The sequence below is a fragment of the Canis lupus genome, chromosome 2 (assembly GCF_003254725.2).
Source record: "Canis lupus dingo isolate Sandy chromosome 2, ASM325472v2, whole genome shotgun sequence".
NCBI classification, from domain to species: domain Eukaryota; kingdom Metazoa; phylum Chordata; class Mammalia; order Carnivora; family Canidae; genus Canis; species Canis lupus.
Genome location: NC_064244.1, coordinates 4,387,894 through 4,532,072, shown reverse-complemented (window position 1 = coordinate 4,532,072; position 144,179 = coordinate 4,387,894). Strand labels below are relative to the sequence as shown.

The 144,179-nt window shown below is 39.3% G+C and overlaps 1 protein-coding gene and 1 long non-coding RNA gene across 25 annotated transcripts; one reads left to right on the top strand and one right to left on the bottom strand.

Moving 5' to 3' along the window:
* Positions 1 to 26,384: 26,384 nt before the first annotated feature.
* LOC112664800 (ankyrin repeat domain-containing protein 26-like) lies at positions 26,385 to 139,853 on the bottom strand. Of its 22 annotated transcripts, XM_049096698.1 has the most exons (30): positions 139,042 to 139,488; positions 134,727 to 134,841; positions 134,396 to 134,569; positions 127,229 to 127,332; positions 124,743 to 124,857; positions 124,412 to 124,585; positions 117,534 to 117,637; positions 104,245 to 104,359; positions 103,914 to 104,087; positions 96,856 to 96,962; positions 93,043 to 93,113; positions 89,989 to 90,022; positions 84,170 to 84,239; positions 81,335 to 81,389; positions 81,038 to 81,219; positions 76,090 to 76,183; positions 72,761 to 72,792; positions 72,597 to 72,669; positions 67,703 to 67,791; positions 65,511 to 66,611; positions 62,721 to 62,944; positions 57,933 to 58,103; positions 56,184 to 56,217; positions 55,643 to 55,796; positions 45,605 to 45,818; positions 43,640 to 43,736; positions 34,128 to 34,316; positions 33,366 to 34,040; positions 27,953 to 28,023; positions 27,185 to 27,407 (listed from the first exon to the last, which is right to left on the bottom strand). In XM_049096698.1, exons 1-30 carry the CDS (start codon positions 139,302 to 139,304, stop codon positions 27,260 to 27,262), a joined length of 5,223 nt encoding a protein of 1,740 aa, XP_048952655.1. In that variant the 5' UTR covers positions 139,305 to 139,488; the 3' UTR covers positions 27,185 to 27,259. The 22 variants fall into 22 exon arrangements, 20 of the variants coding, with proteins under 20 accessions (XP_048952688.1, XP_048952685.1, XP_048952684.1 ...); XM_049096727.1 differs by lacking the exon at positions 33,366 to 34,040 and having other exon boundaries at positions 26,389 to 27,407; positions 27,986 to 28,023; positions 139,042 to 139,853; XM_049096717.1 differs by lacking the exon at positions 33,366 to 34,040 and having other exon boundaries at positions 26,390 to 27,407; positions 139,042 to 139,853.
* Positions 109,060 to 126,370, top strand: LOC118353984 (uncharacterized). 3 transcript variants are annotated; one of them, XR_007403722.1, is made up of 4 exons: positions 109,060 to 109,702; positions 112,903 to 113,049; positions 115,633 to 116,439; positions 126,126 to 126,370. It is a non-coding gene; the product is annotated as an uncharacterized LOC118353984 (long non-coding RNA). The 3 variants fall into 3 exon arrangements; XR_007403725.1 differs by lacking the exon at positions 115,633 to 116,439 and having other exon boundaries at positions 125,318 to 126,370; XR_004813760.2 differs by lacking the exon at positions 126,126 to 126,370 and having other exon boundaries at positions 115,633 to 116,685.
* Positions 139,854 to 144,179: the final 4,326 nt, after the last annotated feature.

Genomic DNA, 144,179 nt, shown 5'->3' with positions numbered 1-144,179 from the left:
GTAAATGATCTCTGTTTCCCCTATTATTTATAAAAACTAGAAAATAATTAGTAAAAAGAAAAATGTATACTACTACTCATTTCATTTCTCTTGCTCTTAGCCTGGAAAGTAAATTTCTTCTGGACTCACACTAAAGAACAACTAAAGAAGATTATCTGTTTAAACTATCATTGAATCAAATACCCAGTAAAGCATCTCTAAGCTCTTCAGTTATTTCCATGGGTTTTCCTCACTCCCACTGATTTTGGTGTAGTTTCTGATCAGTCACGATGGTAGGAGATGACCCAATTTCATAACATCTGAAGCTATTCAATTTTTCTATGATATGATTCCATCATGGGCCAAGTCGAATGGTCCAGCAGAGAGATGCTCTCACATTCTCTTAAAAGGTTATCCTTTGGGTTTTCTTTTAAGATAGTGTTTCTTAGGAGAAAAATTGAAGCTTATATCTAAGGACATACTATACGATGAAACTTTTTCTCTGTTACGAGTCCTCCTACCCTCACACATGGCAGAAAACATTCTGAAGACTCAGACTTTCAGCTCTAAAAATGTTAATGACCAAGTGCATTTGAACCCATCTTTAAATCTGCTTTTAAGTATTTTTAAAGTCAGTTAAGGTATTAACCCACTGAAAATTTTGATAATTTGCAAAATATCTCTGACCTGACTCTCTGACAATGGTAAATAAAACCAAGCCAACAAACAAAAACCATATATGAGATTCATCCTTTGCCACTCTTTGCTTTATTTAATATTGCAGCAATTTCCTCTGTAATAAACAACTCAAAATCGAGCAAAGACATACCAACCATGGAGGAGAAAATGAGTCTGGTCAGCAGAAATATGGGACCTACCTTTAATCCTTTAATAATGGTCCAGAAAATAATTTATCTCGTGCTGTTATTTTGTATCTGGCAGTTCAACCAAAGACATCATTCCGTCCTTAGGAGGGAGAATCACTTTTACTCTAGCCTCGGTGGATAGCTTTATATAATTTATATAGTTTTTAATTTTGGTAATAGCAACTAGCTGGCTAAGGCAATAAGCCCTTTTTAACAAAGACTAAATAAAGAAATCTCTCATATTTCAATTAACTAACTGAACCAAATCATAAAGAGCATGACTGTTTCATTTCATTTGGCTGTTGCTCAAAGAATGTTCACTCAAAAAAGTTTCATTGTTAATATTTATAATGTTCACACTAACATAAACATTATAACTAATACTATAATGTTCATACTAATATTGGAAAATTAGAAAAACACAAATCTGAGATAGAAGGGCCATTACACCAACTAAAACTCTTGTTTTTATTGAATTAATGGTGTTGTCCTTGGCTTTTGACCTCTAGAAATGTGGCAGGTGCCAGGCAAGCAATGGGTAGGAATGAAAGATGGTGTGTCATACAAAAGTACACATGAGTGGTCCCATTTATTTAAAAATCTTGAAATTATCAATAGTCTCACTGGTTGTATGTTATGGCTGCAGATTTTTTAAGTATGCAGGTGATAACACTATTTTCAATACCATATATATCATTCTTGCAAATCATAGTAGTCATTGAGTAACAATTGATAAATATAATTAATCTTTTCTTAGGACACATAATGATTGTGTATGAGAACATCATATAATTGCCCTCAATTAGATATAAGTTTCAAAAATTATTTGTAAATTCTATCAAAAGTCCATCCCTCTGATCAACTCACAAGTACATATAATTCTTACAAACACTTGCATGTACTATATTATTTTAAAATTAGTAATAATCGGGATCCTTGGGTGGCTCAGCAGTTGAGCACCTGCCTTCGACCCCGGGAGTGATCCTGGAGTCCCAGGATCGAGTCCCACATCGGGCTCCCCGCGTGGAGTCTGCTTCTCTCTCTGCCTATGTCTCTGCATCTCTAATGAATAAATAAATAAAATCTTAAAATAAAATAAAATAAAAAGTTAGTAATAATCATTTTAAATAACCCATTATAGAATTTATTTCTAAGAGATTAAACTTATTAATAATCTAATATTGTGAAATTCTAAATATAAACATCTTTCTACTTGTCATTTGGTCATCAATATTCATAAATTTCCAAATTTCATGCGCACTTTTATTTTTAATTTTCATTTCCGCATCTCTGAGAGCAGGTTGTGTCACATAATGGATGATATGAAAGTACCGCACACTAGCTTAATAGGATGCCTTTTGTTCTCCTTCCCAGTTGGAGCGATAAAACATAAAATGATGATGTTTCTTGTAATCGTTGCTTCTTGAATTCAATGAACTATAGGAACAGACACTGTTTCCCTGGCTCACTAACTAGGTTTGTCGTATGATATTATACCTGGCCGAAAGTTGGTTAACTATATTCCAGGACAGATGGGTCCCCGGTCCCACACGCGAGGGTACTTAGCACTTCGCCTGACAAAAAGCAAGCTTTCAACCAATGAGAACAACTGCCTTCTTTGGCATGAAATATCTGAGTATGTGGCGCAGATGCCGATCCTGACTCTGCTAATCTCCTTTATTAAATTCCTGTCCCCAGGCCCTTCTCTTTTCTGGAGGCGTGCTTTGGTCTAAAAAACCCCCTTTACCCAGAGTAGCCTGGGAGGTTGCAACTATCTGCCCCCCTGGGTGGGGGGTGGGCGCGCGCACGTGACCAGAGTAGACAATCCCAGCTCTTTTGCCTACAGGCAGGCGATGCAACTGCTTCAGAGCTTCTTCCCCAGGGAGAAAGCTAAACTGGACTTCTGAAAGCAGGCCCTTGCCTAACGCCTCCCCGTCCTACTCAGCTTCCCTGACTCAAAGCTTTTCCGTGAGAGCACACCTTCAGTGAGTCACTTCTACACGAATCACAAGAGCTTCTAGACAGCCCTGCCTAAGAGCATGTTTGCGCAGGTTTCGGCTGGGTGAGGTTTTCTACTGGTGTCTACAAGAGGTTTGGCCAGCATCATCGTCTGAAAACAACCAGTTGAGCCTTAGGGAACCAGACCTAGGGATTTACACGGCTGCCCTCACGGCCTCAGGGGGAAACAGATACGTAAATGAACAATCACAAATTAGTAAAATGCACATAGATGAAGGGTGCTAAGAAATACCGGAGAGAAGAGTGAATAATGATGCTGGGAAGTCACTGAAAGCTCTGTTGAGAGAGTTAAATTTGGGTTCAATCATGAAGACATGAAAGTGGCTGAGATTTGCTCAGGTAGACAAGGGGTAAGGCTGAACCAGAGAGAAAATGTCATGTTTAGTTAAAAGAGGTTTGAGAAACATGTTGTGTTCACAAATCTGCACGTAATGTGCTAAGAGGGAATAAGTTGCAAATTGGTACAAGATGAATGTGTGTCTGTGCATATGCACATACATAGAATTACATAGAATTTTCGATCAATTACGTGATGGAGAACCGGAGAAAGATAAGTAGGAAAATGACATAGATTTCTTTAAAAAATTTTTAAATTAATTATTTTAGTTTAGGTGAAATATGGATGAGAAAAAAACTCAAAATGTATAACATGATATAAACATTTAGTTAAAGAAGATTCTAGCAACAATATAGAGAATGTAAGGGAATGGAGTGGATCTGCAGGAGGAAAAACCATTTGAACGATGGGAGTAAAGGTGCCAGAAACTCTGCAGGCTGGGAGGATGCAGGCTCTAGAGGAACTGGTCTGTAATTAAGTCTACTTATACACTCAGATGTGTTGGGGTCATTCTATTTCTTGCACTTAGTAGGTAAGTAGGCGGAAAGCCAGACCCCCTACATCTTTCAGGATAGGTCAGAGAGTATGGGACTCCACGTGAGAAGGGCAAAGAAAAATTCTCAGTCATCCGTCAGGTCCTATTATCAGCAACAGGATCCCTCTGTGAAAAAAAAGACATTTGTCTCTCCAATGGGGTGAATGTTTCTGAATCTCCAGCTCTGTGAAACCATTCCCACGCAGTTGATATCTTCCATCTTTTCTTTATATTAAAGGGACTTGTATTCTTTGATTTCTCTGTAAATCACCATTATGCTTTTGACAGGCACACAGCAACCCATTACAATATCCCAGGGAAGAAGTGATAAGGGTTAAACTAAGACAATGATCTAGGGAAGGAGAAAGGGATGGGAGGATCACGATGGGGCACTGAAAGATTTATTTGGTAAAAATAAAATAAATGCAAACTGGCTATCCTTTGGAAGTAAGATAGGCTAAAGTAGAAAATACCTATTTATGCCACCTTAAAAATCTTCATGCTCAGAAATGCCACAGTGTTAGCACACTAAAATAATATTAAATAGCTTCTTGTTTGTTAAACCACAAAAGTGTATCAGTTTGCAAAACTCAATTCGAGAGAGGCAGATAAGGAAAAGGGAAATAGAGAGAGACATAAACAAAAGCTATCTTCCTAAATCATAAAAGTAAGATATGAACATTTAGCTAGGTCTGAAAGCTAGGAAAACAACAAAAAAGGTGTCATTTTTCTCTTGTAAAATTTCATCATTAAACTCTGGGTTTGCTAACTATGGCCATGAATCATAGCTACATGGCACTGATGCTACGCTACTCTAGTCTCCTCTGGGAGAGGCCACTATGCCATTGTGTTATGACAGCAGGTCTGAGCCCAGCCAACATTGTCTAAACATTGTCTTAGGCATCCAATGACCCATGCCCTCCTGCCAAAAATTCACAGGCTCAGCTGTGAGTTGTATCCTCCTGTAAGCAAGTTTTGTTAGTGACTTATCTTACTAGGAGGGAGGGAAAAGGAAGCAAAGATACTCCCCCTTTGACCAAGGGAAGTGCCTGGCAATGCTTCTTCTCCTGAATGCACATGAGTGTAGACAGATCCCCTTTATATGGGATGTCTGGGTGGCTCAGTGGTTGAGTGCCCGCCTTTGGCTCAGGGCATGACCCCAGTATTCTTGGATCCAGTCCCAAGTCGGGCTCCCTGCATGGAGCCTGCTTCTCCCTCTGCCCGTGTCTCTGCCTCTCTCTCTAGGTCTCTCATGAATAAGTACATAAAATCTTAAAAAACAAAACAACAAAACAAAACAAAACAAAACAACCCAGATCCCCTTTATAGAGCCGGTACACCCATCCCCCAGCTCCTGTGCATAAGAGCTCACAGCTGCCCTGCCTCCAGATAATTACCCAGAGTCCCCACTTTCCAGAGAGAAATACTTTCTAATATGACTTAGGTTCCAGGACCCCCAAAGATCAGGACAGAGCTGATTGTTTTCCCCTGAGAGCACATCCTTGCTTGACTCTTTTCTCTTTCCTATTCTGCTTCCCTCACTTCCCTGATTTATTTATTTTTTTCCCATTTGCTTCCTGAAAATCACTCTTACAGTAAATCACTGAGACCCAAATGTCTCCCCCAAGGCCTGCTTTTAGGAAACGTGACCTAAAATAAAAGGCTTACCAATAATATGGCTGGCCTAAAATAAAAAATTGGCAACTGAGATTTTTAGCAAAATAAGAGAGGGAGAACACTATTTGGTGGTAATATTCATAATCCTAACAATACTGGCAAAAGAGAAGAGATGCTTATATTTCATTAGGTCTCAAGATAACATGATGGTCCAACAAAGAGGAGTTATGTAGTAATTATCCGTGACAACAGCAACATCACATCAGCAAGGCAGACTAACAATTACATGTTGTTTTCCTTTGGAATTGTATTGACAGTAATACAACACTTGTACCACATCGTTCTATTTGTATGCCATTAAGTATGTGACCTTGAAAAGAAGTTGCTTAATCTTTCTGATCCTCAGTTTCCCTATCAGCAAGATAAGTTTAAAATGCCTTCTTCCTGTAATCATCATGAATATTAAATGAGAGGCTCCAGCAAAGCAATTAGCATAACACTTGGCTCTCTCCAAATATTAATTTCCTTCCACTTTCCTACCATGTCACCATCAATTAATATTTCTTTTTAACGCACTGGCTGTATTGTACCGTAATCAACACTAAGATTTAATCTAAGTTTATTCTTTTATCATTGTTCAAGGTGATGTGATCAGTATGAGAGATTATTTCCCATGCTTCTGAGAACAAATTATGGGAAACTGACAGGATTAGCTCATTTACTATAGTGGATATTTGTGTTTTTGCTTGCCCAGCATATCTCTCTCTCTCTCTCTCTCTCTCTCTCTCTCTCTCATGTTTATTTAGTGCTGGCAGCATGCTAATTTTTCCCTGGGGAAGTCCCTCTGTATTTCTAAATTTTTATTAAAGATGGTCTCCCACCCATAGGAGGGCTGGGCATCTGACTCAGCTGAACCAATCAGATGTATTTCCCAAAACTGTTTGTCTTGAGTGACCACAGGATGCAAAATGGTTGACATTTCTTCCTCATCACAGTGATGCTCTGAACAGAATCCTCATTAGTTCCTGCTCCTTGATCTCTCAAATTCAGCTCTTCTTTGAGAGGCCTTTGATTTCACAATCTACTTATCATTTCAATAAATGGCTTCTACTGCTGTTAGCCAAAGATAGTCTCTGTTGCCTGCCACCAAATGAGCCCTATAAACAGTGATGCTTAAATTAAAAAAAAAATTCAAGAATTTCAAATAAATCTTTAAAGATGGACTTAGGACTTTACATTCTAAAGTGGAATGCTTTAAAGCAAAGAAGAAGAAGAAGAAGAAGAAGAAGAAGAAGAAGAAGAAGAAGAAGAAGAAGAAGGAGGAGGAGGAGGAGGAGGAGGAGGAGGAGGAGGAGGAGGAGGAGGAGGAGGAGAAAAGAACATTCTCAATTTTATTTGAAGGGATCAATATCGCGGTTATTCATAAATATATATGTTTTATATATAGGATCATTTGCCAGTTCTGACACCAATGGATGATATATCTTAATTAAATATGTTTTACATTAGAAATATATTACACATGATGATAAATTTCAGATAACCCGATGCCACTTTCATGTTTCACTTGTGTTTTAAAACATATGCCCCTTCTCAAACTAAAAATTAATACAATAGCAGATTATAATATCCCTACTAATATATTAGCAGATTCAGTATTCCGTAAGTACTAATGATATTATCAAATCATAACTAAATTATGGTAGAATAGGAGAGTATCCCAGAACTTCTGATTACAGATGAATCACTATAAAATTAACAATGTACTATCCCATAGAGTATGTTCTGGTATCTATTATTTATCTGTCAAAGGGGAATTAATAGGGTATCCCAGATCCTGAGTCACACCAGGATGATTCTCACAGCTCAGGGGAGTATCCCTTCTAGACATACCTTCTATCCATCCCACACATATTATTACCATATTGCTGTCCCACTGCTAACCTACATGCAAGTATGCTTAGACTCGGTAGGCAAAGAGACCAGAGTCTCTATGGAACTCTCAGCAGGGCAGCTCCTGGTCCAGGGAAATGTAAGCCCATGGTATTCTGGAGATCAAGTGCAGGTTCCCGAGGTGCCGCGACATTCTCAGGACAGCGCACTTTGCTGTTTAGCCACTTAGAGCTCCAAGTTCTCCTCCCCAGTCCCTATGTTACTCTATCTCCCTCAGAGAAAATACTTCAGGTCAAGTCTGTGCCATTGCAAACTCATGCATCTATTGAACAGACATTTATTGCTTGGTGGTAATGTGTCAGGCTCCCAGCTGGACTCAGAAAAACAGTGGTGAACAGAACCGATGAAATCCCCACTTTCACATTTGGATGTGAGTGGCTGGGATGGGCAAGAAGCAGGTAAATAAGTAGACTAACTAGACAATTCCAGATAGCCATAAGCACTAGGCAGAAAATAAGGAAGGTGAGTTGATTGAGAGGGAACCATTTGGTAGTGACAGGATGGTTAAATTTAGTTTTGGTGATTAGGAAGGGTCTTTCAGGGGAGGTAGCCTTCTTGTCCTATGACTGTGCCAAAGAACTATATAAACAGATTTAAATTTTGTGAGAAGAGCAGAGGACATCAAAACACACCCGCAATGTACTGGTTATTATAGGGCATGTGTCCCATCGGCCTGTACCCATCTGAAACACACAACTACTGCTATTTGAAATGTCAGTATCTAGGATATGATATCCTCCTCCGTGCCCACTCCTCATTTTTTTTGTTGTTGCAATTATATTAGCTTAAAGGAACTGTGTATCGAGATTTAGCCTCCAGATTCTTACCCAAATTCCTACAAAGTAGTAATATTTGAATGAGTAGAAAAAAAAAAAAACCCTTAAGAGTTGTCTTGGTCTCCTGTGAGCTTATCTTTATTGCTGGATATTCTAAGACAACGATTTCATTTTCTGTTTCTCTTTTTGATGAGGAATGATCAATGATTTTTCAAGTAAGGATTTTAAAATAAATGAAAAACAGCTCCTTTCTCTAAAAATTAAAAAACAAAATCTTGAGCAGCCCAGGTGGCTCAGCGGTTTAGTGCCGCCTTTAGCCCAGGGCATGATCCTGGAGACCCGGAATCAAGTCCCATGTCAGGCTCCCTGCCTGGAGCCTGCTTCTCCCTCCCCCCTCTTTCTCTCTCTCTGTCTCTCATGAATAAAAAAATAAAATATTTTTAAAAAGTAAAAAAAAATCTTATTCAATATTTATTTCTTTAATGGCGTTTCAACATAGTATACTATAGTGTCAAGAGGAAAATATCTATTGCCAAGGTAAAGTACATGGCGTGTACTAATACCTTATGGTTGAAAGAGTGAATATATGTGGTTTCTCATTCAGACTGCCCCCACCCCACTAGTTTGACTTAGACAAATTCTTCATTCCCTAGAGACCACCAGCCTGATCACCTGGAGAAAGAGAGGTTACATCAGATGGTCTATAAGGTCATGTCCAACCCTACAATTGTATGACTCAATAACTCAGCTGGCTATTCCCGATGACATAGTTAAAATGACATTGACTTTAGAGCCTACATTTCGAGACTGGGTACCTATGGCAAGATAAAGCATTCAAGGAGCCAAGCTGGCAATGGGACTTGAGAAAGGCAAGTGGAAGCAATGCTGTTGCTGGCAAAGACCCAGGTTTGGTTCTCCATGCCACCTCAAATCATTCCAGACCAAGCTCATAGTCACAGAGACCCAGAGACCAATACTCACTTGGGAGAATTCTTTAAAAAGAAGAAAAGCACTTCACTAAAATACTACCCTACCTGCAGCTTTGTTCTCAGATGGACCTGAGGTCAGAACCTGTGCTAAAGGCTAACCCAGATCTCAGGAAGACATCTAAGAGCCTCAATCTCCACATCTATAAAACAGAAAATAAAAACCGTATTTCCCTCTTTGAGTTTTTGTGAAGATTAAATAAAATAGTGATTGCAAAGCACTTAGTATAGTATCTCTTATTATTCTTTTTCTTAAAGATTTATTTATTTATTTATTTATTTATTTATTTATTTATTTATTTATTCATGATAGACATGGAAGGAGGGAGGGAGAGAGAGAGAGGCAGAGACACAGGAGGAGGGAGAAGCAGGCTCCATGCTGGGAGCCCGATGCAGGACTCGATCCCAGGACTCCAGGATCACGCCCTGGGCCAAAGGCAGGCACCAAACCGCTGAGCCACCCAGGGATCCCCATCTCTGATTATTCTTAGGAATTTTTATAAACCTCTCTGACCTTTGGACATAAAAGAATCTGCACTCAGGCTCACCTACACCATGCTTTGGAAACATTAAATCATTCCAACAGCAAGTCAAAAGAATTTCTCAGCAGGTAGCAATTTACTTCCTTGAAGTTAAATTCAAATGTTTTGTTTTATTAAAACAAGCAAAACAAAGGTAACAAGGTTCTATTTCTGCTTTGTAGCTGAACATGTGTATGAATGTAATTGTAGTTGTGCTCCATAAATCTGACAGCCATTTTCAAACTTGATTGGTAGAGTTTATGCAAGTGTATGCAATGCACATTATGCTGTACTCTTTCAGTTACAAATGATATATAAATACAGGAGGATGAAAATTTAGAGAACCACTCGGAGACCCACAAAACACCAAAAACAACTTCAATATATAGACTACAAGCCTGGAATACCCACAACCTTGATGTTTATCATTGGTCATGCTGAGCAGGCAAGCCTTTGCTTTCTGATCTAATCAACTTCAGAATGATTGTGAAGCCAACAGCTGTGTCAGAGCAATTGGAAAAATAGATTCAGAACAAAGGGGAAGACCCATCTCTCTAGGACATCTCCCTCTGGAACACATGCTAAGCTTCAATGGAATGTATAAATATTTCATTCACTATTTTGTACAACATTACTCCTATGATTTATATGTCCAACCCATTACTTTTAAAAGAACATTGAGGAGGAGCAAGATGGCGGAAGAGCAGGGTCCCCAAATCACCTGTCTCCACCAAACTACCTAGAAAACCTTCAAATTATCCTGAAAATCTATGAATTCGGCCTGAGATTTAAAGAGAGACTAGCTGGAATGCAACAGTGAGAAGAGTTCGCGCTTCTATCAAGGTAGGAAGACGGGGAAAAAGAAATAAAGACACAAAGGGCTCCAAGGGGGAGGGGCCCCGCGAGGAGCCGGGCTGAGGCCGGGGCGAGTGTCCCCAGGACAGGAGAGCCCCGTCCCGGAGGAGCAGGAGCTACACCGACCTTCCCGGGTGGAAAGGGGCTCGCGGGGAGTTGGAGCAGGACCCAGGAGGGCGGGGATGCCCTCGGGCTCCCCGGGACAGTAACAGCAACTGCGCGCCCAGGAGAGTGCGCCGAGCTCCCTAAGGGCTGCAGCGCGCACGGCGGGACCCGGAGCAGCTGGGGGGGGGGCTCGGGCGGCGGCTCCGCGGAGGGGGCTGCGCGGCCCGGGAGCGCAAATCCACCAGCGCAGGCTCCGGAGCACAGGGCGCCGGGACACAGCCCAGGATCCGGCCTCCTCCGGGACAGGCAGAGACCGGGAGGGCCCAGGACAGCGAGGACGCTCCTGCCCCGAGCTGAGCAGATCAGCGGCCCCGCCCCGGAGCCTCCAGGCCCTGCAGACGGAGAGCTCCGGAGTTCCTGCCGGAGCTGAATCCAGGTTTCCAGAGCTGCCCCGCCACTGGGGCTGTTCCTCCTGCGGCCTCACGGGGTAAACAACCCCCACTGAGCCCTGCACCAGGCAGGGGCACAGCAGCTCCCCCAAGTGCTAACACCTGAAAATCAGCACAACAGGCCCCTCCCCCAGAACACCAGCTAGACTGACAACTTCCAGGAGAAGCCAAGGGACTTAAAGAACACAGAATCAGAAGATACTCCCCTGTGGTTCTTTTTTTTTTTTTTTTTTTTTTTGGTTTTTTTTTTTGTTGTTGTTTGTTTTTTTTTTGTTTTTTTGTTTTCTTGTTTTGTTTTGTTTTGCTTTTTGATTTGTTTCCTTCCCCCACCCCCCTTTCTTTTCTCCTTTCTTTTTCTTTCTCTTTTTCTTCTTTTTTTTTTCTTTCTTTTTTTTTCTCTTCCCTTTTTTTTCTCTTTCTCTTTTCTTTCCTTCTTTCTCTCCTCTCTTTTTCTCTTTTTCCCAATACAACTTGCTTTTGGCCACTCTGCACTGAGCAAAATGACTAGAAGGAAAACCTCACCTCAAAAGAAAGAATCAGAAACAGTCCTCTCTCCCACAGAGTTACAAAATCTGGATTACAATTCAATGTCAGAAAGCCAATTCAGAAGCACTATTATACAGCTACTGGTAGCTCAAGAAAAAAGTATAAAGGACTCAAGAGACTTCATGACTGCAGAATTTAGAGCTAATCAGGCAGAAATTAAAAATCAATTGAATGAGATGCAATCCAAACTAGAAGTCCTAACGACGAGGGTCAATGAGGTGGAAGAACGAGTGAGCGACATAGAAGACAAGTTGATGGCAAAGAGGGAAACTGAGGAAAAAAGAGACAAACAATTAAAAGACCATGAAGATAGATTAAGGGAAATAAACGACAGCCTGAGGAAGAAAAACCTACGTTTAATTGGGGTTCCCGAGGGCGCCGAAAGGGACAGAGGGCCAGAATATGTATTTGAACAAATTCTAGCTGAAAACTTTCCTAATCTGGGAAGGGAAACAGGCATTCAGATCCAGGAAATAGAGAGATCCCCCCTAAAATCAATAAAAACCGTTCAACACCTCGACATTTAATTGTGAAGCTTGCAAATTCCAAAGATAAGGAGAAGATCCTTAAAGCAGCAAGAGACAAGAAATCCCTGACTTTTATGGGGAGGAGTATTAGGGTAACAGCAGACCTCTCCACAGAGACCTGGCAGGCCAGAAAGGGCTGGCAGGATATATTCAGGGTCCTAAATGAGAAGAACATGCAACCAAGAATACATTATCCAGCAAGGCTCTCATTCAAAATGGAAGGAGAGATAAAGAGCTTCCAAGACAGGCAGCAACTAAAAGAATATGTGACCTCCAAACCAGCTCTGCAAGAAATTTTAAGGGGGACTCTTAAAATTCCCCTTTAAGAAGAAGTTCAGTGGAACAGTCCACAAAAACAAAGACTGAATACATATCATGATGACACTAAACTCATATCTCTCAATAGTAACTCTGAATGTGAACGGGCTTAATGACCCCATCAAAAGGCGCAGGGTTTCAGACTGGATAAAAAAGCAGGACCCATCTATTTGCTGTCTACAAGAGACTCATTTTAGACAGAAGGACACCTACAGCCTGAAAATAAAAGGTTGGAGAACCATTTACCATTCGAATGGTCCTCAAAAGAAAGCAGGGGTAGCCATCCTTATATCAGATAAACTAAAATTTACCCCAAAGACTGTAGTGAGAGATGAAGAGGGACACTATATCATACTTAAAGGATCTATTCAACAAGAGGACTTAACAATCCTCAATATATATGCTCCGAATGTGGGAGCTGCCAAATATATAAATCAATTATTAACCAAAGTGAAGAAATACTTAGATAATAATACACTTATACTTGGTGACTTCAATCTAGCTCTTTCTATACTCGATAGGTCTTCTAAGCACAACATCTTCAAAGAAACGAGAGCTTTAAATGATACACTGAACCAGATGGATTTCACAGATATCTACAGAACTTTACATCCAAACTCAACTGAATACACATTCTTCTCAAGCGCACATGGAACTTTCTCCAGAATAGACCACATATTGGGACACAAATCGGGTCTGAACCGATACCAAAAGATTGGGATTGTCCCCTGCATATTCTCGGACCATAATGCCTTGAAATTAGAACTAAATCACAACAAGAAGTTTGGAAGGACCTCAAACACGTGGAGGTTAAGGACCATCCTGCTAAAAGATAAAAGGGTCAACCAGGAAATTAAGGAAGAATTAAAAAGATTCATGGAAACTAATGAGAATGAAGATACAACCGTTCAAAATCTTTGGGATACAGCAAAAGCAGTCCTAAGGGGGAAATACATCGCAATACAAGCATCCATTCAAAAACTGGAAAGAACTCAAATACAAAAGCTAACCTTACACATAAAGGAGCTAGAGAAAAAAAAACAGCAAATAGATCCTACACCCAAGAGAAGAAGGGAGTTAATAAAGATTCGAGCAGAACTCAACGAAATCGAGACCAGAAGAACTGTGGAACAGATCAACAGAACCAGGAGTTGGTTCTTTGAAAGAATTAATAAGATAGATAAACCATTAGCCAGCCTTATTAAAAAGAAGAGAGAGAAGACTCAAATTAATAAAATCATGAATGAGAAAGGAGAGATCACTACCAACACCAAGGAAATACAAACGATTTTAAAAACATATTATGAACAGCTATACGCCAATAAATTAGGCAATCTAGAAGAAATGGACGCATTCCTGGAAAGCCACAAACTACCAAAACTGGAACAGGAAGAAATAGAAAACCTGAACAGGGATCCCTGGGTGGCGCAGCGGTTTGGCGCCTGCCTTTGGCCCAGGGTGTGATCCTGGTAGACCCGGGATCGAATCCCACATCAGGCTCCTGGTGCATGGAGCCTGCTTCTCCCTCTGCCTGTGTCTCTGCGCCTCTCTCTCTCTCTGTGACTATCATAAATAAATAAAAATAAAAAAAAAAAAAAAGAAAACTTGAACAGGCCAATAACCTGGGAGGAAATTGAAGCAGTCATCAAAAACCTCCCAAGACACAAAAGTCCAGGGTCAGATGGCTTCCCAGGGGAAGTTTATCAAACGTTTAAAGAAGAAATCATACCTATTCTCCTAAAGCTGTTTGGAAAGATAGAAAGAGATGGAGTACTTCCAAATTCGTTCTATGAAGCCAGCATCACCTTAATTCCAAAGCCAGACAAAGACCCCACCAAAAAGGAGAATTACAGACCAATATCCCTGATGAACATGGATGCAAAAATTCTCAACAAGATACTGGCCAATAGGATCCAACAGTACATTAAGAAAATTATTCACCATGACCAAGTAGGATTTATCCCTGGGACACAAGGCTGGTTCAACACCCGTAAAACAATCAATGTGATTCATCATATCAGCAAGAGAAAAACCAAGAACCATTTGATCCTCTCATTGGATGCAGAGAAAGCATTTGACAAAATACAGCATCCATTCCTGATCAAAACTCTTCAGAGTGTAGGGATAGAGGGAACATTCCTCGACATCTTAAAAGCTATCTATGAAAAGCCCACAGCAAATATCATTCTCAATGGGGAAGCACTAGGAGCCTTTCCCCTAAGATCAGGAACAAGACAGGGATGTCCACTCTCACCACTGCTGTTCAACATAGTACTGGAAGTCCTAGCCTCAGCAATCAGACAACAAAAAGACATTAAAGGCATTCAAATTGGCAAAGAAGAAGTCAAACTCTCCCTCTTCGCCGATGACATGATACTACTCTACATAGAAAACCCAAAAGTCTCCACCCCAAGATTGCTAGAACTCATACAGCAATTCGGTAGCGTGGCAGGATACAAAATCAATGCCCAGAAGTCAGTGGCATTTCTATACACTAACAATGAGACTGAAGAAAGAGAAATTAAGGAGTCAATCCCATTTACAATTGCACCCAAAAGCATAAGATACCTAGGAATAAACCTAACCAAAGATGTAAAGGATCTATACCCTCAAAACTATAGAACACTTCTGAAAGAAATTGAGGAAGACACAAAGAGATGGAAAAATATTCCATGCTCATGGATTGGCAGAATTAATATTGTGAAAATGTCAATATTACCCAGGGCAATATACACGTTTAATGCAATCCCTATCAAAATACCATGGACTTTCTTCAGAGAGTTAGAACAAATTATTTTAAGATTTGTGTGGAATCAGAAAAGACCCCGAATAGCCAGGGGAATTTTAAAAAAGAAAACCATATCTGGGGGCATCACAATGCCAGATTTCAGGTTGTACTACAAAGCTGTGGTCATCAAGACAGTGTGGTACTGGCACAAAAACAGACACATAGATCAGTGGAACAGAATAGAGAATCCAGAAGTGGACCCTGAACTTTATGGGCAACTAATATTCGATAAAGGAGGAAAGACTATCCATTGGAAGAAAGACAGTCTCTTCAATAAATGGTGCTGGGAAAATTGGACATCCACATGCAGAAGAATGAAACTAGACCATTCTCTTTCACCATACACAAAGATAAACTCAAAATGGATGAAAGATCTAAATGTGAGACAAGATTCCATCAAAATCCTAGAGAAGAACACAGGCAACACCCTTTTTGAACTCGGCCATAGTAACTTCTTGCAAGATACATCCACGAAGGCAAAAGAAACAAAAGCAAAAATGAACTATTGGGACTTCATCAAGATAAGAAGCTTTTGCACAGCAAAAGATACAGTCAACAAAACTCAAAGACAACCTACAGAATGGGAGAAGATATTTGCAAATGACATATCAGATAAAGGGCTAGTTTCCAAGATCTATAAAGAACTTATTAAACTCAACACCAAAGAAACAAACAATCCAATCATGAAATGGGCAAAAGACATGAAGAGAAATCTCACAGAGGAAGACATAGACATGGCCAACATGCATATGAGAAAATGTTCTGCATCACTTGCCATCAGGGAAATACAAATCAAAACTACAATGAGATACCACCTCACACCAGTGAGAATGGGGAAAATTAACAAGGCAGGAAACCACAAATGTTGGAGAGGATGCGGAGAAAAGGGAACCCTCTTACACTGTTGGTGGGAATGTGAACTGGTGCAGCCACTCTGGAAAACTGTGTGGAGGTTCCTCAAACAGTTAAAAATAGACCTGCCCTACGACCCAGCAATTGCACTGTTGGGGATTTACCCCAAAGATACAAATGCAATGAAACGCCGGGACACCTGTACCCCGATGTTTCTAGCAGCAATGGCCACGATAGCCAAACTGTGGAAGGAGCCTCGGGGTCCAACGAAAGATGAATGGATAAAGAAGATGTGGTTTATGTATACAATGGAATATTACTCAGCTATTAGAAATGACAAATACCCACCATTTGCTTCAACGTGGATGGAACTGGAGGGTATTATGCTGAGTGAAGTAAGTCAGTCGGAGAAGGACAAACATTATATGTTCTCATTCATTTGGGGAATATAAATAATAGTGAAAGGGAAAATAAGGGAAGGGAGAAGAAATGTTTGGGAAATATCAGAAAGGGAGACAGAACGTAAAGACTGCTAACTCTGGGAAACGAACTAGGGGTGGTAGAAGGGGAGGAGGGCGGGGGGTGGGAGTGAATGGGTGACGGGCACTGGGTGTTATTCTCTATGTTAGTAAATTGAACACCAATAAAACATAAATTAAAAAAAAAAGAAAGTTAAAGATGAAGGAAAGACTAGAAAAAATTAATAAGAGGAATAAACACATGAGTAAAACTAAAGATGTACTGAATAATAAAAATTATATTAACAAAAAAAAATAAAAAAAAGAACATTGACATACCCTTTGAACAGTGCCTCCTCTAACCTCCCTCTTCCCTTACTTAATGAGCTTGGGGGGATTAGAACCCTAAGTAGAATCTTTGCCTGTTCCATATAACATCACAGGTATATTTATATACCAAAATATAAAGTCATTTACTTTCATTTTGTAGAAGTGTAGCTTCCCTTAGGACAGCTGTTATCTGGGATATTTTCTGTTTTGTGTTTTCTTTCATGATATTTTGAGAAGGACAGAGGCATGAGGAGGTACTGAGATATTGTACTTCCTATCCCTATTGCATCTGAAGGGAACAGGAAGATAAATAAAACGACAGGCATGTAGAGGAAGAGTGGGAAGAGGAGAACTGGTTGACCCTGCTAGAAGGAGCTGCAGGTCCACAAGCTGGCTTGCTTTCACAACCTCACAGTTGGGCCAGTGGCTTCAAGGACACAATTGACCAGATAGACATGGCCTCCTTCAATTGCTGATTCCTATCTTTGCAAATTTTAAGGAATTCTAGAGTTTAAGTGGATTGGGATCAATGCAATTTATGATTAAGCATGTTTTGGTGATTTTTACTTTCTAATAATGTGTATACTTAAAAATCCAGAAAGATGTGGGCCAGAACACTACTCAGTATCTTTCAAGTCAGGAAACACAGGATTTAAAATATATTATTTATGTTTTAATAGTAAGGTAACACAATTTTTGCTAACCTCCAGACAGTTGAAATAGCTAAAAAATTAAAACAAGGGGTCAACAGTTCACCCAGAAAAAGACCACAATAAATAGTCTATTTTTTTTCTGTTACCAGATGTTTTGGATATTCTCAAGCAATCCCGATCCCCTAAATAGAACTCGTCCTTCACTGATAAGGAATAAATGCTTTAGGGGATCCCTGGGTTGCACAGTGGTTCAGCGCCTGCCTTTGGCCCAGGGCGTGATCCTGGAAACCGGGGATCAAGTCCCGCGTTGGGCTCCCGGCATGGTGCCTGCTTCTCCCTCTGCCTGTGTGTCTGCCTCTCTCCCTCTCTCTCTGTATCATGAATAAATAAATAAAATCTTTAAAAAAAGGCGAAAAAAAAAGAATAAATGCTTTGGGATGGGTTTTTATTTTTCTCATTCAATGACAGGTTCCTTTTTTTTAAAGATTTTATTTATCTATTCATGAGAGACACAGAGAGAGGCAGAGACACAGGCACAGAGAGAAGCAGGCTCCCTGAAGGGAGCCTGATGCAGGACTCGATCCTGGGACCCCAGGATCACGACCTGAGCCAAAGGCTGACACTCAACCGCTGGGCCACCCAGGCGTCCCAATGAGAGGTTCCTGCTCCAGGAGGGATCTGCTCAGTCTGCCCTCATTCCAACCTTGCCCCCCATCCTGCCGCCTGTTAGGGAGGGGACCTGGTACACAGATTATGCTTCCCAAGTTCTTGGGTCTGCTAGCTTCTGCCTGGGTTCCAACTGAGCAGAGACTAGACAGCAAAGAAAAGGAATATATAGGTTATCCCCTCCTTCTTCCCTGCCTTCGGAGGCTTCTCTATCAGTAATATGCTTCTCTGTAGTTTCAGTTTCAGTCGACACCTTTCTGGAGCTTCAGCTGCATAACTTCTTCCATTTGCCCCCAGTCTAGGGGTGATGGTGGCTAATAATCTCACGGAGCTTGCTTGGCTTCTCAGTTCGTCACCCCTGGACACGATCCCCTGAAACACATTCCTTTTTGTTTTAATAACTAGCATGGATTCTGTGTTTCTGGCTAGCCTCTTCCTGATATACCTCCACAGTAATTTATAGACTGTTACCTTTTCTTTAGTTCATTCAACAATTCTAGAGCATCTAAATGTAGCAGGTACTGCTTGAGTGGCTAAAAGTACAGCAGCAAACAAGGCCAACAGTATGCCTGTTCTTGTGAAGCTCCATAAGTTTCATGAAGACGGACAATAAACAAAAATGTAAAATGACAGATAATAATATGTAAAATTCAGAGGAAGAAGGCTAGGCAATGTGCGGATGAGAGACTGAGCACTACTTTAGTTTGGAGAGTTACAGGAAGCCTCACAGAGGAGGTGCCATTTGAACTGAGCTATGAAGGACAAGAAGGGACCAGCTATGTCACAAAGAAGAGACGGAGCACTCCAGGTAGAGACAGGGAAACTTGGGCAGGAAGAAGTTTAGAATAGTGGAGGGACAGCGAGGCCAGAAAGGAAAAGCTCCTCCTGAGCAGAGGTCAGGGATGGAGGTAGAAGACTGGTCATGGAGATAGGAATTTGAACTTTATTTTTCTAAGTGGGATTAGAAGCCATCAGAGAGTTATAAGCAGAGGTAGGGAGCATGATTTAATTTATAATTTTAAAAATTTACTCTAACTGCTTTTGGGAGAGTGGATCGAGGGAGGGCAGGAGGGGAAGCTTCCAGGTGAGTCACCTCTATTACCAGGGTACCTATGATGGTGGAGGTTGGGCTAAGGTGGTAGCAGTAGAGAGGGAGGCGATGTAACTGCTGTCAAGGGAGAGTGGATGGGATTGCTGATAAATAGAATGTCAGAGTAAGATCAGGAAAGAATAATGAAGGATAATTGTGATTTTTTTGGTTGACCAACTAGATGGATACGTAAACCAAAAATCATTCTCGATCATATTTCTGTCATCTTACTAGAGTTAACATTCTTCTCTTGAGAAGTATTCATACATAAATGTAAACCTGGTATTTGTTTCATTACCCAGCATTTTATTTTGAAAACTTTCAAGTCTTTGAAAATATTACAAGGACATTACTGTAAACACCCACAGGTTCCTTTTCCTATATTCACCAGTGTCAATATTTTGCTACATCTGCTTATATCATTTTCCCTCTATATATCACCCACACCACACACACACACAGTTTCACTAAAACACTTAAAAGGAAGTGGCAGACATGACACTTCCCCTCTTGATTATTCAGCACATATCTTCAAAGAACAGGACATTCTCCCATAAAGCTGTTCTATTTTCACTCCCAAGAATTTTTACCTTAATGTGAAATTATTATCTATCATATAAGCCCTCTTCATATTTCTGTTTCCCACAAAATTGTTTCTTACAGCCCTTATAGAACCTCCTTTCCCCTCAAAATCTGCTATCCAATAAAGAATCATTCATTTTTCATATCACTGTTGTCTCCTTAATCTAAAATAGACCAGTCTTTTTTTTTTTTTTTTTGGTCATTTCATGATCTTGACTTTTTTTGAAGAGTCTAAGCCAGCTACGATGTTCCTCAATGGAAATTTTTCTGCTTGTTTCTTCAAGATTGAATTAAAGACAAACTTTATTTGGTGGATTACTACAGAGATGATATTGTGCCCTTCTTAGTGATCAGCCAGGAGGTGCATGCTATTACTTGGATCCAATTATGGGTCAGATAAGTTTGATCACTTGGTTAAGATGGTGGCTTTTTAGTTTTAATCAATAGAATCTTAATAGCCTTCAACCAACTCATGAAATTAGAGAAATATCTCTTTGCTATTTCAAAACATAACAACAGTCACTGCACAGAATGTTCATAAAAATGTCCACTCCCTTGAAGGTGGATAGCTCTCTCTGGAAATATAGGGAAACCGGTAACAACAATAGTGAAAGAAGACTGTATGTGTGTCACCTGTCTTAAACAAGCAGCCATAGGTAGTTTCTATTATAAATAACTCTTTGGAGAAGAGTTAGAACATAGCATGACATGAATGGAAAGTGATGTGCAGATCTAAATTTAAATGATCACAGAGGGACGCCTCGGCAGCTCAGTAGTTGAGCTTCTGCCTTTGGCTCAGAGCGTGATCCCGGAATTTTGGGATCAAGTCCCACATCCGTGGGGAGCCCGCTTCTCTCTCTCTCTGCCTGTGTCTCTGCCTCTCTGTGTGTCTCTCATGAATAAATGAATAAAATCTTTAAAAATAAATAAATAATAAATGATCACAGAAAGTGGGTTCCTCCATGCATAATGCCAATCCTTTGCTTGAAATAAGTGCCACGGGCTAATTCCATAAAAGAAAAGTCATATGCAAATATTTACACAAAACGGTACACTGGATATTCTCGCACCTGTTCTCACAATTAATCCTCAGGTTGTTTCTTCATACATGTAATTAAGATTCAGAAAGGCTCCCTAAATTTCAATAGTTCAAATTCTCAAATTCAAGTCTCAAAATTAATTCTCAATTCTCAACGTTAATATGTTCCAATTTACCATTGGAATCTATAATAAAGTTACTCTAAAATACATGTACTATCCAGAGTGGGGGTGAATGGGTGATGGGCACTGAGGGGGGCACTCGATGGGATGAGCATTGGGTGTTATTCTGTATGTTGGCAAATTGAACACCAATAAAAAATAAATTTATTATTAAAAAAAGAAAATGAGTAAAGAAAAGTGAAATAAAACAATTTTTGAATTCCTAATTGACCCAACAGACAATGGTTTGCTCAAAAACCAGCAACCAAGTACTCAGCGATCACAGCTTATGAGTAAGTGAGATGAGGGCCCTACGGCATGAGAAGGAGGAATTGAGAATACTCTGTTCTGAGGAATGTGTATTGTGTGTGAAGCCTGTGAGGGCACTTGGATTCTTTACAAATGCATCCTGCAAACTCTTTAAAAAATAAGAAAAGAAGCATAATCTAGATACTAAGGAGGGAGAGAAAATGCAATCACAAAATGTTGAATTAAAACCAAAGGAAGCAGGAAAACACTGGAAGACATAAAAATAAACAAAGAACAAGGGCAATAACAGACAACAGTAACCAATATGGTAGATATTGATCTAACTATACTCAGGATCATGTTAAATATCAGTGGTGTAAATATGCTAATTAACAGCCATGTTAAGACACTCAACATCACCCAGCATCAAGGAAACGCAAATCAAAACCACAATGAGCTACTTACCTCATACCTGTCAAAATGGCTAAAATGAACAAATCAGGAAATGGCAGATGTTGGTGAGGATGTGGAGAAAGGGGAGTCTTTTTCCACTGTAGGTGGTAACGCAGGCTTGTGCAGCCACTGTGGAAAACAATGCAGAGGGTCCTCAAGAAGTTAAAAATAGAGCTACCCTATGACCCAGAAACTGCACTACTGAGTTTTTGCCCCAAAGATACAGATGCAGTGATCACAAAGGGCACATGCTCCCCAATGTTTGTTGCAGTATTATCAACAAAAGCCAAACTATGGACAAAGCCCGAATGTCCATCAACGGATTAATGGATAAAGAAGGTGTTGGGGGTGTGTGTGTGTGTGTATGTGTGCGTGCGCGTGCACACACACACACACACACACAGAGCGAGAAATATTACTCAGCCATGAAAAAGAATGAAATGTTGCCATCTGTCATGCTATGGACAGAGTTGGAGAATATAATGCTAAGTGAAATAAGTCAGTCTGAGAAAGACAAATACCGTATGATCTCACTTATGTGGAATTTAAGAAACAAAAGAGATGAATATATTTGAAGAGAAAATAAAAAGAGAGAAGTAAGAAAAGAGACTTTTTTTTATAGAATTCATTTATTTATTCATGAGAAACACAGAGGGAGAGAGAGGCAGAGACACAGGCAGAGGCTAGAAGCAGGCTCCCCGCAGGGAGCCCGACGTGGGACTTGATCCCAGGTCTCCAGGATCACACCCCAGGCTGCAGGCGGCACCAAACCGCTGCATCACCGGGGCTGCCCAATCACAGTTATTTTAAAGTCCGCATCTGGTAGTCACTGAAGGTTGGAGTAGCTGTGCCAATTTGCTAAAATCAGACAGCAATGAAATTTGCTACATCAATTGGCTCTTCCTTTCATGAACAGTTCTCTGTAGGATATGGTGCTATTTGATAGCATCTTACCCGCAGTACAACCTCTTTCAAAATTGGAGTCAGTCTTCTCAAACCTTGCTGCTGCTTTATCAACTAAGTTTATGTAATATTCTGAATCCCTTATTGCCATTTCAACAGTCTTTACAGATTCTTTCCCAGGAGTAGGAATAGGTTACGTCTCAAGAAATCATATTCTTTTTTCATCCATAAGAAGCAACTCACTATCGGTTGAGGTTTTTTTCCCCCCACTTTTAAAGCCATCATTTTTGGCATTAGTACTTTTAAAAATTTTTAAGTTTTTGCTTAAATTCTAGTTGGTTAGAATGTGGTGCAATATTGGTTTCAGGAGTAGAGTACAGTGATTCCTTACTAATGTATAACATCATGTGCTCATCACAAATGCACCCCTTAATGCTCATCACCCTGTTCGCCCATCTCCCCTCCAGAAACCATTAGTTTGTTCTCTGTAGATAAGAGTCTCCTGTGGTTTGCTTCTCTTTTTTGTCTTCCCTTCCCCTATGTTCATCTATTTTATTTCTTAAATTCCACATATAAGTGAAATGATATGGTATTGATCTTTATCTAACTGACTTATTTCATCCAAGTTCTATTATGAGATTGCAGCAGTTCAGTCACATCTTCAGGTTCTACCTCTAATTCTAGTTCTCCTGCTGTTTCCACCCCATCTGCAGTTATTTCCTCCACTGAAGTCTTGAGCCCCTCAAAGTCATCCCTGGGGTTTAGAGTCAACTTCTTCCAAATTCCTATTTCTGTTGATATTTTGAATGCTTCTCACGAATCACAAATGTTCTTAATAGCATTTAGCGTGGTCAGTCCTTTCCAGAAGGCTTTCAATGGACTTTTCCCACATCCATCAGAGAAATCAGTATCTATGGCATCTATAGCTGTATGAAATGTGTTTCTTAAATATTAAGCCTTGAAAGTTGAAAATGACCACTTGATCCATGGGCTGCAGAATGGATGTTGTATTAGAGGTAGAAAAACAGCATTAATCTCACTGTACCTCTCTGTCAAAGCCCTTGGGTGCCCAGGTGCGTTGTTAGTGAGCAGTCATATTTTGAAACGAATCTTTTTTTTTTCTGAGCAGTCAGTTCAACAGTGGACTTAAAACATTCAAGAAACCATGTCATAAATAGATGTACGGTCATCTAGGCTTTGCAGTTCCATTTATAGAGCACAGATAGAAGGGATTTAGCATAATTCTAAAGGGCCCTAGGAATTTCATAATAGTAAATGAGCATTGGCTTTGGCTTAAAGTCACCAGCTGCATTAGCCCCTAACTTAGAGAGTCAGCCTGTCCTTTGATGCTTTAAAGCCAGACATTGACTTCTCTCTAGCTATGAAAGTCCTAACATCCACTATGAGGCTGTTTAATCTACATTGAAAATCTGCGGTTCAGTGTGGCTGCCTTCATTAATTCTCTTTGCTACAACTTCTGGATACCTTGCTGCAGCTTCTGCATCAGCACTTGCTGCTTCACCTTGCACTTTTATGTCATAGAGATAGTTTCTTTCCTTAAACCTCATGAACTAACCTCTGCTAGCTCAGACTTTTCTTCTGCAGCTCAACTAATTAATTATTAGGGCTTTTTTTTTTCCAGAGCAGTTTTTGAGTCACAGAAAAGTTGAGGAAAAAGTAGAGATTTCCCACATACCTGTCTCACCCAAAACACACACACACACACACACACACACACACACACACAGAGAGACAGAGAGACAGAGAGAGAGCCTCTCTTACGTCAAGATTTTCCAGCGGGCAGGGGAGGGGGGCACTTGTCACAACTGATGAATCGACACTGATACATCATAATTACTCAAGGCCCATAGTTTATATTATGATCCACTCTTGGTGTTATACATTCTGTGGGTTTGGAAGAATGTGTGGTAAAATCTATTTGTCAATATAGTATCATACAAAGTATTTTCATGACATTATTCTTGTATCCCGGGGATAAATCCCACTGGGTCATGGTGAATAATCTTTTTAATGTATTGTTGGAGCCTATTGGTTACTGTCTTGTTGAGAATTTTTGCATCTGTGTTCATCAGGGATATTGATCTATAATTCTCCTTTTTGTGGGGTCTTTGTCTGGTTTTGGAATTAAGGTGATGCAGGCCTCATAAAATGAGTTTGGAAGTACTCCATCTCTTTCTATCTTTCCGAACAGCTTTGGTAGGATAGGTATGGTTTCTTCTTAAAGTATTGATAGAATTCCCCTGGGAGGCCATCTGGCCCTGGACTTTTGTGTCTTGGGAGGGTTTTGATGACTGCTTCAGTTTCCTCCCTGGTTATTGGCCTGTTCAGGTTGTCTATTTCTTCCAGTTCTAGTTTTGGTAGTTTGTGGTTTTCCAGAAATGCGTCCATTTCTTCTAGATTGCCTAATTCATTGGCGTAAGTTTTTAACATCGTTTGTATTTCCTTGGTATTGATGGTGATCTCTCCTTTCTCGTTCATTATTTTATTAATTTGAGTCTTCTCTCTCTTCTTTTTAATAAGGCTGGCTAATGGTTTATCTATCTTATTAATTCTTTCAAAGAACCAACTCCTGGTTTTGTTGATCTGCTCCACAGTTCTTCTGGTCTCTATTTCATTGAGTTCTGCTCGAATCTTTGTTGTCATCTTCTGCTGGGTGAAGGTTTCATTTGCTGTTTCTCTCCAGCTCCTTTAGGTGCAAGGTTAGCTTTTGTATTTGAGTTTTTTCCAGTTTTGAGACGGATGCTTGTATTGTGATGTATTTCCCCCTCATGACTCCTTTTGCTCTATCCCAAAGATTTTGAATGGTTGTATCTTCATTCTCACTAGTTTCCACAAATCTTTTTAATTCTTCTCTAATTTCCTGGTTGACCCTTTCATATTTTAGTAGATGGTCCTTAACCTCCACCTGTTTGAAATCCATCCAAACTACTTCTTGTGATTTCGTTCTAATTTCAAAGTATTATGGTCTGAAAATATGCAGGGGACAATCCCAATGTTTTGGTATCGGTTAAGACTTGATTGGTGACCCAGTATGTGGCCTATTCTGGAGAAAGTTCCATGTGCATTTGGGAAGAATGTGTATTCAGTTGTGTTTGGATGTAGGATTCTATAAATATCTGTGAAATCCATCTGGTCCAGTGTATCATTTAACACTCGTTTCTTTGGAGATGTTGTGCTTCGAAGATCTGTTGATTATAGAAAGCGCTGTGTTCAACTCACCAAGTATAAGTGTATTATTATCTAAGTATGTCTTAACATTGGTTACTACCTGATTGATATACTTGGCAGCACCCACATTAGGTGCATATATATTTATGATTGTTAGGTCCTTTCTAGTATAGATCCTTTAAGTATGATATAGTGTCACTGTTCATCTCTTACTACAGTCTTTGGGATAAACTAATTCATCTCATATAAGGATGGCTACCCCTGCTGTCGTTTGAGGACCATTTGAATGGCAAATTGTTCCACAACCTTTTATTTTCAGGTTGTAGGTGACCTTACGTCTAAAATGAGTCTCTTGTAGACAGCAAGTAGATGGGGCCTGCTTTTTTATCCAGTCAGAAACCCTGCACCTTTTGATGGGGTCATTAAGCCCATTCACGTTCAGAATTACTATTGAAAGATATGAATTTAGTGTCATCATGATACCTATTCAGTTCCTGTTTTTGTGGATTGTTTCCTTGGACTACCTCTTTCTTTTACTGAGTCCCCCTTAATATTTCTTGCAGAATAGAAAAACATTCGTTTCTGAACTTGCAATGAATGCTAGGAGCACTAGGTTACTCTCTAAGGCCCTGACTGAGCAGTCATTTCTACTTTTTCACTGGCATCTCTTTTCCTTTACAAAATCCAACAAGGAGAAAACTACATCCCTTTGAGAAAAATGTTTGCATAATTACCTAGTAGTCATTCTGCTTTTTTCTAAGATTCTATTTATTTATTTATGAGACACACACAAACACACTCACACACACACACACACACACACAGAGGCAGAGACACATGCAGAGGAGGAGCAGGCTCCATGCAGGGAGCCCCATGTGGGACTCAATCCGGGGACTACAGGATCATGCCCTGGGCCCAGGGCAGGCACCAAACCACTGAGCCACCCAGGGATCCCCCTCGTAGTCATTCTTAATGAAGGCAACACACTACCAATTTGTAATTACAAATCACCACAAATTATTAGTAAAGTAATTCATTCTCAAAATCTCAGTGAAGGGTTGAGATTACAAGAGAAAGTCAGCATTCAAGATCAAATTATTACTCAAAGTTTGGGGAATTTTAAACATATTGAAAAATATTAGCAGGGACTCAGACATTAGTATACCAATATTCATAGCAGCATTACCAACAATAGCTAAGAGGTAGAAAAACCCAAATGATCACTGACAGATAAACAAAATGTGATATATATATATATAAAATACTGTTTTGCTTAGGCTATCACAATCCTTTTTATTAAAATCTTACTACAAAAATGATTAATTTATGCATTCAGTCAACTTTATCTATAAAGAGGAATTATACCAAGAGTAGTTAAATAGCAACCATATGAATATAATAAATATTTTTATGAGTGAGAATTTTCATATTATCCAAAATGTTCTTATACACTACTACTAGAGATATAAAAATTCCTTCTCCTTAGGACAGAAATTAAGAGACTGACTTACCGAACTTGAACTTAACAGGTCTTTCTGAAGCTGTTCAATTTGGCCTGCTTGCTCCTTGACTGTAACTTTTAACTCGGCATTTTCAACTTCAAGCCTAAAATGCATATTTTAAAATATTTATTCTCAGACACAAATTTTAAACATACCACATAATTTCTAAACAAACATCTAAAGGTCTTACATAAATTCTTAGAAATTTAAAAAGTAGATTTGGCAATTGTGCCATTTTTCTGGTTGTGTTTTGGGGTTAATGTACAAAATTTAAAGATCGTAAGCAAAAAAGAAAAAAAAAGGATCGTAAGCAAAAATTATGCATTTCAAAATCCCACAAAGCTGATATTTTTACCCAGCTAAACAACGATGTATTTATCATAATGGATATATTTCTCATACTATACTACTTATCTGCTTTATAAATACTCAAGTTATTTTCTGTGCTGCTTTCACTTGTCCTGTTGCGGGACGCCTGGGTGGCTCAGTGGTTGAGAGCCTCCCTTTGGATCAGGGCACGATTCTGGAGTCCCAGAATTGAGTTCTGCATCAGGCTTCCTGTAGGGAGGCTGCTTCTCCCTCTACCTATGTCTCTGTCTCTCTCTGTGTCTCTCATGAATAAATAAAATCTTAAAATAAATTGCATACTTTTTTATGTCATCTCTGAACTTCTGAACGCACCTTACAACCTTTGTTTGTAACTCCTTTGCTTCTTGTCGCTAAAAAAGAAAAGAAATACTTTTAACTACTGACAATCTAGTATAAAACCACCATCATCTGTTTTTGTAAATACAATGTCACTGGACACAGCCACATTTTCCTCTACATACTGATTTAAGGCTTCCCCAGAATTATACTGCTACAATAGAGACCTATGACTTGCAAAGCCCAAAATATTTACAATCCCCTGACAGAAAAGCTTTCTGAGCACTCTTCTAGTATTAAAAAACAACATTCTAACGTTTTTAAATTATATTTTATCAGGTACACATACAAATTTACGTATTGTTCAAAGGCAGAAAGACAGGAAATTACCTTATGGTAAACTTTTCTAGTTTTCTATTCCAAGCACCACATCAATTATAATTTTAAATATTCACATTTACAAATCACCATGGGCATTCCAGTGATTATACAAGTTAACATGCTGCTTTCAGGGACACTCAGATATTTCAAGTAACAGCTTCTGAGGCAGGATCTCTGTAGGAACCAGAATGCCTGGATTTGAATTCCCAGCTCCCCTGGGCATTTGCTGTTTGACCTTGAAAAATTACTTCAAATTCTGTGTCTCAGTTTCTTCATGTGTAAAATGAAGTTAATAATAGTATCTACCTCACTGTGATAGTCGGAAGTTTAAATTAGGGAATATACATAAACTACTTAGAAGAGTATGTGGCACATACCAAATTCTAAGTGTCTGCAATTAGCATTATTATTGTTGTTGTGTTTTACGTTCTAATGATATTTGATATTTTAGGCAGACGGCAGGCCAATGAAAGTGGTCTCTTACACAAGTTATATTGAAATCATTCTTCATACCACTGAAAGCGGTAGCAAATGGGGAGCATAAGGCCCAGGATATAGCCTCAGGACTTCAAAACACTTTCACTACAGGTGCCTCAGTGGCTCAGTCAGTTAGGCATCTGCTGTGGGCTCAGATCATGATTTTGGGGTCCTGGGATTGAGACCCCAACATCAGGGTTCCTGCTCAGCAGGGAGTCTGCTTCTTCCTTTCTCTCTGCCCCTCCCCCTGCTTGTGCACTCATGTTCTCTCTCTCTCTCTCTCCCTCTCTCTCTCTCTCAAGTAAAATATTAAAAAAAGGGACACCTGGGTGTCTCAGCGGTTATGTATCACTTGAACTGGGACTTGGCTCAGGCTTGATCCTGGAGTCCTGGGATCAAGTCCCACATCAGGCTTCCTGCATGGAGCCTGCTTCTCTCTCTGCCCGTGTCTCTGCCTCTCTTTCTCTCTGTCTCTTATGAGTAAATAAACAAAAGTTAATTTTTTTTAAATCTTCAAGAAAAAACTTTCAAAAATTCCACTAGCCAATGGTACTTTCCTCCACTTATAATAATTTTAATTTACCTCCTCTCTATACTACTCAGTGAACAATGCTCATGGACTACAGTGCAAACAGTAACTCCTACACTGAGTGATACATAACTTACATGACCATCAGAGGCAAGGTAAAGCCACTGACGTGGAAATAATGGACTCTTGCTAAACCAATGTTCCCAAATCATTTTATGTTCATATTGTTCATCTTAGCAACTGTTTATGTTAGAGGGCTTTAGCAAGTACTCTGATGAGTAGAGATTAAGGCTCCGTGGTGTGGCATATCAGAAAAGCTGCCCTCAGGGGCACCCGCTGGCTCAGTTAAAAGAACATCCAACGGTTAACCTTCAGTTCCTGTTCAAGCCCCACAATAGATGTAATGATTATATAAAATAAATAAACTTAAAAAAAAAACCTGTCCTCAGAGCTTTATAGTTGGTAAAGTGCTGGAACTCTGTAAATCTCAGTTCTGGTTGCATAATGAAGGCAGGCATATTTAGACTGTTTTGCCATAATCAGAAAAAAACAGCATCTGATTGAATACTTTGTCCGATCGGATTAAATGCTTTCAGTTTTACACTTAACTGCTTAAAATACATTTAGAATACAGCTTTGTTATGTCAATGTTTCAATCAGAAATTACTGCTATGGTATAATTTTATCCTAAAAACTGTTAAGATATTCTCAAATTTAGGCAAGGACAGGTACCATACACATAAAATATTTTCCCTCTTAGATACATTTGTACATAAGAAGACAGAATTATCGCTCATGAAAAAAAATAAAAACAATGTAAAATAAAGGACTAAACTGGTCTGCACAGACTAGATAATACATGTAAAATAAAGGACTAAACTGGTCTGCACAGACTAGATAATACGGGTGAAGAAAGTAAGTTCAGGGGGAGTTACAATAATCAGAGAAAGCCTCATGGAGAATGAGAGACAATGAGCCAGGACTCAATAGTGTAGGATTAGGCAAGAGGAAGGGAAACTAAAAAGACAGAAAGGGTAGAATGAGTAAATAAAAAAGGGTGAGAGATGGTAAAATCACCCCAATTAACTTAAAGGATAAAATCTGATGGCAGAGAAATACAGATGTCCACACAACTAAACCAATGTTCACAGCAGCATTATTAATGGCCACAAAGTGGAAATAACCCAAAGGTGCATTAAATGATGAATGAACAAGGGCGTTAGCCCACAATGGAGGACTGTCTGACCAGAAAAAGAAATGAAGCACTGACATATGCTAGAACACAGGCGAACCCTGAAAACAGGAAGTGAAAGAAGCGAGTCGCAAAGGACCACACGTGGTGTGACTCCCTTTATAGGAAACATTCACAATAGGCAACTCTATGGAGACAAGAAGTAGACTTCTGGTTGCCCGAGGTCAAGGGCAACAGCTAAGGGTTTTTTTTCAGGGTGACGAAAATGTTCTGATGGCAGTGATAGTTGCAAAACCCTATAAATATACTCAGCGACAACAACACATGTTAAATGGGTCAACTGTATGGTAGGTGTATTTATAGCTCAATAAAGCTTTTAAAAAGAGTCAATGGCAGGACCTAGATAATTTTCTTAATTCTCTCTTTTGGCTTTATATACATCATCTGAATATTTCCATGCATTTTAATATATAAATATTAAAAATATAAATATTTTATAATATTTATAAATAAATATATTAAAAATAAATATATAAAAGGAAAAGAAAATGAAGGAAATGCCTCAGTTCCACTAGTCGTAACCTTTCTTTACAAGTTTTCCTGAAATCAGTACAGAGTCTATATCCATCAATAAAAGTGAAGATGAGAAGTAAGACGATTTTCTGAAACATTCCGTTAAACCTTATCTTCTGATTTTATCTAGCTCGCCTCATCATGGTAATAGAGATCTCAGTAGAAAACATTGTTTTTAGGGCACCTGGGTGGCTCAGTTGGTTTAGGCGTCCAACTCATGATTTCAGCTCAGGTCATGATCTCATTGGTGGTGGGTTTAAGCTGGCATGGGGCTCTGTACTCAGCAGGGAATCTCCTGGAGATTCTTTCTCTCTCCCTGTGCCCCTCCCCCTACTCATGAGTGTGCATGGACATGCATTCTTTCTCTCTCTCTCAAATAAATAAATAAATCGTTAAAAAAAATCGTATAGCAGGAGAAAAAAGTCCCTCAATTTCTGTGAATGGGTAAATGCTATAAGGAAAAACATAGAACACAGAGAGAGCAGAATGAAAAGTCAGAATTTAATAAATAAGTGCATGGTGAAGACACTAAAATTATGCTAAATTGAAATGAAAATACAAAAGAAAGTGGTCCATGGAAATTAGCATCCTAAAACATTTATATTATTTAACCAGCTACAGAGGAACTGTTGACATGTTATATGTAATACATATGTGACTTTCGATTTGATCCAATGTTTTTAAATCCTGTACCTCATCTTCTAAATTAATACGATAATGTGATAACTCCGGTGAAGCCTGTGACATACATTGCTTTTTTAGGGCATCAGCCAGTTCTTGTTGAAGTTCTCTCATAACTACCTAATAAGACCTTCTGTTACTGATTTTAGAAATCATCCTATTATTATGTTAATAATATAATTCTAACGTATGTACTTTATCACCACATACATCAACTCACCTTTTATTCCTAGAATGTACACACTGCTAAGTGAATTCAGTTAAAGACACAAAAAGTGTTATCCCTCCTGCCTAGTCAGTATTATGTTACACAGATAATTATTTCAGCCCCACTCTCCATTCCTTGTTGATGAATTTGCAAAGCTTCCCAGCCTGCTGAAGTCTCAAAAAGAAATGGGTATTGTATAGGTGAGACTAGCAGTGGTAAATTCTACATTAATCAAATATTTTCTCTCTTTTTTATTAGAGGCTAAAATTAACTTCCAAGTTCTTCACATACTCAATCCTCTGCTCAAATCCTTCCAATAGGTTACTATCTCAGAACAAATGTGAAGTCATACTAATGGCCCTCAAGCCCCCTACATAACCTGGCTTCTGCCTCCCTCCTGGCCTCAGCTCCTAGAGATCCCTCCCCTGTTCATGCTCACTCCACTCCTGCTATACAAGAATCCTGCCATCCCTCCCTCAGTAGCCTGAAAATGGAGATCCAGTGCCAAATTAATAAATCACAAAGATACAATTCTATTGGAAAATTTTAAGCCCAAATGGTAGTTACCAATGGAGTTTTGAAATGAGCAAATTATTTGAAAAATGCTTAAATTATAAACCGTGGTGGGAAGATGAAATCAAATACAGCTTTGCTAAGTCACCAGTTATCCCAAATTATGATTTAGTGAAAAGTAGATGCCTTCAAAGAGTGAAAAGGTCACAAGAATAAATGATTTGAGACTAAACATTTAAATTTACATAAATAAAAATAAAAGTATGCTAACTGAAAATGCTTAAAAAGCTATCAAAAAAAAGTACTGAGATACAGCACCTACACTTCAGTTCATGTGACAAATCTGGAGTTAGTTGTCAAGGTAATCCACTTATTTGAACCTCAAGGTCAAAACACTCAGGTATGAGCATTTCCACTTATCTGTTCATCATGGTATTAAAACGTGGTGACAAGAATTAAAACTATTTTAGTAGTACTAACAATAAATTATTAATATCAGACTCCTTTCTTTAACAATGTATAACTTAACCTCTTGAAGTTTCTCATAGATGACGTGCATTTTTATTCAAATTAAAGCACCTTTCAGGTCTAATTTTTATTTGCTGGATACAAGTTATGAAGATTCAAAACTGACCCATAATCATTCAGGTCGTGATCTCGGGGTCATGAAGTGGAGCTCTGCACTGGGCATAGAGCCCACTTTGGATTCTCTCTCCCTCTCCATCTGCCCCACTCCCATTTAGGTGCAGGTGCACTATTTCTCTCCAAAAAAAAAAAAATAGTACTAATAAGCCATAACCAAACATTACTTTGAACTTTCTAATAGGAAGCTTGAAAAATATTTGTCTTTCTGAATACTTACTTCTCTTTCTTCTTTCTCATCTTCATATCTAAATGCTCTTTCCATTATCTGTTTACATTTATTGATTAACTCCTTATTTCTTTCTCGCAGTTGAAGAGCTCGTTTTTCACCTGCAACTCGAACCATTCTTACAATAACCTGAACCTGGTCTTTGAGATAAATTATAGTCTTTTCTTTACATTCCACTCTGCTGTAGGCATCATCTAGTTGCTCTCGGAGCAACATATTTTCACTTTGTAGTTGAGATAATTTCTCTTCTAAGGATTCATGCTTTCCCATGTATTCATTCACTTTACCTTGTTCGTTTTGAGATTTCTGCTCAATTTCCTTCTTCTGACCCTGTGTTTGTTTTGGGTTTCTTTGTAAATGTTCTAAAGCCAACGTCTTTTCTCTGAGAGCATCTCTTGTATACTGCAGCTCAATTTCTAGGGCATTAAGTTTACTTTCGACTTCAGAAAGTTGCTGAGAAAGCACCTCATTGTTATCTTTTAGGTTAGACATCTCAAAGTTCATTTTGTCCTGTAAATGACACCACTCATCTTTTGCTCTCTGGAAAGCAAGTTCTAGGTCTCTTTTTGATGCCTGACTTTGATCACGATCCTGTATAGCTGTAGCGACTCTAGCTCGGTATGATTGAAGTTTTGCTTCCAGTCTTTCTCTGTTTAGCTTTTCATCCTGCAATTTAGAGTTCAGCATGGTATTCTCAGTTGTCACAACATTCAGCTGCCCACTAGATTGGAATACTGTATTTGTTAATGTTACCTCATTCAGTTTTATGGCGTTTTGAAGACTGTCATTCTTTTCTTTTTCAGTTTCAGTGTCTTCACAATACCTCTTTTCCTGCTTCTGATTCCTTATTGTGTCTATTTCCAGTCTTAGCATGGCAAGTTCATCTTGCAACATGCGGTTTTCATGTAACAGACCTTTTTCTTTTTCATGAGGAGGAGAAACCTAAGTAAAACAAGAGTCTTTTAGCTGGAACTCAATAAAATGACATTATCATGATTTTCTCTGAAATCAAAGAATATCCTATGTTTATACAAGGAATGGGTTGCAGTTAAGTGGATATCCAACTGGAAAAACACAAAGTTGGATCCAAGCTCAAACTTTTATACAAGCATAAATTCCCCAAAGTTCAAAAGTTTAATTGAAAGCAATGAATGCACGAAAGGAAAAAGAAATCATGACAAAATCCTAAGAATCTCAGAATTGGAAAGGTCTTTCTCTGGTTTACAACAAACTCAGAAGGCTTGAAAGAAAAAAACTAATACATCTGACTACACTAAAATTGAGTTTATAGTCTCATGTCTAACACAGTCCACAGGAAAACCCTTAGCTCTGCATATATTTGGACAGATTCAATTTCCTAACCTCACTTTGTCCTGAGAATATTCCATACGTATTCGACTTTTCTAACATTTCTATACTCAGTTATAAGAATTTTATCTACTGATAACTAATAAATCTAGGCATTGTACTACAAACATGTCTGCACACATTAATTATCTCTTTTAGTTATCACAATTCAAAAATGGAGAGGTTAAAAATACTAAGCTGCAGGACATTCCCCAGGTCTTTGTACCCACTACCACTATTCTGGCACCAAACTGCAGCTACTTCTCTAGTGTGAATCTTAAATACAAAAGAAGCCTTGTATTTCAGGAGTGGCTGGGTGGCTCAGTCAGTTAAGCCTCTGCCTTCGGCTGAGGTCATGGTCCCCGGATCCTGAGAGCAAGTCCCGTGTCAGGCTCCCTGCTCCACAGAAAGCCTGCTTTTCTCTCTCCCTCTGCCTCCACTCCCCCTGCTTGTGCTCTGTCAAATGAATCCATAAAGTCTTTTAAAAAGAAAAAAAAAAGCCTTATATTTCAAAATACCAATACTAACTAAGGTAAAATTTATGTAGCTCCTAGAAAAATCATGAGATTATTTGTGGCTGCAACTAATTTTATTTCCTCTTCAGATGTTTAAAATGGCAATAAATGCAGAAGAGGGGAAAATACACTGAGCTATTTTACTAGGAACAAAAGACTTATCAATAAATTATCAGTAAGTATATATTACAGCATATGATTATTTCAAAAGCTCCTTGTAGGGATCCCTGGGTGGCGCAGCGGTTTGGCGCCTGCCTTTGGCCCAGGGCGCGATCCTCGAGACCCGGGATCGAATCCCACATCGGGCTCCTGGTGCATGGAGCCTGCTTCTCCCTCTGCCTATGTCTCTGCCTCTCTCTCTCTGTGACTATCATAAATAAATAAAAAAATTAAAAAAAAAAGCTCCTTGTAATGAAATCAGATACTACTTGGAGCAAATTGTTACTCATCTCAAAAGTAGGAGACTAACATCTGAAGTAAGGTCTTAAAACGGGCTACACTTTTCCTCCTGTTCATCAGTGGAAGTGTGAAACTAACCCCTCTATGAATATAGAGGTGGTGAAGGAATTGCCAAAAACTAAAACATATGTTGTTAGTAGCAAGAGTTTTGTGCTTATGGAAAGCTCATAAATTCCATACTATTTTCCAAAATAATAAAAACTTCTACTTCAGATAAGGGCATTATGAATGTCACTATTTGACACCTGCAGACAAATGCATTTAAATTAATGAATGGACTACAAACTTCACTCCTCCCTATATAGACCCGTATGTGTATGTATGTACGTATGTATATATGTATATACATACACACACACTCACCCACAAATATATATGTATTCTTTTAAAATCCTCTGTACTTACCATAATGTACAGGGTTGGTTTTTAGAAATATACACATGCATGGAGAAAAATAATAATTCCAAAAAATAAAATATACATACGTACAAATACATACACACGTACTTCAAAATAACTAAAGAAAATACCTCAGAATTCATTTTAGTATGAGACATTTCTGACTCATTTCGTTTGCAAAGGTGATTGTTTAGAATCCCATCTTGGGTGGGGCGGGGGCAAGGTGAGGGAGGAGTAGGGATCCTCAAGCACCTGGCCCCACCAACTTACCTTGATAACTTTCAAATCATCCTGAACACCTACGAATTCGACCTGAGATTGATTGATGATTGATTTTTATTTACTTTTTTACTGGAGCTCGATTTGCCAACATATAGTATAACACCCAGTGCTCATCCCGTCAAGTGCCCCCCCCTCCCCTGGCAAGTGCCCGACCTGAGATTTTTTTTTAAAGATTTATTTATTTATTTATGATAGAGAGAGAAAGAGAGAGAGAGAGGCAGAGACACAGGAGGAGGGAGAAGCAGGCTCCATGCTGGGAGCCCCACGTGGGACTCGATCCCGGGACTCAGCCCTGGTCAGCCCTGGGTCAAAGGCAGGCGCCAAACCGCTGAGCCACCCAGGGATCCCCCCGAACTGAGATTTAAAGAGAGAACAGTCAGAACGCTACAGAGAGAAGGGTTTTCGCTCCTAACAAGGTAGGGAGGCGGAAAAAAATAAAAAGAATCAAGTGGGGAGGGGCACCGGAGGAGCCGGGCTGAGGCCTGCAGCGGGGAAAGCCTCCCAGGCGGGTAAGCGCAGCCCTGGAGAAGCAGACAAGTGGGAGCTTTAAAATCCGCCCCGGATTCCTCCGGGATGGAAAGGCGCTCAGCTGGGAACTCCGCCAGGACGTGGGGGGTGGGGACCTCCAGTCTCCGGGGTCACTGACAGAGGAAGTGCGCAGGGTCGAGCGCCCCCCACACCGGCCCAGCTCCGTAAAGGGCTGGAGCGCGCTGCGCGGGGCCTCGGGGAGAAGCCGGTGTGTCGGGAGGGGCTCCGGGAGCCAGACTCCAGCAGCGCAGGCCCCGGATCCCAGGGGACACAGCCGGGATCCTGCTCCCCCCGGGACAGGCCGAGGCGGGGAGGGCCCAGGACAGCGAGGACACTCCTGCCCCTCCTGCCCCGGGAGCATCCAGGCCCCTGTGGACTGGGAGATGGGGGGAGTCACTGCAGGGGGCGCCCTCCAGGGCCAGGGAGACCTGGCCGCCGCCGGTGTGGTTGTCCCTCCTGGTGTCACCCGGTGCCTGGGAGAGGCGTGGCCGCCAGGGGACACGGGCCTCACGGGAGGTCAGGTCGGCTCCCCGTGACCCTGCACCCAGCAGGGGGCGGGGCAGCTCCCCAAGGTACACACACCTGAGAATCGGCACAGCCCGCCCCTCCCCCAGAAGACCAGCTGGAAGGACAGGGGAAGAGCAAGTTCCCCACCCAGCAGCGCTGGAAAGCTCCAGGGGAAGTCGAGGGATCTACAGTATATAGAACTAGAGGGTACCCCTCTTCCCCGCCCCCCCACCCATGTTCCAGTACAACTCATTTTTATATCAGACTGTAAGTTTCCAATTTTCTTTCTCTTTTCCCACCTTAACTACAATATTTTGCCACCTCTTCATTTTCAGGTTTCTTCCTTTTTGACTCATATTTTTACAATTACACGTCTTAGATAGATTTTCCACTTCTAGATTCCCTTCAACATACTCAACTTAATTTTGGGAGCTAGACGAGATATGTTTTGTGTGTGTGTGCTTTTTTTGTTTTCTCTACCTCATTTTGTTCTACAATGGCACAATACCTTCTAAAACAGGACGAGCATGCACCCAGAACCAAGTGGTATACCGTGCTGGTTCATTCTGTGAGACTATATTCTCTCTTCGTTCCCATTCTGCCCCCCTTTTTATCTCATTTATGTTTTGGGGAACAATGTTGGGTCTCTCTACAAGTATTTCTGGTTTATAGAAATTTGGGACTCAGTATCTTCTAACATACAGAACTTAATACACCCAGGACCAAGAGGATCACCCCCTAGGACCCCTCAGGTAGACTACATTCTCCCTCCACTACAACTTCATCACCACCACCATGTCCCAGTCCCCCCCAACATTTTATTTTTCTACTTCTTTTTTTCTTTTTCCCCTCTTTACCTTTGCTTTTTTTTCTCTTTTTTTCTTCCTTGGCATTCTTGGCCTTTTATTTTCTACTACTTTGTTTTAAAATTTGTTTTTCACTTTAGTGGTCATTTTGTGTTATTTTGTTCTTCTCTTCGTTTTCAATTTCATGTCATGGAACAGTCAGAATCATCGAAGGATAAGAAACCTTGGGTGGCTCAGTGGTTTAGTGCCTGCCTTCAGCTCAAGGCATGATCCTGGAGTCCCAGGATCAAGTGCCACATCAGGCTCCCTGCATGGAGCCTGCTTCTCCCTCTGCTTGTGTCTCTGCCCCTCTCTCGGTGTCTCTCATGAATACATAAATGAAATGTTTAAAAACAATCATCTAAGGTGAAATTGACTTAGATTGTGGTTGATATTCTTGACTCAGCCCGTTCATACAGCCACTCTGCAGTGAGCAAAATGACTAGAAGGAAGATCTCACCACAAAAGAATCAGAAACAGTACTCTCTTCCACAGACTTATAGAATTTGAATTACAATTTGATGTCAGAAAGCCAATTCAAAAGCACAATTATAAAGCTAGTGGTGGCTCTGTAAAAAAGCAGAGAGTATTAAAGAAACTTCATGACTGCAGAATTTTGATCTACTTAGTCCAAAATTAAAAATTAATTAAATGAGATGCAATCCAAACTGAAGGTCCTAACAATGAGGGTTAATGAGTTAGAGGAAAGAGTGAGTGCCACAGAAGACAAGTTGATGGCAAAGAGGAAAGCTTAAGAGAAAACAGAAAAACAATTAAAAGACCATGAGGAAAGGTTAAGGGAAATAATCGAGAGCCTCAGAAGGAAAGAAAAAATATACGCATAATTGGGGTTCCACAGGAGGGCCAGAGGGCCAGAAAGGATATTTGAACAAATCATACCTGTGAACTTCCCTAATTTTGGGGAGGGAAAAAGGCATTCAGGTCCAGGAGATAGAGAGGTCCCCCACCAAGGGGAAGGGAAAAAAAGCAGAACTCGACATTTAATGGTGAAACAAGCAAATTCCAAAGAAAAAGAAAGTCCTTAAAACAGCAAGAAACAAGAGATTTCTAACTTATATGGGGAGAAATATTAGATTAACAGCAGACCTCTCCACAGAGATCTGGCAGGCCAGAAACAGCTGGCAGGAAATATTCAGGGTTCTACATGACAAGAACATGCAGCCAAGAATACTCTATCCAGCGAGCCTTTGGTTCAGAATAGGATAAAGAGCTTCTAAGATAGGCAGAAGCTGAAAGAATATGTGACCACCAAACCAGCTCTGCAAGTAATATTAATGGGGACCCTGTAAAAGAAAGAGGAAGCCCAAAGAAATAATCCACAAAAGCAGGGACTGAATAGACATTACAATGACAGTAAATTAACATCTTTCAATAGGTACTCTGAATGTGAATGGGCTAAATGATCCCATCAAAAAACGCAGGGTTTCAGACTGGATAAAAAAATCAAGACCCATCTATTTGCTGTCTACAAGAGACTCATTTTAGATATAAGGACACCTACAGCATGAAAATAAAAGGTTGGAGAACCATTTACCATTCACATGGTCTTCAAAAGAAAGCAGGGGTAGCCATCCTTATATCAGATAAATTAAAGTTTATCCCAAAGACTGCAGTTAAGAGATGAAGAGGGACACTATATCATACTTGAAGGGTCTATCCAACAAGAAGATCTAACAATCATGAATATTTATGCTTCTAATGTGGGAGCTTCCAAGTCTATCAATGAATTAATAACCAAAGTAGGGGCATACTTAGATAATAATACACTAGTAGTAGGAGACTTAAACACGGCACGTTCTGCAAATGACAGATCTTCTAAGCACAACATCTCCAAAGAAACAAGAGCTTTAAATGATACACTACACCACATGGATTTCACAGATATTTACAGAACTTTACATCCAAAAGCAACTGAATACACAGTCTTCTCATGGAACTTTCTCAGAATAGGCCACCCGATACCAAAACATTGGGACTGTCCCCTGCATATTTTCAGACCACAATGCTTTGAAACTAGAACTCAATCACAAGAAGAAATCTGGAAGAAACGCAAACACAGGGAGGAGAAAGACCATCCTGCTGAAAGATGAATGGGTCAACCAGAAAATTAGAGAAGAAATAAAAAGATTCATGGAAACTAATGAAAATGAAGATACAACCATTCAAAATCCTTGGGATACAGCCAAAGCAATCCTAAGCGGGAAATGCATTGCAATACAAGCATCCCTCAAAAGATTGGAAAAAAACCTCAAAGACACAAGCTAACCTTGCACCTAAAGGAATTGGAGAAAGAACAGTAAATAAAACCTACACCAAGCAGAACAGAGAGAGTGAAGATTTGAGCAGAACTCAATGAAATAGAGACCAGAAGAACTGTGGAACAGATCAACAAAACCAGGAGTTGGTTCTTTGAAAGGAAGAATAAGATACGTAAACCATTAGCCAGCCTTTTAAAAAACAAAGGAGAAAAGACTCTAATTAATAAAATCACGAATGAAAAAGGAGAGATCACCACCAATACCAAGGAAAACCTAACCAAAGAGATAAAGGATTTATACCCTAACAACTACAGAACACTTCTGAAAGAAATCCAGGAAGACACAAAGAGATGGAAAAATATTCCATGCTCATGGATTGGAAGAATTAATATTGTCAAAATGTCTATGCTAACCCAGGGCGATTTACATTCAATGCTTTCCTATCCACATACCATGGACTTTCTTCACTTTCTTCAGAAAGCTGGAATAAATAATCTTAAGATTTGTGTGGAATCAGAAAAAACCCCGAACAGCTAGGGGAATATTGAAAAAGAAAACCAGAGCTGGGGACATCACAATGCCGGATTTCAAGTTGTCTTACAAAGCTTTGATCATCAAGACAGTGTGGTACTGGCACAAAACCAGACAAATAGATCAATAGAACAGAAGAGAGAATCCAGAAATGGGCCCTCGAATCCATGGTCAAGTTATATTTGACAAAGCAGCAAAGACTATCCACTGGAAAAAGGACACTCTCTTCAATAAATGGTGCTGGGAAAACTGGACAGCCACGTGCAGAAGAATGAGACTAGACCACTCTCTTGCACCACATGCAAAGATAAACTCAAAATGGATGAAAGATCTAAACGTGAGACAGGAATCCATCAGAATCCTAGAGGAGAACACAGGCAACAGCCTTTGTGAACTTGGCCACTGCAACTTCTTGCAAGATAGATCTATGAAGGCAAAGGGAAACAATAGCAAAAATAAACCATTGGGACCTCATCAAGATAAAAATCTTCTGCACAGCAAAAGAAACAGTCAACAAAACTAAAAGATAACCTACAGAATGGGAGAAGTTATTTGCAAATGACCTATCAGGTAAAGGGCTAGTATCCAAGATCTATAAAGAACTTAGTAAACTCAACAGCAAAGAAACAATCCAATCATGAAATGGGCAAAAGACATGAGCAGAAATTTCACCAAAAAAGACATACAAATGGCCAACGAGCACATGAAAAAACACTCCACATCACTTGCCATCAGGGAAATACAAATCAAAACCACAATGAGATACCACGTCACACCAGTGAGAATGGGGAAAATTAACAAGACAGGAAACAACAAATGTTGCAGAGGAGGTGGAGAAAGGGGAACCCTCTTGTACTGTTGGTGGGAATGTGAACTGGTACAGCCACTATGGAAAACTGTGTGGAGGTTCCTCAAAGAGTTAAAAATAGAGCTACCCTATGACCCAGCAATAGCACCACTCGGGATTTACCCCAAAGATAGAGATGCAGTGAAAAACCGCGACACCTGCACCCCAATGTTTATAGCAGCATTTTCCAGAATAGCCAGACGGTGGATGCAGCCTGAGTATCCATCAAATGATGAATGGATATAGAAGATGTGGTCTATATATAAAATGGAATATTACTCAGTCCCTAGAAATGACAAATAACCAGCATTTGCTTCAATGTGCACGGAACTTCAATGTGCATGGAACAAACTAGGGGTGGTGGAAGGGGAGGAGGGCAGGGGGTGGGGGTGAATGGGTGACGGGCACTGAGGGGGGCACTTGACGGGATGAGCACTGGGTGTTAGTCTGTATGTTGGTAAATTGAACACCAATAAAAAATAAATTTATTATAAAAAACAAGAAGTAAAGAAGAGCAATATAGTAAAGAAGTTGAAATCAAACAACTTCAACTTAATCTTAGAAGACGAAACTTGGAATTGAAGGGTGTAAAAAATAATTTGAATCAGGTAAATTTTTGGCAGTAATTGTATATTTCCATCAATATTATTTATAGTATCCCTTTGATATAATACATATTGTTAGGCTTCAAATAGATTAAACATTTCATTTTAACCTAATAGCAACCATGATCTTTGTAGCCACAATTACTACCTTATTGGAATTCTTGGCCTCTCACATATGCCCTATGTATATATTTTGAATGAAGGGATGGAAGGTAAAATGAGATAAATGTTATATTGATTTATTGATTTATGGAATTGTATTTATTTTTACACAGAGCATGGGCTGGGGGGAAAGGAGTAGAGGGAGAGGGAGGGAAATGAATCTCCAGCAGACTCTGGTTCTGAGTCTCATGATCTGAGTCTCCAGCCTCACCTGGTTCGGAGTCTCGTGATCGTGAGATCATGACCTGAGCCATAAAAAGAGTTGGACACTTAACCCACTGAGCCCCCAGGTGTCCCAGTTTTGAATTTTTTAATGTTGAAATATGAGCTAGATTTCCTTGAGATGCTGATGAAGCTAGTTAAATGTTTTACACAGAAATTTTATTTCACAATACTATGTCTACTTGTATTTTTACTCTATGGCACATTTTGCTGTCATTTAATTTAAAATTTGAATTATTCATTGAGGATGAAAAGCCTTGTTATAAAAAAGGCCACTCTTGAACATTTTTTTTAAGTTCTCTTAAGCCTTTTGACTTTTTTTTTTAATGATAAGATCCAAAATCCTAATGAAAATGTGTCTCTAGGTTATAGAAGAGCAAAATGATGTTCAGAGGCAGCTTTCGCGAGAACAGAATGCCCAGAGTATTACATGATGGAATACTATTTTTTTTGTATATTTGTTATTGGAGTTCGATTTGCCAACATACAGCATAACACCCAGTGCTCACCTGTCAAATGCCCCCTCAGTGACCGTCACCCAGTCTCCCCACCCCCCGCCCACCTCCCCTTCCACTATCCCTTGTTCATTTCTCAGAGTTAGGAGTCTCTAATGTGTTGTCACCCTCTCTACTTTTTCCCACTGATTTTCTCTCCTTTCCCCTATAATCCTTTTCAGTATTTTTATAGTCCCCATAGAGTGAAACCATATGATGTTTGTCTGTCTATGATTGACTTACTTCACTCAGCTCTTCTTTACTTCTTAATTGCTCCTTAATATTTATATATAAAATTTCAGCACTTCTTCTTTTTTCTTTTTCTTGTTTTAAGGTCAATCTGCAAATGCATGTGTTCATTTTAAAATTTGTTTTGTTAGCAATAAAACTTTTATTTTATGATCTGGTTCCACATATGTTGGTTCATTATCCAAAGGAAATTTTTCTGTTCTCAATTTTTTTCCCTTTCTAGGGCTCATGTTTTTCAATTTATCACTTCAATATCTTCAAAAAGATATATAGTTTAAAAGAAGCAATGAGAAAGCATTTTGCAACTTAGTAAGTTTTAGTCAGTAATAACTCTGGGAGATGTTGTAAGCAAAGGAATTCTGAAATTATTTAAGAAAGGGTTCAAAATTGTCATTTTTCTCCACAAAGTCATAATTACACTTCAATTAAGACAAATCATTTCATTACTAATTAAAAAGAGAAGTTGCTGTTTATCAACAACTTTATAAATTCACTAGAAATACATTTTTATTTCACAAAACATCACAGGTACCTCTAAAAATGATCTTCAGTGTAAGACAGCATCAGCAGATGTCGTTTACACACCATACACCTGCAGATGACTCTGATCCAGCACTAGACTAGGGAGCCTAAAATCTATTGCCCATGCTTTTTATGTTTCTTATTCTGTAATATTCTCAACCTTGTTGATCATTATGTATTTTATAAATCATTTGAAAACTCCTTTGAAAACATCACAGGATCCATATTAATTAAGTAAAGAATAGAGTAAGATGTGCTTTCAGCATAGACTTTTGAATTAATTTTCTTTATATATGTGAGAAATGTTAAAAAAAACTTAACCATTAATCATTTTTCCATTTTACTTTTTAACCCCTGCATATGTTAAGAATAAACCAATTTTTCTGTCTTGAGAAAAATTGGCCATTTCACACTCTGTTGGGGGGCATATAATATAAAATTTCCTGAGAACAATTTAAAAATATGGATCAGAGACCTCTACTAAATATTTTTATACATTAACACAATACTATATTAAAGAATTTATTCCAATTAACCAAGACTGTAGAAACAGAATTAAATAAAAGACATTCCTTATAGCATTAATTAAACTATAGGAAAATGGAAAACAACCAAAATTCAATTTGTTAAATAATGAGGTTTACATATGATGGACTTCTACATGGTCATTAAAATTATGCTTTAGAATATACATTAAATTATTAGAAGTATTCACTGTTAAAACCTTGCAGTATTATTTCAAAGAATCTCACACTTTACAACTTTTTTTTAAAAAAAAATTGGAGTTCAATTTGCCAACATACAGCATATCACCCAGTGCTCACCCCGTCAAGTGCCCCCCGTTAGTGCCCATCAGCCAGTCACCCCAGCCTCCACTCACCTCCCTTTCCACTACACCTTGTTCGTTTCCCAGAGTTACGTGTCTCTCATGTTCTGTCACCCTCACTGATATTTCCCTCTCATTTTCTCTCCTTTCCCCTTTATTCCCTTTCATTAATTTTTATATTCCCCAAATGAATGAGACCATATAATGTTTGTCCTTCTCCGATGGACTTATTTCACTCAGCATAATACCCTCCAGTTCCACCCACGTGGAAGCAAATGGTGGGTATTTGTCGTTTCTAATGGCTGAGGAATATTCCATTGTATATACATAGACCACTGCTTCTTTACCCATTCGTCTTCTGATACTTCACATTTCTAATGGAGTTTCCTTCCCTATAAAATCCCAGAAGGCAAATTAGCAATTACAAAACTTCTCCTACACATCTGCAGCATAAAAGTAAGTATTTCAAGGGGTTCCTGGCTGGCTCAGTTGACAGAGCATGTGACTCTTGATCTCATAGTTGTGAGTTCAAGCCCCACGCTGAGTGTGGAGTCTATTAAAAAAAAAAAAGTAAATAGTTGAAATATTTCCTTAAAACCAAGATGTCATACCTTAAACTGTAGAGTTCTCGTTCCCATTCCACTTTTTGATGCTCTAACTGAGATTTCATTTCTTTTGTTTCTGATAGCAACTGTTCTAGTCCATTGACCTTATATTCCACTTGTAAAATTTTTCTTGTAAGTTGTTCACAGTCTTTTCTTTTTAATTCTATTGATCTTTTGTATTTAAGAATTGCATTCTGGATTGTCAATACGCTAACAGAATCTACACCAGAGGAAAAACAAAAACAGAAATAAAATACAGGAGGCATCAGGGTGGGTCAGGTGGTAAAGCATCCAATTATTGGTTTTGGCTGAGGTCATGATCTCACAGTTGTGGGATTGAACCTGGCACTGGGTGCTGCACTCAGCACAGAGTCTGCTTAAGGTTCTTTACCCCCTCGTTCCCTCCCTCTCTGTTCCTCTCCCCATCTCCTGCTCATGCTCTCTCACAAATTTGTTCTTTTAAAAAGTAAAATAAAACAATATGAGTATTTTTTGCATATAAGGGACCGAGCATGTTCACATTAACTCATTCATACATGAAATAAATATTGAGTAACTTCAATGTAAAGAGATTATACCAGGTGCCTGGGTGGCTCAATCGGTGGGTGTCTGCCTTCGGCTCAGGTCATGATCTTGGTGTCCTGGGATCAAGCCACATGGTGGGCTCCCTGCTTAGTAGGGAGTCTGCTTCTCCCTCTTCCTCTGCCTCTCTCCCTGCTCATGCTCTCTCTCTCAAATAAATGAATAAAATCTTATTATCAATAGAACTTTAAAATCTTTTAAAAAGAAAAGAAAACATGACTGAAACCTTTCTAAACTGAATGAAAACTATAATCCCACAGACCCACAAAGGATCTGGCTAGGAGAGAAGAAATGGAAGTAAACTATTGTAATTTTAAAAAAAGATTTTATTTATTTATTCATGAGAGACATGGAGAGAGAGAGAGGCAGAGACACAGGCAGAGGGAGAAGCAGGTTCCCTGAGATAGCCTGATGTGGGACTTGATACAAGGACCCTGGGATCACACCCTGAGCCAAAGGTAGATGCTCAACCACTAAGCTACTCACGTGTTCCCTATTGGAATTTTCTTAAACTACATATAATGTGGTATAACACTACAAGAAGGTGGACTGTGATGCTTGAGTCATATGCTTTAAACCCTAAAGCAATCACTAAAATAGCAAATCTTAAGCTTTGTTAAGTAATAAACAAAGCCCATACATACACATATGTGTATATTTATATATATGTATAAATTGAACTCGTAAAAATTAGTTTATTAATCTAAAAGAAAGCAGAAAGCAAAGAAAATGGGAACAAAGCAGGTCAAACGGAAAGCAAACAGGATGAGAGATTTATATCAACTGTATCAATAATCAGAGTAAATGAAAATTGTCAAAAAATAAAAGAAAGAAAGAAAATGGTCTAAAAGCCTCGATTAAAAGGCAGACTGTCAGAATGGATAAAAATGTAAGAGACAACCATAGGCTGCCTATAAAAAATTCAATTTATATGTAAAGACACACACACACAAATAAATAAAATAAATAAATAAATAAATAAATGTAAAGACACAAATTTGTGAAAAGGACAAAAATAAGGATATACCACACTCACACTTGACAAAAGAAGGCTGAGCTTGAGTAGCAATATTAATGCCAGGCAAAATAGATTTCAAAGCAATATATATTCTCGTGATGTATAAGGTCATTTGTTAATGATGAAAGGGTCGACAAATAAGCATAACAAACCTAAATGCTTATGAATCTATTAATAACATCAAAATACATAAGGCAAAAATCAACAGAACTGCAAAGAGAAACAGGCAAATTTACAATTTTAGTCTGAGATTTTAATAGGCAGAAAATCATCAAGGATATAGAAGACTTGACCACCACCATCTTTCTCAAGTATCCATGGAGCATTTACCAAAAGAGATTATATTCTGGGTCATAAAATAAACCTTAATAAAGGGAGTTAAGTCAAAAGGATTGAAGTCATGAAAGTGTGTTCTGTGACCACAAAGTGATCAAATTAGAAATGAAGAACAAACCTACCTCTGGAAAATACTCAAATACTTGCAAACTGATTAATAATGCACATCTAAATAACCCCTGGGTCTGGGTACCTAGGTGGCTCAATGGATTAAGTGTCTGCCTTTAGCTCAGGTCATGATCTCCGGGTCCTGGGATTGAGCCCCATGTTGGGCTTCCCACTCAGAGGGAAGGACGCTTACCCCTCTGGACCTCCCTTCGCCTATGCGCTCTCTTTCTCTCTCTCTCCTTCTCTTTCAAATACATAAAAATCTTTTAAAAACCCTTGGAATAAAGAAGTAATGAAAAAAGAAATTACAAAGTATCACATATTGAATGAAAATAAAAACATAATATGTTAAAAATTTCTGGAATCCTCCAAGAATAGCACTCATCTCACCATTTATAGCACTGAGGTATATATTAAAAAGAGAAGGAGGCGGGGCAAGATGGCAGAAAAGTAGGGTCCCGAAGTCACCAGTCCCCACCAACTTACCTAGATAACTTTCAAATCATCCTGAAAACCTATGAATTCGGCCTGAGATTTAAAGAGAGAAGAGCTGGAATGCTACAGTCAGAAGAGTTCGCGCTTCTATCAAGGTAGGAAGACGGAAAAACATAAAGAAATAAAAAAGCATCCAAGGGGGAGGAGCCCCCATGAGGAGCCAGGCAAAGGCCACGCAGCTAGTGCCCCCAGGACAGGAAAGCCCAGTCCTGGAGAAGCAGAAACTTTACCAATCTTCCTGGAAGGAAAGGCGCTTGCAGGGAGCTCGGGCAGGATCCCAGAAGGGGTACAGATGCCCTCAGGCTCCCAGGGGCACTAAAAGAGCAACTGCACTCTGGGGGAGATCCCTCCACACACTACGGGCTGAGCTCCCTAAAGGGCTGGACGCCGCGCCCAGTGGGGCCCCGGGAGCAGCTCAGGTGGTGGCCACTGTGCGGCCCCGGGAATGTGATTCCAGCGGTGCAGACCCCAGAGCCCAGGGCACCGGGGACACAGCCCAGGATCCGGCACTCCCCCCGGGGCAGGTAGAGGCCGGGAGGACACAGGGCAGCAAGGACGCTCCTGCTGCCACGCGGCCCCGAGCTGTGCAAATCTACGCCCCCTGCCCCCGGACCACCCAGGCCCCTGCGGACTGGGAGCTGTGGTAGTTACTGTGGGAGCTGACTCAAGAGATGGAGAGCTGGCTGCCGCCACTCTTGTTGTTCCTCCTGCTGTCACCTTGTACCTGGGACTGAACAGGAGCTTCACAGGATAAACAGCTTGCACTGAGCCCTGCACCTGGCAAGGGGCTGGGCAGCTCCCCCAGGTGCACACACCTGAGAATCACCACAGCGGGCCCCTCCCCCAGAAAACCAGCTGGAAGGACAGGGGAAAAAGCATTGACCAAGCAGCACTGGAAAGTCCCAGGGGAAGTCAAGGGATTTACAGTATATAGAATCAGAGGATACCTCCTCTTGCTTTTTGTTTTCTGTTTGTCCTCCCCCTTGCCCCCCTTTCCTCTCTTTTTCTCCTTTTTCCAGTACAACTTCTTTTTGGCCACTCTGCATTGAACAAAATGACTAGAAGGAAAAACTCACCTCAAAAGAAAGAATCAGAAACAGTCCTCTCTCCCACAGAGTTACAAAATCTGGATTACAATTCAATGTCAGAAAGCGAATTCAGAAACACAATTATAAAGCTACTGGTGGCTCTAGAAAAAAGCATAAAGGACTCAAGAGACTTTATGACTGCAGAATTTAGATCTCATCAGGCAGAAATTAAAAATCAATTAAATAAGATGCAATCCAAACTGGAGGTCCTAACAATGAGGGTTAAAGAGGTAGAAGAACCAGTGAGTGACATAGAAGACAAGTTGATGGCAAGGAAGGAAGCTGAGGAAAAAAAGAGAAAAACAATTAAAGGGTCATGAGGAAAGGTTAAGGGAAACAAATGACAGCCTCAGAAGGAAAAATCTAGTTTAACTTAGGGTTAATAGGGGTTCCAGAGGCCACCGAAAGAGACAGAGGACCAGAAAGCATATTTGAACAAATCATAGCTGGGAACCTCTCTAACGTGGGAAGGGAAACAGGCAACCAGATCCAGGAGATAGAGAGATCGCCCCCTGAAATCAATAAAAACCACTCAACACCTCGATAGTTAACAGTGAAACTTGCAAATTCCAAAGATAAAGAAAAGATCCTTAAAGCAGCAAGAGACAAGAGATTCCTAACCTTTATGGAGAGAAGTATTAGGATAACAGCAGACCTCTCCACAGAGACCTAGCAGGCCAGAAAGGGCTGGCAGGATATAGTCAGGGTCCTAAATGAGAAGAACCTGCAGCCAAGAATACTTTATCCAGCAAGGCTCTCATTCACGATAAAAGGAGAGAGAAAGAACTTCCAAGACAGGCAGGAACTGAAAGAATATGTGACCACCAAACCAGTTCTGAAAGAAATATAAAGGGGGACTCTGTAAAAGAAAGAGGAAGTCCAAGGAAACAATCCACAAAAACAGGGACTGAATAGGTATCATGATGGCACTAAATTCATAACTTTCAAGAGTAACTCTGAACATGAATGGGCTTATTGACCCCATCAAAAGGCGCAGGGTTTCAGACTGGATAAAAAGAGCAAGACCCATCTATTTGCTGTCTATAAGAGACTCATTTTAGACCTAAGAACACCTACAGCCTGAAAATAAAAGGTTGGAGAACCCTTTACCATTCAAATGGTCCTCAAAAGAAACCAGGGATACCTATCCTTATATCATCTAAATTAAAGTTTATCCCAAAGACTGTAGTGAGAGATGAAGAGGGACACTATATCATACTTAAAGGATCTCTCCAACAAGAGGACCTAACAATCATGAGTATTTATGCCCCGAATGCGGGAGCTGCCAAGTATAACAGTCAATTAGTAACCAAAATTAAGACATACTTAGCTAATAGTACACTAAAACGGGGAGATTTTAACATGTCGCTTTCTGTAAATGACACATCTTCTAAGCCCAATATCTCCAAAGAAACAAGAGCTTTCAATGATGCACTGCACCAGATGGATTTCACAGATATTTACAGAACTTTACAGACAAATGCAACTGAATACACGTTCTTCTCAAGTGCACAAGGAACTTTATCCAAAATAGACCACATACTGGGTCACAAATCAGGTCTCAACTGATAACAAAAATCTGAGATTGTCCCCAGCATATTTTCAGACCATAATGCTTTGAAACAGGACTAAATCACAAGAAGAATATTAGAAGAAATGGAAACATGTGGAGGTTAACTACCATCCTGGTAAAAGATGAAAGGGTCAACCAGGAAATTCAGGAAGAATTAAAAAGAGTCATGGAAACTAATGAGAATGAAGATACGACTGTTCAAAATCTTGGGATACAGCAATAGCACTCCTGAGGGGGAAATATATCGCAATATAAGCATCCCTCAAAAAACTGGAAAGAACCCATATGTAAAAGCTAATCTTGTATCTAAAGTTGCTGGAGAAAGAACAGCAAATAAAACCTACACCCAGCAGAAAAAGACAATAAAGATTTGAGCAGAACTCAATGAAATAGAGAGTCGAAGAACTGTGAAACAGATCAACAAAACCAGGAGTTGGTTCTTTGAAAGAATAAGATACACGAACCATTAGCCAGCCTTATTTTTTAAAAATTTTTTATTTATTTATGATAGTCACACACACACACACACACACACACACACACACACACACACAGGCAGAGACATAGGCAGAGGGAGAAGCAGGCTCCATGCACCAGGAGCGCGACTTGGGATTCGATCCCGGGTCTCCAGGATCGCGCCCTGGGCCAAAGGCAGGCGCTAAACCACTGCACCACCCAGGGATCCCCATTAGCCAGCCTTATTAAAAACAAGAGAGAAAAGACTCAAATTAGTCACAAATAAAAATGGAGAGATCACCACCAATACCACGGAAATACAAACGATTTTAAACACTTAGTATGAGCAGCTATACACGAATAAATTAGGCAATCTAGAAGAAATGGGACTCATTTCTGGAAAACCACAAACTAGCAAAACTGGAACAAGAAGAAATAGAAAGTCCAAAAAGGCCAAACACCAGGGAGGAAATTGAAGATATCATCAAAAACCTCCCAAGACACAAAAGTCCAGGGCCAGATGGCTTCCCAGGGGAATTCTATCAAACATTTGTAGAAGAAACAATACCTAGTCTACTAAAGCTGCTCCAAAAGATAGAAAGAGATGGAGTACTTCCAAACTCATTCTATGAGGCCAGCATCCCCTTAATTCCAAAACCCAAGACCCCACCAAAAAGGAGAGGTAGAGAGAATAAGCCTGATGAACACAGATGCAAAAATGCTCAACAAGATAGTAGCCAATAGGATCCAAAAATACATTAGGAAGATTATTCACCATAACCCAGTAGGATTTATCCCCGGGATGCAAGGCTGGTTCACCACTCGTAAAGCAATCAATGTGATTGATCATATCAAGAAGAGAAAAAACAAGAACCATACGACCCTCTCAATAGAGGCAGAGAACGCATTTGACAAACTACAGCATCCATTCCTGATCAAACCTCTTCAGGGTGTAGGGATAGAGGGAACATTCCTCAGCATCTTAAAAGCCATCTATGAAAAGCCCACAGCAAATATTATTCTCAATGGGGAAGCACTGGGAGCCTTACCCCTAAGATCAGGAACAAGACACGGATGTCCACTCTCACCACTGCTATTCAACAGAGTACTAGAAGTCCTAGCCTCAGCAATCAGAAAACAAAAAGAAATAAAATGCATTCACACTGGCAAAGAAGTCAAATGCTCCCTCTTTGTGGTTGACATGATACTGTACATAGAAAACCCAAAAGACTCCACCCCAAGACTGCTAGAACTCATACAGCAATTCAGCAGTGTGGCAGGATACCAAATCAATGTCCAGAAATCAGGGGCATTTCTATACACTAACAATGAGACTGAAGAAAGAAATTAAGGGGTCAATCCAATTGACAACTGCACCCAAAACCATGAGATGCCTAGGAATAAACCTAACCAAAGAGGTAAAGGATCTCTACCCTCAAAAGTATAGAACACTTCTGAAGGAAATTGAGGAAGACACAAAGAGATGGAAAAATATGCCATGCTCATGGATTGGAAGAATGAATATTGGGAAAATGTCAATGGTACCCAGGGAAATTTATACATTTAATGCAATCCCTATCAAAATACCATGGACTTTCTTCAGAGAGTTGAAACAAATCATCGGAAGAGTTGTATGGAATCAGAAAAGACACCGAATAGCCAGGGGAATATTAAAAAAGAAAACCAGAGCTGGGGGCATCAAAGTGCCAGATTTCAGGGTGTACCACAAAGCTGTGATCATCAAGACAGTGTGGTACTGGCACAAAAACAGACACCTAGGAAAATGAAAAAGAATAGAGAATCCAGAAATGGGCCCTCGACTCTATGGTCAAGTTATATTCGACAAAGCAGGAAAGACTATCCACTGGAAAAAAGACAGTCTCTTCAATAAATGGTGCTGGGAAAACTGGACAGTCACGTGCATAACAATGAAACTAGACCATTCTCTTAAACTATACACAAAGAAAAACTCAAAATGGATGAAAGATCTAAATGTGAGACAGGAATCCATCAGAATCCTAGAGGAGAACACAGGCAACACCCTTTTTGAACTTGGCCACAGCAACTTCTTGCAAGATACATCCATGAAGGCAAGAGAAACCAAAGCAAAAATGAACAGCAAAATAAACAGTCAACAAAACTAAAAGACAGCCTCCAGAATGGAGAAGATATTGGCAAATGACCTATCAGATAAAGGGCTAGTATCCAAGATCTATAAAGAACTTAGTAAATTCAACAGCAAAGAAACAAACAATCCAATCATGAAATGGGCAAAAGACATCAACAGAATTTTCACAGAGGAAGACATAGACACGGCCAACAAGCACATGAGGAAATGCTCCGAATCAGGGGCCATCAGGGAAAAAGAAACAACAACCACAATGAGATACCACCTCACACCAGTAAGAATGGGGAAAATTAACAAGACAGGAAACAACAAATGTTGGAGAGGATGCGGAGAAAAGGGAACCCTCTTACACTGTTGGTGGGAATGTGAACTGGTGCAGCCACTCTGGAGAACTGTGTGAAGATTCCTCTAAGACTTAAAAATAGATCTACCCTATGACCCAGCAGCTGCACTGCTGGGGATTTACCCAAAGATCCAGATGCAGTGAAATGCCGGGACACCTGTACCCCAATGTTTATAGCAGCAATGTATAGTAGCCAAACTGTGGAAAGAGCCTTGGTGTCTTTCGAAAGATGAAAGGATAAAGAAGATGTGGTCTATGTATATGATGGATTATTACTCAGCCACTAGAAATGACAAATACCTACCATTTACTTCGACATGGATGGAACTGCAGGGTATTATGCTGAGTGAAGTAAGTCAATCGGAGAAGGACAAACATTATATGGTCTTATTCATTTGGGGAATATAAAAAATAGTGAAAGGGAATAAAGTGGAAAGGAGAGAAAATGAGTGAAAATATCAGGGACGGTGACAGAACATGAGAGACTCCTAATTCTCGGAAACAAACACGGCATGGTGGAAAGGGAGGTGGGCGAGGGGTTGGGGTGACTGGGTGATGGGCACTGAGGGGGGGCACTTGATGGGATGAGCACTGGGTGTTATGCTATCTGTTGGCAAATTGAACTCCAATTTAAAAAATAATAAGATATCAAAAACAAAAACAAAGATTTATCAACACTTGACAAATAAGAAATAAACCTAACTTTTTAAATGACAAAAATTTTGACAGCTCAATGAAGATATACAGATGTTAAATAAGCTCAACATTATCAGTTATTAGGGAAATGTATATTACAACCATAAATGTATATATTTATACACATATATATGTATTTATGTGTGTGTGTGTGTGTATACATATATACACCATACCCATCCATGGCTACGATTAAAAAACTGATCATACTAAGTACTGATAAATATAGATGGAGGAGTTAGAAACCCTCACACACTGCTGGTGGGTTTAGAAAATAGTACAATGACTTTAGAAAACAATTTGGCAGTTTCATAATAAGGCAATATGAAGAGACAGGAGACTAAGAGTGATGGATATGTTAACTGTCTAAATTACAGTTATGGTTTCACATGTGTATATATATGACAAAACTATCAAATTATATACTTCATACACGTGCAGTTTACCTAACTAGGGCTGTTGGAGAAAGAAAGCCTCTATTATATGAAAAACCATCTAAGACAGTGGCTGAGACATGGATGGAAAGATGGATATGAAACCATACAAGATGAAGCTAGTGGCCTATGGTCTTTCACCTCATAGCATTAAGTAGTAATAGCTAAGCTTTAAGCAAGGGGGTAACGTGATGAAATGTAAATTTTTAAAAATGTATAGTAATTACGGTTGCAGTGTACACCAAGATCCTGAGAGGTGGAATGGCAGGGAAAACAGTCCTGAGGTTAGCTCAGTAATCTAGGAGAAAAATAATGGTAACCTGACCTTGGGTGAAGACACAGAAGAGAAGCAGAGTTCACAAACACATCAAGTGTGCCATTCCCACGTGGACAACCATAATGGAAATTATAGTTCTTTTTTTTTTTAATTTTTATTTATTTATGATAGTCACACACAGAGAGAGAGAGAGAGAGGCAGAGACATAGGCAGAAGGAGAAGCAGGCTCCATGCACCGGGAGCCTGACGTGGGATTCGATCCGGGTCTCCAGGATCGCGCCCTGGGCCAAAGGCAGGCGCCAAACCGCTGCGCCACCCAGGGATCCCTGGAAATTATAGTTCTTTGGCTGAGAGTATTCAATAGTTCTCTATTTTAATATAAAACATACTTCTGAGATGAGTAGCTCTATAACTCCTCAGTGTTGTGTGGCGCAGCGCTAGACGAGATGTGCACATATTACTACAACCATATATACAGAAAAAGGCTTTATATTTATACGACGGCCCTACCTTTACAATCCATGCCAAGTTCAATGAGCAACAGGGAACTCTTATAATCAGAGTATTGCAACTTGCAATCCTCTGAAGCTGTTTCAGATGACTGAGTTAAGTCATCAAGATGCTCGTCATCAAGATGCTCCGCAGAATTCACTTGCTTTTTGACCTACAAATAAATAATACTATTTCAAAATGTCATCCAAATATTTATAAAATATACTAAGTGTAGAAAGATGATAAATATCCATCTTTTTATAAAAGCAAAAACATAGGTACTTTTTAAAAGAACTGATTTTTATCAAAAAGACCTTTATCAATAATTGGTGTTTCTGAATAATTTTTTCACAGCAGATGTCTATACAACAAAGGAAAATTTTCATTTTTTCACTATGCGTTTCATAAAGTAATTTTTTTTACCACGGAATAATGTTTCTGATAAATATGAAATATCAAAATAATATAATAAAAATATATCATGAATGAAATAGAATTATAATATAATAAAAATATATCATAAATGAAATAGAATTATATATTTTGTTTGTTTGTCTACCTTGTTCTTTTCCTTAGATGTTTTCTTTGCAGGTCTAAAAAGAGGAAGGATTCTTTTCAGGAAAATATTAAATACTTAAAATACAAAGAATATTTAAAGCATATCTAAGCAATATTAATAGCAATATTAACAAAGTATTAAATTTAGATCAAAATTGCAAAAGTAAAGGAAAATCATAATGTTACTTACATTATTTGATAGGGGTAAATATACCACATTTTTTGTTGTCATTTTCAATAAAAACAAGTTTTCACTAAATCAATTTGGAAAGTGCAAACTGTTTTTTTAATGACATAAGCCCTTTTTAAATAATCGTGATATTAGTGTTTTGAAGTTTTACTGTGCAACTACTATGCATTATTTGGGACAGTTTACATATCCTAAAGGGGTTTTAGGCCTTACACAAACCGTATGAAGTAGGCAATTATACTGGGTATCTTTTCACAGGAAGCAAATGAGGCACAGAAATTCTAAGGAACTTCCCCAAGCCCATACACCTGGTAGGAGCAGACCACCCAGAACTCAAGTCCAGGAAATGTCCCTTCCAAACATGTGTTTTAAAATATGTGGTAAAAGTAAGTTAAGTATTTCTAAGTAATGTGATACCAATTGAATCTATAGTATTATTCCATTTCTAGCTATAATTATTCTAGAAATAATTTCTGAATCTTACATACATTTTTAATTTTTTATTTTTTTAAAAGATTTTATTTATTTATTCCTTCACTAGAGAGACACACAGAGAGAGACAGGCAGAGACATACAGAGGGAGAAACAGGCTCCCCCACAAGGAGCCTGGTGTCGGACCCCAGGATCACGCCCTGAGCCCAAGGCAAGACACTCAACTGCTGTGCGACCCCGGCATCCCACACACATTTTTTAATTAAAACACTTCATACCTAGGCAGTATTGAAAATCTACTTTCAATAAACTAAAGATTTAATTCGTCTAAAGAAGTTCATTAATGGGCATTCCTTTACTCATTCAAATGTTCATTCATGGATTCAACAATTACTCATGAAGCACACAATATGTGTCAATGACGCTGCTGGTACAGTAACTGTGGCTCTTGTAATTTAGAACTTTATAATCCAAAAGTAATAATCTATGATAGATGAATAGTTTTTCAATTGTAAATAAACATATTGTAAATAAACAAAACCATTCCCCTTTCCCCAGAACCTAAACAAATATTAACTTAATATAATCAGATACTCCAAAGCCCCTCACAAAATCATAGCTATTCATGATACTGTCAAAGGTACTGAATACCTTAAAACCTATCAAGAAATGATTAGTTCTATTCAGAATCGCCTATGTGTCTGTATATTTACTATTTTATATATATATATATTTTTTTTCAATCGATGAAGGAAAGTATCTGAATATTCAATTATATGAGAATACTGCACGGTGGAACTGATTCTAAATAAACAACCTCTTACCACAAAACTCATATCCTAATCTGGGGGTCCTGGGATCGAGTTCTGCTTTGGGCTCTCCACAGGGAACCTGCTTCGCCCTCTGCCTATGTCTCTGCCTCTCTCTCTCTGTCTCTCACAAATAAATACATGAAATCTTAAAAAAAAAAAGTCACTCCTCCTCATCCTAACCTTTCAAGTGGTGTTTTTGATATACTTGAGTATTTCTTCCCTCAGCCTGTACGACACTATATTACAGTGTTTTACTTATATAATAATCATAGTTAACGTTCCTTCAGAGGGAAATAAAGAATTTATGGGATTTTACCTTCTTTCATCCTGATCCATTTTACTTAGACTGTTGTCATTACTCACTCGTAGTAGACTACCAGTTAGGGAATCGGCCTCCTCAAAGCCTGGTGTAATCACAGATGCTTTTGATGCCCACTTTACATTTTTATCTTTCTTTATTTCCATGATAGACAAACCAGGATCATTACTTAAAACAAAAATCCAGTTAAAATATCCATTAGAAAGCCAATATTTTCTAATAATTTTACTGGTAAGGAATAAAAAAAATTTTTGTAAACATCTGTTACCCATCTGAATTCATTTATTAATTCATAGAACAGTTATGAAGTGCAACCATATGCAAGGAAATACACATATACAATTATGATACAATGTCATTTGTGGGGACAAAACTGCCTGTGTAGGACCTGTGGAATCAAGTGCCATTCACCAAGGCACGGGGGAAAAGTCTCATCTGCCCATGCATCGGGTAACAGGCATACGCACTACACACCCAGCTGTGGATCCGGCAAAAGCCCATAAATTGGCGCCACCCTCACCCTCACAGCCACCATCTGGGAGCCCCTGGAAAACACTTAGATAATCACCCATGGGGGTAGAGAGTCTTCGTGGAAAACCAGCTTTCCTGTAGAGAAGTTCTAGCACATCACCAGAGCAAAACAATCAGGTTTGGACACATGGGAGCGGTAGTCATTAAAGACTGGAGGAGGTGACTGCTACTTCAAAGGCAAAGACAGCAATGCAAAAGGATATGACAAAATCAAGGAAATATGACACCAACAAAGGATTACAATAATCTTCCTGTAATCAATCTCAGACACGTGGAGATCTGTAATTTATCCAAGAAAGATTTCAAAATCTCAGTCTTAAGGAAATTCAAGGAGCTACCAGAAAACACAAAAAGCCAATTCAGGGGTGCCTGGGTGGGTCAGGCAATTAAGTGTCTGACGCTTGATTTCATCTCAGGCTATGATCTCAGGGTCATGAGATTGAGCCCTGCATCAGGCTTACACTCAGCACAGTGTCCCTCTCCCTCTGCTATTCCCCCCTAGCTCACACACTTTCTCTCGCTAAAATAAATGAATAAAATCTTTAAAAAACAGTTAATTCAATAAAATGAGGAATACACTACATAAACAAAATGAGAAGTTTAATGAATAGCTGGAAGGGCTTAGTCAGTTTAAGTGTCTGACTTGGTTTTGGCTCAGGTCATGATCTCAAGGTCGTGGAATCACCCCCAGGTCTGCTTGAGATCCTCTCTCCATCTCTTTCTCTCTCTCCCCACTTGCTCTTTCTTTCTTTCTTTCTTTCTTTCTTTCTTTCTTCTCTCTCTCTCTCTCTCTCTCTCAAATAAATACATTTTTAAAAATAATTTTAAAGGGACAAAGAAAAAGAAAATGTTTTGGTAACTTGTGCATACTTTTAGCCTAGTATCTAATCCTAATACAAAAAGCTAGATTTACCAACAGAAAATTATATATATTTTTTCATGGACTAAATGCATGCAAGAAAATATTATGAGCATATAGCTATGTAAATTTACAAAAAGACTGAATTTTCCCATAGGAGATTATCGGTTGAATAACTTTAGGGCACTGAAAACAAAAACAAAACCAGCAATTACTGTTTTAAAACTGCCATACAGATAACTCTTCTAGTTAAATTAAACATCCAAAAAAGATGGATCTTCCTGAAAGCAATTATTAAACAATTCTTCTCGACCCAAATTTCAGAAGTAAATCTGTAATTATGGATACGAAATAGCTTTCATTTTGAAAACAGTTAATAGAAGCAACTTTTAAATAGAAAACAACTGGTTAAAGACACCTCAAAGTTATGTTGGCGGGGGAATGCTAACATGCAGCCATGGTAACGAGAACCCATCAGAACCAGTTTTAAATGTTTGTAATGATCAATGCCATCTGTCCTCACTCACTAGCCAACCAATGTCAGCTTCTCCCTCATGAAGTATAGCCAATGTGGGACAAAATCACTCCAATACGCATGCCTTGAATGCCAACCAATCAACAACAGTCTTACCCAAATTACCATGGTGGCTTCAGATGATGACAAACCACTTAATTCTCTGAAAGTCTCCCAAGTCTTAAACTCCACTTTTCCTGAAACTGTATATAGAAAGCGAAGACTACTCTGTCAGAAAAGACTGTAAGTGGCCAGCATAGCTCCCTCTTATTAGTCAGCAGTAAATTCCGACTTCACCTTTATATTTCAGATATTGAGGGCTCATATCCTCTGGCAAAAATGTTTAAAGTCCTATAATAATTTACCACCATATTTCATTTTCCTTAATGAAACATAAATGAAGTTTGCTCTTCCTTTGTTCCATTCTACTATAATTAAAACTAACATAAATACCAGTAAAAGAATAAGTAGCAAGTAACCACAAGATTAGGCCCAAATAATCCACAAAATGCAGATAACGGACAGGTTAAATTGTCAGAATGGACCCATGCCAACCGTTCTTTCTGTTTAAGTGAGAATTGGTATTATGTTAAAAACAATACACACGGTTTAGTTAAACTCCATTCACTCAACAAACATTTATTGAATAGCACTATATATGCTAGAATGTTCTCTAAGCACTGAGGACACGGCCATAAACAGAAAAAACCCTACTCACGAGGATAGTAAACATAGTAACAATAAACTACACAGTATGAGAGGAGAAAAACTAAAGCAGAGAAATCAAATTTCAATGTGTTGTAGCAAAAGGGGTGGTCGAAATACTAGTCAGGATAAACCAAGAAGGGCCTTGCTGAGAAAGTGACCTTGAAGCAAAAACCAGGGAGAAAAAGAGGGAGCAAGGAGTAAGCCATGAGGATACCTGAGAGAAAAGCACTCCACAGAGAGTTTATAACAAGTACAGAGGTATGCCTGAAGTGTTTATAATGAGGGTGGGGGGTAAGAATAGTGAGAAATTCAAGTGTGGCTGAACAGAAGGAAAGGGATAGAAAGTAGTTCAAATCAGAGAGACAGAGGGAGGAAAGGATAGGGAGGGACCCGAGATGAACAAGTCACATAAGGCCTTGTAGCTATTAGAAAGAACTTGAGTGAATGGGAGGCCATTAGGTTTTGAGCAGAGGAGGACATAATCTGACTTATGTTTTAATAGATCCACTGTGTTTAGAATTAATGGAAAGTGAATTTTCGAAGATTATATAATATGAAGTCACTATTGAAAAATTTGATGTGGTGCATGTTGAAATATATGCTCTTTAAAATGGAAGAATAAGGGGCGCCTGGTTGGCTCAGTCGGTAAAGCGTCTGCCTTCGGCTCAGATCATGACCCTGGAGTCCCGGGATCAGCCCCACTTCAGGCTCCCCGCTTCTCCCTCTGCCTCTGCCGCTCCCTGCACTCACACACTCTCTCTCTCAAATAAATAATCTTAAAAACATTTTTAAAGGAAAAATAATAGCCTGTATGCAAAGTGCCTGAAAAAGAAGATTCACTGCATTAACAACCTCTTGGTTTATAGCATAGGGATCAAATGTTTATACAGAATATGGGACAAGTTGCCACGTGAAATCTCTTCGTAATAATATTCAGATCAATTTGAGAGTCCAACATTTGAGCACTCGTGCATTGGGAACCAAAACCAAAAACCTAATAATTAGCAGTTTTGTTGGTAATAAGGTAGAGTGCCAGTGTAGCAGGTAACTTCCCTTTGCAACTCAGCAGATATTAAAAGTATTCTAAAGTTATTGTAAGACATCAAACCAAACACTTTAAATATACTTTGGGGGATCCCTGGGTGGCTCAGCAGTTTAGCGCCTGCCTCCAGTCCAGGGTGTGATCCTGGAGTCCAGGATCGAGTCCCACATCAGGCTCCCTGCATGGAGCCTGCTTCTCCCTCTGCCTGTGTCTCTGCCTGCCTCTCTCTCTCTCTCTCTCTCTCTCTCTCTCTGTCTCTCATGAATAAATAAAAATAAAAATTAAAAATTTTAAATTTGTTAAACAATCAAAACCCTGCAGACCTAAATTCATTTTCTCAGATAGTTACATGCTGCATTATTTTATAGGTGTGAAAACTTACTTCCTTATGGATGGAGAGTTAGACTCCCTCCAAGTTTTTGATAGATCATCTTAACATATATATGTAACATGTTTATGTAAGTATTCTTAATATATCTGTCATATTTTATAAATATAATAATATATAATAAATGTTCTTAGAATATGTGTGTCTAAGTGTTGACACAAGTCATGTTTTCCTATAGGATCTACTCCTGGCAATGAAGCCGTTGGGATATAGGGACAGCATATATGAAATTTGAAATGCACTGCTACATCACTCTTCAGAAAGGATTTGTCAATTTTCTTCCTCTCTCTCGCTTTTAAAGATTTTTATTTATTTATTCAGGAGAGACACAGAGTGAGGCAGAGACATGGGCAGATGGAGAAGCAGGCTCCTCATGGGAAGCCTGATGCAGGACTCGATCCCACGACCCCGAGATCACAACCTGAGCCAAAGGCAGACGTTCAACCACTTAGCCACTCAGGTGCAACGGATCTGACAATTTTCACCTAACAACAGTGTATGAGAATGACTTTTTCCTTACATTTGCTAACCTAGGTTATTTTTTTTTTAGTTAAATATTTATCACTATGCCTGCAAAACAATTTGATACCTTACTGGTCTTTGCCTCTTTCTGTTTAGCACCCTGGGTGGAATATCTCTACTAAAAATATAAAATGTGTTAAACATGAACATTAGCTCCAAACAGAATTTGTTTTATAGAAAAATAATAATTATCTACTGTTTAAATATTGCTATAGGCTTACCTATCAGAATCTTCATTCTGCGTAGTAGGAAACAGGTGGTTATCAGTTTTTCCAGTCTTTCTTTGTTGAATTAGTCCAGCAGCAGGAGCAGCAGCAGCAGCAGCAGCAGCAACAGCAAGAGCAGTACCAAGAGCAGGAGCAGCAGCAGCAGCAGCAGCAGCATCATATATGTTTTCTGCTCCTTCCATTTTATTACTCGTGTGCTGCTTCCTTTCTTTTCCAGTCTTGAATGGAAATTTGATAGTTACAACTTCATTCATTAAAAAGAACTTTTTTCATTAATTGTATCATTTGACTCTTTAATGTAATTTTAATCAATAAAACTATCTTGCACTGAACTTTATCATTACGTGTAATTGTAATTTTTGGAAATTCTGCTTCATTTCTGTTGGAATAGAACAACATAATTTTCCAGAATTCCAAAAAGGGCTTTCTTAATTTTGTGTTCATATCTACACTTTGTTACCTAACATTCCCAACTTCACCCCATCTGACCAGCAGATACAAAGAAATAAAAAGACACAAAAATCTGTCCTCTTCCGTCTTTACCATCTGGATTTTGCTTACACTGACAGATTCAAAGGATGTGACATTGTGATGCTCCAGGAACAAAGAGGAAGCTTTCCATTTCTGCACTGAGCTATTCTTTCCCCAACTGCCTTTTATAATTCTTTTTTCATTTGGATCCCAGAGCTATCAAAAAAGTCACAGTGTTCATTAAAATATGTGAACCAAAGTTCACCACAACATAAAAGGAGCAAAACTGATATTAGTGTCGAATTTTGAGAAATGAGTAATGCTCCCCAAATTTCACATTCCATAACCATAAAATTTTATAGCTAGAGGGTATAAAAATAATTATCAACTTTAATCCCATTTTCTATTGATAATGGGAATAAAACCAAAAAAGATTACATGATTTGTCCAAAGTTCCTAAAGTGGCATTACCTAGCATCAAAGAGATGATACAATTCCTTGATGCTGAATCAAATAAATGACCCAACAAGTTTATTAATCAGCTATGCTAAAAGTGTGACTTTGGCACAGTAATTTAATACCTTAATTGGGGATGAGGCGCTTAGCTAATTTTTATTTTAAAGGAGGATATCTCTAGATTTTATTTTTCACCTCAAACATCAGTTTTCTCCCTTAGAGTCAAATACTGAAGGTTTGCTGAAAATCTATGCTACCTACATGATAAAAGTCGTATGTGTCAAAATATATCATACTTTATTAAACAAAATGTAAAGGTTTGATTCAACAAAAACACCTGAGAATGATGATTAAACAAACACATATATGTGTATACACACACACACACACACACACACGTGGACACCTGGGTGGCTCAGTCAGTTAAACATCTGCCTTTGGCTCAGGTCATGATCCCCGGGATCTAGGATCAAGACCCGTGCATCAGGCTTCCTGCTCCGCCAGGAGCGTGCTTCTCCCTTTCCCTCCTACACCTGCTCCCATTTGTGTTCTCTCTCTCGGTGTCAAATAAAATCTAAAAAAAAAAAAAAAAAAAATTTTTTTTTTTTTTTAATGTAGAGGAGATGCCTGAGTGGCACAGTTAGTTGGGCCTCCAGCTCTTGATTGCAGTTCAGGTCATGATCTCCTGGTCATGGGATTGAGCTCCGCTTCAGGCTCCACGCTCACTGGGGAGTTTGCTTCTCTCCCTTTCTCTCTCCCTCTACCCCCTTCACCCTGCTCACACACTCAAATAAATAAGTAAATAAATAAGTAAGTAAGTAAATAAATAAATCCTAAAAGAAAAAAAGGAGTCTGTTTTTAAAAACATGGGAGAAAAAAACTGGTGATAATGCAAATATTTGTTCTTAAAAATATCTCAAAAAGTGGTCGTGTTGGAATTTGAAGTTCCAAGAGTTTGAGGAAAGCAGAGAAGACTATACATACTGAAGCAATAAACAGAAGCAATAAATAGATTGGTTTAGATGAAATATTTGTTTATATCCCTTCCCTTAGCTATTGCTTCTTTTCCATGGTATGTATTCATTTATTTTAAAGATTTTATTTATTTATTCATCAGGGACACACACACAGAGAAGCAGAGACACAGGCAGAGGGGGAAGCAGGCTCCATGCAGGGAACCCTGATGTGGGACTCAATCCCAGATCCCGGGATCATACCCTGAGCCAAAGGCAGACACTCAACAGGTGAGCCACCCACCCAGGCATCCCAACTTCTTTTCCATTTTATTGTTTATAGAAGTGCAACTTATATTTAAGCCAATAGATAAAAATCCTAGATATTATGATATATTTTTTAAAGATCTATGTATTTTAGAGAACAAGACTGATAGCATGAGAGAGGCACAGCGGGAGAGAGAAACTCAAGCAGACTCCATGCTGAGCACAGAGCCTGACGTGGGGCTCCTCTTCACAACCCTGACATCACAACCCAAGCCAAAAACAAGACTAGGACTCTCAACTGACCGTGCCCCCCAGGCACCCCAAGATAATCGCATTTTTAAAGCAATTTTCTCTACGGTTACTCTGGTTCATGAGGTCACAGGGTCATAGCGAAAAGAGCTTCCCAGTTCACACGCCACTTGGGAAACTGAAAGAAACTTAAGGAACACAAATCTTATGTTTTCCTGCATTCCTATCATTTAGATAGCAGAAATAATATTATTTCTGAACACAATTATATATTCAGATGACCCCATTTTATACATGAGCTTTTTTCTTAAGTGGAAAATCAAAATGGCTCAGATAATTGACAAAGACAAAAAAATCAAAAGAGCAGCAGCAAAGTGAATCTCTCTACCTCTTTTTGAAGTTCAACTTTCTCTTTTTCCAAAGCCAGGAGTTCTACTTGTAACATGCCTTTCTCATTCTTAAACCTTTGCAGATTTTGCATATCTTGCTGTAATTCTTCTTTTTGATATACTTTTGATGTTCTGAAAGGACGTGGTGAAGAACTCACATTTTCTAATGCAGGTTCCGTACTTTTATAGTTATTAGTACTGTCATTATCTGCATCTAATGGCTTCTGGAAAGAGTCTTGTATTGGTTTTGTTTTCTTGTAAGTGTTTGTAATAGCAGAAGTATCATGCCTTTTCTTCTGAATCATTTGTTTCGCCACATTGGAGTGGGCAAGCCGCAAATCAAAAAGGCTTTCTGGGTCACTATACGGAGGGATATATCCAGTGTCTAATTTACTATTGGTGGTATTTTGGTTCAAACTTTTGGCCATCTGCATGTCAAACTCTTGGTCTTCTTTCACTTCAAATGTAACTAGTGGGTTCCTTACTTTTTTATTTTCTGGATCGCTATCAAGACTCTCATTTTTGTTAAAAACATGCTCACCTGGTTTGTTATCATTTTCATGGGAAGAGAGCTTAGAAGATGACTGGCAAGCATAGTCTGGGGACCCAGAGTATGAATGAGAGAGAATAGCATTTTCGAGACTAGGCTCTTTTTGTTCAGGAAAGGCCTGAGGTACTACAGAGACAGACACTCCCAATTCATCTTTTTCCTCACAATCAAGTGTAACTTTTGTCACATTAGGAGGTATTTCCTTTACGTCTGCTTCTTTAGAATTACCACGTAGTGGTTCTAACTTAGGATGAGTAATAATTTGGTACTTTTCACAAGTTTTACCAATCTTCTGCTTTAACTCTCTGCTCATGCGTTTCACATTATTTTTCCAATCTAATTTGCCTTGTTTCATCTGTATCTCCTCATACTTCTTGTGCACACGAGGATGTTCTGAATGTACAGATCTATCACCCTGTCTATCACATTCCATATTCATTTCTGGTTCTCGAGCCATATTTTGCAGTTGCACAAGTGGAATGTTAATTTGCTTGGTTTGGCTTTCAGATGTCTTTTCAGCCAGGATACATGTTTGTAAAATAACTTTATCCTTAGGTAATCAAATACGGACAAAGAAAAATAGAAAATAATTAAAATTTAGTTATTAGCTGTTCCTAAGTCACTGGATTATAACTAAGAAGTGAGGACAGAAGAAAAGCATAAATCCATTCACTTATATTTTGTCAGGTTTTTCTTAACTAAACAATTCAATACAGTTACATCTACCAAAAAATGAATCAGATGATTTTTAATGTTACAAACTTAAAAACACTTTATTCCCTTGTATCTTAAAGAGTGAGCCCCGACAATGCATTTCAGGAGTTTTTACAAGTTTGAAACCTAGATAATAGGCAAACTACATTTCTGGGGGGCAAATATCAATTAACATCAAAGAAAAATAAATTCCTATATTTTAATTTAAATTATATACTATGATAGTGTTAGACATCGCTATAGATTATCTGCTTGTATCCAGCTCTAATATATGGTAATGTCCACTGAGAGTGGATAAGAAAAATATTAATAATATGGATTTCCTGTGCTGAAATAACTGAAAGAGTTATTGTTTATAATCCAACTACAAAGGTCCCATCCTGGAAGGTGTGATTCTACATAGGCGATCGTGCTGATTTCACGACCCCATTCTCTCAAGTCAACTACACAGAGATCACAAAGCAGAATAAATCTTTAATCTTGGCATTTGTAACTGGAAATAGAGAACTAGACACTTTGAACCACTGAGAATAATCACTCCTTGTACATGAGTCTAAGTCAGTAGTCATCATTGTTATACTGCTCATAATTTCAACTGCTTAAACATGACTCAATATTTGATGCTACCTTCTTTATCATGTAAAGAAGTTACAAAAATAGAAGAAGCAAAGAATATTTAGAATTATTTTTGTCTCAAAAGATTTTTTTTTGCCTAAATTCCAAGGATGAAGTTTAGCTAAACTTAGTTACTAAAAATCATAGCATTTTAAGTTTTGTAACTCGTAAAATTTTATAAAAACTAAATATTAAATTACACTCTATTGACTTCAATATATCCACTCAAAGAGTTTCACTTGAAACATGTAATATTAGAAAAGCAGGGAAAACAATATAAAATCAGAAATTTAAATTTAAAGCTTTACATACCTGGGGGTGGTTATTTTCACTTTTATCAGGCCTTTCTTGCTCTTGCTTTTGCTGTGATGCCACTTCTAAGTCTGGTTCTGATGACAAATCTATATATTTAGTTAAAATGGACTACTTAGAATGGTTAGATAAAAGCTATTACCTCTATAAAAATAGAAAATATCATTTATCACTGAAGAGTTTAAATTCATCTTTAGCTGAATATTTAAGAAATACTTCTAATTATCTAAAATTTCAACAAACCATTTGAGAAATACTAAACGTCACCAGGTTAAAGGCACACAAACATCTCCAAGATTCATTCACAAATTCATCCACTAACATCCATGAACAAAACAATCAGAAACAAAAGTTTAAAATCCAGTAGAAACATATAAAATCACAAGAGATTATTCTCTACTTTGTAACAGTACCTCTTAAACAACACCTGAAGCTTCAACCACAACGTTATTCATCATTTCCAAAATTATTAGTACTTTTCATGTCTTTATCAGTGTATATCCTCTGGGATACACTGGACATACATCCTATGGGTGTATGTGCCCAATAAGTAAACGTTTCTGAAATTATTTTCCTCTACTACTTGACAAATTTCCTTGCATCTTTTAGGACTCAGACTGCTGTGTAAAGTCATCCTTGATTATGGCTATCCTTTCTCAGATAAAAATGCATCTCTTTCTTTGGGGTTACCTTAATACCTTACAGCTTTTTCTAGTGCACCTTCACCACCTGAACTGTAAACTACTTCTTTATGTGTCTAGTTCTTTTGCTCCTACACTGTAGGGGACAATCTCGATGAGAGAGAGAGAGAGAGAGAATCTTGAGCGGGCTCCACCCCCAGTGCTGAGCTCCACCCGGGGCTCCATCTCACAAGTCTGAGATATGACTGGAACTGAAATCAAGAGTTGGACACTCAACCGAATGAACCGCCCAGGCATCCCTGTAGGGGACAATCTCTTAAATCATCTTTCAGTCTTCATGTTACTTAGTACTTATAAAAGTAAACAGTCTTTATGTTACTTAGTACTACTTACTGAGTTCCCACTAAGTGATAGATAGGGGACCGGGTTTAAAGAAGCACGTAGATGTAAGGTGTCAGGAATAGCTTTCCTAGACATAATGCCTAAACTGAGACTGCAACAGTGACGTCAGACAGATTCAAAGGGATTAGAGGGCAGAAAATGGGGAGAGCATGCAAGGCTGTAGTAAGACAAGGGAGAGAAGCACACAACAGGGTAAATATTTGTCTAAAATAGAGAGATTACAGAGGAAGACATCACTAGCAGTTCAGGATACCAGAGATAAGGGCAGACGGTATAAAGGGCTAAAGATGAAGACTTAGGCAGAAGTCAAGATTATGAAAGCTTTGTATGTAATTTTAAGATGCCTGGACATAAATATGTTTTCAACAGTGGTTCACGGTCATATATGCATTTGAGACAGATCACTCTAAAAACTGTGGGGAGGGATGAGTGTGAGGGGTACTGTGATCAAAGACAGGAGATGAATTAGAAAGTGTAATGCAAAACAAAGATGATACACACCTGAACTGACAGAATGGTTCCAGAAATATTCAGAATATAAAATCATCAGGGCTCAGTACAGAATAAATCTGTATTAAGTGAATCAACAACAATCTTGGCATCAAGGGAAAAGAGATATATTTTACATGAACTGTTTTATGTTGCTTGCATGTATTTTGTAATCGTTTTTGTTTCACATTTTCCTGTGGTACAGGAGCCTATAGGCGTTTTCTTTTTAAAGTCCTGTTTCTTGGATCTACCAAGCTCACAAAGAAGTAACAGCAAACAAATCACTTGTATAGATCAATACACTTGGATTTACAGCCTATACTCACTACTCCTGGAGATAACTGAAAATCTTTAGAAAATGAGTTAATTCTAGAAGAAAGAAAATAACAAAACTACAGGGGTGAAAAAATATTATACGATATGTTAGTACAGACGTGATCATATGACTGATAAAGGACACTGGATTAACTGATACATTAAGTAGAACACATGTTAGATGTGGTTAATCAACTGAAAATCTTAGTAGAATTAGAACTGACTTTCCATATATTCTTTTTAAATGATATTTGATACTTAAAACCAATATTCCTTGGGAACTCTTTACTCATTTAAAATAATAAAACAGCACCTGGGTTGTTCAGCCAGTTAAGTATCCAACTCTTGATTTCAGCTTGGGTCATGATCTCAGGGTTGTGAGAGACTGAGTCCCGCAGTGGGCTCCGTGCTGAGTGTGGATCCTGCTTGGGATTCTCTTTCTCCTTCTGCCCATCCCTCCCTCCTTACTTTCTGACACTCTCTAAAAAAGTAAAATAAAAATAATCAAACAAGGAGATGGACTATGCCTACACAGCTGAGAAGAGGACACTATGTAGTAAATTCTCAATGATTCCAATTACTGCTGGGAAAGTCAACTCCAAAATAAAGTCATAGAGAATATAGGAAATATCTTAATATTCTGTTTGGGAAGGTGCTTTTGTTTGTTACAGTGAATATAGTGTGACCAATACTTATGAATTTAGAGCTATAAAAATAAAGCTAAGAAACTACAGTCGTGAGTAAACAATCTTTACATCTCTACCTAGTTTTCCCAACTGGTCCCCAAATTCTAAATCTAATCCCGCTACCCACTCTCAAGTGAAAGCTGAATACGAGCCTAAAAGAAATTATTTCCTCCTAATTCTCTTTCTTATTTATATGTGGCTTTGGTTAGAGGAAGAATGCAAAAATGTCTTGCTGAAAGATGCTCTGTTTGGTGGTAGGTTGCATGAAAGGAGTAAACACAAAGTAAATTTTACCACAAAATTATTTTTGAAAAATCAGAACTATGGTGAAATCATGAGGACACTGAACTCTCTCTGATTCTTTACCTTTTTTGCTCTGTTTTCTAGTAGCAGTGATTCACACAGGCCATGGAGCATAGAATTCTCTAACTGAAACATAGCTCCAATATTAATATTTTATCTATTAAGGTCATCTGTCCAAATTCTGTGGATGCTGACTCATTTTTGATCATTGGTTGTGATACAAATGGGCATTTATTATCAACTTTCAAATCCCCAGTTCTTTGACAAGTCTCATTACTGAGGGACAAACTAGAATCACAATCAGAAAAATCTGAAAACAAAGTTTCCTTTATTAGAATGTAAACAACAATACAAACTTAACAAATCTGTACAAATTCTTTTGTTAGAGAAACAGCCACAAGGCCTGCTCTTCTCCCAGACACACTACTTACTACTCATTCGTAGCTAATTATATTTTATATGTCCTATACTTGGCATTCACACAGATGAATTTAACTCTCTCTCATTTTCTTTTTTATTCTCTGTTATTACACAGTTTAATTCACTCACCAAGCTCTATTACATATTCTATATTCCATAAAAGCTCTGTCCATTAATAATTAAGAGTCTTCAAGGTCTGAATGTTTTTAGTAACAAAACTGATGTCTAATCATTTATTTTATGTTTAAATATGCATTTTGTGTTCTAAAGACGTGAGATTTAAAAAACTTGTGATGAATGGTACTACTTTAATAATAATGAGATGGTCTCTCCTCAATGCACCAACATCCTCAGAATTTAATTTTTGGACAAATATCATATTTATATGAGAAATCAAAGACTTGGGTAATATAATCCTTTCCATGTAAAAACAAAATAAGTCTCAGTCCACACTGAGATCCAAAAACAGAAACAGAAAATGCCATGAAACAGCCATGAAACAGAAAATGAATATATAACAAAACTATTGTCCCTTTGTAAACAAGATTGGTCTGATTTAAACCTTTTAAGACAAGGGAAACAAAAAAGCAAGAAATGCAGAAATGAAACTTTAATGCCCATTTCATCACAAGGGCCCCTTTATCATTTTGCATCCATGAACCCTGTACATGGTTTAAATCAGTTCTCCCATGTCATCTGAGAATCCCCAGAGTCCCAAGATCCATCGATTCACAAAATCCAAGAGGTGAAAACTATCTTCACAAGCATACTAAATGCTATTTGACATTTTCACTCTCATTTCCTTATTAAGTGTACAATAAAGTTTTCTAAAGATAAAATGTGTGATAGCATTGCAACTCGCATGATCAGTGGATCACAGCTCTAATGGCTAACAACATGAGATTGTGTATCCTTGTGTTTTAAATGTTTTAATTTCTAAGATTGTAAATATCAACAGATATAACCCACTTAAGCAGACGTTCTTTGGAATGCTCAATAATTTTTAAATAGTAGAAAAGGACCCTAGGCCGAAAGGGTTCAGAATTACTTTTTTAAAAGATTGTGTCTACCAAATATTAAGATACAACTAATTCCGTCCCACATTTCTAATAATCAAAGTCACCACACACACACACACACAATCAGAACAAGTGTTTGGCTTAAAATGATCAATATAACAACACAAAGATGAAATGAAGTTTTAACTTCATTTAACACAACTGACATGTTAGCAAGTGAAGCTTTACTCTGGGTAAAAGTCAGAATTCAAATAAGTATGGTGAACACCAGAAAAATCTTAGAGTCTAATAATTAACTTCTGGGAACCCCTTAGAAGTAAAGGAATTCCAAACCAGGGACATTAGGATTTCAAAACTTAAAAGTAGAAACCTGAACTAAAGCTTACATTTTTAAAATCTCTTTTTCTTATGCTTGTAAATATCTTTTGTTCAAACGTGGATATCAGCAATGACATCTACCTTATTTATGTCACATCCTTCGATTAAATTTGTCTCACATACACACACACACACACACACACACACACACACAAAGAAGAATTTGGTATAAGAAGACGATGGGCATTTCAACAGTTTAGTGCACATCTTTCCACAGGTATATTTGTACTGTAAAATTTACCTGATCTGGGTGTTTGTTTATCACTCGTTGCGACTGCTTCATTAGGAACAGAATCTTTCACTTTAGTGGTAGACTGGATGGGTATTGAAACAATATGATTAAAACAATGTGCATTTCATACAATCTGTAGTTAAAAATTCAAAATAAAAATACAAAAGCTTTACCTCCCAGTGAAGAAGATCTTTTCCAGGAGAATCTAAAACACAAAAGGGACATGTAGTTAATTATACGTAAATATGAAAGCCAACTATACATTCATGCAGTTAGGATTAAGCTGAATCCTCATGCTTGGCTTTGAAAGTGATTACATTAGGCTTTGGTCTTGATTCTAGAGACAGGAAGGTGGATTAAGACAGCAACAAGACAGAAATAGGAACCCATTATAAATACTATAAAAAATAGAAATATATGTTCAACATAACATGCAGTTAGGATTCCAAAAGTAAGATGATGTTTCAAATGAAATAACTAAAACAGAAATCACTAAATGTTGCACATATACCAACGTGAACATGCTGATTGATGGGGGAGAAAAGCAATCTTTAATCAGAGGAACAAATGAGGACTCTGAGAGGATAAACGTGAAAGCTGAAGGCAACAGCACATCCTGATTGCAGTACAGCAGAATCATCGATACCATTCTACTACAAGTATTTGCCATGTTCTTCAATTTGTCCCGTAATTTAGGCAGTACGCAGTTATGATGAATGCATAATTTATTGAATGCGTAATTTATTTGTCACCAAAAACAGTGTTATGAATTGATCAGCCTGGATATACTTGTAGGATAATAGTCAATAAAAGTATTCGTTTTTGTCTATACCCATGTGGGCCACTGGTATGCCTACATTTCTTGTATCCTCTAGTTTAGCCATGTTAAAGTTTCTTGACCCATGCACGCAAGAAGGTATATAAAACACATCTAAGAAATAATGTATAATAAGCTTTCAATATGGAACCATGACTACCAAACTGAAAAAAAAAATCAATTTAATTGCCACCGAATTTTTAGATACTAAAAATCTTTTGTATTTCAAAATCAGTGTCATATTTATTGATAGTAACAATTTTAGCATTTAAGGAATGGACCCTATGATTTCTTTATTTTCCAAAATTAGTTTGATTTGGTAGACTATGTCAGTCTTGAAAAGGTTTCTTTGAAACAGTTATCATCCCCCAAAATGAGCTATCTGAAAAAAAGAACACCCATGCTTCCATATTCAAATTAGTCTCATTTGAATAATGAATATCGAAGCAACATATATCTTTGAGGTCCAATAGATTTGAGGAAGATGAATGGTGGCTATGTTTTATCCCAAGTCTAGCACTCCATTTGCTCTCAGTATTCTTTGTGGAGCAGCTGTGATCTAATCTGTTTCAGTAGAAATAAACTCAAGGTATCTAAAAAGTGAGTTCTCGGGCAGCCCCGGTGGACCAAGGGTTGGTGCCACCATCGGCCCAGGGTGTGATGCTGGAGACCCAGGATCCGGCCCCACGTTGGGATCCCTGTATGGAGCCTGCTTCTCCCTCTGCCTGTGTCTCTGCCTCTCTCTATGTCTGTCATAAAAAAAAAGTGAATTCTCTAGAGTTTCCTCACCAACTCCAAAATTTCCTAGCTAAGACTTCTTTCATTTTTCCCTCTTTCCCTTCACTATCCCCTGTCTTCAAAAGTAATTTCTGGGGGCACCTGGGTGGCCCCAGTCAGTTGTGAGTCTAGCTCTTGATTTCAGCTCAGGTTATGATCTCAGGTGTCCTGGGATTAAGTCCCATGGTGGGCTCCTCACTCAGCAGGGAGTCTGCTTAAGGACTCTCTCTCCCTCTCCCTTTGCCCCCTCCCTGCTCGCTCACTCTCTAACATAAATAAATAAATCTTTTTAAAAAGTAATTCATGATCTATGGTCTTGATTTTTTTTTTGCTTTTACAACCGTTTTATGGATTTTCTCCACCACTTCTTTCCTCTTTGTTTAGCAATAGTATCTTACATCTATGCCTTCTATTTCTGTATCTCCTGCTCCCCTCTGGTTATAAACATGTTCAGAAATAAAAACAAAATAATGCTTTTTCTTGACCTTGTTATGTCTTGAACTATCCAACAGCTCTTCCAGATTTCTCTACAGGAAAGTCTATACCCATGCTACTGAGCACATGACCCAAGGACCACAGACACTGGCATCACCTGAGAGGTCAAAATGCAGATTCCAGACCTGATGTTCCAGACCTTGCATTTTTAACAAGGTCTCGGGTGATTCCCTACAATTTGAGAAATCCTGGGTCATACTGAACGCTGCCGCTGTATTACTTTACCTTAACCTTCTAGGATCAAGCCTCAAGTTCATCACTATCAATTCTGAAAGTGAAGACGTATTAAAAGTCATAAATGTTCTAACGGACTTTTTATCAGGGCTAAAGCTTCCTTGATCTCCACCTAATTGACCCTGCTCTCTTTTTCCTTCCAATTCTTTTTTTTTTTGCACGAAATAATACTAACTTATGAAGTACCACCATTTTATATGACATTGAGGTACACATTTATTTATTTAAAAGATGTTTTCATTTATTTGACACAGAGAGAGCGTGCACAAGCAGGCAGAGCAGCAGACAAAGGGAGAGGGAAAAGCAGGCTCCCAGCTCAGCACGGCTCCATCCCAGGTCCCGGGGATCATGGCCCAAGGCAAAAGCAGACCTTCAATTCACTGAGCCACCCAGGCACCCCTAACATACATACATTTATAGCTGACTAGGACATAGCTCTGCATAATCAGCTAGGTCAATCCATAATGTCTTCCCAACAGCGAGAAAAACTGTTAAGAGTGGGAAAATTTTGGTATACTACTCTGACAAGTTTTGGTACTGGAAGCTCACCTGATATCCCCACATTTCAAATAATTTGCTCCTCCTTTTATTTTTTTAAAGATTTTATTTATTTATTCATGAGAGACACAGAGAGACACAGAGAGAGAGAGAGAGAGAGACAGAGAGAGACAGAGAGAGGCAGAGACACAGGCAGAGGGAGAAGCAGGCTCCATGCAGGGAACCTGATGTGGGACTTGATCCCGGGACTCCAGGATCATGCCCTGGGCTGAAGGCAGGCACCAAACCACTGAACTACCCAGGGATACCCTGCTCTTCCTCCTAAAAAAATTCTTTCATTTGACCACCTTCCACTATAAAGCAGTTGCTTATTTTCCTCCATTTACTCCCTGTACTCTCAGCCATTCTCATCATTCCCTCTTTGCTCTTTTCCAACTATTTCCAGGCATTCCTTAGGTCTTGGAATACCTGGAAATGGAACCAGTAATTTAGCTCCTTTAGCCGTACTCTCAATTTAATCTGCAGCTGACACCTGATAAAATATAGAACTCCCCTCCTTTTCTCATCTTTCTCCTTTCTATGCATGTAATAGGTGATTTTCTTTGGAAATTAGGATACATGAGAATTTCTGTTTTAAATCAACATTCTGTCAAATGACTTTTTATAAAATACAATTCTTACCTTCTACTTGTTCACTGAATATACTTTGCCCTTGTTGATCTGCAGCTCCAGGTAAACAATCAACAGATTTCTTTGGAAGTCTTGCAGAAATACTCTGTTAAAATTAACATAATAATGAGTTGCATAAAGATTTCCAAATCCTTTTCTAAGAAAATATTCAAATGCTCTACTTTAATCACAATCAGACATACAAATAAGAAAAGCATGTATTGAAAACCAACACATTTAAAAACCTCATCTATGCTATCTCAATTAAGTGCACCTTTTCATCTTCATTTGGCCATTAACTCTAACTGAACATGGAAGGCCAGAGTAAATATTTTCACAGACAAGAAGACTGACTTATAAGTACATTTCAACAAGGAAATAACAAAACACCTAACTCTACTTTGTATTTCCACCAGGATAAAAGGACAGTAAAACTATTGAAACAAATTCTTTAATAAGTACATTTGCTATACATTTAAACTGTAACTAATGGCAGAAAGTTTTTTAGACTTAAAATAAGATACTTGGCATGATAAGAAACTTCGGGGTACATCATGTTGAGTATAAACAGAACACTGTGGTAGCTGCTGCTTCATTTAGATAACAAAGGCTTGGAATTTCATTGGTAGGAAAAAATGGTTGAATGAAATGGCAAAGTAGGAAGAAAAACTTTTCTTGAAATTATGTTTAAATAATAGCAAAAGATTTTAGATATAGGTATGAAATGCTTCAAAAAGTATAGTAAGCTTTCAGAAGGGAAGAATAAGAACATTCATTGAGGGCAACCCTGCTGGGACCCCTCCCACTCCTAAGAGCTTTCTCTGTATCTTTACTGAATAAATCCCACCTCCGGCTCCAGGTGCATGGAGCCTGCTTCTCCCTCTGCCTGTGTCTCTGCCTCTCTCTCTCTCTCTCTCTCTCTCTATCATAAATAAATAAATAAAAATTAAAAATAATAAAATAAAATAAAATGAAATCATGAACGAGAGAGGAGGGATCACCATCAACACCAAGGAAATACAAACGATTTTGAAAACTTAGTATGAGCAGCTTTACGCCAATAAATTAGGCAATCGAGAAGAAATGGGTGCATTCCTGGAAAACCACAAACTACAAAACTGCAACAGGAAGACATAGAAAACCTGAACAGGCCAATAACCAGGGACGAAACTGAAGCAGTCATCAAAAACCTACCAAGACACAAAAGTCCGGGGCCAGATGGCTTCCCAGGGGAATTCTATCAAACGTTTAAAGAACAAACCATACCTATTCCACTAAAGCTGTTATGAAAGATAGAAAGGGATGGAGTACTTCCAAAGTCGTTCTATGAGGCCAGCATCACCTTAATTGCAAAACCAGACACAGACCCCACCAAAAAGGAGAATTATAGACCAATACCCTGATGAACACGGACGCAAAAATTCTCAACAAGATACTAGCCAACAGGATCCGACAATACATTAAGAAGATGATTCACCATGACCCAGTGGGATTTATCCCCGGGATGCAAGGCTGCTTCAACACTTGTAAAGCAATCAATGTGATTCATCATATCAGCAAGAGAAAGAACCAAGAACCACATGATCCTCCCAATAGATGCAGAGAAAGCATTTGACAAAATACAACATCCATTCCTGATCAAAACTCTTCAGAGTGTAGGGATAGAGGGAACATTCCTCAGCATCTTAAAAGCCATCTACGAAAATATCGTTCTCAATGGGGAAACACTGGGAGCCTATCCCCTAAGATCAGGAACAAGACAGGGATGTCCACTCTCACCATTGCTATTCAACATAGTACCAGAAGTCCTAGCCTCGGCAATCAGGCAACAAAAAGAAATAAAAGACATTCAAACTGGCAAAGAGGAAGTCAAACTCTCCCTCTTTGCAGATGACATCATAATGCAGCTAGAAAACCCAAGAGACTCCACCCCAAGACTGCTAGAACTCACAGCCATTTGGCAGTGTGGCAGGATACAAAATCAATGCCCAGAAAACAGTGGCATTTCTATACACTAACAATGAGACTGAAGAAAGAGAAATGAAGGAGTCAATCCCAATTACAATTGCACCCAAAAGCATAAGGTAACAAGGAATATACATAACCAAAGAGGTAAAGGGTTTCCACCCTCAAAACTACAGAACACTTCTGAAGGAAATTGAGGAAGACACAAAGAGATGGAAACATATACCATGCTCATGGATTGGCAGAATGAATATTGGGAAAATGTCAATGGTACCCAGGGCAATTTACACACTTAATGCAATCCCTATCAACATACTATGGACTTTCTTCAGAAAGTTGGAACAAATCATCTTAAGATCTCTGTGGAATCAGAAAAGACCCCAAATAGCTAGGGGAATATTAAAAAAGAAAACCATAGCTGGGGGCATCACAATGCCAGATTTCAGGTTGTACTACAAAGCTGTGGTCATCAAGACAGTGAGGTACTGGCACAAAAACAGACACATAGATCAATGGAAACAGAATGGAGAATCCAGAAGTGGGCCCTCAACTCTATGCTCAAATAATAGTCGGCAAAGCAGGAAAGACTATCCACTGGAAAAAAGACAGTCTCTTCAATAAATGGTGCTGGGAAAATTGGACAGCCACATGCAGAAGAATGAAACTGGACCATTCTCTTATGCCATACACAAAGAAAAACTCAAAATGGATGAAAGATCTGAATGTGAGACAGGAATCCATCAGAATCCTAGAGGAGAACACAGGCAACACCCTTTTTGAACTTGGCCACAGCAACTTCTTGCAAGATACATCCCTGAAGGGAAGAGAAAGCAAAGCAAAAGTGAATTATTGGGACTTCATCAAGGTAAGAAGCTTCTGCACAGCAAAAGAAACAGTCAACATAACTAAAAGGCAACCTACAGAATGGGAGAAGGTATTTGCAAATGACCTATCAGATAAAGGGCTAGTATCCAAGATCTATAAAGAACTTAGTAAACTCAAAGAAACAACAATCCAATCATGCTATGGGCAAAAGACATGGACAGAAATTTCACAGAGGAAGACATAGACATGGCCAACAAGCACATGAGAAAATGCTCTGCATCACTGGCCACCAGGGAAGTACAAATCAAAACCACAATGGGATACCACCTCCCACCAGTGAGAATGGGCAAAATTAACAAGGCAGGAAACAACAAATGTTGGAGAGGATGTGGAGAAAGGGGAACCCTCTTGCACTGTTGCTGGGAGTGGGAACTGGCACAGCCACTCTGGAGAACTGTGTGGAGGTTCCTCAAAGAGTTAACAATAGATCTGTCCTACGACCCAGCAATTGCACTGCTGGGGATTACCCCAAAGATACAGATGCAGTGAAATGCCAGGACACCCGCACCCCGATGTTTCTTGCAGCAATGTTCACAATAGACTAACTGTGGAAGGAGCCTCGGTGTCCATCGAAAGACGAATGGATAAAGAAGATGTGGTCTATGTATACAATGGAATATTACTCAGCCATTAGAAACGACAAATACCCACCATTTGCTTTGAGGTGGAGGGACCTGGACGGTATTATGCTGAGTGAAATGTGTCAGTCTTTAAAGGACAAACATTATATGGTCTCATTCATTTGGGGAATATAAAAATTAGTGAAAGGGAATAAAGGGAAATAGAGAAATTGAGTGAAAATATCAGTGAGAGTGACAAAACATGAGAGACACCTCACCCTGGGAAATGACCAAGGTGTAGTGCAAGGGGAAGCGGGCAGGGGGTTGGGGTGAGTGGGTTATGGGCACTGAGGGAGTCACTTGGCAGGATGAGCACTGGGTGTTATGGTATATGTTAACAAACTGAATTCCAATAAAAAAATTACAAATAAAATACAAAATTAAAAAATACAAAATACAAAATATAACAACTATGAAGACTAAAGTTTCCCGAGATAACGTAAAATGTATCCACTGTTGGAGATCTTTGAGAAAGTAAAGGTCATCCTTCTACAAATAATATTGTATACTCTACGGGCAACTTTTCCTTCCTTACGATTCTATAATGATAAATCATCTTATAAAAAAATGATAAATCATGAGTTTATTCATTTGACATGTGTCTCTATTCTAAGCTTATATTTAAAAAAAGATGCATCAGAATCCAGAAAATAGTTTTTATATTTTTTAAGAATCTTGCAGCTTAAAATTTATTTTTTTCATTTAATGGATAGAGATTAAGAACCTCACTTACCTAAGAAAAAAATTCAGTTTTAATTAATGAAAAAACTAAAATGTTTATTTACGTCCTCTCTATTCTCAAAAGATATAAAGTCGACCAAGATTATACCACACAGTAAGTTTAATTAGAAACCACAAGAAAGACAACAGCCAAAGTTCAAAACTCATAATAAATCTGATTATGGCTTAAAACAGACTTCACTTTGTACTATGTATAAACACAACTCTTGCTAAATTAAATATAGGCTATCATACTTTATTAAACTTAAAAGGGTAAAATTTCCTCCCAGTTCTTCATAAAAACCAGCTGTCATTCTGAAGAATCTGAGCATGTTTTGTATTGCCTTTTATTAACTTGCATTTAAAATAATTTCTACCGCATTTTATAATATACAGCATCTGTTCTACCTTAGCCTCACTACTGCTGTGTTTTTAATAATAATCTCTCTAAACTCTCCTATCTTTACATTCATCTCATCCTTATTAAATGAATTCTTACCCCACAACCCCTCCCCTCATCTTCACATCCATCTAGCTATTCTATCCAGTTGCTTTCTAATTCTTTCCCTCCATAATGGCATACCTAAGATTTGTTTATTCCCACCAACCGTAATAAATCTCAACCCAGTACTTACTTCTCTGTTGTTATTACACTGTTTTCTCTTATATTCTTGAGGGCTTCCATTTCTCCCTAAGATTCTTTTCATTATAAGGATATCAAGAGGATAGTATGTGAAAAAACATGGGGGACAAAGTTCAAAACAACTTACCTTTGTAACACCAAGCATTGCTGAAGACGTTTGAGGAGTTTCGGGTGATACAAAAGCAAGAGGAGAATAGTCAGAGACATTGACGGATGGTTTACAGAGAGTTTCAGTCTTATCTTCCCTTGCAAAATTGTTGTCAGCAAATAAAGGTCTATCTTCTTGGCTCACAAGACCACATTTTGCTTCTATTTAGTGAAAAACAAAGTAAAGAGTACATGAAGATATCTGTAACTTTGAATTACTAAATAACACAAAAATGGACAAAACTCCGTGAAAAACACAAATCTTCAAATAGCTTACTCTTGGGTCGCAGAAAAGCAGCCATTTGCTTTCTTAAGTTTAGTTTCGGGACAGTCTAGAAAAAAAATTGATAGTTTTCAGGATTACAAGTATCACATTTCGTAAAAATAATTGTAATATTCACCATTACCAAATGAACACCATTACAAAAAGAACACAGGTTTTGGAGATCATTCAAATACAGATTCAAATCTCAGTTCCGCCATTTACTAACCTACATTTTCTCATGGGGTGAAGATTATAAGAGATTTAATAGTCCCAAAATGTTACTTTTCTTACCCCTGATTATTATACAAAGTCTTCCTCAAAAAGTTAAATAAAAATAGAGCTATCCGGGATCCCTGGGTGGCGCAGCGGTTTAGCGCCTGCCTTTGGCCTAGGGCGCGATCCTGGAGACCCTGGATCGAATCCCACGTCGGGCTCCCGGTGCATGGAGCCTGCTTCTCCCTCTGCCTATGTCTCTGCCTCTCTCTCCCTCTCTCTCTCTGTGACTATCATAAATAAATAAAAATTTAGGGAAAAAAATAGAGCTAACCTATGACCCAGCAATCGCAGTACTCAGTATTTATCCAAAAGATACAAACATAGTGATTTGAAAGGGCACCAGCACCCCAACGTTTAAAGCAGCAATGACCACAATAGCCAAACTACAGAAAAGCCCGATGCCCATTGACAGATGAATGGATAAAGAAGATGCAGTGTGTATAAATACAATGGAATATTACTCAGCCATCCTAAAGAATGAAATCTTGCCATTTGCAATAACATAGATGGGACTTAAGAGTATTATACTAAGTGAAATAAGTTAGAGAAAGACAAATACCATATGATTTCAATCCTATGTGGAATTTAAGAAACAAAACGGAGGTGCATAGCGGAAGAGAGGGAAAAATAAGATAAAAATCAGAGAGAGAGACAAACCGTAAGAGACTCTTAATCATAGGAAATAAACTGAGGGTTGTTGGAGGGGAGAGGGTTGGGGCAATGGGGTAATTGGGTGATGGTAATTAAGGAGGGCTCTTGAAGTAATAAGCACTAGATGATGTATGCAACTGATGGATCACTGAATTCTACCTCTGAAACTAATAATACGCTATATGTTAATTAATTTGAATTTAAAAATTTTAAAAAGGGGATCCCTGGGTAGCTCAGTGGTTTAGCGCCTGCCTTTGGCCCAGGGTGGGATTCCTGGAGACCAGGGATCGAGTCCCATGTCAGGCTCCCTGCATGGAGCCTGCTTCTCCCTCTGCCTGTGTCTCTGCCTCTCTCTCCCTATGTCTATCATGAATAAATAAAAAAATCTTAAAAAAAATTTTTTTTAAATACTTTCTTTACCAAAATGTCTTAAAATAAAAATCTATCCCTAGGTAATTTAAATTCAAAAACCTAACAATAAGGGCAGCCCGGTGGAGCAGCGGTTTAGCACCGCTATCTACTATCTACTGGAAAAAAGATAGTCTCTTCAATAAATGGTGCTGGGAAAATTGGATAGCCACATGCAGAAGAATGAAACTGGACCACTTTTTTACACCATACACAAAGATAAACTCAAAATGGATGAAAGATCTAAATGTGAGACAGGAATCCATCAGAATCCTAGAGGAGAACACAGGCAACACCCTTTTTGAACTTGGCCACAGGCAACTTCTTGCAAGATACATCCCTGAAGGGAAGCAAAACCAAAGCAAAAATGAATTATTGGGACTTCATCAAGGTAAGAAGCTTCTGCATAACAAAAGAAACAGTCAAGAAAACTAAAAGGCACCCTACAGAATGGAAGAAGTTATTTGCAAATGACCTATCAGATAAAGGGCTAGTATCCAAGATCTATAAAGAACTTAGTAAACTCAACAGCAAAGAAACAAACAATCCAATCATGCTATGGGCAAAAGACATGAACAGAAATTTCACAGAGGAAGACACAGACATGGCCAACAATCATATGAGAAAATACTCCGGATCACTGGCCATCAGGGAAATATAAATCAAAACCAGAATGAAGTATCATCTTCCACCAGTGAGAATGGGCAAAATTAACAAGGCAGGAAACAACAAATGTTGGAGAGGATGTGGAGAAAGGGGAACCCTCTCACACTGTTGGTAGCAATCTGAACAGGGTACAGCCACCCTGGAAAACTGTGTGGAGTTTCCTCAAAGAGTTAACAATAGAACTGCCCTATGACCCAGCAATTGCACTTCTGAGGATTTACCCAAAGGTACAGATGCAGTGAAATGCAGGACACCTGCACCCCAATATTTATAGCAGCAATGTCCACAATAGCCAAACTGTGGAAGGAGCCTCGGTGCCCATCGAAAGATGAATGGATAAAGAAGATGTGGTCTATGTATACCATGGAATATTACTCAGCCATTAGAAATGACAAACACCCACCATTTGCTTTGACGTGGATGGAACTGGAGGGTATTATGCTGAGCAAAATAAGTCAATTTGAGAAGGACAAACATTATATGTTCTCATTCATTTGGGGAATATAAGAATTGGTGAAAGGGAACATAGGGAGAGGAGAAAAAATGAGTGAAAATATCAGTGAGAGTGACAGAATATGAGAGACACCTAACTCTGGGAAATGAATAAGGGGTAGTGGAAAGGGAGGTGGGGGGGGGGTTGTGGTGACTGGGTGATGGGCACTGAGGGGGTCACTTGGCAGGATGAGCATTGGGTGTTATGCTAAATGTTGGCAAATTGAACTCCAATAAAAAAAAGTTAAAAAAACATAAAATGACAAGAGGCAAGCCACTTTATATTTTAAGAGTAAATAATACACAACACTAAACTCAGAGCAGGAAAATTAATTTTACAAGAGAGTACTTTACCTTGGTACCAGAACTTAAGTCCTCATGTTTTGAAGGCCTTGAATCATCAGTATCAGCTTTGCGGGTACGACTTTACAGCAAAAATAGAAAACAAAGACAAGTTCATTTCTTTAAAAAGAAAAATCGAGTCAAAGTCAGTTGTTTATTAATGAAGTTTCTTGACATACGAAAATTTAGCCTCGTTTTGGTTAAGCTTTTATTTTTAATTCTAGTATCCTTAACATACAGTGTTACATTAGTTTCATATATACAATATAATGATTTGGTAATTCCATACATCACCCAGTGCTCATCATGACTAGTGCATTCCTTAATTCCCATCTCCTATTTCACCCATTCCCCTACCAACATCCCCCCTGGTAACCATCAGTTTGTTCTCTATAGCAGTCTTCTTCTTGGTAAATCTGTCTTTTCTGTCTCCTTCGCTCATTTTTATTTTGTTTCTTACATGTTACTTAGGAGTGAAATCATATTTGTCTTTCTCTGACTTACACTGCTTAGCGTAATACGCTCTAGCTCTCACCATGCAAATGACAAGATGTCATTCTTTTCAATGGCTGAACAATATTCCATTGTGTGTGTGTGTGTGTATATATATATATGTGTGTGTGTGTGTGTATATATATATATATATATATATACACACACACCACTTTTTATTCACTAATCCATCAACATGCACACTTAGGCTGATGATTGCAAATAATGCTGTAGTAAAAACATGAGTGCATGTATCCCTTTGAATTGGTGTGTTTGTCATATCTGGGTAAATACGCAGGAGTGCAACTCTTGGATTGTTAGTTTTGTTTTTAACTTTTTGAGGAACCGCCATACGGTTTCCCATGGTGGCTGTCCCAGTTTGCACTTCCACCAAAAGTGCAACAGGGTTCCTTTTTCTCCACATCCTCAACTACACTTGTTTCTTGTGGTTTTGATTTTAGCCATTCTGACAGGTGTGCAGCGCTATCTCATTGTAGTTTTGATTTGCATTTCCCTGATGACGTGTGATGCTGATCATCTTTTTATATATCTGTTGGCCAACTGGACATCTTCTTTGGAAAAATGTCTGATATATTCTGATCATTCTTGACCTGGATTGTGTTTTGGGTGTTGAGATGTATCAGTTCTTTAGATTCTTACACTAACCTTTATCAGATATGTCATATGCAAATGTCTTCTCCCATTCTGTAAGGTTGCCTTTTAGTTTTGTGGATTGATTCCTTCACTGCAAAAGCTTTTGATTTTGATGTAGCCCCAACAGTTTATTTTGCTTTTATTGCTCTTGCCTCAGGAGACATAAAAAAAGAAAAACCTGGCTACAGCTAATACCAGAGAGATCATTGCCTGTGCTCTCTTCAAGGATAAAATGGTTTCATGTGATATATTTATATCTTTAAACCATTTTGAATTTATTTTTGTAAATGGTGAAAGAAAGTGGTCCTGTTTCAATCTTTTATATACCCATTCAGTTTTCCTAGCATCATTTATTGAAGGAGACTGCCTTTTCAAACCATTGGATATTCTTTCTTGCTTTGTCAAAGATTAATTAACCATATCATTATAGTTTATTTCTGGATTTTCTATACTATTCTACTGATATTTGTATCCATTTAATGCCAATACTATGCCGTTTTGATTACTACAGCTTTGTAATATAACTTGAAATCTAGCATAGAGATATCTCCAGTTATGTTTTTCTTTTTCCAATATTGCTTTGGCTATTTGAGGTCTTCAGTGGTTCCATATAAATTTAGTGTTGTTTGCTCTAGTTCTGTGAAACATGTCGATGGATTTTAGTAGGCATTGCATTAAATTTGTAGATTGCTTTGGGTCCTATACACAGTTTAACAATAGGTGCTCTTCCAATCTATGAGATGGAATTCTTTCCACGTCTTTGTGTCATCCTCAATTGCTTTCACCAATGTTTTCAGAATACAGGTCTTTCAAAATTTGGCCTCTGTGTTATTTTTTTAACATGTTATTTATTTATTTATTTATTTATTTATTTATTTATTTATTTGAGAGAGAGAGAGAGAGAGTGTGTGTGTGTGCACAGTAGGCAGAGAGGCAGGTGGAGGGAGGGGAAAGAAGCAGGGCCCCTGCTGAGCAGAGAGCCTTATATGTGGCTCTATCCCAGTACCCTGACATCATGACCCAAGCCAAAGGCAGTCGCTTAACCGACTGAGCCAGCCAGGCGCCCCTTGGCCTCTGTTTTTAAAAAGGGTTTAGTTATCTATTTTGCTTTCACCTCTCCTAACCTGTGAAATGCCTAGTAAAGGCCCAGTTTTAGTTCCCATAACTAAGTGTGACAGGTGAGGAATTCTCTGAAATGTCTGACAGCTAACTGGACAAAAGTTAACCACCATGAATTATCACCTTCCACCTGTCAGAATGGCTAGAATCAAAAACACACACTAAAAAATATTGGTGAGGATGCAGAGACTAAGGAATACTCGTGAGCTGGTGATGAGGATAGAAATTGGGGCAGCCACTGTAAAAAACAAAATGGAGTTTCCTTGAAGAAGTACCAATAGAAATACCACATGATCCAGTAATCCACTACTGGGTACTTACTTACCCCCCAAAAAAGAAAACACTAATTTGAAAAGACATATGTACCCCAATGTTTACTGCAGCATTATTTACAACAGCCAAGATATGAAAGTAACCCATGTCCATCAACAGATGTATAACACACACACACACACACACACACACACACACAGAGCAATATTACTCAGCCATAAAAAAGAATGAAACCTTACCATTTGCAACAATGTGGATTACCTGGAGGGTATTAAGCCAAGTGAAATAAGTCAGAGCAAAATAGACAAATACTGTATGATTTCACTTATATGTAGAATCAAAAAAGCAGAACAAATGAACAAACAACCAAAAAGCAGAACCAGACCCATAAGTACAGAGAATTCTGTATTGCCAGAAGGGAAGTGGGTGGGGGACAGACAAAAATGGGTGAAGGGAAGTGGGAGGTTCAGCATTCCAGGTATAGTAAGTCACAGGGATAAAAGTACAGCATAGGGAATATAGTCAATAGTATTGTAACAGCAATATGCAGTAACACATGGTAGCTACACTTGTGGTAAGCATGGGGTAACAACATAGACCTGCTGAATCACTATGTTGTACACATGAAACCAACATAACGGTGTGTCAACTATACTTACATTTTGAAAAGAAACTATCTACAGATGTTAAAGAACAAATTTATATGTTATTAGTGGGAATACTATTCCCGAAGAGATTAAAAGATTAAAAATTATAAAATCCAAGTTTCACAAGTCCTGCCTTATTTACGTCCACATAAACTAGCAAGACCTTAAAAATCATCAAGGGCACTCAGATACCCAAGAAGAGAGACTGCTATAAAAATAGTCCTGATATCTGTGCCTCTATTTACCCACACACTGCCTAATATTTTCTTTTTGTGAGCTACCACTCCTGGATCACTCCTCTGCAGGGCTCAGTGGCACTCTCCAACGTTTAAGTCTTTAGCCTGCCAAGGCACAGATTCCCAAAACAAGGAAAGGCTCAAATGACCAAGAATAGGAGCCATTTCCTGCTCCTGGGGAACCAGCTAACTGGAGTCTGAGTCATCCATGCAGTCATCTCAATGTAGGCACCTTACCAACTACCCAAATGAAGCTCCGTTATTGATCTGACAGCTAGTCCTACCCCACCAAACCCTACACATACATGGGAAGGGCATCAGAGAATTACGAAAAGAGGTGGAGCGATCACAAGACCCTGTGACCTTGGGCCATACATTTACATAGTTCAGAATCTCCATTCCCCCCATTATTTGAAAGGATCTAACCCGCCTTCTGTAAGGTGGGGTAGAAGTCGATGATGTCCCATTCCTATTTGCTGTAAATACTCTTGCCAGTGGCTCAACTGATTTTAATGTTTCTCAACAGAAACTCTGAAGTAGGGCAGCCGGATAGCCCAGCGGTTTAGTGCCACCTTCAGCCCAGGGCATGATCCTGGAGACCCAGGTTTGAGTCCCAAGTCAGGCTCCCTGCATGGAGCCTGCTTCTCCCTCTGCTTGTATCTCTGCCTCTCTCTCTCTCTCTCTCTCTCTCTGTCTCATGAATAAATAAGTAAAATCTTTTTTTAAAGGAAAAGAAACCCTGAAGTATGCTAGTTCCTTCAATTAAACCAACAAAAAGAGGGATCCCTGGGTGGCGCAGCGCTTTAGTGCCTGCCTTTGGCCCAGGGTGCGATCCTGGAGACCGGGATCGAATCCCATGTTGGGCTTCCAGTGCATGGAGCCTGCTTCTCCCTCTGCCTGTGTCTCTGCCTCTCTCTCTCTCTCTCTCTCTGTGTGACTATCATAAATAAATAAAAATTAAAATAAATAAATAAATAAATAAATAAATAAATAAATAAATAAACCAACAAAAAGAAATGCTGCTCAGGACTCTCTTGAACGCTCTATTTTAATATGCTTTTATAAACAACAACCAATATCTTGTGTTCTTTCTTTGTGTAATTGACCTTTGTCTATCTTGTCATAAACTCCAATATTCTGTCATCATTTCTAAAACTCTTTTTCCTCTTCAACCCAGTGTGGTTCTTCTTGAAACATGCCCTCTCCTGCTAATTCCCATCTCATGTACACTAGAACCACTCCCTATCTTTATATTATTAAATCAAAGATGAGAGAAAAGGGAAAAAATCTAAATTTAAATCTCATTTCTGTCAGTTATCAAATTCAAGTAAGTCACTTTAATCCCTTTTGAGTTTCAAATTCTCCACTTCAACAACCACTTGGTAAGGATGTTAAACATGGGTTACAGCATCAGAGAGTATTTTGATTAACACATCTCTAAGATTCTTTAAAACCCTGAAATTCTATCTGCTTTTCATTTTGTCTTTAGAAAAATGGAGAATCCTTAGCTGCAGAAATGATAAAAAGTAATGGAATAAAAGAAACAGCAAGAAAATTGGAGAAGAAAGTTTAAAAAAATCAAGAAAAGAGTATAGAAAGGACATGGAGAAAAGCAAAAAAGTCTACAAAAAAAGAAAAAGCTTCACAGAACTTATCAAGGGTGCCAGCCTAAAGGGAAAATTAGACTGAGAAGTCAGTAAATAGACAACTGTTTAGAAATACCCTCTAAATAGATGATAAATTTAATTAACGTTACATGGTCTATACCTAGATTACATATCCTTCACTTTCAGAAAAATCATTCATCTCAAGGAGAGCAGACGTCACTATATCTAAGAGCTTGCCTGATTAGGGCTTGCTTATGTAAAAGCTATGGTACTGTGGCCATAGGTAACTGAGATCCACTCCAAAATCTTTGACAGTAAAAACAAGAAACTAGTTACCACTGCAATAATTACCTCTAGCTATCACTAGTTGTGTCAAATATATTAGGAAAATGCTTGGACTTGCCTGGTTCTTAAGAAAACTCTAAATCAGAGTTAACATGTAATGAAATTTGACAATCTGGGATGATCTAAGATCTGTATCTTAATTCCAGTGCTGCTGAGGGGCAAAACATGTATGTGGGAGCCACGCAGGCTAACATTCAAATCATGGGTCTGCTACTCATTAACTATGGAATCCTGGGTCAGTTTATCCATCTCCCTGAACTACAGCTGACTAGTTAATAAAAAGTAGGCTATAACAGCACAGCTCCTTGGTGAAACTATTGCAATGACTAATAAGTAATAAGTAAGACGTATTAAGCACATAATACAGTGTCTAGCCCAGAAGACAACACTCAACAAATCCTTTCCTCTCCACTTCCTTGGTTAACACATCATTTTAAAAAAATCCATAAAAGTCCTACCTGCTTAAAGAGACTTCTTCAGACTTCTTAGCCACTAGTAAAGAAAGCAGGAAAATACATTTTAAGTCAACAATAGAAAAATACAGAATATTAAAACTGTAAGACAGATGATGACTTGTTCAAAAGTATTCCTTTGGGACCACACCTGGAAACCACACTACAGTGGATATTAATTGTACTATTGGTAGGCAGTTAATGCATTAAGAAATCTCATTTTCTCCTCTATATTTACCAATGCAAGAAAGAATTCTAGTTATCAGGATGTGGTACATACAAGTGGATGTTTCTAATGACCATTATTGTAACCAAACCAAACCCTATGAGACTGACAGGAAATGGTATCATTAGCAGAATCATTATCATAAAGTGACAATGGCAAACTTAAATAGCATGATTTTCCTGGACTTCCACTACTAGGAGCAGTTAAAACAGACTATACATATTTAGCTGGAACACAACGGAACCTCTCCAGCTCCTCAGTGGAGACTGCTAAGTTCAGGATGAAATGCCTCATCACAAAGTTCGGCTCGGCTCCGGTCACAATCTTGGGGTCCTGGGTGGAGACCCTCAGGGAGTCTGCTTTTCTCTCTCCCTCTGTCCTTCCACCTCGCTTGTGCTATCTTTCAAATAAATAAATAAACTCTTCTCAAAACCTTTTCTAGAGAAAGACATAAGGCCTAGAAAAAGAACATTTTATTTTTTTATTTTTTTAAAATATTTTTTTCTTTATTTATTTATGATAGTCACACAGAGAGAGAGAGAGAGGCAGAGACATAGGCAGAGGGAGAAGCAGGCTCCATGCACCGGGAGCCCGACGTGGGATTCGATCCCGGGTCTCCAGGATCGCGCCCTGGGCCAAAGGCAGGCGCCAAACCGCTGCGCCACCCAGGGATCCCAAGAACAACATTTTAAATGGAATGAATTGAGCCTCCTGACTTGTTCAGTAGAGAGGGCTGAAAATTTCAAAATGGACTGATACTTGGCTAAGGAAATAAAAGCTTCCTTTGTCTTCCAGTATCTTTAACTTGGTATTCTTCAATCTATCCTCCACACGAGACGCCTGCAAACTATGGCCACAGGCCAAATCCAACCTGCCATCTGGTTCTGTAAATAAAGTTGTAATGGAGCACAGTCACATCTATTTCAATACATATTGCTATGGCTACTTTCACACGACAATGGCAGAGTGTGAGACCCCAGGGCCTAAAATATTCACTATCTGGCCCTTTTAAGAAAAGCCTGGTGATCCCCATTTTATGCCATAACCAAAGGGCCCTAATTCAAATCTAATCTGATTACTCTTCTATTTCAAATTCTCCTATCAATCCCTGCTGGCTCCCTCCCCAACAGCCATTCCATATTCTTCATTCTTGCTGGAGAACCACAGCTTTATTTGGATAGTTAGTGTCCCAATACACAAAGAATGTGGTCTCGCCCCAGCTGCAAAAGGAGAAAGGATTATTCTAAGCTAATCACAGTACCTGACTTACCAGTGACTGGTTTAGGAACAAGCAAGTCATGTTACCTAGCCTATAAAATGTTAGGGGAAGTTTACTGCAAGCTGCTGAGTTTTCTTCCTATATAAAAGAAACACAAAGACAAACACAGTTCTTCTGGTCATGGATATTGTCATGTGAAAATATGCCTGAAGCTGTTGCTAATTAGCCAAGCAGGAAAAGAGACAGGGACTCCTGGGTGACTCAGCGGTTGAGTGTCTGCCTTTGGCTGAGGCCCTGATCCCCGACTTCCCCGATCAAGTCCCATGTTGGGCTCCCTGCCTGGAGCCTGCTTCTCCCTCTGCCTATATCTCTGCCTCTCTCTCTCTCTGTCTCTCATGAATAAATAAATTAAAATCTTAAAAAAAAAACACAACACAAAGACAGCTCTATTCTATTATGAGCACCTTGAAAGACCAAAACTCTATTCCATCTTTGCTTCCTATAACTTGCAAAACCAAAGCCAACCTAAAGAATTTCTGTGATAGAGATCCACTAAGTTAAAGGTTTCTTCCTACATTTCAGACCATGCAACACACTAGGTGCCACCTCTGGGGAGCAACGGTAACATCTTTGTGACTGCGAACATTTTTGTGCTTTTATTATAATTTGTTGAGCCCAAGTTGCCCTTTTTGAATATTTATTATGATCATCTTTTGACTAATAACAGAGTATCTTATTTCCAAAAAACTACAGTATTATGCAACAAACAGGAGAGAACATTGTTCTAATGAAGTCAACATATCACATTCTGACTTAAGAGAAGTGAAGTCACTAATAGTGAGATTGTGTTGATGCAACAGCATCTAAAATAACCTGTGCTCCTCAACAGGCTTCCGTAGGATAGGTCATCACCTAAAAAATCAAGCAATCTCATTGGTCTTTCTGCACACTAGCTAAGTTTTGCAGTTCTTATTGTTTGCCATTTGTGTAAAGGACCAGCAAGGTATTGCAGAGTTCCAGTTTTAAGGATAATGAGACAAATCACGCTATAATAATATTTACTAAATGAAATCCACTTGTAAAAGTCAAAATACCATTTGTATAACCAGTAATTTTTATAACATGTTTATAGAGGAAACATAAAACATACTAACTTGAAAATCTTTTTTCCTTATTTACACAAAGCTATCCCATAGGATTTTAAGTCTCATAACTAATGAGGGCACCTGGATGGCTCACTGGTTGAGGTTGTGATCCCAGGTTCTGGGATTGAGTCCTACATCAGGCATCCGTATGGAGCCTGCTTCTCCCTCTGCCTCTCTCTTTGCCTCTCTCTGTGTGTCTCTGAGGAATAAAGAAATAAATTCTAAAAAATACTAAGATAACGAATTTATTTTCAGACAATACTGCCTCATATTTTAAATTACCAAAAAGAACTTCTCAAATTCTGAATCCTAGACTATTAAGAAAGAAATTAAGAAACCAAACACCCATGCAATTTACACATCCGATTTGTTTTGTTTTGTTTTCATTGCTTTTTCATGATCAAAACTGCCTTACTCTGACTTCATCTATGTTAGGACCACCATAAGTAATTCACTCTAAAAAATCATACCTAGATCATGATTCTGTGAAGAATTTTCAGGTTTCATTTCTTCTTCATGTTCAGAAATTAGTTGGTCACTGCTACGTATAAGAAAGAGTGATAAACAATGAGACTTTTTTAATACTGATATGAAAAATATTTACCAGATATATCAAATTCTTAAGATTTTTCAAAGAATATCAGGGTTAACATCAAAACTTAAATTACCCGAATAGGTACTTCAAATTTGTTAGTTCTAAAAACTTTTATCAAGTATGTAATTATAATTAAAGGAGAAACAAAAGTAAGGTGAACCAGTCATGAGTTGAAGGCATTTTGCTCAGTAAACTAAGAGTTAGCCTGCCATAATGGAAAGTGTCTCAAATCCCAAAGTCCCAGCTCTAAAACCAGCAGCTTTTTGTTCTTAGACCAGCCACTTCTCTTCCACTCAAAGTCTTTCTCTATAAAACAGGAATCTTACCATCTTATATTACAAGGCTGTTAGGAGGATTTAATGAGGTATTATACCCAAAACGTGGTCTCTCAGGCAAGGTGATGCCCACAACTCTGGGAAGGGCAATATGAGACCTTCCATGACCTAATAAAAAAGGTATTCCACAGGAGTTAAAGCAAGCTTGGGGGGCAGCCCGGGTGGCTCAGTGGTTTAGCATGGCCTTCAGCCCAGGGCATGATCCTGGAGACCCAGGATCGAGTCCCATGTCGGGCTCCCTGCATGGAGCCTGCTTCTCCCTCTGCCTGTGTCTCTGCCTCTCTCTCTCTCTCCTCTCTGTGTATTCTCATGAATAAATAAAAATAAAATCTTAAAAAAATTAAAAAAATAAAGCAGGCTTCGGGTACAGATGTAGGAACAAAGGGGAAGGAAAGTCCAGTCTCTTCTTGTAGTATTATTTGAACTCCTTTAATAGTTTAGAATGGTCCTAACTAAAGTCTGCTAGCAGAAAAGACAAACAAAATCCTCGAAGGTTAATTCATCATGAAGGTCTGGGCTAATATATGGTTTCCACGTAAGGTTTTTGAGTGTGAAGGGAAGGGTGTATGGGGCTAAAGCCAGAAGGCCCAGCTGCCAGAACAGCATGCCGGTGGCTTTGGAATAGCAGCTGAGCATATAAGCATATGTAATAAACAAAAAAGGGTTGTAAGTTTGAATTCTAAGTGTGGATCACCATGAGGACTGACGAATGAGGATCAGCAAGGGCATCCTATGAGCAAAAGTCAATCATGACTGGACTGCAGAACCAGTTTCAACAGCAATGTTGCAGGAACAGAATCAAAGGAAACCACAGAATGATGAGCATGTCCTTTTTTCCATCCAAAAGGCTTATGAAAGAGGACTGTCTCTCTGGTCTTAGGGAAACCCTTAGGTTCTCGGGAAATTCAAGGGGGAAAGTATAGGCGATAACCCACAAGGAAAAGTATAAAGTTTTCTATGAAACTGAACATCTTAGGACACAATAGTTAGTCAAAACAGACGTTGAGGTGGGTAGTTCAGTCAGTTAACCATCTGCCTTTGGTTCAGGTATGGCCTCAAGGATCCAGCCCTGTGTTGGGCTCCCAGCTCAGCAGAGTGTCGGCTTCTCCCTCTCCCTCCACCCCTCCGCCTCACTTGTGCTTGCTCTCATTAATAAATAAGTAATAATAAATAAATAAATAAATAAATAAATAAAATCTTTTTAAAAGCACCCAGGTATAACATTATGTGAACCCCATGCAGAAGGGTTATAGTTGGAATGAAACAGATACAGTGAGGATCCCTAAGGATAAAGGTCTCAAGAGTCCTGACATAAAGAACCCTGCACCCATTGCTACTTCTAACTAGTCTAGCCTTTTGCTTGGTTTCTGGGTGATGATAGGCTCTAACTCACTGCCATCCCAAAGTGCTGAATCAAATTATACCTTCTCAGCTGTTACATAGGAAGTAACACTATTTTACTATATTTTAAACCTCAGTTGAGAAATATCTAGCATGTTTTAAGTTATTTTCATTTTTGAAAAAAGATTTTACTTATTTATTCATGAGAGACACACACATACACAGAGAGAGAGAGAGAGAGAGAGAGAGAGAGGAGGCAGAGACATCAGCAGAGGGAGAACCAGACTCCTCACAGGGAGCCAGACGTGGGACTCGATCCCCAGGCCCCGGGATCATGCCCTGTGCCCACGGCAGACACTCAACCGCTGAGCCGCCCAGGTATCCTAGTAATAACTAGCATTTTAATGTAAACTTACATATTAATACTATTAATAATAGCATATTCTTCTGCAGTCCATCCATATACATCTTAGGAAAACCTTCCTAAAGAGAAGACTGACTATATTTCATGGTTCATCTTTTACAGCATATTTTACAGCAAGCATAAGGGCTATTCTAAAATAACAGAGAGATAACTTCATCCTTAAGAACTCAGAGTATTTAAGCACCTAATCTGATATACTTCATCAGGGTAATATCTCACATGTTGCTACAGAATTGACCACTAACATGTCCAAGTGTTCATTTTTGTAAATTAACCCCACGGCTAAAATGAAGGGACAAAAAAGAAGTCTCTGGTTCCACTTGGGTATCATAGTAGAAGTTGCTAATTTAAAACCCTCTGATGAACAAGAAACTATGCCGAGGTCACTGATCTGAATAGGTGAAGGGTTTTTTAAAAAAAATTCCCCATTTTGTGACATCTGGGTGGCTCAGCGGTTGAGTGTCTGCCTTTGGCTCAGGGCGTGATCCTGGAGTTCCGGATCCTGCTTCTCCCTCTGCCAGTGTCTCTGCCTCTCTTTGTGTGTCTCTCATGAATAAATAAATAAAATCATTTTAAAAATCCCCATTTCTTCCTTAAACTGGTACAGTGTACCTCCAAACCACCTGGAGGCCAGGTCGGTATAAAAGCTATCTGTAGGCTTAAAACAGTAATATTCACACTAATGATAAGAAAACAGTCATAGTTGCAGTTAGTGATGTTAAGTTAAACATGTGGTAGGCACTAAATCACATGATTATATATATATAATTATTTACACACAACCACCCTTGAAGGATATATTATTATCCTCCTTTTCATATCAGGATATGTATCTGGTGATGGTAAGTAATGTTTCCAAGGTCACATACCCAGCAAGGAGGCAAGCTAACAATTAAACCTAGTCTTCTGTGAATCTAAAGTCCATCTCTTTTCTCTTTATCACTCACCTATGATTTATCCTCATTAAAGGAAGAGTCTATTCACCTAAGGTTCTCTTTCATCCTTCAATCCATTCCAATTAAAAATGAAAATGATAAAACATACTGGACATGAAAAAGTATAAAAACTGATGAACCCAGAGTATCTGCTAATGGTAACCACTTCGGGATCATCTAACAACATCAGTATTCTTCAACAAAAAGTAATAAAGCAAAGTGTCATCCAAAAAAACAAAACAACTCCTACTTATGCTTATTGTATATCTTTTAAAGTATGAAATAGAATCTTAAAAAATATTAATAAAAGAGTTCAGATATCCAGAATTGTGTCATAAAGTAAACTACAAGTTGGGAGTCCCCATTATAAAACTAATAATATTAATATGAAACCCTTTTAATATAAAATCCGATGGCAAAAAAACTATTGCAAATGACATCAATCAATATTACAAAGAAATATGAATTCTGCTATACACTGTTCATGTTGGCCTGTCAGAAAAATTGCTTTCTACCTAAGAGATGACATCCTGACATTTTTCACTATATGACTATAACTTAATCATCTTAAGATAAAATTTATGACATGAGAAATTGTTACCACTCAAGACAAAATAGTAAGGTTTAAAAAACAAAACAAAAAAATACTCTACCTTTTAACCGTATCCCCTGAAAGTAGACGTGCTCCTTTTCCTACTAAAAATTTCACCATTTGCTCTTTGTTTTCATTTAGAGCAACTAAAACTGGTGTGAGGCCATCCTGTAAAAGTGAAAAAACAACTTATAATTTATAAAATTACATATTTGCATGCTAAATTTTAAAATTTCTATACATTCTGCTAAACTTAAAACATATACTGTAGAAAGTAAAATAAAATTAGCCCCTTCCTTCTCACCACTCTGTGTTTTCACCACCTGCTCCTTCTTTTTAAAAGACTGCTTTCTCAGGGAGCCTGGGTGGCTCAGTTGGTCAAGCATCTGCCTTCAGCTCATGAGCTCAGGTCATGATCCCAGGGTCTCAGGATGGAGCCCTACCTTGGGCTCCCTCTGCAGCAAGGAGTCAGCTTCTCCCTCTCCCTCTGCCCCTCCCCTCCACTCGTGCTCTCTCTCCTGCTTGTTTGCTCTCTGTCTCTCTCAAAAACATAAAATCCTTTTAAAAAGTAAAATTAAAAAAAAATAGACCTCCACTACCTCTTCATAGATTACCTGAAGTCATTCTACAAACTCGCTTCAAACATTGCCTGGCTCCAAGAATCTTTGCTTCTCTCACATAATATACCATGGTACACTCTATTCCACACCATCTAAACCAAGAGCTTCTCGAAGGCAGGGGTGATTTTTTTAATCTCTGTATCTCCACTCTCTAAAACATAGTAGTGAATATTTAAAATATTGTTATTGATTTTAATGGATATCTCTGGAATAGTGTTTTTTCAATTATATTCCAAAGAATACATAATTTGCAAGAAGGAAGACACTGTGCCCCAAAAGAAAGATTCAATGATCATCTATGTTTGTGAAATACTCAAAACTGCACTATACATGTAGCACAAATGAACTCCATTTACATTTGCTTATCCCCATTTGACAATTCCTTTTTTTTTTTTTGTAGCAAACATTAATACTTGAGAAATAAGAGTTCTCAGGGATATAGCTTTAAGAACTTTCCAATAAAGGCGAGGGTTTTCTCCAGGTTGTACAAACTTGCTTGATTCTCTTCTATCAATGGTATGGGATCCCAGATGTCAACACAAAACACTGAGTCACTAAGGAGTCACTAAGGAGATGGACTCTGAATGAAAAGAGCTAGGTTTCAGGGTAGCTGGGTTGCGTAGCCAGTTGAGTGACCCTTGGTTTTGTCTCAGGGTGGTGGGATCCAGCCCCACCTTGGATTCTGGGCTCCCCTGGCACTCAGCACCAAGTCTGTTTAAGATACTCTCTCCCTCTTCCCCTCACCCAACCCCCCAAGACTGTGCATGTACAAGCTGTCTCTCTAAAATACGTAAATAAAGCTTAGTAGAAATCAAAAATAGAAAAAGAATAAATAAATAAATAAAAGAAATAAGCTTCAACTGAACATTGAATGCTTAATACTAAGTAGTTCGTGGTTGGGAAACCTGAGTGGCTTAGAGGTTGAGCTCCTGCCCTCAGCCCAGGGTGTGTTCCTGGAGTCCCAGGTTCAAGTCCCACATCTGGCTCCCGGCATGGAGCTTGCTTCTCTCTCTGCCTGTGTCTCTGCCTCTCTCTCAGTGTCTTTCATGAATAAATCAATAAAATATTTTTTAAAAAAATAAATAGTCCTTGGTCAAGGAGGGCACAAATGATGAGATGAGCGCTGGGTGTTATACTTTATTGTGGCAAACTGAATTAAAATAAAATTATAAATAAATAAATAAATAAATAAATAAATAAATAATAAATAAATATCCTTGGACTTACTCCTATTATACAATGATAAAGCTTTATCTTAACTGTTAGAAAGCTCAGTATGAGATTTTTCTCATTTTTATCTTTTTGATTAAATTCAATTAAATAACATATAGTGTATTATTAGTTTCAGAGGTAAAAGGTTGTGATTCAGCAGTCTTATGTAACACCCAGTGCTCATTCCATCATGTGCCCTCTGTAATGTCCATCACCCAGTTACCCCAAACACCCATACCAACCACTCCAAGGACACTCAGGTTGGTTCTTATGATTAAGAGTCTCTTATGGTGTGTCTCCCTCACTCTGTCTTGTTTTACTTTTTCTTCTCTTCCCCTCTGATACTCTGTTTTGTTTCTAACATCTACATAATGAATATGACCATATGATAACTGTCTTCCTCTGACTGACATAGGATATTATGCTACGTGAAATAAGTATGAGATTTGGTCTCAATTATATTAATTCTGGGACCCGTAAGGCATATCCACTTCTAAAAATCCTCTTAGTATTCCAGTTTCTACTGTGATTACTATTTATAATTATTTTGTATTTTAGGCAAAGTGTAAATCAGAAATAAAAATATAACAGCTTATCAATAAAAATAGGAATACTGGAGGAGCACTGTGTTTTTATAGATTGGTAAAATGAATTTAAATGAAAAATCTTAATAACAAAAAAATTCTAATACTGGCTTACATAGATTATTTTTAGCACAATCAATAATACTAAATAATTTAATATTCTCTGCAATATGCATAATATATCCAAATAAAATGGATTAACCTCATAGGACTGCAGATATTCCAAAAGGAACACGAATACAGTACATTTAAAGAAAAAATGGTTTTCAAAAAAAAAAACAACTTTTAAATTTTAACTTGGAAAATTCATCCTGAGGTACCGGGTGACTCAGTGGTTTAGCATGGTGACCCGGGATCCTGGGATCGAGCCCACATCAGGGTCCCCATAGAGAACCTGCTTCCCCCTGTGCCTAGCTCTCTGCCTCTCTCTGTGTGTCTCTCATCAATTACTGAATAAAGTAATGAAAAAATAAGGAGACAAAGAAACAGAAAATTCAATCCCAATCCTAAGAAATTAACATAAAATACAAAATATATATTATAAATTAATATGGAGTGTCTTGAAATCTTGAAATCTTTGTCAACATATACCATAAAACAGTAATTGTAAACTCAATGGTTATGGAGGCAAAGCAGGTGACACGAGTCAGTGAAGAACCTAGGCGGGGACACGAGCAAACTGGAGACACACGCCTCCTATAAAGGGACAGCCTCTGCACAGCATACCAAACAGCAGCATGGGCTCAAGGTACCAGAAGTGATCTGTAAGAAAAGCTCAAAATCCAGAGTTCTACATGCGTGCCATAATTTTAAATGTTAGCTCAACTGACAGTGGAAACTAAATACATCCGGGGGCCACATTTAGTCTATAGCCTACTTGTGTTTTTCTATTTGCTGTGACTGTTTCCAATGGCCGTGCATAAAACAAATACTTGGACATCAAACCTTTCCTAAAGCATCAGGATCATGTTTTACCAACAAATTAGGCCCCACCTTCTAAGGAAAATTGCTGTGAAGACTCATTAACACCTACTGTCAGAATTTTCCAATGCTTGTTTCAACTACAATCTATTTGTATTTACTTCCCTCACATTGCTAACCGAACAGACAGGAGTTCAGAGGAATGCTGAAGCAAAGTTATTAAAACAATTACCATCTGTATTGTCACTAACTACATGCTGAATGTTTAACACAGTAGTGATTATGCACTATGCCAGGGCCCTATGAATTTGAAAGACATCCTAAGATAGTCTATCGCACAGCTTCAACTAAAAAAGAAGGTTCACGGATTTCTACTGCTGCAATTGGGAAAACCCTGCTTGTAATAATCAGAATGGTAGCAAAACACGTAAAATCTTTAAAGGGTCAGACTCTACTTATTAAAAGACTACTCATAAAGACTTCCCATCTGGGTGCCGGTGAATGACTGATAGCTGGAAGAAAAGGTAATTATTTTTCAAGCCAACAGAGATGACCAATAATTTTCATCTGTAATTCTCAAAGAGATACAGACAGATGAAAGGCTAATGTTGGAGAGAGTGGAAGGAAGTAGCCAGTATCCAACTTCAGTTAAATCTCTTCCAGAGATTTAATATTTTTACATCTCTAAATTTGTATATGTATACCTACCCATTCAGTAGTTCTTAGCCAAGAGTTGTATCAGAATCTCAAAACCCTATTTCCAAATTTCTGCGTACACACGTTATTGGATTCACTCCATCGAAATCTTCACGGGACAGTTTTAGGCTTGTAAATTCTTTTAAAGTTCCCTAGTTGACTGTGATTCACCAGCACAAGTCTAGCTGAGAACTAGTACAGTACACAACCATGCCAGTCTCCTCTTTCACCTATGTGGCCAATTCTCCCTATCACTTGAGGATTCAGCCAAAAACAGAAATGAGTCACTTATCAAACCTGCATTCAATTTCCATGGCTAGAGGTAGAACAAGGACTAGTAAACTCAAAATGCAACTTGATTCCATTATTTACACACTCCTTACGTCCTTCCCATCAAGACATTCTAGATTTGCAAGCAGAGTTTAGACTCGTATCTAAGTGGCTATAGCTGCAAAATACTATACTGTGTTCTTTCCTCTTCTTGTCCACTTTTTTTTTTAAGATTTTTATTGATTTATTCATGAGAGATGAGAGAGAGAGAGAGAGAGAGAGAGACAGGCAGAGACACAGGCAGAGGGAGAAGCAGGCTCCTCCATTCAAGGAGTGCCATGTGGGACTCGATTCGGGAGACCACGGGATCATGCCCTGAGCCGAAGGCATATGCTCAATCACTGAGTCACACAGGCGTCCCTTTTCGTGCCCATTCAACCACCAGTTTACTGCCAATCTGATGTCCTTAGAGTCCTCCTAGAATTGATCTCTATATAAATTTACAACACACTCACTGGTTCGTGAGTAAGAATTACTATCCCTGAAAATTGAAGACTCCTTACCTAAACATAAACACTGAAGAAAAACAAACACAATCCAAAAACCTTGTCTTGATATTTCCCCTCACTTGCCAAATGTCTAAATCACTCTGCATGTTCCTGACTGCTTTCTCCTTTGCCCCTCTTTTGTCCCTCTTAAGTCAAGGCTGATAAAAGACAAGCTCTGACCGTGTTAATAAATCACTTTTTGATCAAATAGGAACTTCTCAACAGCAGCAAGATTTGATATTGTAAAATACACTTGTTTTGTGTTTTAAGACAAAGCCTATTTCCAAGGCAAATTTTGCTTTCCTCTGTTGTTTGACACTAAATAAGAAAACAAACTGGGTGAGAAAACATTTTTGAAAATAAAGTTTCAGAACACATTCTGTGTTCTCAAAAATATTTGCCATAAATACATAAAAGAAACCTGTATTCTCTAATGCTTCTTTAGAGGTATCATTATTTAGGGGCAACTGAGTGGCTCAGTCCGTTGAGCATCTGACTCTTGGTCTTAACTCAGGTGATGATCAGAGTTATAAGATCCAGCGCTGCGCCAGGCTCAGCACAAAGTCTACTTCAGATTCTTACTCTCTTTCTTTTCCCTCTGCCCCCACAACATCCCCTGCTTGTAGATGCTCGCTCACTTCCTCAAAAATAAATAAAATCTCACGGCTGAGTAATACTCCATTGCGGACATATACCACAGATTACTCAACAATTAGAAACAAAAATACCCACCATCTGCTTCAACATGGATGCAACTGGAGGGTATTATGCTGAGTGAAGTAAGGCAATCGGAGAAGGACAAACATTATATGGTCTCATTCATATGGGGAATAGAAAAGAGTGAAAGGGAATAAAGGGGAAAGCAGAGAAAATGAGTGGGAAATATCAGTGAGGGGGACAGAACATGAGAGTCTCCTAACTCTGGGAACCAAACAAGGGATGGTGGAAAGGGAGGTGGGTGGGGGGTTGGGGTGACTGGGTGACGGGCACCAAGGGGGGGGCACTTGACGGGATGAGCACTGGGTGCTGTGCTCTTTGTTGGCAAACTGAACTCCAACTAAAAAAATTTTGAAAAAGAAAAAACTAAAAGATAAAATAAGTACATAAACCCCAGAGTGTGAGGTGAAAAAATAAATAAATAAAAAAGCTTAATTAAAAAAAGGAAGGCAGGAAGGAAGAAGTATTATGGTAAGCCTGGGGGGCTCAGTGGGTCAAGCATCTCTCTCTGGTTATGGTCACGATCCCACTCCTGACATCAAGCCCCGTGCATCAGGCTACCTGGCTCAGTGGGAAGGCCTTTTCTTTCCCTACCTCTGCCTTTCCTCCCTACTCTTGTTTGCTCTCTCTCATATAAATACAATCTTCAAAAATAAAAAGTGTTGTTATTTAAAGCAAAAGCTTAGACAGTTATTTCAAAATATTTTCATCCAGGAAATGTTTGAGCTTCCAAATATGAAAAATCGACCCTATCTATGGCACACAACAGTGTTTCTGCAAGGGCAGCGACTGAAGGTAATGCATGTCAAAGAAAACACAGGGAGACTGGCAAGTGTGGTCATCACCAGCTCCCCATGCACACCTACCACCCCACTGAGGAAATACATAGGCTGAGCAGGAGCTACTCTCCGGAATGGGAGGCCTCACCGTGGTACATGGCTGGCAGAGTGGCTACCAGCACAAGCAGATACCACCTGTAGGATGTCATGACCTGATCCCCCTGCTCTCATCTTCTGAACCTTAGGGCCTAGAGTGCCCAAGGCCTATTACAACCTGCTGCTTTCTCCTCCCATTTACATTCACCCAAGCTACTCCTCTGGGTCACGGTCTCCTACTCATCCCCAGAAGCATCCATTTCCTAAGCCCCTGCACACCTTTCGGCCTCCATCATCACCACACTCCCCTCTAGGCCTTCAATCCTTTGTGGGCTCTGAGGGCACCATCTACTCCCAGGCACAAAGGGGAAGATTTTCTTTCTGGGGTGGAAGGGTGGCTAGCAGACAGAATGTGGTCTTTCTATATGCATTACTTTTCTTTTTCACTCACTCTGCTTTGGTTTTGGAGTTGTTTCCATGATGACAGGACCTACTGTATAAAATTCAGTGTCGATGTCTTCATATATATATGTACCTATGTACATATATATGTACATATATATATAAACCTTTTGCAGCTATCTATAAATAAATAAATAAATAAGTATATATATATATATATATATATATATATATAATGTCAAGTACGTTGTAAAAAAAAAAAGTTGACTTGTACCGTGTTTTTGGCCTCTATATTTGCGTTTTGTAAAAGCAGCTTCTCTGCTATTGAGACAATCCCTTCGTGGGCTGCATAATGGAGAGCTGTGTTGCCCTTGTTGTCTTTCACTTTAGGATCAGCACCGTGTTCCAGGAGAAGAGTTACACATGCCTCTTCTTGGCATTGTATAGCCTGTGAGCATTACAACAAGAAACAGAATGTAAATTCTGGGAATTGAAAGGAAACATGCCACAAGTTTCACCAATGAGTTATGTTTAAATGCAACAAATGTTCATTCCAAGGACTTCAATCCAATCCACCTCAGGCAGACATAACTGTGACCACCCACCTTCACGAGAGCTGTCCTGTCTTCGCCATCACAGAGGTTAAGCTGGCAGTGCCGATCTACCAGGAGCTTCACCATATCTTCACGGCCAATGGCACAGGCCAAGTGGAGAGCAGTTCTGTGAGTGTGAAAGGACTTGTCAAGAAATTACAGTGTACCTTTTCAAAAATTGCAAATCAATTCATAGAATTGTAAATGTTAAATACTACATTATTCTCATGACTCCAAAACAAAGAATTAGTTTACTTTAGAAGAAAGTACAATATTTTTTAGTGATTTTTCACCGCTCTATTAAAAGAGCAGCCTATCTGATTAGGAAGAGCATGACCTCAAGAGGCAGCTCAACCTGGGTTTGATTCCCACTTTAACTCTGTCGCTTCACAGTGACCACTTAGCCTTATCGCAATTTCCTTATCCACAAAATGGGCATAAAATGGGCATAAAAATAGTTATCTCAGGTCACCTGTCTGGCTCACTCTGAAGAGCATGTCACTCGATCTCGGGAGCCAGGGGTTCGAGACCCCTGTTGGTTATAGAGGTCACAAAACAATAGTAATAATAAATAAAATAAAAGGTACTTATCTCACAGGACCTCTTGTCGTGATCCTTAAATGAGGATCCATGCAAAGTGTTTAGATACTAGTTCCTACCACAAATATTATTAAAGCTATTACTACAACTTACAAAGACTCACTACAATTAGGTAAAATGATCCAATTATGCCTACTTTGCAGCTACGTTTAAGGATGAGCAAGAATACTCTATTTCAATGATTCCAAGATGCTCATTTTGTCACCTTTTAATATCTCTGACATCGGAATCCAATTTCTAATTCAAAATGTCTTAAAACTATAACTGGCATGATTTCTAAAAATTTCTTCTTGGTACATAAATAGTGGGGCATCATACAATCTACAGTGTGCCTTAAGTGAAAGAATGACATATACAACAGGTCTGTTGCACTTCTAGTCCTATGCTTGGAATTACATTGTTCAAGAACTAAAATAATTTTCAGTAGGTGAAAGCACATGACGGGTAAAAGAGACCACAATAGCAAAAGAATATTTTTAAGTAATTCTTAGTTTGCTTTTCAAGGAAGTTTGAGCCAAAGGAAACTCGGATTTCAAAGAAACAGGCACAGCTCATTTTATCTTTTTTGGAGGGGGGTATGTGGGGAAGCTCATTTTATTAAGCATTTCAATTAATAGAAAAATGTTTAGAATCATAGAAATCAAGTATTTCCAAGTACCAATATTAGTATTTAGTATTATTGCAATGTCAAAAGGGCAGGTAAAGGTAATCTTTTACAATTTCTGATCTTCAGAAATGTTTTCCTTTGACAGGAAGTTCCAAGGAAAAGCTTCAGGTGAGATTAAGTCCTAATACTTCCATTTAAAATTTCTCACCTTAGGGGCACCCGGGTGGCTCAGTTGATTGAGTGTCCAACTTTTGGTTTTGGCTCAGGATGATCTCAAGGTCGTAAGACGGAACCCCACATTAGGCTCCATGCTCAGGGTGGAGTTTGCTTGGGTTCCTCTCTCTCCCCCTGTCCCTCCCCTTTCCCATGACCCTCTCTCTCCCTTTAAAATAAATACGTCTTTTAACTTTTACAAAATAAAATAAAATCTCTCATCTTAGGAGTGCCTGGCTGGCTCAGTCAGTAGAGCATGTGTCCTAAAACGTCAAGCCCCACGTTGGGTGGAGAGATTACACTTAACAATGAAAGCTTTAAAACCGGGATCCCTGGGTGGCACAGCAGTTGGGCGCCTGCCTCTGGCCCAGGGCGCGATCCCGGAGACCCGGGATCGAGTCCCACATCGGGCTCCCGGTGCATGGAGCCTGCTTCTCCCTCTGCCTGTGTCTCTGCCTCTCTCTCTCTCTGTGACTATCATAAATAAATAAATAACTAAAAAGAAAAGAAAGCTTTGAAACCTAAATACATAAAATTTCTCATCTCGTTCATACTGGGCAACATGAAATCTTTTTAAGATTGAAAAGATCCTGAGTAGACTATGTCTGCTACGTAACCCGTGTTCAGGTTCTGTTTGAGAAATAAATGGACTGAAGAATAAATACATTTGGAGAGTTCAATAGTTTTTAAAGATTTATCTATTTCTTTGAGAAAGAGAGAATACATGAGTGCGGTGAAGGGCAGAGGGAGAGGGAAACAATCTCAAGCAGCCTCCCCATTGAACATTGAGCCTGACGGGGGGCTCAACCCCACAATCCTAAGAGCATGACCAGAGCCAATATCAAGAGTCTGATGCTCAACAAACAGCCACCAAGGCACCAGGAAAGTTCAATATTTTTAAAGAAAAGTTTTGTAAAGTAAACTAATACTTTTGAAATAGCAATAAAAATTTATATTTGCTACTTTTTTTCAGAAGAGGGAAACAACAAAAGTTCTATAAGCTATCACGGTATCATTTGTATTTTTTATTTTCATGAGGATTTAACTAAAATAAAATTTTATTGTTATTTACTTATTGCTTGTTATAAAGCTGCACATAACAAAGTCATATGTATATATTTAACGTATGCATAATAAAATCTACAATACAGATAAAAATATTCCCCTGAGTTCTGAAGAGGCTAAAGGTTGTCAGAAAATACCAATCCTCGCCCATCAATTTTTTTTTTTAATAGAAAGAGGGGCACCTGGGTAACTCAGTCAGTTAGGCATCTGCCTTTGGCTCAAGTCATGAACCTCGGGGTCCTGGGATCGAGTCCTACATCATCAGGCTCCCTGCTCCACGGGGTTTCTGCTTGTCCCCCTGCCCCTCCCTGCTGCTCATGTGCCTGATTTCTCCCTCTCAAATGAATCAATGAAACCTCTTAAAAGTAAATAAATAGAAATTCTTTTTGCCTACACAAGATTCATATTCTTGCTGTTCTCCTGGATTACTTCATTGATAATAAACCTTTGTTGGAATTTTTATATACCTTTTCCTGTAGAAATCAGACTTTTTTTTTAAGAAACAAGAAAAATTCACTTACAATCCAAATGTTTCAAGATAACTAATTTTATATTTTTCACATCTTTTTGGCCAACACAAAACCATTGTCTGCTTATGTGTTTGTATCATCAAACCATTTTTCCCCTCATTTAATGATCCACTAAAGTACAGCTTTGCATGTTAATGTGTATCAATTATCTCTGCCACATTCAGTGGTCACATAGTAGTCCAGCCTATGGATACACTGCCACTTATTTATAAAGGCCATTAAATGAGTTCTTAATATACCGCTATTGTAAATAGTGCTGAGAAAAGCATATAGTATATTGTTTATCTTTAATTATTTACTAAAGATATTTTAAATTAATAAAATTCATGGGTAAAAGGAATACATATTTTTCAATTGGGACTTAACCACCGAACTATCTGAAAAGTCAAAAACAACTTTAACCAGGAGTATGAGTACCATCATTCCTTATCTTCACAAAGCCTGCAGATGGAAAATGGGATTTTACTCCTTTTTTATTTTAGATTTTTTTTTTTGACACAGAGAGAGCACCAGCAGAGGGGAGGGGCTGAAGGAGAAGCAGATTCCCCACTGAGCAGGGAGCCTCACCAGGGGCTGAATCCCAGGACCCAGAGATCATGACCCTGAGAGGAAGTCAGAAGCAGCCAACTGACTGGGCCACCCAGAGACCCCCTATTTCATTCCTTTAATACCTTCCCTGTAAAACATATTCTTTTGTATCTGATACACATATGTTGTAAATATTTTGCAAGGACATTCTCTTTTATTTTATTAATATTATTTTCTGATATACAGAGAGTTTTAATTTTTTATGTGGCTGAATCAACCTCCAGAACTCTTGCTTTTATTTTATTATTATTATTTTTTAAGATTTTCTTTATTTGTGAGAGACACAGGGGGAGAGAGGGAGGCAGAGCACAGGCAGAGGGAGAAGCAGGTTCCATGTAGGGAGCCCGACGTGGGACTCGATCCTAGGTCTCCAGAATCAGGCCCTGGGCTGAAGGCAGCGCTATACCGCTGAGCCACCTGGGCTGCCCGAACTCTTGCTTTTAAAGTCATTCTTAAGAATGGTCTTGGTCAACATAAAAAATGGGCATAGAAGCGTTCATGTTTTCTTCTCTTGTACTGTATTTTGCATATTTAACATTTTTAATCTGTATTCCATCTGGAACTTATTTTTATGAGATTAAATTCTAGCTAGTTTTCTCCAAATAGCAGATATGTCATCAACATTATGAATGATTCACCTTTTCCTACTAATATGAAATGTCACCAGCATCAAGTTACAAAGTCTTAACATATACTTAGGTGTTTGGCATTTTCTTATCTGTTCCATTCATTTATCTGTCTTTTCAGCTGTTAGTCAACGAAAAATTTGAAGAAATTTAAGGTACATTTTAATAACTGGAAGGTATTCTATAAAATTTTTTTTTCAAGTTTTCATTTTAGTTCCAGTTTGTTAACATACACCGTTGTATTAAGTTCAGGTGTACAGGGCAGCCCCAGTGGCGCAGCGGTTTAGCGCCGCCTGCAGCCCGGGGCGTGATCCTGGAGACCCTGGATCCAGTCCCATGTCAGGCTCTCTGTATGATGCCTGCTTCTCCCTCTCCCTCTGCCTGTGTCTCTGCCTCTCTCTCTCTGTCTCTATGAATAAATAAATAAAATCTTACAAAAAAAAAGTTCAGGTGTACAATAGAGTGATTGCAAAATTTTTCTTAATTTTATCACAATGAAAAGAACAGAGACCGCACGTATAATAAGCTCAGAATTTCTAAAACCATAACGTTTCTATTGCGTCATGGAATACTGATAAACACGGGAAGAGTACACATTTTCAGAAAAATGAGACTTCCTATTCACAGTCAGAACCATCTACCCATTTCCAAATCTCCTTCCAAGGTCCCTCAGTAAATAATATAGGTACAAACTGTACACAGATAGAAGTCAGATACTGCCCTGTATCCAAAGTAATTCTGGGAATTACTTCTCTCAGCATGCACTCTTTAATAACATTGGTATAGGATGTCCATTAAAAACAAACTACTACATATACGTAATTTCATTTCTTTTTTTAAGATTTTAGTTATTCTGAGACACAGACAGAGAGGCAGAGACATAGGCAGAGGGAGACACAGGCTCCGTGCCAGGAACCCGACTGGGGTTCCCAGGACCCAGGATCACAACCTGAAACAAAGGCAGATGCTCACCCACTCAGCCACCCAGGCGTCCCCTTAATTTCCTTTCTACTACTGTTGAAAATCCGTTAAATCACATCAAAACTGTCTGTAAAGCGCTCCCTACGGAGATACGAAGGGGTCCAAAGGCAGCTGAAGACGTTTTGTTGCTCAGTGGGCCGGAGTAGACCCCAGGTAAGGTTCCACGACCTAGGTACGTGCTGCGGGGCCACCAGAAGAAAGACGGCCAAGCGCCCTGGGTGGTCACCCAGGGCTCAGCTCTCCAGACTCAGGCCAGCAAGGTGAGTGCCTCTCCCCGACCTCCTTGCCTCCTCCCCGCCAGCTGCAAAGTCCCTATCACCTGTTCCTCTGGTCTCCCAGCAACAGAATCCCCTGCCACTTTTGCTTTGTGGATCTTTCTGAGACCTGTCTGGGATGTGGTACCCAGGGCCCAGGTTGGCGAGTTTGGTACCACTCAGATGCCGCGGGCTGGGCGGCCCTCCGCCGCCCGATCTTGAAGCCCAAGGGCAGCTCGCCCCTCTTACCCGTGAAGCTAAACATGGTCTTCATCGCAAAGCTTTCAGGCTTCAGACACAGGTTTTCGCCGCCTCTACAGCTCAACACTTAGTGCTGGAGATAAGCCAAGCCGGCCTCGCGGCAACGTCCCAGCAACTGAGCACCGGGGTCCAAAATCTCTCTCTGCAGAACAAATGTACCCCGGCAATGCAGCTAAACACAAATGCGCCTGCGCACCTCAGAAACTGGCGTCACTCGCCTGCTCACAAGGAGCCCATGGCCAAGAGTGCCCAAAGCGCATGTGCCAGGAGGCCCAAGCCTCTCAAATCTCCGCGGCCCCTTGAGCTGGGCTGGCTTCCCCTCAAACGTTGCCGGGATGGCTGAGCATTATGGGACATTTGCAAAAGACTCTGGGGTGTGGAAAAGCAGTCTTCCGGGCCCCTGAGTGGCTCAGTGGTTGAGCGTATGCTTTCAGCTCAAGTCCTGATCCTGGATTTTGGGATCAAGTCCCGCACAAGACTCCCCCGCAGGGACACTGCTTCTCCCTCTCCCTGAGTTTCTCATGAATAAATAAATGAAATCTCAAGGAAAAAAAAAAAAACGTAGTATTTACATACGACTAGGGCTAGAGTGCATGAAAGCACGTTCCCCCAGAATACTTCCCTAACGAATGCTCTCCCTCAGTTTATTCCTCTTCCACATCCCTCGGGACCCCTGTCAGTCTCCATGGAATGCAGCGGATGCAGCCAACAGAAAACTGTTCTCATGGTCAGACTTGGCAATGTGTATCATCAAGTGCAAGCTCACAAGGGGAGAACAATTCACATTCCCTAGATGAAATGAAAACCCGTTTCTGCATGCCTCCTAATCCTCCCATTTGGCCCAGCCTTACGTTTACATTTTCTTTATTTTTAGTTTTTGCTGCTATTCCCCAATTGAACCTTTAATCAATCCAAGATTTAGTTTGCAGTGTGGTGCAACATTTAAGTTTTGTTTTTTGTTTTGTTTTTTTGTTTTTTTTCTGAGAGAGAGAGAGGTACAGAGGGTGAGGGAGAGAGACGGAGGAACAGGAGCTAAAATCAACAAACACGAAAAATAAAAATAAACAGAGGCTTAACCAACTGAGCCACACAGGCTCCCGCGCCCCAACATTTAAGAACTCTTTAAAAAAATAGCTATTTGCTTCTAAATAACCCATCTTTTCTCACCTAGCTTAAAATGCCACTTTATCATAAATTCTGTTATGGTTTTCTTTTTCTGGGTTTTACACTGGATTCAATTGACCAGTCGCCTTGTATCAATCAGTACTCTAGTATTTTAACTGCTTTATACATATGCTTTAGTATCCAATGCAGGTCCATAGTTCCCCTTCTTAATCTTCTCCTTCAGTATTCTCTTGGCGATATTTACCTCTATGCTACTGGAGATATATTTTTAATCACTATGCCAAATTTAAAGAATTCATGGAGAGAATTTGTAATTAGGTTAAGAGAATTAATGTTAACAGAATCAATCTCCCTGAATCAGTGTATTTAGATGTACGTTATGTCTTTGTGCCTAAGTCTTATTTGACATCCCTCCTTAGCTTCCAGGAGGTTTTTTTTTTCCCTTATGTAAATCCTGCATACACTTCGTGATGTATTTATATCCTGGCTTTTTCTTTTTTCTAATGAAGTGATATATTTTCTGATTATAACTTCTAAGTGGTCACTCTTTTGATATCTGTATATTTATTTGGTAATGAGAATAAAGCACATTTTAAACTACATGCTTGTTAACAAAAGTTGGCAGTTTCTCGTAGATACTCAGGGAAGGCACGAATTGGATGGGAAAGATTTCACCAGAAAGATATACATCGAAGAATGGTATGATGTGGTTGAAAAAAAAATCAAGTAAAATACAAACAGGATAGGCTGTTCATATTTATGTGTATGTGATACACACACACACACACACACACACAGAGGCTGTATACGAATGTCTACAGAAACTCCTTTGAATGTGGTGGTAATTGATCCATTAATTAATTACAACTGGACTACAGGCGATATTCTGGGTGAGGCAGATAGAAAAAAGCAGGAGCAAACCCATGACAACAGCTAATACAAAACTAGCTACCCCTAAACTCACCAGATTCCTATTACATTTGTTAATGATTTTAAGGATTAACCAAAGTAGGAGCTGCCCCTGACTGGCTTAGTTGATAGAATATGCAACTCTTGGTCTTGGGGTTGGGAGTTTAAGCCTCCTGTTGGGACTATAGCCTGCTTAGAAAAGGGAGGGGGTGGGGGCTTAGTCAGGCATCTGCCTTCAGCTCAGATCAGGATCTGAGGGTCCTGGGATCAAGCCCCATATCAGGCTACCTGGTCTGTGGGGAAACTGCCTCTCCCTCTCCCTTTGTTGCTCCTTATCCTTGTTTTTTCTCTGTCAAATAGATCTCTCTCTCTCTCTCTCTCTGTCAAATAGATCAGTAAAATCTTTAAAAAAAAAAGAAAGAAAGAAATTGACCAACAAAACCTAACAGAAGCCACTGTTGGCACAAGATGCACCAGCAAAATTGGGAAGTTTGGTGTCTGTTTTTACAGCAAGACAAACGCATAGATAGAAGTGTAGGCACTTATTTCAGAGGCCATTTAATGCCATTTTGTGCATGTAGGTCGCATGATTTGACAAGAAGTAGTTTGGAATGAGCAACCTAGAAACTAAGGGGGTCTGCATCTTCAGAAACTGCTGCTGGAATGAGCTACAGAACTCTGGAGACCACTAGGGTCCCTTCTGAGAGGGTGGCTAGTTCCAGGGCAGATCATGTTCATTGGTGGAGGAGCAATGAACAAAAACAAAGGAACAACAACAAGAAACCATTTCTTGGCCCTATTCAGCTTAGCTAGACCAAATGGTATTGGTGCGTGTGAATGATTGCAACTATGAGCATCAAGCATTTGTCTCTTACAGGTGCCAGCTAGAAAATTATCTTTTGTCCCCTTAGAATTCCCCAGGGTGACTTATGAGACCAGTAGAGGCTCTGTGTAGTGACAATTGACTAGAAGACTGACATTTCCTAACGCAACCTGCGATGAGAGGCAACGGCATTACTAGGCTATAAGGAGACAGGAACTCCACACCAGGACTCCAGGTAAGTTGAACAATTTGGTTGACTGTAGTGTTTTTGTATAGATCAGAGATACTCAAAGAGTATATGGTAGTCCAACTCTGAGCTTCTTTGTTCCTTGGTCGAATGCTAGGTGGATCCCCCAAAGACTTTCTCACAATCACCTGAAACCTAAGATTTCCAATTCCCAGACTTCTGTGGAAAACCATTTCGGATCTAGAACAGACATCCTCTAGAAAGTTCCTGATTAGAACTCCCATCCCCATGAGTCTCATGTATGTCCTGGTTCAACTTTGCTGCATACTCATTTGGTAGTTATACCAATGAAAATAACAAAGTGTTAGAGTAATGTATCTTTTATGATGAAAAGCAACTGAGATATGAATGCTTTACCAAATCCCTTAGCTCAGGTTTTCCAATTCTACTTCAGGGCTGTCATGTCTCCTCCTTTTAAGAGTTGCCAAGAAATTCACCACACACTTTCCATAGGGGCACCTGGCTGGCTCAGTCCATTAAAAGGCTTCGTTAAGGGAATCCCTGGGTGGCTCAGCGGTTTAGTACCTGCCTTTGGCACAGGGCGAGATCCTGGAGTCCCGGGATCGAGTCCCACGTCAGGCTCCCTGCATGGAGCCTGCTTCTCTCTCTGCCTGTGTCTCTGCCTCTCTCTCTCTCCTCTGTGTCTTTCATGAATAAATAAATAAGATCTTATAAAAATAAGGCTTCTTTAGCTCAGGTCAGGATTCAGGGGCCTTGGGGTTGCCCTGCCTCCAGCTCTCTGCTCAGCAGGGAGTCTACTTCTCCCCCTTCCTCTGTCTCCACCCCCATTTGTGTTCTCTCACACTCAAATAAATAAAAATCTTTTAAAAACAACCAACAGTTTTTCATAACTGTTTATTCATTCCTTTGGATATCTCTTCCCTTGCAGTCCACTCTATCTACCGAGGAAAACTGAATTTATGTCGTAATTAAACTATGATGAGAATTTGAGGGCTCCAGTGTGTTGAGGATGATCTGGGCCATAGTCTACTAAAAATCCCTGACCTGGGAGAACCACCTCAAAGGGACCACAAAATTAAATCAGAAACGTGTACTGAAAACCTGTATTCTGGCATTGTGGGAGTCAGTGAGGGAACAACAAACATGACATTGCGGTGTTCATGGAGTAGAGGCGAGTTTAATGCCACATTTAGGGTGAGCACAAAGGGCCTACGGAGTCATGTAAAAATAAGGGTAGTGACTCAGGGATGGATGCACAGGAAGAAGCAATATCAAAGCTAAAACTTAACGAGTAGGGGTTAGCCAGTGAGAGGGAGAGAAGCACATTCCAAAAAGAAGGGATAGTGTATCAGTGAGGATCCAAACAAGAGACAAACCACTTAGTAATTTCAACAGGGAACGTTTAATATAAAAAATGATGAACTATAACAGGAGATCAACTATAAAGATGAGAAAAGAAATCCAAATACCCTAAGGTGCAAGATTACCCAAGAAAGGTTACCCAAATGGGTAAATCCCAAGGCTGGGATTCAGGTCTCATTGAAGGAGATGTCGGAACTGCAGTCAGAGTTGCCCGGCCAAAGCTAGTCCGTGCTACAAAGCATGCAAACAGGAACTACCCTTCAGGAGTGCAGGGAGTCCTGTCTGATAAATGGATGTATAGGGAGGGTCAGGGAACAATGAGCCCACCGACCAGCAGAGCAGTGCAAGGCCTCCAGTGTATCATATGCACATGCAGAAGGATGCAACAAACCCCGTAGGGATACAGCAGAGTTAAGACTAAGGACTGGATGCAGAGAGTGAGTAGGGTGTCAACAGCATTTGCTAGGGGCATGGTATCCATTTTAGAAAGGTCACTGGCTGAGGCCCGGACTGCATGCTCTGGAGTGCACAGCTGGGAAGAGTACTTCTGATGCTGGTGAAGCGGGGTTAGCAAGGGAGGAAGAGAAAGGAAGGAGATAGGAAGAAGAGAAGAAGAAGGAAAGGAGGAGGAGAAGGAGACGGAGAACACAAAGACGATGAAGATGAAGATGAAAGAAGACGAAGAAGAAGAAGAAGGGAAGCAAACCGGAACATGGGCCAGGGCCAGCGCTCAATCTCCAGGCTAACAGGAACAACCCTCTGGGACACAAATGAGTTGAGGTTGGTAATTGGATGCGCAGAGGAAGTCAGACATACAGGACTCAAACTTCTCTGCCATCCATCGTGCTTCAATCACACCTTCTTTAGCAACTTTGGACCCCCCCTCCCAAGTTACCTCTTCTGTGGTACTGTCTTCAGACTTCTCTGTCCCACCTTCTCATTACTATCTCATCATCATTTAGTAATTCTTTATATTTACTTCCACTGTTTAAAATACTATGTCATATCTGTCTTCCGATTGGACCCAGACTAATATAGAGGCCAGGGAGTTGCACTCTTTGGATTTGTCTTCTAGAGGATCTACCATAGAGAGCACAGTTGAACTGCAGCTCAAAATGTAGACAGCTGCTACATTTTCATATCCACCGTAGCACTCACACCAAGGCCTTGTGTCTCTGCTAGGCTGTGTCCAGCCAATGACTTAGCACAGAAGGAATACTAAAACCAAGTCATTTCTGTCTCCCGTAGGACCCCTCTACAGGCAAGCTTCTGATGGGGACTCAAGATCAGAAAACCCCGAGGGCCTGTGCTCTGATTCTCCAACAGGGGCTTGCCCTGAGATCCACGGTACAACTTTTCCCCACCACTGACACCATGAATAGCATAGGGTCTACTGGATCCTGCGACCAAAGCAGTGAGGACTCCTAAGCACAGCCTGCACCTGCTGCACAATTCATCTGCTCTGAGACCACTGAAGTCTTGCATTCCTTAGTTTCACCAAGGTGTATGGATGAAACGAGTACTCAATGTAGGACAAGGTTTCCCAACCTTGTACCATGGACATGGTGGATTGTTGTGGAGGCCTCTCTTGGGTATGTTTACCAGCACTCCTGACATCGACCCACTAGATGCCAGCAACATCCTCAGTTGTGAGGATCGGAAATGTCTCCAGACGAATCTATTGTTAGCAGTGTCTATAGCTAATAATACTGCATTGTATACTTAAACTTTGCTAAGAGGGTAGAGCTTATGTTAAGTGTTCTTACCAATTAATTAATTAATTAATTAATGAGACCAGGAAGAGACTTTGGGAGGTGATGGGTAGGACTATGGCTTTAAGGCATTGATGATTTCACAGAGGTCTATACTTATCCACAAACTCACTGAATTCGATACATTAAGTATGTACAGCTTTTGACATGTCAAAAAACAGGTCTCCAGACACTGCCAAATGCTCCCTGAGGAGCAGAATTCTTCTCCCACCACCCCACCCCCAACGCATTGAGAATTAGTGGCGTAAAATATGCTACCTCCAGAACCCAAAGAGGTCTCCCAGTTTCTGTCTTTGTGAAAAGGTATTCAAAATGTGGCAATTTTTCTTTCACTCCTGCGAGAATATCCTGGCATGCCCACTGGATGCCTCAAAACTTCACGGATATGTCAATTCATGCCGTCTTACCAAGGGCCCAAAGCGTTATAGCCTCTTACTGATCCTCATGTCAAATTAGCATGGTGTCAATATGATAGGCCAATGAGATATTCTGGGGATGTTCAAATGGTCTAGCTCCATGAGTTAATAAAACGCTGAGGCAAATTAAATGAATGAACACTTTGCCTATACTCTATGAATATGAACTATTTCTGATTCACTAGCGGACTAGAAAAGAATGCATTTGCCAAATCAGTGGTGACACATACCATGTACCTGACGTCTTATCAATCTGTTCTGGAAGCAATAAGAGGCGCACAATAACTATGACTGGAATTACTCTTTGTTTAAGTTGACAGTAACTACAGATATTTGCCACAATCTATCCTGTCTCTGAATGGGCCAGACTAGTGAATCAAGCAGAAATGTGATAGAGCTCACCAGCCTTTCATCCTTTAGCACTATCCCACTGCACCTCTGCTAGGATGCAGGGTTGTTTTTGGTATACCCTACCAAATGAAGGCTTGGAGACAGTTTCAGAGGTTTCTGCTTGGACTCTCTAAATTTTTTTTTCTCAGTTATATTTCCTTATTCAGGAGAGACACAGAAAGAAAGGCAGAGACATAGGCAGAGGGAGAAGCAGGCTCCCTGCTGGGAGCCCTATGTGGGGCTCAATTCCCAGACTCTGGCATCAAGCTCTGAGCTAAAAAAGAAAAAACTCACAATTTCAACAAGAAACACTTTTAGCTACTGTAAAATCATACAGAAAAAAAAAAACTATTGCAAATGACATCAATCTATATTACAAAGGATTCTGAATTATACTATACAATGTTCTTCACCTTGTCCTGTCAGAGTAATTGTTTTCTACCTAACCGATCACATGCTGACATTTTTCACTATACTTATAAATACTCTTCTTATTAAGTTAAACTTTCTGCCTTGAGAAATTGTTACCACTCTCGACCAAATACTAAGATTCACAAAAAAAAAACCTTACCTTTTAGCGTAGTCAACTGCATTTATATTTGCTTTTTCTACTAAAAATGCCACCATTTTCTCTTTTTTTTCATTTATAGCAAGTAAAAGCGGTGTGAGGCCATCCTGTAGGAGTGCAAACAAAATTTATAATTTACAAAATTACATATTTGGATAATGAATCGTAAAAATTCTGAACGATCCTGTAACTTAAACATGTAACATAGAAAGTAAATAAAATTAGCCCTTTCGTTCTCAGCCCTCCATGGTTTCACCAGCTGCTCCTTCTTTTTAAAATACTGCTTTCTCACGGAGCGTGGGTGGCTCAGTTGGTCAAGCATCTGCCTTCAGCTCATCAGCTCAGGTCATGATCCCAGGGTCTCAGGATGGAGTCCCACCTTGGGCTCCCTCTGCAGCAAAGAGTCAGCTTCTCCCTCTCCTTCTGCCCCTCCCCTCCACTCGTGCTCTCTCTCCTGCTTGCTCACTCTCTGTCTCTCTCAAAAACATAAAGTCTTTTTAAAAACTAAAATAAAAATAATAAAATAGACCTCCTCTTCCTCTTCAACAGATTACCTGCAGTCATTCCACAAACTCGCTTCAAACATTGCCTGGCTCCAAGAATCTTTGCTTCGCTCACAATATATATCATGGTATACCCTAGTTATTTTCTTCTGCACCATCTAAACCAAAAGATTCTAGAGGGGAGGGGTTATTTTTTATCTCTGTATCTCCACTCTCTAAAACACAGTAGTAAATATTTAAAGTATCGTTACTGATTTTAATGGATATCTCCGGAGTAGTGTTTCTTCAATTATATTCCAAAGAACACATGATTTGCAAGAGATACTGTGCCCCAAAAGAAAGATTCAATGATCATCTATGTTTGTGAAACATTACAAAACTGCACTATACATCTAGCACAAATGAACCCCATTTACATTTGCTTATCCCCATTTGACAATTCCTTCTTTTGTAGCAAACATTAATACTTGAGAAACAAGAGTTCCCAGGGATATAGTTTTAAGAACTTTCCAATAAAGGTAAGGGTTTTCTCCAGGTTGTACAAACTTGCTGGATTCTCATCTATCAATGGTATGGGGATCCCAGATGTCAACATAAAACACTCCAGCTCCAAATGAGTCACTAAGGAGATGGACTCTGAATGAAAAGAGCTAGGTTTCAGGGCAGCTGGGTTGTGCAGGCAGTTGAGGGACGCTTGGTTTTGTCTCAGGTGTGATCTCAGGGTCGTGGGATCCAGCCCCACATTGGATTCGGGGCTCCCCTGGCACTGAGCACCAAGTCTGTTTAAGACACTCTCTCTCCCTCTCCCTCTCCACCTCCCCCACCCCCACAAGCCTGTGCATGTGTGTGCTGTCTCTCTAAAATGCATAAAGAAACCTTTTAAAAATTAAAAAGAAAAGTAAATAAATAAAAATAAAAGAAAGAAGCTTCAAATGAATTTTGACCACTTAATACTAAATAATCTTTGGTTAAGGTGGGCCCACAATGAGATGAGCACTCGGTGTTATTCTTTATGTGGGCAAATTGAACTCCAATAAAAAATTGTGGGTTTTTTTGTTTAAAATAAAAAATAAGAACAATAAAATATTAAAAATAAATAACTAAATAAATAGTCCTTGGACTTTCTCCTATTATACCATGATAAAGTTTTTTCTTAACTGTTAGAAAGCTCAGTATGAGATTTTTCTCATTTTTACCCTTTTATTCAAATTCAGTTCCATACAACATACTATTAGTTTCAGAGGTAGAAGTCAGTGGTTCCTCAGTCTTATGTAACACCCAGGACTCATTCCATCATGTGCCCTCCTTAATGTCCATCACCCAGTTATCCCATCCTTCCACTCCACCCCTCCAGTGACCTTCAGTTTGGCTCCTATGATTAAGAGTCTCTTAGGCTTTGTCTCCCTCAGTCTCTCTGGTTTAAGTTTTTCTCTTCTTCCCCTTCTCCTCTGTCTTGTTTCTTAAGTTCCACATATGAATGAGATCATATGATAATTGTCTTTCTCTGACTGACTCAGGGTATTACGCTAAGTGAAATATGTCAATGAGATTTTATTCTCAACTATACTCATTCTGAGAACCTAATGCACATCTACTTCTAAAAAAACCTGTTTGTATTCTAGTTTCTATTATCATTGCTATTTTTGATTATTTATAATTTAGACTAAGTGTAAATCAGAAATAAAAATGTCATGACTTACCAATAAAAATTCTAATACTAGATGAGCACTGGGTGTTTACATGTTGGGAAACTGAGATTAAGTAAAAACTATTAATCACAAATTCTAATACTGCTTTATACGGATTATTTTTAGTATAATAAAAGCTACTATGTAAATTGAGTATTTAGGGAATAATACCAAGGAGAAAGAGAATACTGTCTGGAATATGCATAATCTATCCAAGCAGAACCAGGATTAACCTCACATGGCTTACAGATATTCCAAAAGGTACATGATTACTGTACATATATAGAAAAAATGTTTGTAAAAAAAACGACTTTCAATTCCTAACTTAGAAAATTCATCCCGAGGCACCTGGGTGACTCAGAGGGTGAACATCATGATCCCAGGGTCCTGGGATCGAGCCCATATCAGGGTCCCCATAGAGAACCTGCTTCCCCCTGTGCCTAGCTCTCTGCCTCTCTCTGTGTGTCTCTCATCAATTACTGAATAAAGTAATGAAAAAAATAAGGTGACAAAGAAACAGAAAATTCAATCCCAATCCTAAGAAATTAACATAAAATACAAAATATATATTATAAATTAATATGGAGTGTCTTGAAAATCTTGAAATCTTTGTCAACATATACCATAAAACAGTAATTGTAAACTCAATGGTTATGGAGGCAAAGCAGGTGACACGAGTCAGTGAAGACCCTAGGCGGGGACACGAGCAAACTGGAGACACACGCCTCCTATAAAGGGACAGCCTCTGCACAGCATACCAAACAGCAGCATGGGCTCAAGGTACCAGAAGTGATCTGTAAGAAAAGCTCAAAATCCAGAGTTCTACATGCGTGCCATAATTTTAAATGTTAGCTCAACTGACAGTGGAAACTAAATACATCCAGGGGCTACATTTAGTCTATAGCCTACTTGTGTTTTTCTATTTGCTGTGACTGTTTCCAATGGCCGTGCGTAAAACAAATACTTGGACATCAAACCTTTCCTAAAGCATCAGGATCATGTTTTACCAACAAATTAGGCCCCACCTTCTAAGGAAAATTGCTGTGAAGACTCATTAACACCTACTGTCAGAATTTTCCAATGCTTGTTTCAACTACAATCTATTTGTATTTACTTCCCTCACATTGCTAACCGAACAGACAGGAGTTCAGAGGAATGCTGAAGCAAAGTTATTAAAACAATTACCATCTATATTGTCACTAACTACATGCTGAATGTTTAACACAGTAGTGATTATGCACTATGCCAGGGCCCTATGAATTTGAAAGACATCCTAAGATAGTCTATCGTACAGCTTCAACTAAAAAAGAAGGTTCACGGATTTCTACTGCTGCAATTGGGAAAACCCTGCTTGTAATAATCAGAATGGTAGCAAAACACGTAAAATCTTTAAAGGGTCAGACTCTACTTATTAAAAGACTACTCATAAAGACTTCCCATCTGGGTGCCGGTGAATGACTGATAGTTGGAAGAAAAGGTAATTATTTTTCAAGCCAACAGAGATGACCAATAATTTTCATCTGTAATTCTCAAAGAGATACAGACAGATGAAAGGCTAATGTTGGAGAGAGTGGAAGGAAGTAGCCAGTATCCAACTTCAGTTAAATCTCTTCCAGAGATTTAATATTTTTACATCTCTAAATTTGTATATGTATACCTACCCATTCAGTAGTTGTTAGCCAAGAGTTGTAACAGAATCTCAAAACCCTATTTCCAAATTTCTGCGTACACACGTTATTGGATTCACTCCATCGAAATCTTCACGGGACAGTTTAGGCTTGTAAATTCTTTTAAAGTTCCCTAGTTGACTGTGATTCACCAGCACAAGTCTAGCTGAGAAGTAGTACAGTACACAACCATGCCAGTCTCCTCTTTCACCTATGTGGCCAATTCTCCCTATCACTTGAGGATTCAGCCAAAAACAGAAATGAGTCACTTATCAAACCTGCATTCAATTTCCATGGCTAGAGGTAGAACAAGGACTAGTAAACTCAAAATGCAACTTGATTCCATTATTTACACACTCCTTACATCCTTCCCATCAAGACATTCTAGATTTGCAAGCAGAGTTTAGACTCGTATCTAAGTGGCTATAGCTGCAAAATACTATACTGTGTTCTTTCCTCTGCTTGTCCACTTTTTGTTTTTTTTTTAAGATTTCTATTTATTTATTCATGAGAGTCTGAGAGAGAGAGAGAGACAGGCAGAGACATAGGCAGAGGGAGAAGCAGGCTCCTCCATTCAAGGAGTGCCATGTGGGACTCGATTCGGGAGACCATGGGATCATGCCCTGAGCCGAAGGCATATGCTCAATCACTGAGCCACACAGGCGTCCCTTTTCGTGCCCATTCAACCACCTGTTTACTGCCAATCTGATGTCCTTAGAGTCCTCCTAGAATTGATCTCTATATAAGTTTACAACACACTCACGGGTTCGTAAAGTAAGAATTATTATCCCTGAAAATTGAAGACTCCTTACCTAAACATAAACACTGAAGAAAAACAAACACAATCCAAAAACCTTGTCTTGATATTTCCCCTCACTTGCCAAATGTCTAAATCGCTCTGCATGTTCCTGACTGCTTTCTCCTTTTCCCCTCTTTTGTCCCTCTTAAGTCAAGGCTGATAAAAGATAAACTCCGACCGTGTTAATAAATCACTTTTTGATCAAATAGGAACTTCTCAACAGCAGCAAGATTTGATATTGTAAAATACACTTGTTTTCTGTTTTAAGTCAAAGCCTATTTCCAAGGCAAATTTTGCTTTCCTCTGTTGTTTGACACTAAATAAGAAACAAACTGGGTGAGAAAACATTTTTGAAAATAAAGTTTCAGAACACATTCTGTGTTCTCATAAATATTTGCCATAAATACATAAAAGAAACTTGCCTTCTCTAATGCTTCTTTAGAGGTATCATTATTTAGGGGCAACTGAGTGGCTCAGTCCGTTGAGCATCTGACTCTTGGTCTTAACTCAGGTGATGATCAGAGTTATAAGATCCAGCGCTGCGACAGACTCAGCGCAAAGTCTACTTCAGATTCTTACTCTCTTTCTTTTCCCTCTGCCCCCACAACATCCCCTGCTTGTACATGCTCGCTCACTTCCCCCCAAAAAATAAAATCTCACGGCTGAGTAATACTCCATTGCGGACATATACCACAGATTACTCAACAATTAGAAACAATAAATACCCACCATCTGCTTCAACATGGATGCAACTGGAGGGTATTATGCTGAGTGAAGTAAGGCAATCGGAGAAGGACAAACATTACATGGTCTCATTCATACGGGGAATAGAAAAGAGTGAAAGGGAATAAAGGGGAAAGCAGAGAAAACGAGTGGGAAATATCAGTGAGGGGGACAGAACATGAGAGACTCCTAACTCTGGGAACCAAACAAGGGATGGTGGAAAGGGAGGTGGGTGGGGGGTTGGGGTGACTGGGTGACGGGCACCAAGGGGGGGGCACTTGACGGGATGAGCACTGGGTGCTGTGCTCTTTGTTGGCAAACTGAACCCCAACTAAAAAAATTTTTAAAAAGAAAAAACTAAAAGATAAAATAAGTACATAAACCCCAGAGTGTGAGGTGAAAAAATAAATAAATAAAAAAGCTTAATTAAAAAAAGGAAGGCAGGAAGGAAGAAGTATTATGGTAAGCCTGGGGGGCTCAGTGGGTCAAGCATCTCTCTCTGGTTATGGTCACGATCCCACTCCTGACATCAAGCCCCGTGCATCAGGCTACCTGGCTCAGTGGGAAGGCCTCTTCTTCCCCTACCTCTGCTCTTTCCTCCCTACTCATGTTTGCTCTCTCTCATATAAATACAATCTTCAAAAATAAAAAGTGTTGTTATTTAAAGCAAAAGCTTAGACAGTTATTTCAAAATATTTTCATCCAGGAAATGCTTGAGCTTCCAAATATGAAAAATCGACCCTATCTATGACACACAACAGTGTTTCTGCAAGGGCAGTGACTGAATGTAATGCACGTCAAAGAAAGCACAGGGAGACTGGCAAGTGTGGTCATCACCAGCTCCCCATGCACACCTACCACCCCACTGAGGAACTACATAGGCTGAGCAGGAGCTACTCTCCGGAATGGGAGGCCTCACCGTGGTACATGGCTGGCAGAGTGGCTACCAGCACAAGCAGATACCACCTGTAGGATGTCATGACCTGATCCCCCTGCTCTCATCTTCTGAACCTTAGGGCCTAGAGTGCCCAAGGCCTATTACAACCTGCTGCTTTCTCCTCCCATTTACATTCACCCAAGCTACTCCTCTGGGTCACGGTCTCCTACTCATCCCCAGAAGCATCCATTTCCTAAGCCCCTGCACACCTTTCGGCCTCCATCATCACCACACTCCCCTCTAGGCCTTCAATCCTTTGTGGGCTCTGAGGGTACCATCTACTCCCAGGCACAAAGGGGAAGATTTTCTTTCTGGGGTGGAAAGGTTGCTAGCAGACAAAATGTTGCCTTTCTACAGGCATTACTTTTCTCTTTCCCTGCCCCTGCCTTAGTTTTCCAGTTGTTTCCAGGATGACAGGACCTGCTGTATAAAATTCAGTGCCGATGTCTTCATATATATGTGTACATATACAAAGAAAACATTTGCAGCTATTTTTATTTATTTACTTATTTATTTATTTATTTATAATGTAAAATACGTTGTAAAAAAAAAGTTGACCTGTACCTTGTTTCTGATCTCCATATTTACTTTCTTTAAAAGTAGTTTCTGTGCTATTGTGACATTGTCCCCTAATGCTGCATAATGGAGAGCAGTGTTGCCCTTGATGTCTTTTAGATCAGGATTAGCACCATGTTTCAGCAGAATATCTACACATGCCTCATCTTGGGATTGTACAGCCTGTGAGCATTACAACAAGAAACAGAATGTAAATTCTGGGAACTGAAAGGAAACATGCCACAAGTTTCACCAATGAGTTATGTTTAAATGCAACAAATGTTCATTCCAAGGACTTCAATCCAATCCATCTCAGGCAGATATACCTGTCACCACGCACCTTCAGTAGAGCGGTCGTGTTTTCAACATCACGGAGGTTTAGCTGGCATTTCCGATCTACCAGGAGCTTCACCATATCTTCATGGCCATTGGCACAGGCCAAGTGGAGACAACTCCTGTGAGTGTGAAAGGGCTTGTCAGGATTACAGTGTACCTTTTCAAAAATTGCTAATCAATTCATAGAATTGTAAATGTTAAATACTGCTTATTCTCATGACTCCAAAACAAAGAATTAGTTTACTTCAGACTTCTCTGTCCCACCTTCTCATTACTATCTCATCATCATTTAGTAATTTTTTATATTTACTTCCACTGTTTAAAATACTACGTCATATCTGTCTTCCGATTGGACCCAGACTAATATAGAGGCCAGGGAGTTGCACTCTTTGGATTTGTCTTCTAGAGGATCTACCATAGAGAGCACAGTTGAACTGCAGCTCAAAATGTAGACAGCTGCTACATTTTCATATCCACCGTAGCACTCACACCAAGGCCTTGTGTCTCTGCTAGGCTGTGTCCAGCCAATGACTTAGCACAGAAGGAATACTAAAACCAAGTCATTTCTGTCTCCCGTAGGACCCCTCTACAGGCAAGCTTCTGATGGGGACTCAAGATCAGAAAACCCCGAGGGCCTGTGCTCTGATTCTCCAACAGGGGCTTGCCCTGAGATCCACGGTACAACTTTTCCCCACCACTGACACCATGAATAGCATAGGGTCTACTGGATCCTGCGACCAAAGCAGTGAGGACTCCTAAGCACAGCCTGCACCTGCTGCACAATTCATCTGCTCTGAGACCACTGAAGTCTTGCATTCCTTAGTTTCACCAAGGTGTATGGATGAAACGAGTACTCAATGTAGGACAAGGTTTCCCAACCTTGTACCATGGACATGGTGGATTGTTGTGGAGGCCTCTCTTGGGTATGTTTACCAGCACTCCTGACATCGACCCACTAGATGCCAGCAACATCCTCAGTTGTGAGGATCGGAAATGTCTCCAGACGAATCTATTGTTAGCAGTGTCTATAGCTAATAATACTGCATTGTATACTTAAACTTTGCTAAGAGGGTAGAGCTTATGTTAAGTGTTCTTACCAATTAATTAATTAATTAATTAATGAGACCAGGAAGAGACTTTGGGAGGTGATGGGTAGGACTATGGCTTTAAGGCATTGATGATTTCACAGAGGTCTATACTTATCCACAAACTCACTGAATTCGATACATTAAGTATGTACAGCTTTTGACATGTCAAAAAACAGGTCTCCAGACACTGCCAAATGCTCCCTGAGGAGCAGAATTCTTCTCCCACCACCCCACCCCCAACGCATTGAGAATTAGTGGCGTAAAATATGCTACCTCCAGAACCCAAAGAGGTCTCCCAGTTTCTGTCTTTGTGAAAAGGTATTCAAAATGTGGCAATTTTTCTTTCACTCCTGCGAGAATATCCTGGCATGCCCACTGGATGCCTCAAAACTTCACGGATATGTCAATTCATGCCGTCTTACCAAGGGCCCAAAGCGTTATAGCCTCTTACTGATCCTCATGTCAAATTAGCATGGTGTCAATATGATAGGCCAATGAGATATTCTGGGGATGTTCAAATGGTCTAGCTCCATGAGTTAATAAAACGCTGAGGCAAATTAAATGAATGAACACTTTGCCTATACTCTATGAATATGAACTATTTCTGATTCACTAGCGGACTAGAAAAGAATGCATTTGCCAAATCAGTGGTGACACATACCATGTACCTGACGTCTTATCAATCTGTTCTGGAAGCAATAAGAGGCGCACAATAACTATGACTGGAATTACTCTTTGTTTAAGTTGACAGTAACTACAGATATTTGCCACAATCTATCTTGTCTCTGAATGGGCCAGACTAGTGAATCAAGCAGAAATGTGATAGAGCTCACCAGCCTTTCATCCTTTAGCACTATCCCACTGCACCTCTGCTAGGATGCAGGGTTGTTTTTGGTATACCCTACCAAATGAAGGCTTGGAGACAGTTTCAGAGGTTTCTGCTTGGACTCTCTAAATTTTTTTTTCTCAGTTATATTTCCTTATTCAGGAGAGACACAGAAAGAAAGGCAGAGACATAGGCAGAGGGAGAAGCAGGCTCCCTGCTGGGAGCCCTATGTGGGGCTCAATTCCCGGACTCTGGCATCAAGCTCTGAGCTAAAAAAGAAAAAACTCACAATTTCAACAAGAAACACTTTTAGCTACTGTAAAATCATACAGAAAAAAAAAAACTATTGCAAATGACATCAATCTATATTACAAAGGATTCTGAATTATACTATACAATGTTCTTCACCTTGTCCTGTCAGAGTAATTGTTTTCTACCTAACCGATCACATGCTGACATTTTTCACTATACTTATAAATACTCTTCTTATTAATAAGTTAAACTTTCATCCTTGAGAAATTGTTACCACTCTCGACCAAATACTAAGATTCACCAAAAAAAAAAAAAAAACCTTACCTGTTAGTGTAGTCAACTGCATTTATATTTGCTTCTTCTAATAAAAATGCCACCATTTTCTCTTTTTTTTCATTTACAGCAACTAGAAGCGGTGTGAGGCCATCCTGTAGGAGTGCAAACAAAATTTATAATTTACAAAATTACATATTTGGATAATGAATCGTAAAAATTCTGAATGATCCTGTAACTTAAACATGTAACATAGAAAGTAAATAAAATTAGCCCTTTCGTTCTCAGCCCTCCATGGTTTCACCAGCTGCTCCTTCTTTTTAAAATACTGCTTTCTCACGGAGCGTGGGTGGCTCAGTTGGTCAAGCATCTGCCTTCAGCTCATCAGCTCAGGTCATGATCCCAGGGTCTCAGGATGGAGTCCCACCTTGGGCTCCCTCTGCAGCAAAGAGTCAGCTTCTCCCTCTCCCTCTGCCCCTCCCCTCCACTCGTGCTCTCTCTCCTGCTTGCTCACTCTCTGTCTCTCTCAAAAACATAAAGTCTTTTTAAAAACTAAAATAAAAATAATAAAATAGACCTCCTCTTCCTCTTCAACAGATTACCTGCAGTCATTCCACAAACTCGCTTCAAACATTGCCTGGCTCCAAGAATCTTTGCTTCTCTCACAATATATATCATGGTATACCCTAGTTATTTTATTCCGCACCATCTAAACCAAAAGATTCTAGAGGGGAGGGGTTATTTTTTATCTCTGTATCTCCACTCTCTAAAACATAGTAGTAAATATTTAAAGTATCGTTACTGATTTTAATGGATATCTCCGGAGTAGTGTTTCTTCAATTATATTCCAAAGAACACATGATTTGCAAGAGATACTGTGCCCCAAAAGAAAGATTCAATGATTGGGATCCCTGGGTGGCGCAGTGGTTTGGCGCCTGCCTTTGGCCCAGGGCGCGATCCTGGAGACTCGGGATCGAATCCCACGTCGGGCTCCCTGCATGGAGCCTGCTTCTCCCTCTGCCTGTGTCTCTGCCTCTCTCTCTCTCTCTGTGACTATCATGAACAAATAAATAAAATCTTAAAAAAAAAAAAGAAAGATTCAATGATCATCTATGTTTGTGAAACATTACAAAACTGCACTATACATCTAGCACAAATGAACCCCATTTACATTTGCTTATCCCCATTTGACAATTCCTTCTTTTGTAGCAAACATTAATACTTGAGAAACAAGAGTTCCCAGGGATATAGTTTTAAGAACTTTCCAATAAAGGTAAGGGTTTTCTCCAGGTTGTACAAACTTGCTGGATTCTCATCTATCAATGGTATGGGGATCCCAGATGTCAACATAAAACACTCCAGCTCCAAATGAGTCACTAAGGAGATGGACTCTGAATGAAAAGAGCTAGGTTTCAGGGCAGCTGGGTTGTGCAGGCAGTTGAGGGACGCTTGGTTTTGTCTCAGGTGTGATCTCAGGGTCGTGGGATCCAGCCCCACATTGGATTCGGGGCTCCCCTGGCACTGAGCACCAAGTCTGTTTAAGACACTCTCTCTCCCTCTCCCTCTCCACCTCCCCCACCCCCACAAGCCTGTGCATGTGTGTGCTGTCTCTCTAAAATGCCTAAAGAAACCTTTTAAAAATTAAAAAGAAAAGTAAATAAATAAAAATAAAAGAAAGAAGCTTCAAATGAATTTTGACCACTTAATACTAAATAATCTTTGGTTAAGGTGGGCCCACAATGAGATGAGCACTCGGTGTTATTCTTTATGTGGGCAAATTGAACTCCAATAAAAAATTGTGGGTTTTTTTGTTTAAAATAAAAAATAAGAACAATAAAATATTAAAAATAAATAACTAAATAAATAGTCCTTGGACTTTCTCCTATTATACCATGATAAAGTTTTTTCTTAACTGTTAGAAAGCTCAGTATGAGATTTTTCTCATTTTTACCCTTTTATTCAAATTCAGTTCCATACAACATACTATTAGTTTCAGAGGTAGAAGTCAGTGGTTCCTCAGTCTTATGTAACACCCAGGACTCATTCCATCATGTGCCCTCCTTAATGTCCATCACCCAGTTATCCCATCCTTCCACTCCACCCCTCCAGTGACCTTCAGTTTGGCTCCTATGATTAAGAGTCTCTTAGGCTTTGTCTCCCTCAGTCTCTCTGGTTTAAGTTTTTCTCTTCTTCCCCTTCTCCTCTGTCTTGTTTCTTAAGTTCCACATATGAATGAGATCATATGATAATTGTCTTTCTCTGACTGACTCAGGGTATTATGCTAAGTGAAATAAGTCAATGAGATTTTATTCTCTACTATACTCATTCTGAGAACCTAATGCACATCTACTTCTAAAAAAACCTGTTTGTATTCTAGTTTCTATTATCATTGCTATTTATGATTATTTTATAATTTAGACTAAGTGTAAATCAGAAATAAAAATGTCATGACTTACCAATAAAAATTCTAATACTGAATGAGCACTGGGTGTTTACATGTTGGGAAACTGAGATTAAGTAAAAACTATTATTCAAAAATTCTAATACTGCTTTATACGGATTATTTTTAGTAAAATAAAAGCTACTATATAAATTGCGTATTTAGGGAATAATACCAAGGAGAAAGAGAATACTGTCTGAAATATGCATAATCTATCCAAGTAGAACCAGGATTAACTTCACATGGCTTGCAGATATTCCAAAAGGTACATGATTACTGTACATATATAGAAAAAATGTTTGTGAAAAAAAACGACTTTCAATTCTTAACTTAGAAAATTCATCCCGAGGCCCTGGGTGACTCAGAGGGTGAACATCATGATCCCAGGGTCCTGGGATCGAGCCCATATCAGGGTCCCCATAGAGAGCCTGCTTCCCCCTGTGCCTAGCTCTCTGCCTCTCTCTGTGTGTCTCTCATCAATTACTGAATAAAGTAATGAAAAAAATAAGGTGACAAAGAAACAGAAAATTCAATCCCAATCCTAAGAAATTAACATAAAATACAAAATATATATTACAAATTAAATATGGAGTGTCTTGAAAATCTTGAAATCTTTGTCAACATATACCATAAAACAGTAATTGTAAACTCAGTGCTTATGGAGGCAAAGCAGGTGACACGAGTCAGTGAAGAACCTAGGCGGGGACACGAGCAAACTGGAGACACACGCCTCCTATAAAGGGACAGCCTCTGCACAGCATACCAAACAGCAGCATGGGCTCAAGGTACCAGAAGTGATCTGTAAGAAAAGCTCAAAATCCAGAGTTCTACATGCGTGCCATAATTTTAAGTGTTAGCTCAAATGACAGTGGAAACTAAATACATCCGGGGGCCACATTTAGTCTATAGCCTACTTGTGTTTTTCTATTTGCTGTGACTGTTTCCAATGGCCGTGCGTAAAACAAACACTTGGACATCAAACCTTTCCTAAAGCATCAGGATCATGTTTTACCAACAAATTAGGCCCCACCTTCTAAGGAAAATTGCTGTGAAGACTCATTAACACCTACTGTCAGAATTTTCCAATGCTTGTTTCAACTACAATCTATTTGTATTTACTTCCCTCACATTGCTAACCGAACAGACAGGAGTTCAGAGGAATGCTGAAGCAAAGTTATTAAAACAATTACCATCTGTATTGTCACTAACTACATGCTGAATGTTTAACACAGTAGTGATTATGCACTATGCCAGGGCCCTATGAATTTGAAAGACATCCTAAGATAGTCTATCGCACAGCTTCAACTAAAAAAGAAGGTTCACGGATTTCTACTGCTGCAATTGGGAAAACCCTGCTTGTAATAATCAGAATGGTAGCAAAACACGTAAAATCTTTAAAGGGTCAGACTCTACTTATTAAAAGACTACTCATAAAGACTTCCCATCTGGGTGCCGGTGAATGACTGATAGTTGGAAGAAAAGGTAATTATTTTTCAAGCCAACAGAGATGACCAATAATTTTCATCTGTAATTCTCAAAGAGATACAGACAGATGAAAGGCTAATGTTGGAGAGAGTGGAAGGAAGTAGCCAGTATCCAACTTCAGTTAAATCTCTTCCAGAGATTTAATATTTTTACATCTCTAAATTTGTATATGTATACCTACCCATTCAGTAGTTGTTAGCCAAGAGTTGTAACAGAATCTCAAAACCCTATTTCCAAATTTCTGCGTACACACGTTATTGGATTCACTCCATCGAAATCTTCACGGGACAGTTTAGGCTTGTAAATTCTTTTAAAGTTCCCTAGTTGACTGTGATTCACCAGCACAAGTCTAGCTGAGAAGTAGTACAGTACACAACCATGCCAGTCTCCTCTTTCACCTATGTGGCCAATTCTCCCTATCACTTGAGGATTCAGCCAAAAACAGAAATGAGTCACTTATCAAACCTGCATTCAATTTCCATGGCTAGAGGTAGAACAAGGACTAGTAAACTCAAAATGCAACTTGATTCCATTATTTACACACTCCTTACATCCTTCCCATCAAGACATTCTAGATTTGCAAGCAGAGTTTAGACTCGTATCTAAGTGGCTATAGCTGCAAAATACTATACTGTGTTCTTTCCTCTGCTTGTCCACTTTTTGTTTTTTTTTTTTAAGATTTCTATTGATTTATTCATGAGAGATGAAAGAGAGAGAGAGAGAGAGAAAGAGAGAGAGACAGGCAGAGACACAGGCAGAGGGAGAAGCAGGCTCCTCCATTCAAGGAGTGCCATGTGGGACTCGATTCGGAGACCACGGGATCATGCCCTGAGCCGAAGGCATATGCTCAATCACTGAGCCACACAGGCGTCCCTTTTTGTGCCCATTCAACCACCTGTTTACTGCCAATCTGATGTCCTTAGAGTCCTCCTAGAATTGATCTCTATATAAGTTTACAACACACTCACGGGTTCGTAAAGTAAGAATTATTATCCCTGAAAATTGAAGACTCCTTACCTAAACATAAACACTAAGAAAAACAAACACAATCCCAAAACCTTGTCTTGATATTTCCCCTCACTTGCCAAATTTCTAAATCGCTCTGCATGTTCCTAACTGCTTTCTCCTTTGCCCCTCTTTTGTCCCTCTTAAGTCAAGGCTGATAAAAGACAAACTCTGACCGTGTTAATCAATCACTTTTTGATCAAATAGGAACTTCTCAACAGCAGCAAGATTTGATATTGTAAAATACACTTGTTTTGTGTTTTAAGACAAAGCCTATTTCCAAGGCAAATTTTGCTTTCCTCTGTTGTTTGACACTAAATAAGAAAACAAACTGGGTGAGAAAACATTTTTGAAAATAAAGTTTCAGAACACATTCTGTGTTCTCATAAATATTTGCCATAAATACATAAAAGAAACTTGCCTTCTCTAATGCTTCTTTAGAGGTATCATTATTTAGGGGCAACTGAGTGGCTCAGTCCGTTGAGCATCTGACTCTTGGTCTTAACTCAGGTGATGATCAGAGTTATAAGATCCAGCGCTGCGACAGACTCAGCGCAAAGTCTACTTCAGATTCTTACTCTCTTTCTTTTCCCTCTGCCCCCACAACACCCCCTGCTTGTACATGCTCACTCCCCCGCAAAAAATAAAATCTCACGGCTGAGTAATATTCCATTGTGGACATATACCACAGATTACTCAACAATTAGAAACAAAAAATACCCACCATCTGCTTCAACATGGATGCAACTGGAGGGTATTATGCTGAGTGAAGTAAGGCAATCGGAGAAGGACAAACATTACATGGTCTCATTCATACGGGGAATAGAAAAGAGTGAAAGGGAATAAAGGGGAAAGCAGAGAAAACGAGTGGGAAATATCAGTGAGGGGGACAGAACATGAGAGACTCCTAACTCTGGGAACCAAACAAGGGATGGTGGAAAGGGAGGTGGGTGGGGGGTTGGGGTGACTGGGTGACGGGCACCAAGGGGGGGGGCACTTGACGGGATGAGCACTGGGTCCTGTGCTCTTTCTTGGCAAACTGAACTCCAACTAAAAAAATTTAAAAAGAAAAAACTAAAAGATAAAATAAGTACATAAACCCCAGAGTGTGAGGTGAAAAAATAAATAAATAAAAAAGCTTAATTAAAAATGGAAGGCAGGAAGGAAGAAGTATTATGGTAAGCCTGGGGGGCTCAGTGGGTGAAGCATCTCTCTCTGGTTATGGTCACGATCCCACTCCTGACATCAAGCCCCGTGCATCAGGCTACCTGGCTCAGTGGGAAGGCCTCTTCTTCCCCTACCTCTGCCTTTCCTCCCTACTCATGTTTGCTCTCTCTCATATAAATACAATCTTCAAAAATAAAAAGTGTTATTTAAAGCAAAAGCTTAGACAGTTATTTCAAAATATTTTCATCCAGGAAATGTTTGAGCTTCCAAATATGAAAAATCGACCCTATCTATGACACACAACAGTGTTTCTGCAAGGGCAGCGACTGAAGGTAATGCACGTCAAAGAAAGCACAGGGAGACTGGCAAGTGTGGTCATCACCAGCTCCCCATGCACACCTACCACCCCACTGAGGAAATACATAGGCTGAGCAGGAGCTACTCTCCGGAATGGGAGGCCTCACCGTGGTACATGGCTGGCAGAGTGGCTACCAGCACAAGCAGATACCACCTGTAGGATGTCATGACCTGATCCCCCTGCTCTCATCTTCTGAACCTTAGGGCCTAGAGTGCCCAAGGCCTATTACAACCTGCTGCTTTCTCCTCCCATTTACATTCACCCAAGCTACTCCTCTGGGTCACGGTCTCCTACTCATCCCCAGAAGCATCCATTTCCTAAGCCCCTGCACAGCTTTCGGCCTCCATCAACACCACACTCCCCTCTAGGCCTTCAATCCTTTGTGGGCTCTGAGGGCACCATCTACTCCCAGGCACAAAGGGGAAGATTTTCTTTCTGGGGTGGAAGGGTAGCTAGCAGACAGAATGTTTCCTTACTATATGCATTACTTTTCTCTTTCCCTCCCTCTGCCTTGGTTTTGGAGTTGTTTCCATGATGACAGGACCTGCTGTATAAAATTCAGTGTCGATGTCTTCATATATATATGTGCTATAGTACAAATATATCTACATATACATGTTGAAAAACCTTTTGCAGCTACATTTATTTATTTATTTACTGATTGATTTACTGATTGATTTACTGATTTATTTATTTATTTATTTATTTATTTATTTATTTATTTATAATGTGAAATACGTTGTAAAAAAAACTTGACCTGTACCTTGTTTTTGGCCTCTATATCTCCTTTATTCAAAAGCAGCTTGCGTGCTATTGAGATATTTCCCTCATAGGCCGCATAATGGAGAGCGGTGTTGTCCTTGAAATCCTTAGTATTTACATCAGCACCTTTTCTGAGAAGAATATCTACACATGCCTCTTCTTGGCATTGTACAGCCTGTCAGCATTATAACGAGAAACAGAATGTAAATTCTGGGAACTGAAAGGAAACATGCCACAAGTTTCACCAATGAGTTATGTTTAATTGCAACAAATGTTCATTCCAAGGACTTCAATCCAATCCACCTCAGGCAGACATAGGTGTGACCACCCACCTTCACGAGAGCTGTCCTGTTTTCTCCATCACGGAGGTTTAGCTGGCATTGAGAAAGTACCAGGATCTTCACCATATCTACACTCCCAATGGCACACGCCAAGTGGAGAGCCGTCCTGTGAGCATGAAAGGACTTGTCAGGAAATTACAGTGTACCTTTCCAAAACATTCAAATTAATTCACAGAATTGTAAATGTTAAATACTGTATTATTCTCATGACTCCAAAACAAAGATTTAGTTTTCTTTGGAAGAAAGTACAATATTTATTAGTGATTCTTCACCGCTCTATTAAAAGAGCAGCCTATCTGTTTAGGAAGAGCATGACCTCAGGAGGCAGCTCAACCTGGGTTTGATTCCCACTTTAACTCTGTCGCTTCACAGTGACCATTTAGCCTTATCGCAATTTCCTCATCCACAAAATGGGCATAAAAATAGTTGTCTCAGGTCGCCTGTCTGGCTCACTCTGAAGAGCATGTCACTCGATCTCGGGAGCCAGGGGTTCGAGACCCCTGTTGGTTATAGAGGTTACAAAACAATAGTAATAATAAATAAAATAAAAGGTACTTATCTCACAAGACCTCTTGTCGTGATCCTTAAATGAGGATCCATGCAAAGTTTTAGAATACTAGTTCCTAGCACAAATATTATTATAGCTATTACTACAACTTACAAAGACCCACTACAATTAGGGAAAACAATCCAATTATGCCCACTTTGCAGCTACGTTTAAGGATGAGCAAGAATACTCTATTTCAATGATTCCAAGATGCTCATTTTGTCACCTTTTAATATCTCTGACATCGGAATCCAATTTCTAATTCAAAATGTCTTAAAACTATAACTGGCATGATTTCTAAAAATTTCTTCTTGGTACATAAATAGTGGGGCATCATACAATCTACAGTGTGTCTTAAGTGAAATAATAGTGACATATACAACAGGTCTGTTGCACTTCTAGTCCTATGCTTGGAATTACATTGTTCAAGAGCTAAAATAATTTTCAGTAGTTGAAAGCATTATGAGAAGAGAGGACTAAAAGAACAAAAGAATGTTTTTAAAGCAACCCTTACTTTAAGTTTCAAGGGATTTTAAGTCAAAAGAAACTCAGGATTCAAATAAACGGGGAGAGTTCTTTTATTTTTGGGGGGGTGGTGGGAAGCTCATTTTACTAAGCATTTTAATTAATAGAAAATGTTTAGATTCATAGAAATCAAGTATTTTCAATTACCAATATTAGTATTTAGTATTATTGCAATGTCAAAAGGGCAGGTAAAGGTAATCTTTTACAATTTCTGATTCAGAAATGTTTTCCTTTGACAGGAAGTTCCAAGGAAAAGCTTCACGTGAGATTAAGTCCTAATACTTCCATTTAAAATTTCTCACCTAGGGGCACCCGGGTGGCTCAGTTGACTGAGTGTCCAACTTTTGGTTTTAGCTCGGGATGATCTCACGGTCATGAAGACAGACGCCCACATTAGGCTCCATGCTCAGGGTGGATTTTGCTTGAGATCCACGCTTTCCTTCTATTCCTCCCCTCCCATGACCTTCTCTTTTTCTTTTTACAATAAATACATCTTTTATCATTTACAAAATAAAATAAAATCTCTCATCTTAGGAGTGCCTGGCTTGCTCAGTCTGTAGAGCATGTGTCCTTAAATGTCCAGCCCCGTGATGGGTAGAGAGATTACTTAAAAATGAAAGCCTTAAAACCTAAATACATAAAATTTCTCATCTTGCTCATACTGGGCAACATGGAGTCTTCTTTTTTAAGATTTTATTTATTCATGAGAGACACAGACAGAAAGCACAGACATAGGGAGAAGCAGGTGCCTCACGGGGAGACCAATGTGGGACTCGATCCCAGAACTCTGGGATCACTCTCTGAGCCAAAGACAGATGCTCAACCACTGAGTCACCCAGGAGTCCCTGAAGTCTTGTTAAAATTGAAAAGATCCTGAGTAGACTATGTCTGCTACATAACTTGTGTTCAGGTTTGTCTGAGAAATAAATGGACTGAAAGAATACATAAATTTATTTGGAGAATATAAATAATAGTGAAAGGGAATAGAAGGGAAGGGGAAAAAATGGGTAGGAAATATCAGAAAGGGAGACAGAACATGAAGACTCCTACCGCTGGGAAACAAACTAGGGGTGGTGGAAGGGGAGGAGGGTGGGGGTGAATGGGTGACGGGCACTGAGGGGGGCACTTGACGGGATGAGCACTGGGTGTTATTCTGTATGTTGGCAAATTGAACACCAATAAAAAATAAATTTATTATTAAAAAATTCATTTGGAGAGCTCTGTAGTTTTTAAAGATTTATCTATTTCTTGGAAAAAGAGAGAATGCAGGAGTGCGGTGAAGGGCAGAGGGGCAGAGAGATAGGGAGACAATCTCAAGCAGCCTCCCCATTGAACATGGAGCCCAACAGGGTGCTCAACCCCACAATCCTAACATCATGACCAGAGCCAAAATCAAGAGTCTGATGCTCAACAAACAGCCACCAAGGCACCAAGAAAGTTCAATATTTTTAAAGAAAACTTTTGTGAAGTAAACTAATATTTTTGAAATAGCAATAAAATGTGTATTTGCTATTTTTTAATTTTTTTTCAGAAGAGGGATACAACAAAAATTCTATAAGGTTTTGCAATACCATTTGTATTTTTTATTTTTTATTTTTATAAGGATTTAACCAAAATAAAATCATAACCGTTCACTTATTAGATGTTATAAAGCTGCACATAATAAAAACATATGTATAGGTCATCCCCCGTGGCGCAGCGGTTGAGCACCGCCTGCAGCCTGGGGTGTGATCCTGGAGACCCAGGATCGAGTCCCACGTCGGGTTCCCTGTAATGGAGCCTGCTTCTCCCTCTGCCTGTGTCTCTGCCTCTCTCTCTGTGTGTGTCTCTCGTGAATAAATAAATAAAATCCTTAAAAAAATAAATAAAAATAAATAAAACCGTATGTATATATTTAATGTATGCGTAATACAACCTACAATACAGATAAAAATATTCCCCTTAGTTCTGAAGAGGCTAAAGGTTGTTAGAAAATACCAATCCTCTCCCATCAATTTTTTTTGAATAGGAAGAGGGGCGCTTAGGTGACTCAGTTAGGCATCTGCCTTTGGCTCAAGTGTAGGGGTCCTGGGATCGAGCCCTACATCATCAGGCTCCCTGCTCCATGGGTTTCTGCTTGTTGTCCCCCTGCCCCTCCCTGCTGCTTGTTTGCCTGGTCTCTCTCTCAAATGAATCGATAAAATCTCTTTAAAGTAAATAAGTAGAAACTATTTTTTGTCTACACAAGATTCATATTCTTGTTCTCCTGGATTAGTTCATTGATAATAAACCTTTCTTAGAATTTTTATGTATCTTTCCTATAGAAATCACAGATTTTAAGAAAATGAAAAATCCACTTAGAATCCAAATGTTTGAAGATAACTAATTTTATATTTGCACATCTTTTTGGCTAACTCAAAACCATTGTCTGCTTATATGTATGTATCATCAAAACAATTTTTCACTCATTTAATGATCCAAAGTACAGCTTTGCATGTTAATGTGTATCAATTATCTCTGCCACATTCAGTGGTCACATAGTAGTCCAGCCTCTGGATACACTGCCATTTACGAATACAGGCCATTAAGTGACTCCTTAATACACTGCTATTGTAAATAGTGCTGAGAATAGCATATTGTATATTATTTATTTCTAATTATTTCCTAAAGATATTTTACATCAATAAGCTTCATGGCTCAAGGAAATACTTATTTTTCAATGTGGTACATAACCACCAAACTATCTGAAAAGTCCAAAACAACTTAAATTTTAAGTAGTATAAGTAACATCATTCCTTATCTTCACAAAGCTTGAGATGGAAAATGGGATTTTATGCCTCTTTTTAAAATATTTTATTTATTTGAAATTAAGAACACCAGCAGAGGGGAGGGGGAAAGAGAAAAGCAGACTCTCCACTGAGCAGGGAGCCTCACCAGGGGCTAAGCTCCAGGACCCAGAGATCATGACCCTGAGAGGAGGTCAGAAGAGGCCAACTGACTCAGCCATCCAGGGGCCCCTATCTCATTCCTGTAATAACTTCCCTGTAAAACGAAGATGTTCTTTTTCTCCAAAACATATGTTGTAAATATTTTGCAAGTACATTCTCTTTTATTTTGCTAATATTACTTTCTGATTCAGAGGCGTTTTTTTTTGTGTCTGTGGCTGAATCAAACTCCAGAATTTTTGCTTTTAATGTCATGAGCCCCTCTACTGCTCGCCCCGACTCCTCCCGCCCGCCTCAAAAGCCCTGTTACCTGTTCTTCCTGTCCCTTTTATTTAAGTCATGTAAACCAAAAACCAGCAACTGCTGTATCTCCTGCATTTTTTCTGTATCGCCCTCAATCACAGCTCTGTGGATTCCCCGGAGATCTTGATATCTGATGTGGTATCCGGGACCGGGGCTGTGGAAGCTGTCAACAGTCATAGTCATAGGCGGCGACCTGACCCTCAGAGGCCTGAGGTTGAAGCCGAAGCGCAGCAGGCCCCACCCATTCCGCGCTGTAGATCTCTTTTTCATAATGAAGCCGACAGGCTTCAGTGACACAGGTTTCACCGCCTCTAGTGCGATACACTCCCGCGCCAGCAATAAGGCAAGTGGGCCTCGCCTCAATGTCTCAGGGACTAAGCCCAACGACTTAGAATCTTCCTACGCAGAACCAGTGTAACCTAGCAACGCTGCTAAATGCGAATGCGCCTGCGCACCTCAGAAGCTGGCATCCCTGCGCATGCGCACAGAGGGCAGTGGCCAAGGGTGCCCAAAGCATATATGCGAGGAGGCCCAAGCCTCTCAAATCTCTGAGATCCCCTGTGAGCTGGCTGGCTTCCCTTTAGAAGTTGGTGGGATGACTGAGAATTTGGGGACATTTGCAAAATCCTCTGGGGTGTGGAAATGTAGTCTTCTGGGCCTGTGAGTGGCTCAGTGGTTGAGCATCTGCCTTTGGCTTCGGTCATGATCCGGGGTTCCTGGGATCAAGTCTTGCATCGCACACCCCACAGGGAGCCTGCTTCTCCCTCTGCCTATGTCTTGCCTCTCTCTCTCTCTCTCTCTCTCTCTCTCTCTGTGACTATCATAAATAATAAAAATTTTTAAAATTTAAAATAAAAAAAATAACATCACTCATTGAGCCCTGCACCACGCAGGGGGCTGATCAGCTCCCCCAAGTGCCCACACCTGAAAGTCAGCACAAAGGCCCCTCCACCAGAAGAATTGATATCAATCAATTAATAACCAAATTAATAACCAAATTTAAGACATACTTAGATAATAATACACTTATACTTGGTGACTTCAATCTAGCGCTTTCTACATTTGATAGGTCTTCTAAACACAACACCTCCAAAGAAACGAGAGCTTTAAATGATACACTGGACCAGATGGATTTCACAGATATCTACAGAACTTTACATCCAAACTCAACTGAAAACACATTCTTCTCAAGTGCACATGGAACTTTCTCCAGAATAGACCACATACTGGGTCACAAAACAGGTCTGAACCGATACCAAAAGATTGGGATCGTCCCCTGCGTATTCTCAGACCATAATGCCTTAAAATTAGAACTAAATCACAACAAGAAATTTGGAAGGACGTCAAACACGTGCAGGTTAAGAACCCTCTTGCTAAAAGATGAAAGGGGAAACCAGGAAATTAAGGAAGAATTAAAAAGATTCATGGAAACTAATGAGAATGAACATACAACAGTTCAAAATCTTTGGGATGCAGCAAAACCAGTCCTGAGGGGGAAATACATCGCAATACAAGCAGCCATTCAAAAACTGGAAAGAACTCAAATACAAAAGCTAACCTTACACCTAAAGGAGCTAGAGAAAAAACAGAAAATAGATCCTACACCCAGGAGAAGAAGAGAGTTACTAAAGATTCGGGCAGAACTCAATGAAATCGAGACCAGAAGAACTGTGGAACAGATCAACAAAACCAGGAGTTGGTCCTTTGAAAGAATTAATAAGATAAACCATTAGCCAGCCTTATTAAAAAGAAGAGAAAGAAGACTAAAATTAAAATCATGAATGAGAAAGGAGAGATCACTACCAACAGCAAGGAAATACAAAGGATTGTAAAAACATATTATGAAAAAAAAACATATTATGAATAGCTATACGCCAAATGGACACATTTCTAGAAAGCCACAAACTACCAAAACTAGAACAGTAAGAGATAGAAAACCTGAACAGGCCAATAACAAGGAAGGAAATTGAAGCGGTCATCAAAACCCTCCCAAGACACAAAAATCCAGGGACATGTGGCTTTCCCTGGGGAATTCTATCAAAAGTTTAAAAGAAGAAATCAGGGGATCCCTGGGTGGCGCAGCGGTTTGGCGCCTGCCTTTGGCCCAGGGCGCGGTCCTGGAGACCCGGGATCGAATCCCACGTCGGGCTCCCGGTGCATGGAGCCTGCTTCTCCCTCTGCCTGTGTCTCTGCCTCTCTCTCTCTCTCTCACTGTGTGCCTATCATAAATAAATAAAAGTTTAAAAAAAATTTTTTTAAAGAAGAAATCATACTTATTCTACTAAAGCTGTTTGGAAAGATAGAAAGAGAAGGAGTACTTCCAAATTCATTCTATGAGGCATCACCTTAATTCCAAAACCAGACAAAGACCCCACCAAAAAGGAGAATTATAGACCAATATCCCTGATGAACATGGATGCAAAAATTCTCAACAAGATACTAGCCAATAGGATACAACAATACATTAAGAAAATTATTCACCATGACCAAGTAGGATTTATTCCCTGGACACAAGGCTGGTTCAACACTCGTAAAACAATCAATGTGATTCATCATATCAGCAAGAGAAAAACCAAAACCATATGATCCTCTCAATAGATGCAGAGAAAGCATTTGATAAAATACAGCATCCATTCCTGATCAAAACTCTTCAGAGTGAAGGGATAGCGGGAACCTATCCAGAAAAGACCATATACTGGGTCACAAATCAGGTCTGAACCGATACGGAAAGATTGGGATCGTCCCTGGCATATTCTCAGACCATAATGCCTTAAAATTAGAACTAAATCACAACAAGAAGTTTGGAATGCACTTTGCAATATAATTCAAATTAGAAACCAAAGATGCATATCAATTTCGTTAACTAGTGACACTCAAATTTTTGTCTTCTGTAGAATTTGTAACATACCAATTTAAATGAAATTTATAACTAAAATTTATTCTTTTCCCTCATTTTTTAAAATAAATTTATTTTTTATTGGTGTTCAATTTGCCAACATACAGAATAACACCCAGTGCCCATCCCGTCAAGTGCCCCCTCAGTGCCCATCACCCATTCACCCCCCCCCACCTCCCCTTCCACCACCCATAGTTCGTTTCCCAGAGTTTGGATTCTTTATGTTCTGTCTCCCTTTCTGATATTTCCCACACATTTCTTCTCCCTTCCCTTCTATCCCCTTTCACTATTATTTATATTCCGCAAATGAATAAGAACATATAATGTCTGTCCTTCTCCGATTGACTTATTTCACTCAGCATAATACCCTTCAGTTCCACCCACGTTGAAGCAAATGGTGGGTATGTGTCATTTCTTTTTTTTTATAATAAATTTATTTTTTATTGGTGTTCAATTTCCGAACATACAGAATAACACCCAGTGCTCATCCCGTCAAGTGCCCCCCTCAGTACCTATCACCAATTCACCCCCCCGCCCACCTCCCCTTCCACCACCCCTAGTTCGTTTCCCAGAGTTAGGAGTCTTTATGTTCTGTCTCCCTTTCTGATACGTCCCACACATTTCTTCTCCCTTCCTTTATATTCCCTTTCACTATTATTTATATTCCCCAAATGAATGAGAACATATAATGTTTGTTCTTCTCCGACTGACTTACTTCACTCCGCATAATACCCTCCAGTTCCATCCACTTGAAGCAAACGGTGGGTATTTGTCATTTCTAATGGCTGAGTAATATTCCATTGTATACATAGACCACATCTTCTTTATCCATTCATCTTTCGATGGACACTGAGGCTCCTTCCAGAGCTTGGCTATTGTGGACATTGCTGCTAGAAACATTGGGGTGCAGGTGTCCCGGCATTTCATCGCATCTGTATCCTTGGGGTAAATCCCCAACAGTGCAATTGCTGGGTCGTAGGGCAGGTCTATTTTTAACTCTTTGAGGAACCTCCACACAGTTTTCCAGTGTGGCTGCACCAGTTCACATTCCCACCAACAGTGTAAGAGGGTTCCCTTTTCTCCACATCCTCTCCAACATTTGTGGTTTCCTGCCTTGTTAATTTTCCCCATTCTCATTGTGGTTTTGATTTGTATTTCCCTGATGACAATTGATGCAGAGTATTTTCTCATGTGCGTGTTGGCCATGTCTATGTCTTCCTCTGTGAGATTTCTGTTCATGTCTTTTGCCCATTTCATGATTGGATTGTTTGTTTCTTTGCTGTTGAGTTGAATAAGTTCTTTATAGATCTTGGAAACTAGCCCTTTATCTGATATGTCATTTGCAAATATCTTCTCCCATTCTGTAGGTTGTCTTTGAGTTTTGTTGACTGTATCCTTTGCTGTGCAAAAGCTTCTTATCTTGATGAAGTCCCAATAGTTCATTTTTGCTTTTGTTTCTTTTGCCTTCGTGGATGTATCTTGCAAGAAGTTACTGTGGCTGAGTTCAAAAAGGGTGTTACCTGTGTTCTCCTCTAGGATTTTGATGGACTCTTGTCTCACATTTAGATCTTTCATCCATTTTGAGTTTATCTTTGTGTATGGTGCAAGAGAGTGGTCTAGTTTCATTCTTCTGCATGTGGATGTCCAATTTTCCAGCACCATTTACTGAAGAGACTGTCTTTCTTCCAATGGATAGTCTTTCCTCCTTTGTCGAATATTACTTGACCATAAAGTTGAGGGTCCACTTCTGGATTCTCTACTCTGTTCCATTGATCTATGTGTCTGTTTTTGTGCCAGTACCACCCTGTCTTGATGACCACAGCTTTGTAGTACAACCTGAAATCTGGCATTGTGATGCCCCCAGCTATGGTTTTCTTTTTTAAAATTCCCCTGGCTATTAGAGGTCTTTTCTGATTCCACACAAATCTTAAAATAATTTACTCTAACTCTCTGAAGAAAGTCCATGGTATTTTCATAGGGATTGCATTAAACATGTAAATTGCCCTGGGTAACATTGACATCTTCACAATATTAATTCTGCCAATCCATGAGCATGGAATATTTCTCCATCTCTTTGTGTCTTCCTCAATTTCATTAAGAAGTGTTCTATAGTTTTTAGCCCACAGCAAATATAATTCTCAATGGGGAAGCACTGGGAGGCTTTCCCCTAAGATCAGAAACAAGACAGGGATGTCCACTCTCACCACTGCTATTCAACATAATACTGGAAGTCCTAGCCTCAGCAATCA

Excerpts from the sequence above, each read along its gene's own strand:
- LOC112664800 (XM_049096690.1), bottom strand. The coding sequence starts at position 139,304 with ATGAAAAAGAGATCTACAGCGCGGAATGGGTGGGGCCTGCTGCGCTTC. Across the intron at positions 124,586-124,742 it reads ACACGACCGCTCTACTGAAG|GCTGTACAATCCCAAGATGA; the intron begins GTGCGTGGTGAC and ends TAATGCTCACAG. Across the intron at positions 117,638-124,411 it reads ATATGGAGATCAGAAACAAG|GATGGCCTCACACCGCTTTT; the intron begins GTACAGGTCAAC and ends GCACTCCTACAG.